Consider the following 144,179-nt stretch of genomic DNA (forward strand, 5'->3'; position numbering starts at 1 on the left):
TCTATTTCCAAGATTTTGGATCTGGGAAATAGAATCTTGCATCATCTTTACCATCATTATTCTGAATTCTTTTTCAGGTAGACTGCCTATTACCTCTTCATTTGTTAGGTCTGGTGGGTTTTTATCTTGCTCCTTCTCCTGCTGTGTGTTTTTCTGTCTTCTCATTTTGCTTATGTTACTGTGTTTGGGGTCTCCTTTTTGTAGGCTGCAGGTTCGTAGTTCCCGTTGTTTTTGGTGTCTGTCCCCAGTGGCTAAGTTTGGTTTAGTGGGTTGTGTAGGCTTCCTGGTGGTGGGGACTAGTGCCTGTGTTCTGGTGGATGAGGCTGGATATTGTCTTTCTGGTGGGCAGGTCCACGTCTGGTGGTGTGTTTTGGGGTGTCTGCGGACTTTTTATGATTTTAGGCCACCTCTCTGCTAATGGGTGGCGTTGTGTTCCTGTCTTGCTAGTTGTTTGGCATAGGGTGTCCAGCACTGTAGCTTGCTGGTCGTTGAGTGAAGCTGGGTGCTGGTGTTGAGATGGAGATCTCTGGAAGATTTTCGCCGTTCGATATTATGTGGAGCTGGGAGGTCTCTTGTGGACCAGTGTCCTGAAGTTGGCTCTCCCACCTCAGAGGCACAGCGCTGACTCCTGGCTCCTCAATTTGGGATGATTTGTTGTCTATTCATGTATTCCACAGATGCAGAGTACATCAAGTTGATTGTGGAGCTTTAATCCGCTGCTTCTGAGGCTGCTGGGTGAGGTTTCCCTTTCTCTTCTTTGTTCTCACAGCTCCTGGGTCTCAGCTTTGGATTTGGCCCCGCCTCTGCGTGTAGGTCGCCGGAGGGCGTCTGTTCTTCGCTCAGACAGGACAGGGTTAAAGGAGCAGCCTCTTCGGGGACTCTGTCTCACTCAGGCCGGGCGGGAGGGAGGGGCACGGAGTGCGGGGCGAGCCTGCAGTGGCAGATGTCGGCGTGACGTTGCACTAGCCCGAGGCGCGCCGTGCGTTCTCCCAGGGAAGCCGCCCCTGGATCCCGGAACCCCAGCAGTGGAGGGCTGAACAGGCTCCCGGAAGGGCGGTGTGGACAGTGACTTGCGCTCGCACACAGGCTTCTTGGCGGCGGCAGCAGCAGCCCCAGCGTCCCACGCCCGTCACTGGGCTCCGCGCTTTCAGCCGCGACTCGCGCCCGTCTGTGGAGCCCCTTTAAGCAGCGCTCTTAATCCCCTCTCCTCGCGCACCAGGAAACCAAGAGGGAAGAAAAAGTCTCTTGCCTCTTCGGCAGCTCCAGAGTTTTCCCGGACTCCCTCCCGGCTAGCTGTGGCGCATTAGCCCCCTTCAGCCTGAGTTCTCGCCGCCAGCCCCAGTCCTCTCCCTGCGCTCTGACCGAAGCCTGAGCCTCAGCTTCCAGTGCCGCCCGCCCCGGCGGGCGAGCAGACAAGCCTCTCGGGCTGGTGAGTGCCGCTCGGCACCGCTCCTCTGTGCGGGAATCTCTCCGCTTTGCCCTACCCAGGTACGTGGGGAGTTTCTTGCCTTTTGGGAGGTCTGGGGTCTTCTGCCAGCGTTCAGTATGTGTTCTGTAGGAGTTGTTCCACGTGTAGCTGTATTTCTCCTTATGATCTCATTTAACCTTAATTATCTCTTTGAAGGCCCTATATCCAAATACAGTCACTTTGGGTGACAGGGCTTCAACATATGAATTGGGGGGGGGGCACAGTTTAGTCCATAACACTGAACATGCAGTAGATATTCAATATATTTCAAATAGACTAATGTCTTCAAGAGTGAGGACTGTATCTCATAAGTTTGCATTACCACACAGTGACATGCACACAGTAGGTATTTAATAAATATTTGACAAATAAATGAATGGCACCCTGGGAAGGCTAGTGTCCCAGAAACAGAGATAACACTTTGTGAAGTTTGGGTGCTCAATGCCAGTACGTATAAAACCAAGGGCTACCTTCATGAAGCACAATGTGGAAAGGACTTCTGGTTGATCACACTTATACCTATTGGTGAACATCTTATCCACAAGGTCATCTTTGAATAAGAGGGGCAATAATTAATCATCTACTTCTAGAGAGTGGATTACCTATTTACTGTGTTCCTTTGGGTCGTTAGCAATCTGTTATCTTTGAAGATGTTTTCAATATGTGAAAATAAAAATATACATATTGGTTGGCTCTTTCTTGGTATACACTGAGCCAAAGTAAAGCATTTAATTTTCTTTTCATGCTCTCTGGCCCCAAATCATTCAAGATGCAATGACATACTATTTCATTTGCATGGAGAGAGTGCTCTTGAATACTACCTTCTGGTAAACATGCCTGGTATAGGTAAACAAAAAAATGGAGAAAGTGACCTGGTTTCCAACATTAGTGTTCTTGTAGGCCACAGGAGCAGCCAGGAATGAATTTTTGATACCTGCTGAGCCTGATCTCTGGAATAGCTCCAGGTATGCCATGACTTTCTTCCTTGTGGAAGACTGAACACAGTTTAGCAACTGCCCCTTTGCTGATTCAACGGGAAAGGCAACAGGCTCTGTCCCACCCACACATACTGCAGCTGATTCTAGGAATGTGAAGGGGGGGATGGGCTGTTGTGTCCAGACTTTCTCCAAAGTAGAAGACTCAAGGTTTAGGAAAGGATTCTGATTCTTTGTGGGAGAAAGGAACAGGAATGGAAGAAATTCCATACTTTTTCCCCTGCTAACTTTTAAAGGAGGGTTTTTCCCAAACCATCTCTCTAGATTTATTTACTAGCACAACAAACTTTTAGTTAGACAGGATAATTTAGGGAGCAAGCGAAGTAGGATTTTCAGATTTTATGTACTGTACCAGTACAATTTCAAAAAATTGGCGGGGGTGGGAGGTAGGGCAAACAGAGTATTGCCATAATTTTAGTTTTCTATGGCATGAAGACACACACACACATAGCTAACATCAGTGACAATTAGCACTTCATAAGAGAAAGAGCATTTTAATGTAATAAAATGGACAGTTCTTTTTAAGAAACAAAAGTTGGCAAACATACCACACAGGTACACACACATATATGGATGCACACATGAAAATCATCCTTATTTTTCTCATTTTGCCATGAACCTGTTAGGATTTAATCTTGGACATCTCTAGTCAGTGTGTGGTTGTTCTGAAACCCCAGAGCTTGGTTATTTCTAAGGCTGCTTGAGAAGTAAGATTCTACAGTTCAGTGAGTTATATCCTAACATCATATCACCCTCCTTCTAGTACCGATCATGAATACCTTGGGCAGGAGAGTTATAACATACACAACTAAATCATGCAGACATGACTAAATATGACACAAAGAAGTAAGAAATGGAAAAAATGTAAAGAAATTGCATTGCTCTTGGCCTCAGGGTTTTGTTGTGTTTTTTTTTTTTTTGCTTTTTTTTGTTTTTGTTTTTTGCCAGGACACAAATTGATTCATTCAACAAAGCATGTAATTGAACATTTTCAAGGTCCAGTGAATGTGCATTTTCATACAAATTGCTTCAAGTTAAAAAATTTGCTCATGCCTGTAATGTGGCCAAAACCAAAACAAATTTCATCTAAAGAAATTTCATAAGGAATTTGTAACACAGTGTGTTTGTCATAGAGGTAGAACTTTTCCCTAGATAAGATATTTAAAAACCCACTACATCTAGGGTTTCCCTGGTGGCGCAGTGGTTGAGAGTCCACCTGCCAATGCAGGGGACACGGGTTCGTGCCCTGGTCCGGGAAGATCCCTTATGCCACGGAGCGGCTTGGCCCGTGAGCCATGGCCGCTGAGCCTGCACATCCGGAGCCTGTGCTCCGCAGTGGGAGAGGCCACAACAGCGAGAGGCCCGCATACCACAAAAACAAACAAACAAAAAAACCCCACTACATCTAATCTTGCTCCCCTTCAAACTCTTTCTAGATGCTTTTTCTTTACCCTGTTCACACAAATACATTAGTACTCCTCCCAGTGGCCCCAATCCAACATTTACACTCTGTCTGCAAGAATTTCATTACTGTCACTCATTTCCTCAACTAGGTTGTGATGCTGACAAAATTTTGGTCCAGAATTCTGTTGTATTATCATCCACAGTTATTTTCCCAATTAGTCTTCACCATGAAATACCAGGAATCGTATTGTGGTTCTCCCTGGAAGAACTCTTGAAATCCTGCTGCTCTGTTTGTGTCCTTGACCATGACATTCTTGAGCTTATTGTCATAGTTATTTAGTGAGGTTTCTGGTAATGGACATTTCCTGTGTATGGAATGTGTATTAAATGACCAGCTGGCTCGGAAGTGCCTGAGCTCAAAGTTAAATCTGAATCAAGTGGTGAAATGATTACCCTTTTGAATGGGATGTTTCACTATGGAAGTTTTATAACTACTCAAAATCCATGTGGTCAGATTTTCCTGACCAGTCCAATCCCTTGGAGATCATAAACTGCATAGAAGATGCTCAATGAGAGGAAGGTAAAAGGAGATGACTGGTGACAATTTGTCCTGAACTTGGATGGATTGGCAGCTAATGTAGTGATAGGATGAAGGATGCAGAAAATCAAGGTCCAACAATGAATGATGCTGTGGTTTAGACTCATAGGAATATAATGAATTTGAACTAAATTGTTCTAGTCATTATGGTCATGAGCTCATTGACTTGAAAGAGATTCCCAAATATCCCTATAGAAGTATCTTCTCAGGACTTCTTAGAATGCACCAATACTTAAAGTACACCAATATTTTTGAGCAATTATGGAACAGAGTCAAGGAACTTTGTCAAAAAGAATCAGAGAATTTTGGTATCTCCTTCCAACAGCACACTCCTCCAAAAGCAATATGTGAAAAAGTAGAAATATGGGTTGGAAAGAGATTTTTAAAAAAGAATTTAGGGCTTCCCTGGTGGCACAGTGGTTGAGAATCCACCTGCCAATACAGGGGACACGGGTTTGATCCCTGGTCCGGTAAGATCCCACATGCCGTGGAGCAACTAAGCCCGTGTGCCACTACTGAGCCTGCACTCTAGAGCCGGCAAGCCACAACTACTGAGCCCACATGCTACAACTACTGAAGCCCACGCACCTGGAGCCCGTGCTCCACAACAAGAAAAGCCACTTCAGGGCTTCCCTGGTGGTGCAGTGGTTGAGAGTCTGCCTGCCGATGCAGGGGACACGGGTTCGTGCCCCGGTCTGGGAAGATCCCACATGTCGCAGAGCGGCTGGGCCCGTGAGCCATGGCCGCTGAGCCTGCGCGTCCGGAGCCTGTGCTCCGCAACGGGAGAGGCCACAACAGTGAGAGGCCCGTGTACCGCAAAAAAAAAAAAAAAAAAAAAAAAGCCACTCCAGTGAGAAGTCCACACACTGCAACAAAGAGTAACCCCTACTCGCGGCAACTAGAGAAAAGCCCGCGTGCGGCAACAAACACCCAACACAGCCAAAAATAAATTAATTAATTAAAAAAAATTCAAGGTAAAAGAGAGAAGAGTGAGGACTCTATTAGAAAGGAGTAAGTAACAGAAAGTAAGAGTAGTTGGAGAAGTCAGGATTTTTAAAGATTAGTTTCTAGTGTCTTAAAGCAAGAAAGGACCAAAGATCAGATAATGATAATTGTGATCAAGATAGGAAAAGATGTGCTCATTTGAAGTTATAAAAGAAAAAAAAAACAGTGCCCTGAGTGTAAAAATAAAGAGATGAAAGACCATTAGCAAAGCTTTATTTGAGAGGAAATATAGAGTAAGAGGGCAGTACATATGTTTAACATTTCTCAGGGTATGAAGCATTTGCTCCTACATCATCTTGCTTGATTCACAGCATCATCCTGGGCAGTAAAAGGACAACTAAGATTTTTCTTCAGGACAGGAAACTAAGATTTAGAGAAATGAAGTAAATTCCTCAAGGTCATGAGACTAGCAAGTGGTTGGCCAATAATTTCACTTTCCTGAATTAGAAACCCTTGTGCATTCTTCTCTGCCATTCTGGAAATCTAGGACTTTTCTTCTTGGCTTCAGTTCTCTCTCATCTGAGTGGATGCACAATATTCTACACCAGAGTTAGACACATTTTTTCTGTAAAGATCCAGATTGTAAATATTTTAGGATTTGTGGGCCATATGTTCTCTGTCCGTACTATTCAACTTTGCCTTTGTAGCATAACATAGACATAGACAATATGTAAATGAATGGGTACAGCTGTATTCCAATAAGACTTTATTTGCAAAAACAGGTGGTAGGCTGGATTTGGACAGTGAGCTGTAGTTTTCCGACCCCAGTTCTACGCTGTAAAATCACTTGAGTCTTGTTGTGGTCCTCGTATAAGAACTCCTAAATCCTCCCACTCTGTGTTTTATATATAACTTTCCCACCCAGCCAATTTTGGCTTCTTTATTTCAAGAATCACGTTTGGCTTCCCAAAGGATCACATTTGGCTCATCATAATTCTTAGTGGTGTTTAGCACATACAGGGTGTTGACGATTATTTGTTGAATGAAAGTTTTCTATATTAGTTGTAAAAGTTTTGCCCACTCTTCTGCATCTGTTCTTCTTTCCTCCCTGTCCAAACTCTTCTCCTCATCTGGCATATTTTATTTTGCAAAGATGACTGCAACAATATCTCTGGTCCTACATGCTCTTCTTAAAATGTAATGTTTATATTCTTCTCCTCTAGAATTGGGAGCCTGTGTTCCCTCCCCTTGAATATGGGTGGGCTTATGACTACAGCAGAAGTGATATATTGAGGCTAGGTCATAAAAGGCAGTATAGATTTCTGCTGGTTCTCCTGGAACCTTGAGCTACCAAAAAACAGTCTGACTTCCCTGAAGTGTCCATGCTATGAGGAAGGCCAGTCGAGCTCACATAGAATGATCATATGGAGAGGATCAGAGGCTACATGGAGAAATAGAATGCTTGGTCAGCCCCCAGCTACTTTAATTCCCTTACCCTGACCCCAGCTATTCCAGGTTCAGGAACTGTCTGACTGCAATGGCATGAGAGACCCTGAGCCAGGATCCCCGGCAAGCTTTTCCTGAATTCCTGACCCACAGAAACTGTGAGATATAATAAGACGATTGCTGTCTTAACCCACTGAGTTTTTTTTGTAGCAAAACAAAACTGGGGCGCCTCTCCCCTTACTTTCTGTCTTCCTGGAGAGGCAGTGTCCACAGCAGTTAAAGATGATGACTTCAAATTCGGTCTTCTTTATTTCAGTCTCAGCTTTTATGCTTTCTAACTATGGGGAATTGTGGAAGTTGCTTAACCTCTGAGAATATCCATTTCCATATCTGTCAAATAGAGGTAATAAAGACTATTTTTCATCTCAGAGGGGAGGTGTTATAAGTATCAAACAAGTTCATACATATACAGCATCTAGAATAGTGGTTGACAAACAGTAAGGGCTTAGGACTAGGCATTATTCTATTTCCTTCATCATTCCCAATTCTTTCAAGATAGGATGATGAGGGAAACATAGATAAGGTTGTTAATTGAGGTGCGAACCTGATGATTCCTGAGCAGAAATTTCCAGCATTGACCATGCCACTGCACTCCAGATGTACACATCCATTGACCTACTTTCCTTATGGAAATGTCTCACAGTGTTCCAACTTTAATGTTGAAGGAAGAATTATTAATTCCTCATCTCACTCCAAAGATATATACCTAACTTCTTATTTCAACCGTCTTGTTATAAAACTAGTTGAAGGAGTTATCCATGATCCTTCTAATTCCCACGCCCTCTGAATTGAATCTGTCAGGAGAGCTGATTGGCTCCATCACCAATATCTCTCTGATACGTTTATATGCTTACTTCTCTCCATTTTTTTACTCTTAATGTCTGAGTCCAAATAACCATAATTCTTCACCTGGACCACTGGAGTTGCTTTGTAACAGGTCATCTCATTTTTTCCCCATTCCCTCTACTACTCAGTCTCTTCATAGCAAAGTGAACTTTAAGAAAAAACTTAGAATATAATACAGTGCAGAAGTGAGTATATTATAAATGTACAGTTTGCTGGATGATAACAAAATGAACACAATCGTAATCAATACCTAAGTCAAGAGATAAAACATTACCAGAACTCCAGAAACCCTTCACCTTTAATACCTACCTATCATTATCCTTTTCTTCTTCCCCAAAGGAAAATATTATCCTGACTTCTAATGCCATAAATCAGTTTTTCCTTTCTCTGATATTTACATGAATGGAATAATTCATATATATATATGCCACTGTATCTGACTTCCTTTGTTTAACATTATGTTTATGAAATTCAACCATGTTGTTGTACATAGCAGAGCTTGACAAGTTCTGTTGTTCTATAGTATTCCAATGTATGAATATGCATCAATTCATTGATCTAATTCACTGATAATGGACCTTTGGTTTGTTTCCATTTTGGTATTATTATGAAAGATGATGCTATAAATATCCGTGTGTGTGTGGGGGGGTGCATACACATGCATCCATGCATACTTTCATAGGCTTATATGTATGCATTTTGGCTGGATATATGCCTAGAAGTGGAATTTCTGGGTCATAGGTCGTGTATAACACTTTATATTTCTACCAGCAGGGTATGAGTCCCATTTTCTCCATCTATTTGTCAATACTTTATATTGTCTGTCATTTTCATTTTATTCAAGCTGGCAGATGCGTATTGGTACTACAATGCAATTTTTATTTGCTTTACTTTTATAACTACTAAGTTTGATCACTTTTTCAAGTGTTTATTGGCTATTTGGATATCCTCTTTGGTGAAGTACTTGTTTGAGTCTCTTGTTCATTTTTCGGGGGGTTGTCTATCTTGCTGATTTGTAGGTATTCTTTCACATTCTAGATGTTTGGCCTTTGTCAATTACATCTGTTACAATTATGCTTTCCCATTCTGTGGCTCACCTCTTCACCTCTTTCAAGATGTGCCAAAGTTTCTATTTTAAGGTGGTCTGATTTAGGAATTTGTCTTTTTTTTTCAGTTATTGTCTTTAGGGTTAGAGCTTTTTGCATCCATTTAAAAAATATTTTCCTATATCAAATTTATGAAAATACTCTATTTATATTCTATATTCATTGTTTTATCTTTCAAAATGAGATATACCAATTCATATGGAAATTCATTTTCATGTATGTTGTGAGATAGAGGTCAGTTTCATGTTTTCTCCATGAATATTCAATTGAACCATCACCCTTACCAAGAGGACCATTCTTTCCTCACTACTCTGCAATGTCACTTTGGTCATAAATCAAGTATCTTGACATTCATGAGTGTGCTTTAATATCCGAGTCCAAATAACCATCATTCTTCACCTGGGCCACTGAAATTGCTTTGTAATAGGTTTTATCACTTTTTTTTCATTCTCTTTTATAATGGATTGTCTTCACAGCACGGTGACCTCTCTTTTTGTATTTTTAATCTTACTTATTCATTTATTTTGTATTCTATTCTGTTGTCTGTCTGTATTTGAGCCTGTACCACACTAATATTAATTACTATAACTATAGAGTAAATCTTGATTCAATAAATTAAGTCCTACTTTCTTTTTGCTGTTCCCCTCCTTTTCTTTTTCTCCTCTTTCTCCTCATTTTCCCCTTCCTCCTCTTCCTCTTTCTTTTTCAAGAATATCTGGCCTATTTTTGGCCTTGAACAATGCATGATCCTTAGAACAGTTTAACTCTATTACCTTTAGAATTTTTTGTTGCATATTTTAACAACTATATAGTTGTGTATACTAACAACTATAGTCATTGTGTATTTTAATTATACATGTACTATAAACCCCAGGAGACATTACTATCATTGTTTCACACTATAAATATTCATTTGAACTTTAATTGCTCTAGGTAAATTTTTGCATCTCTGAGCTTCCTTCTGCAACCATTTTTTTTTTTTTTTTGGCCTGAAGAATAGCTTTTAGCATTTTAAAAAATGATGTTCATTTGGTGACAAATTATCTATGTGTTTGCTTTTTTAAAATGTCTCTTTTTCCTTCACTGTTGGATTTTATGTGCAAGAAATACAACTATATTATTATGTATAGCAGGAGTTAATTCAGTTCCATTTTTCTATAGTGTTTCAATGTATGAGTATACCTTGATTTATTTATCTAATCCACTAATAATGGCTCTTTAGTTGTTTCCAGTTTGGGTTATTATGAATAGCACCGCTATGAACATCCGTGTGTGAGTGTGTGTGTGTGTCCATCCACAGACATATGTATGCATTTCTATTGATGTATACCTAGATGATACATAACTACATCTAAGATGGCAGTTATTTTTTATAGGTATTTTAAAGGTATCATTCAACTGTGTTCTAGATTTCATATGTCTGTTGAGAAGTCTGTTGTTAGTCCTATTGTTCTTTTTCTAGTTCTTAGTCGGAAGACTGATCCTAAACAACCTAGTTTGTCATGGCCAAAAGGGGGACCAAAGTGATCTTTTAAAAGTGTAAATCAGATTTTATTGCTCTATGTTTAAAATGTTCAGTGCCTTTTCCTCTTAGATATAATCCAAACCCCATATTCTGATTTAGCAGATCTTATCCCATCTGGCTGCTGCATAACTCCGAAACCTTTCTCATAACCTTCTCCTTCTTGTTTACCAGATTCTAGTCTTACTAACATTTCTATCCTTCAGAACAGTAAGCTCATTCTCCCACTGATGACTCCTTTTAAACATTCAAGTCTCAGCTCAGTGATATCTTGTCAAAGAGGCCTTCCCTGAACACCTAAGCTAAAGTAGTTCATTTCACTCATTCTTTCTTATATCACCCTGTTTGATGTTCTTACAACCCAAACACTCTTTTAATCCAACTTATTTATATTCATTTTCTTGTTTATTGCTCTATCCTCTTCCACACACCTAATGTAAGAACAGAAGCCTTGTCATTTATATCCAGGACTGAGAACAATAGCTTGAATATAGTCACTGTTGAGTAAGTATCACAGAAGTTTGGAACAAGCACTTCCAGACTTGTTTTATGAGGCTAATTACAAGAAATTAAATTTAGAATGGTCAACCTGACCAAAAATGACAAAAAAACAAAAACAAAAAAACTATTTCATATGAGTAGTTATTCAGACTTTACAAAGTACTTTGATATATATTAATAATTCTCATTTGTTTCTGACAAAAAAAATAGGGATAGGAGCCAGAATGTGGCAATGTAATTAATTTTTTTTTAAACTGAAGAGTTTTTTTCCCCTAAAGTTTGATTAATTTTTTAACTACAGGTTTTATCCCTAGTGGATTATCCCTAGTTTTATTTAGGTAAAGACTTCTAAAATTGTGCTCTGAATAACAATTTCAAATTACAATATTACTTCTGACCATTACATCAATCTAATTTGTAATAGTATTGTTTTCCTTTCATATTTTATCAGAGAATATTTTATGAAACACTTAAGAACTATGCAAGACCCAAGACTTTGGGTTTGCTCCACAGGACTACACTTTCAGTTTGTGTTTCACTCCTGGTCTTTCCTGCCATCTCTCTAGTGGTGGCACGAGAAGCAATGACCAGACTCAAGGGCAGGCAAGAAAGGAGGATGCCAGGTCAAGGGCCTGCATAATTAAAACCCACTAGATACTGACCACATCTAGCCTGTCAGTCTTTCATGAGATACTTATATTTGTCACCAAGGAGTTTCATTTCCCTCTTAAGTAGCTTAGCCCAGAAAGGAAGTGGGAAAGTGGGAATCATCATTTAAGAAAGGCAGCCAAACCACAACTACACCCTGTTCTATTGGAGTCTTGCCTGTCCTTTGTGAAGTTATGTAGGTTGTTCCTCCCCTTTTAGCGCTGTGCCTTGTAAAGTAGCAGAAGTCTGAAACCTTAATAAACATTTTCTTCTTTTGAAATTTTTTTTTATTTTTTAAATTTATTTTATTGATGTATAGTTGATTTACAATGTTGTGCTAATTTCTGCTGTATAACAAAGTGATTCAGTTATACATATATATACATTCTTTTTCTTCTTAAAATGAATATATTACTTGTGAGATCAACCTGTTTTTAAGGGAAACCTCTGCCAGTCACTCTTCTGAACCAATTTGGAGAAGCCACAGATGTTTCCTCAGTAGTGTAAAGAAGCCTTCCCCCACCCTCACTAGCACCACAGATTTGTTTTCCTGGATTTGGGACAGTATGTTTTATGGCCCAGTATGGTCTTTATTCACTTGAAAATAATACTTGCTAATAACACATGTGACAACAAATTGCCTTCTCTTATTCCATAGAAATCGGACTCAAGCTTTCAAATACCAGAACTCTAACTTTAGGGAGTGTTTTTTGCTTCTCCATTTTCTGAATACAGACTACACAATTGCAGTGGATGAAGAGAAGCCAAAAATTAAATGACCAGGTCTGGGCAAATTTCTCCTCCCATGGAATGTTTTTTCACAACCTTCCCACTTCCTTCTCCCTGCACAGGACTCTGTTCATGAAAACAATATGGGGGATGAGAGTTGGGGGAAAGGCAGGGAAAAGAAAACAGTTATTTTATCATTATTCTATTTGAGACCCAATACTCTCTTTAAAAGACAGAAAATGTTAATTTTACAGAAGGGAGCTTTAGATTTGAGCCCTTTAACATGCAAATGTTGGTCCTGATTAGATTTTAATAGTTTCACTGGATCATTCTTTCTGGCATAAAATGACTTCAGTTATCACTAGAGAATTCTGATTCCTCTGTTGCTTGTCTTTCTTAAGGTGGTTTTATCGGATTGCTTCATTGTGGAGTTCATTTAAACCCTTGAAATCCAATAACAGTTTATTTTAGATTAAAAAAAAATCTATAAACTTGGACTCTTTCAGTAGCCTCATAGCTGAGCCAGGTTTGCTGACCCTTCTACCTGGTTTCTGTTAAACAATTGAGTGAATTGTACAGTGCACATTAGAGTAAAATGTTAGACTTGAAATGCCATCAAGAAGATTCTGTTTCCCAAACGCCTTGGTGTAGTGAAACAGTCAGATCTGAAACTTTGGAGAGTGAAGTTCAGAAGAAACTGGAGACCAAGGTTTACTGCTAATTTGATATTTAGAAGCAACATTTCAGGCCCTGACCATGGTGCCAAAATGGAATTTATTTCCTATATCCCAATTGTTGGTTCAGTTTAACTTCAGGTATTGTTGCAAGCCAACAATATCCTTTTGAGTCTCCCCTTGCTTTTCTTACTTTCTTCATTCTTCTATTTTTGAACAGTTTTTATGAAAAGTTGCCTGATGATGACTTGATACATTTCTGGCTCACCACCATATCAACCTTGATTAAAATTCTAAAATCCTCATGGTCAACAGCTGATTGCAGATGACTTCCACTAATTCAGTGAGATCCATGTTGTATTTCTGCATGAGATGCTCTACCATAGTTGTACTTTGGTCATGGAATGTACAAGAGAATAGTATAAAATGCACTTAACTCACAGGGGTCCAACTTCTTTCTCAAGAGCAATGACTATGTAGTTGTTTCTTTGAATCTCCCAGCTCTATCATATAACACATAACTGGAAAAAGGATATGACATAGTAAATACCAATTAACTTGGTGTCATAGCACATATGTACTAATAAGCATTATTCTTTGGGAGTTCAATACTGTTTCTCTAACTTATGGGTGATTTGAGGGATTTTCAAACATAATTCTATCTATAGGCAATTTTTGCCTTAATGGCTGGAGCTGAAGAGTGACCATCACTTGTAGAACATCCATGATCACTTACCCATCTCTACCTGTTCCATTTATTTTATTTACATTGCTTTCCAGTACCCTCTAGGTTTCTGACCCTTATTCTAAAGGTCATCTATAGACATCTCATATTTTATCCACATGAAATTGGTATCTTCTTCATCAAAACACTACTCCTCCTCTGACATAAATGTCTATTATGGTGCTTAAAACTTTCTACCATTAAGAACATGTCTCAGCCCTCTTTATTCATAACTATTTTTTATGCTCATGGCTGCAGATGGACATTAGATTCAGGAAAATCATGGGTAGAATGGGGAATCAAGATCTGGGGGTGAGGTGGGAGAATTAAAAAGGAAATTTGTAGGCCACAGGATCTGATATATTTCTCACAGTTTAATTCAAATGTTCCTATAGTCAAAGAGAAATAAATAATTGCCTGATTCCCATAGATGCCCATAAAGAAAAAAAAAAAACGTATGAATTCCTTAGGGAAAGCAAACATTGTCTCTAACAGTTTTAAGCCTGTTGAGTGCTAGGAACAAGTCTTATTTTCTATTTTATTTTGCCCCACATCTGCCATCACAGTGCCTTTGTCTGGATAAGGATCCAATAAATATTTGTTGAATATCTTCCTCAGAGATTTCATTGACCTGGGGAATGTCTGGTTTGCTACCTGCTCTTTGTGAACTTACAAGGGCAGTTCATCCAAGATACCATCAACTGATCAACTTGGAAGTTCTGGACTAACAATAGCCTTGAATAGCAATAGCCAGTAACTGACATTTTGTGGCATTTTACCCCCAATACTCACTACTTCTCATAACTCCTTAATGATTGAAAGAGCTTTTTTTCTCATTGTACTTGAGATAATGTTATGTTGACTTGAACATAAATTCAAATTTTCCTCCCATCCTTTTACACTTTATTTTTCCTGGTCACAATGTCTACAAATGTTTCAAACAGTTTTGCCACAGATGTACACTTCAGTTAACAGAAGGTGGTTGTTGTGGGGTACCAAGCCTTTCAAACTTTTTGGCCCAGATTCTTGTTTTTTTGTGTTCATAAGCAAGTCCATTTAGTTAGAGGCATGAAGAGGCTATGAAGAACCAATTATAGTGAAGACAAAGGCAGAGGAATACAGGCAGCCACAAATCATCCTATTTGTCCAGGTTTTTATTTCCTTGGGCTGTTTTGGGGGTTGTTTCTGTGAAACAGAAGAAGAGTTTGGCTCAGGAGCTGCAGCTGGGAAAATGCCCGCCCTACTGTGTCGCCGTCTCCCTGTTGCTCCCTGGCAGGTAGGAGTCATAGACCTGGCTCCCTGCCTTGGCGTCTTTGTTCACAGCTCCCAGGAATCTACCTTTGTATCCCTTACTTTCCCTTCCTTTTCCACACTGCCTGTGGCCCATGGCCTCAACCTGAGAGCTTATCCTGGCTGCCAATATGTAGTGTCAATGCCAGCTCGCTCTTTCTCACCCAGTGGCTTGAGGCCAGTTTCAATATGAAACTTTTCCCAGAGACACAGATCACCTCAGCACCTGTCAAAGCTTTTGTAGTTTGAGTTGCTGGGATGGGGGAGAGCCTCCAGATATACAGAAGGTACTACAATGGAAAGCTTTCTTTGCTCCTAGTTATTAGCTCCAAGAATTCTGGTCTATCAAGAAGATATGAGTGGAATTCTATAACTTTCTTTCTTATCTCCCCACCTCTTGAATCTACCTCTTCATGTTTATACTCAACTGTTGAATAATTCTTTTCAGACAGTTTATCATAGCCCCATGTTCAAGAGTTGGCCCCCTACTGCCTAATCTGTGAAATGTAAACACATCAGCTGTCAGCTCAGTGTTTATACTCCTCAGCTTTTCTACATCAAAAACACAAAGGATATAACAACTTGAAAGAAATTTACAATCAGCAAGTCTCTTCCCCTGAAAAGATAACAGATTGAAACCCAAAGAGGTAAGGAGACTTGCTCAAGACCACACGGCTGTAAATGAAAAGCTTTTTTGGTAATGGAGGGAAGAGGTCAGACTTCCAGCCAAAGGTTCTTTCCCTTAAAGCACGTGTGTCTCCTTAATCATAACCTAGTGAACAGAATATGGAAAGATATACAATTATCACTGAGCTATGTGTGCATATGTGAGGAGCTGACGGTTGGAAGTTTGAGGCTTTGGAGTTTGTATCCACACTGACAGTATTACCAAATACTAAAATCTATGGACTTTGGGGTCAGAAAGGCTATGTTTAATCCCAGCTGTCATTCATTAGCTGTCTAAATTATTGGACAAGTCGCTTAATCTCTCTGGTCATCAAAGTGCTCATTAGCGAGGTGGAGTTACGGTTTTCTTAAAAAAGTGTAGTGATGATTTGCCCAAGGAATAAAGAATTGCTAAAAATAAAAATGATCATTAAAATTATTCTACAGTGCTTACACAGCACTCCTGTCATCCAGGATAATGTGTTACCATCCCTCACATAACCTTTCTTTCCCACCTTCTTGCTACTTTTCTCCTCTTTGCCTTTGAATATACCATTGTCTCGATATATCTGTCATTCCCCCAGTATGGCACCATTGTCTTGCTTACTTCATACATCATTCCATAAAACCCTGTTTAGCCAGAAGCTTTGAAAGCACAACACAGTAGGTCAGTGGGAGAATATACCTACTGGTAGGTAGTTTATTTGTTACCTGTAAATTATGTGATTTTAGCAGTGTATCAATTAAGATTCTTTCAGTTTATTGACAGCAAACTGGACTTCAATTGCTTAAATTCCTTCATTGTATTAGTTTACTATTTACGTTGTAACAAATTTACCACAACTTTTAGTGGCTTAAAACAGTGCAAATTTATTCTCCTATAGTTCTGGAGGTCAGAAGCCTGAAATGGGTATCACTGGGCTAAAATCAAGACGTCAGCAAGGGTGTGCTCCTTCTGGAGGTTCTAGGAGAGAATTTGATGTTCTTGCCTTTTCTGGCTTCTAAAGTCTGTCTCTATGTCTTGGCTCATGGCTGCCAATCTTCAAAGCCAGCAATAGCCAGTTGAGTCATCCTCATGTTACCATCTTCTGGTTTCCTCTCTTGTGTCTCCCTTTTCACTTATAAAGAACACCTGTGATCACGTTGGGCCCACCCAGGTAAGATTATTCTTTTCCTGTCTCAAGGTCAGCTTAAGTCCCCTTTGCCACATAACCTAACATATTCACAGGTTTTGGAGTTTTAGGACATGGACATCTTTGGGGGCCATTATTCTGCCCATCACATTTATATATAACTCTTGGTTTAACTTCCTAGGTGTTGGTTCTATTTTTAGGCCTGCTGTTACGGTGGCCAGATATCTTCCAGCAGGTCCAGGTGTGCATCTCTCCAGCTTTGTGTATAGAAGAACATAATGAACACCTTTGTCTTACCATTCTCAGCAAAAATATTGACATTTACTTTGATTAGGCCCACAAAGCCATGTGCTCAGCCATCACTGCTGTTAGTGAAAGATGTGCTGTTTGCTTAGGCTTGAACTGGATCTGAGAGCATGGGAAGAACAGATCAGTCATAACTGAACTGAGGAATTTGATAACAATTTTAAAACAAGGAGTGTTTACAAATGTGTATGCAAGTGTAGGAAAACCAAAAGGAAGAGCACAGTGTCTTATGGCCAGTAGAAGCAGGGGTTGTTAAGATCCCTGGGCCTGAAAGTGTGATGGAAGGGGAGATTTACCAATACTTGGAGACAAAGGGGCCACATGAAGAGGGCCACTTGACAGGAGCCAAGACCCTTTAGAGGAGAGAGACAGCCAGCCTGTGATAACCCTGCAGGGAGGAAGCTGAAGAAATGTAAATCCTGATGTCTTCTCCCTCCACTCTCCTATCTGCTGTGCTCTCAAAGTTAGGGAGAGCTTGTAATGGAGCTCCTATAGGTCAGTGTAGGAGTGCACAGCAGGGTGGGAAGGTAAGAGAGTGGATCTGGAGAAGCAATGGAGACCCAGCTTAACCATCATACAAAAGTCAGAGCTGCTGTTGGAAGAAGAGGAAATGGTTGTTAAGGAGGCAAATGACAATACTCATTACAGGTGGACAGAAGAATCCAAAAGCCTTTGAATTAATTAAAGGTGCAAGAGAATCATATAGCCACTTTCCATCACATTGATTCAACCTTGTTAATGGAGTTTACTGTATATATGTTCTTTGGCTAGGAGGAGTGACAATTCTTTTGGCCATCTTCACATGTTCACTGAGTTTCACATTTAACATGTAAAATGTATTCTTTATGGACTGAATGTATATTAAGAATTTTCTAGAACAGGTCTGAAAAGAATAAAGGAAGTGGTCGCCATTGCCATTTCCCATGAGAAAGTCTGGTCTGAAGTGCAGGGGATGAGGCCTCTGAACATGGTCCCCTATGAGCAAGTGGAACTAGACTGAGCACAGAGGAAAAGAAAAAAAGCCAAGTGGCTGACAGGGTCTGGGTGTCCGGCCGGGTGTCAGGCCTGTGCCTCTGAGATGGGAGAGCCAAGTTCAGGACATTGGTCCACCAGAGACCTCCCGGCTCCACATAATATCAAATGGGAAGAGCTCTCCCAGAGATCTCCATCTCCACGCTAAGACCCAGCTCCACTCAAAGACCAGCAAGCTAAGTGCTGGACACTGTATGCCAAGCAACTAGCAAGACAAGAACACAACACAACCCCACCCATTATCAGAGAGGCTGCCTAATATCATAAGGTCACAGACACCCCCAAACACACTACCAGATGTGGTCCTGCCCAGCAGAAAGAAAAGATACAGTCTCATCCACCAGAACACAGGCACCAGTCTCCTCCACCAGGAAGTGTGACAAAACCCACTCAACCAACTTTAGCCACTGGAGGCAGACACCAAAAACAATGGAAACTATGAACCTGCAGCCTACTAAAAAGAGACTCAAACACAGAAAGTTAAGCAAAATGAGAAGTCAGAGAAACACACAGCAGACGATTGAGCAAGGTAAAAACCCACCAGACCAAACAAATGAAGAGGAAATAGGCAGTCTACCTGAAAAAGAATTCAGAGTCATGATAGTAAGGATGATACAAAATCTTGGAAATAGAATGGAGAAAATACAAGAAACGTTTAACAAGGACTTAGAAGAACTAAAGAGTAAAGAAACAATGATGAATGACACAAAAAAGGAAATTAAAAATTCTCTAGAAGAAATCAATAGAAGAATAACTGAGGCAGAAGAATGAATAAGTGACCTGGAAGACAAAATAGTGGAAATAACTACAACACAGCAAAATAAAGGAAAAAGAATGAAATGAATTGAGGACAGTCTCAGAGACCTCTGGGACAACATTAAATGCACCAACATTCGAATTATAGGGGTAACAGAAGAGAAAAAAAAAGAGATTGAGAAAATATTTGAAGAGATTATAGCTGAAAACATCCCTAATATGGGAAAGGAAATAGTCAATCAAGTCCAGGAAGCACAGAGAGTCCCATACAGGATAAAAACAAGGAGATACTCACCAAGACACATATTAATCAAATTATCAAAAATTAAATACAAAGGAAAAACTTTAAAAGCAGCAAGGGAAAAGCAACAAATAACATACAATGGATTCCCCATGAGGTTACCAGCTGATCTTTCAGGAGAAACTCTGTAAGAAGAAGGGAGTGGCAGGATATATTTAAAGTGATGAAAGGGAAAAACCTACAAGCAAGATTACTCTACCCAGCAAGGATCTCATTCAGATTTGAGGGAGAAATTAAAACCTTTAGAGACAAGCAAAAGCTAAGAGAATTCAGCACCACCAAAGCAGCTTTACAACAAATGCTAAAGGAACTTCTCTAGGAAGACACAAGAGAAGGAAAAGACCTACAATAACAAACCCAAAACAATTAAGAAAATGGTAATAGGAACATTCATATCGATAATTACCTTAAATGTAAATGGATAAAATGCTCAAACCAAAAGACATAGACTTGCTAAATGGATACCAAAACAAGACCCGTATATATGCTGTGTACAAGAGACCCACTTCAGACCTAGGGACACATACAGACTGAAAGTGAGGGGATGGAAAAAGATATTCCATGCAAATGGAAATCAAAAGAAAGCTGGAGTACCAATTCTCATATAAGACAAAATAGACTTTAAAATAAAGATGATTACAAGAGACAAAGAAAGCCACTACATAATGATCAAGGGATCAATCCAAGAAAAAGATATAACAATTGTAAATATTTATGCACTCAACATAGGAGCACCTTAATACATAAGGCAAATGCTAGTAGCCATAAAAGGGGAAATCAACAGTAACAAAATCATAGTAGGGGACTTTAACACCCCACTTTCACCAATGGAGAGATCATCCAAAATGAAAATAAATAAGGAAACACAAGCTTTAAATGATACATTAAACAAGATGGGCTTAATTGATATTTATAGGACATTCCATCCAAAACAACAGAATATAAATTCTTCTCAAGTGCTTATGGAACTTTCTCCAGGATAGATCATATCTTGGGTCACAAATCAAGCCTTGGTAAATTTAAGAAAATTGAAATTGTATTAAGTATCTTTTCCAACCACAAGGCTATGAGACTAGATATCAATTACAGGAAAGAAATTGTAAAAAAATACAAACACATGGAGGCTAAACAATACACTATTAAATAACCAAGAGATCACTGAAGAAATCAAGGAGGAAATAAAAAAATACCTAGACAAAAATGACAATGAAAACACGATGACCCAAAACCTATGGGATGCAGCAAAAGCTGTTCTAAGAGGGAAGCTTATAGCAATAAAATCCTACCGCAAGAACCAAGAAACATCTCAAACAAAATAACTTTGCATCTAAAGTAATTACAGAAAGAACAAAAAAACCCCAAAGTTAGCAGAAGGAAAGAAATCATGACGATCAGATCAGATATAAATGAAAAAGAAATGAAAGAAATGATAACAAAGATCAATAAAACTAAAAGCTGGTTCTTTGAGAACATAAACAAAATTGATAAACCATTAGCCAGACTCATCAAGATAAAAGGGAGAAGACTCAAATCAATAGACTTAAAAATGAACAAGGAGAAGTAACAACTGACACTGCAGAAATACATGAGGTCATGAGAGATTACTACAAGCAACTATATGCCAATAAAATGGACAACCTGGAAGAAATGGACATTCTTAGAAAAGCACAACCTTCCGAGACTGAACCAGGAAGAAAGAGAAAATATAAACAGACCAATCACAAGCACTGAAATTGAGACTGTGATTAAAACTCTTCCAACAAACAAAAGCCCAGGACCAGATGGCTTCACGGGCAAATTCTATCAAACATTTAGAGAAGAGCTAACACCTATCCTTCTCAAACTTTCCCAAAATATGGCAGAGGGAGAAACACTCCCAAACTCATTCTACAAGGCCACCATCACCCTGATGCCAAAACCAGACAAAGATGTCAGAAAGAAAGAAAACTACAGGCCAATATCACTGATGAATATAGATGCAAAAATCCTCAACAAAATACTAGCAAACAGAATCCAACAGCATATTCAAAGCATCATACACTATGATCAAGTGGGATTTATCCTAGAAATGCAAGGATTCTTCAATATATGCAAATCAATCCATGTGATATAACATTTTAAAAAATTGAAGGAGAAAAACCATATGATCATCTCAATAGATGCAGAAAAAGCTTTTGACAAAATTCAACATGCATTTATGATAAAAACTCTCCAGAAAGTAGGCATACAGGGAACTTACCTCAACATAATAAAACCCATATATGACAAACATGCAGCCAACATCATTCTCAATGGTGAAAAACAGAAACCATTTCCTCTAAGATCAAGAACAAGACAAGGTGGTCCACTCCCACCACTATTATTCAACATAGTTGTCAAAGTCTTAGCCACAGCAATCAGAGAAGAAAAAGAAATAAAAGGAATTCAAATTGGAAAAGAAGATATAAAACTGTCACTGTTTGCAGATGACATGATACTATACGTAGTGAGTCCTAAAGACGCTACCAGAAAACTACTAGAGCTAATCAATGAATTTGGTAAGTAGCAGGATACAAAATTAATGCACAGAAATCTCTGGCATTCCTATACACCAAAGATGAAAAGTCTGAAAGAGATATTAAGGAAACACTCCCATTTACCAGTGCAACAAAAAGAATAAAATACCTAGGAATAAACCTACCTAAGGAGACAAAGACGTGTAGGCAGAAAACTGTAAGACATTCATGAAAGAAATTAAAGATGATACAAATGGAAAGATATACCATGTTCTTGGACTGGAAGAATCAACATTGTGAAAATGACTCTACTACCCAAAGCAATCTACAGATTCAGTGCAATCCCTATCAAACTACCAATGGCATTTTTCATAGAACTAGAACAAAAAATTTCACAATTTGTATGGAAACACAAAATACCATGAATAGCCAAAGCAATCTTGAGAAAGGAAAAGGGAGCTGGAGGAATCAGGCTCCCTAACTTCAGACTATACTACAAAGCTACACTAATCAAGACAGTATGGTATTGGCACCAAAACAGAAATATAGATCAATGAAACAGGATAGAAAGCCCAGAGATAAACCCATGCACATATGGTCACCTTATCTTTGTTAAAGGAAGCTAGAATATACAGTGGAGAAAAGATAGCCTCTTCAATAAGTGGTGCTGGGAAAACTGGACAGGTACATGTAAAAGTATGAAATTAGAACACTCCCTAACACCATAGACAAAAATAAACTCAAAATGGATTAAAGACCTAAATGTAAGGCCAGACACTATCAAACTCTTAGAGGAAAACATAGGCAGAACACTCTATGACATAAATCACAGCAATATCCTTTTTGACCCACATCCTAGAGAAATTAAAACAAAAGTAAACAAATGGGACCTAATGAAACTTAAAACCTTTGCACATCAAAGGAAACCATAAGGAAGATGAAAAGACAACCCTCAGAATGGGAGAAAATATTTGCAAATGAAGCAACTGACAAAGGATTAATCTCCAAAATTTACAAGCAGCACATGCAGCTCAATATCAAAAAAACAAACAACCCAATCCAAAAATGGGCAGAAGACCTAAATAGACATTTCTCCAAAGATTATATAGAGTTTGCCAACAAACACATGAAAGGATGCTCAACATCACTAATCATTAGTGAAATGGAAATCAGAACTACAATGCGGTATCACCTCACACCAGTCAGAATGGCCATCAGCAAAAAATCTACAAACAGGGCTTCCCTGGTGGCGCAGTGGTTCAGAGTCTGCCTGCCGATGCAGGGGACATGGGTTCGTGCCATTGTCCGGGAAGATCCCACATGCCGCGGAGCAGCTGGGCCCATGAGCCATGGCCACTGAGCCTGCGCGTACGGAGCCTGTGCTCCGCAACAGGAGAGGCCACAACGGTGAGAGGCCCGCATACCGCAAAAAAAAAAAAAAAAAAAGTGAGTCCACTAAATACTTGCTCTGTTCAAACCAACGTGGTAAGCATTGGTAGGGGGACTTGTGGAAGGTTAGGGTTAGGGACATCAAAGCTGTCCCACATCAAATCTGTGATAAGAGTACCGTGCAAATTCATTCAAACCTCCAAGGCCTTTCTTCACTCTTTTTACTTCTTTCCGGATTAACTTGACCTTTCTGCTCTTGATCCCTCCATGCCAACCTCAACTGTTCCCTGCTCAGTTAAGACTTTCATGAATTACCCACCACCCAGCATAGTTAAATAGCTCCTAAGCATGTGCTCCATAATATGATATAAATATGAAAATGATAAAACTTACTACATTATTGTAACCTTGCTTAGGTGTTTATCTTCTAGGTAGACTTACAGCTGTTTAGAGCCAGAGTCTTATTTTTCTCTCAGAGAAGTTTTGTGGTCCACAGGGACCCTGGAGGGCCTTCTGAGTGCCTTCCTGCTGGGGTGATAGGATAAAGTTTGTTAATAATAACAGAGAAATGTGGTGGAATAATTTTTAAAAATAGCAATCAACATTGCCCACACCCCATACACATTTCTTCTGTTTGTCCTTCCTTTCAGTTCAAGAAGCACTTGATGTTTCTGTGCTGATTCACTTAGCTATGGGGCCAGGGAGAATGTTACAGGCAAAATGTAAGAGCTGGGGAGAAGTGGAAGCCTATGGGTCAGATGCTGAAACCTTCAGTGAGGTGAAGTGTGATCAGAAGGTCAGTAGAGATCAGAAATAAGGTGAGCTTGAGAGTGGGATAGTGATTCCATTGGTCTCAGAGGCACAGTGATGTTACTAGAAAGTGGAGGAGAAACAGTTTGGAGGTAGCACTGGCAATGAAAAGAAAGCCAAGCTCCACATTTCAGGTCATGGGCTTCTTTTCTACACTGACATGTGAACGGTTTTCAACTTCTACTTGTGTTGCTACTCTCCTCCTCTGTTCTGAGAGGCACTGTAGGTGTCGAAGCAGATAGGGATATTTTCTCCCGTAAATTCTCCAGTGGGCACTTACCCATTGCCTGGTCCCTTCCTTCTCCTGTACTTTGCTCACCAGATGTGTATGCCAACGTGAGACAGTCAGTAGGCCTCTCACTCTTCTATTTTGCTATTTATTCCTGCAGGGAGGAGGAAAGTAGAGAGGAAAGCATCGTTATTCTTCCTGCTGGCAGTTCTCATCCAAGAGATAGTCAAGAAAGCTGGGCTATCCATGCCCAGTTTCTCCTTCCAAATTCGTCAGTCAGTTAAGTTCTCTCTTCCAAACCACACCAGTGAAGGGTAAGAGAAAAAAACATGAAGAGAGGTCTAGAGTGTCACCTTAGCTCAGCTCCTTCCATGTGAAAGAAGAGCTCCCGGGCTTCCCTGGTGGCACAGTGGTTAAGCATCTGCCTGCCAATGCAAGGGACATGTATTCAAGCCCTGGTCCGGGAAGATCCCACATTCTGCAGAGCAACTAAGCCTGTGCACTACAACTATGGAGCCTGTGCTCTAGAGCCCACAAGCCACAACTACTGAGCCCGTGTGCCACAACTACTGAAGCCCACACGCCTAGAGCTCATTCTCTGCAACAAGAGAAGCCACCGCAATGAGAAGCCCATGCACAGCAATGAGAAGTATCCCCTGCTTGCCACAACTAGAGAAAGCTGCACACAGCAACAAAGAACAAAAAGCAGCCAAAAGTAAATAAATAAATTTATTTAAAAAAAAATAAAGAAGAGCTCCCTCCTGTAGTGGATGCTCTGATGTGCCACCCAGATCTCCTGAAGGACAGAGGCACCATTCCCCCCAGCTTCCAACACTGTTGTCTGCTGAAGCACCGTGGCTGGACCCCTCCCCAGGGGTTGTCTTCCTGCCTAGGGAGTTGCCTTGTCTAAGGTTATGTTGTCTTTCCAGGGCCAGCTCTCATCCAGTGAATGTTTGATGTATAAGACAAAGGCCTCCGCAGCATCAGAGCTCCCTACAGGGCTGGTAGGTTGCTTTGTGGCAGCTCTCTAGCAGTTCAACTTCTGTCTTTCTATGCTGCCCTCACTCTGTCACGGTTGTTGCTGACAACACTCCCCAGATAGCTTTCTGCTTGCAAATCTCTGTCTCACAATCCATTTCTCAGGGAGCCCAACCTATGATATTTTCTACTTCAGTAGTTTTTATATCAGAAAATGTGATTATCCTCTCTGGCTCTCTATCTGTCTGTCGCTGTCTCTCTGTCTCTCAGGTCAGAGCTCATTCGATCCATTCTTGGATTTTCCACACTGAATGCAACTAAGATGCTTTCATAGAGGAAGGAAATGTTATGAGCTCTAGTTTCTCTTCCTCCTCCTCCAAGATCAGGAAACATCAAAATCAAGGCCCTAACATTTTAAAGGAGGAGGAGTATTCTATAATTACATCCTTGGGAAGAAGACAAGGAGTATTTGTAAACAGGCCTCTCTCCAGCTTCCATCTTTCTGTAGATACCGGGACACAGAGGTTGATTGATAAGCAAATCAGGAAATCTGGTGCCTCTAAGCTGCTGTGAGTCCTGAGTGACCATTTTTCATAGGTGGGATTTATTCAGTCAACATGGACACTCACAGCACACCCCAGCACAGGTGTATCTGCATCCCTGATTACCACATTACCCCACAGGAAATTCCATTTTAATATTGCATAATGAAAGTGTATGTTACACTTCAATACATAAGATGCATAAACCTAACATCCCTAAACCATCAATCGGAGGTGGCTAATATATTTGCTCTAAAATGATAAGGGTAGCTTGCAACACACTATGTAGCTATTAACTCTAAACTTCTTGCATTTTACCACCAACTCCTCTCAGGGTCCCATCAGTACAGAGAAATGAAAACAGTGGGGTGACCTGACATGGAGCTACCCTGGCGAGTCTTTGCTATTTCCAGATGTTTTAAAGTGTCCCCAGGACCCCAGCCTCATCTTAATTTTCTCACATCCCTGGGTCCTCACGATAGCTGATCGAGGTAGGGTTTATTCACCCAGACTAACAGCTCTTAAAGCTCTTCCAAAGGCCTGTGAAGCTGCTCTTGAACACTTAGCTGTCATGATAGCTCTTCATCAGCACTAACTGTGGGGACCTTGGCTGGAGCCACCCTCTTGTCCCTTTCAAAACATGTTTCCCTCATTATCAGGCATGAGACTTGCCCTTCCCTTCTTTCCCTTCCTTGATTGGCTCTGTAACAGAAAGGAGTAGGAACGGTGGCCAGATTCCACCTGATAAAGCTAAGAAAATGTTTCACTTACGGTAGCCCCAGTCTGCTCTATATCCATCCTACGTTGTCTTCAATTTCTTTCTCTAGCAGTGGGCTCTACATCTCTAAACACAAAACATTCCCTTGCCCTTTTGGGAAGTAATTAAGAAATTAGTCAATTCTACTTCTGCCTCTCCACATTCTGAAGCCTGTTCTAAAGCACAGGTGCAGCGTTATCATTGATGGAGGGTCTGTTTGAGCCCAAATATTGGGCTTTGGAGGTATCATATTGACCTCAAGAACTGCTGGGATTCAATCATCATTTTACCGGTATCTTTGTAGAGGTTAATATATGGCTGTATAGGTTGTTAAAATGTTGAATAATTTCCATTACAATTGGTAAGTGGTGATATGCTACATCCCTTCCCCAGGTTTGATCTTCTTTACCTGCCTAGCAGCCTAGCCAGGCTCTCCCTAGACTGCCCCCTCCCAACCTTCCTATAATACAACAACTAGAGCATTAATGCCTGGAGTAGCAGAGGGACGCTGAGAAGCTGTTCCAGTGCTGCTGCTGGTATCCACTTGTAGTGGGTTGAGTAGTGTTTCCCCTCAACATTCATGTCCACCTGTACCTCAGAATGTGAAGGGTTTTGTAGATGTAATTAATTATGTTAAGATGAAGTCATGCTGGAACAGAGTGGGCCCTAAATCCAAATATTGGTGTCCTTATAAGAAGAGAACAGAACACACAGAAACACATACAAAGAAGAAGGCCATGTGGAGACAGAGGCAGAGATTGGAGTGACGAAGCCACAAGCCAAGGAACGTCAAAAATTGTCAGGAGCCACCAGAAGCTAGGAAGAAGTAAGAAAGGATTCAGGAGAAGCATGGCCCTGCAAACACCTTGATTTTGGACTTCTACCCTACAGAGCTCCAACAGAATAAGTTTCTGTTTTGTTAAGCTACCAAGTTTGTGGTGATTTATTATAGCAGCTCTAGGAAAATAATACACCACTCTAACCGATTAATGCCTATGTCATATCAGTTATGAAATATTATGAACTTCCACCCCATGTTGTATGATCTAGTCAATATTTCAAGATGTCTATGTTTTTACTCATAGGCCAGTTTATCATTAGGGTCAGTAGACTGGCAGACTTCAACACAAATTTCCTTTGATTCACTATTTGGCTGGTACATCTAGCCAAGGATGTCACATTCTAGTTTGTTTTAATGGATTCTCCCATCTTCTTCCAGTTCTATCACATCCAGTAGGAATTCCCATTACCATTTTGTAGAAAGGATTTTTATCCTGTTGTATTGCTCTTCTAGTAATCTAATGCTCATCCTAAGTAATGCTAAAATGATGAGAGAGAAACACGTGGCTCTAGATTCTGGGTGCTACTAAGCACATGGTGTAATATACATGGCCCCAGATCACCCAGTTCCTGAGCCCCAACTGTGATGGAGCCGAGTTCTTCAATGTCCTGGCTCAGAGAGGATCTTGAAATGGCCCTGCTCAGCACCTCATTGGGTCATGAGGACTTTTTTCCCCCAACACCATTAAGTCAGTAGTTTTAAAAGACTCATAGGTGTCCTAGAAATTACAAGGGAAGTATAGCTTCGGGGGTGGATTGGCATCAATTCGTTTGATGATTACCAGGAAAGTTTTACATATAGTCAAAGTGCAGTCCCCTGCAAGCGCCTATGACCCTAGTTTAGCTGACCTAGACCCTAGAATTGAGAGAATGCTCATTGAAGTGAAGGCTGGGCTGGCCTGGAGGCTGACTCAACTCTCATCTCTCTCCTGGGAGTGCTGTAACAAGCCCTCTGCAACAGCCCTTTGCTAAAATAATTCTTGATCCTGTCAGATGACCCAGTCGCTTTTTGTTCTTCTTACCTCCTTGTCTGTTTAATACTCTACCTCTTTTAGTTGCAAAACCTTTTTCTGGTGAGTAGAAAGTGTCCTTCCCTCTTTCTTTCTCCTGATGTTTCTTGCAAACATTTTACCTAGTCCTAGAAATATTTCTCCAAAGTCTGAGGCTTTTGCAAAGAGTGCTAGGAAGAATCCATTTCCTTTCTTCCTTGTTGCATATTTCCCCTGACTCCTTGAGCCCAGAATGGCCTAGCAGCTTGTGCAGAGAGAAGATAAAGTGGGAAATTGCTGGGGAAAAATATGAATTAAATTTTCAAAAAATATTATTCTATCACATTGAAAGAATTCTAAAAACTCTTTTATAATTAGCACACAATCTGCAAATATTGTTTCCCAGACCTATGAGATACCTGCTAGACAGGTCTATGAGTGACCTATAGATTACATCTACTAAAATCCTATACTCTGTGATGAGGTTCTAGATGTGATCTCTTCAAGGCAGGAGGGAGTGACATCTGTGTCATTAACTTGGGACAACACCTAGCACATGTGGGTTCTTAAAAATACTTCCTGGTAATAAAGATGCAGACATAGAGAATAGACTTGAGGGGGAAGGGTAAGCTGGAATGAACTGAGAGAGTGGCATGGACATCTATACATTACCAAATGTGAAACGGATAGCTAGTGGGAAGCAGCCGCATAGCACAGGGAGATCAGCTCGGTGCTTTGTGACCACCTAGAGGGGTGGGATAGGGAGGGTGGGAGGGAGACGCAAGAGGGAGGGGATATGGGGATATATGTATATGTATAACTGATTCACTTTGTTATACAGCAGAAACTAACACACCATTGTAAAGCAATTATACTCCAGTAAAGATGTTAAAAACAAACAAACAGATAAAAAATGCTTCCTCGTGTCTCTGGATTACCTGCGCCTGGGTCCACAGTCCTTTGAACCTTGTCTGGGACAGGAATCTGTTTCCTCTTTTCATGAAAGAAAAATAAGAGTTTGGGGCCAGCCGCAGCATTCTGAGCAAACTGGGAACATCAGCAAGAAATAAAGATGAGGGATACCCAGTTCACAACTTGTAAGAGGGGAAAATCTCCTTTGCTGTGACAGTTTCATCTGCTTACCCCAACGTGATGTACAGTCAGCTTCTTATTCCCTGATTCCGACGTGAGACATCTATCTCTGAGCCTCCGGGGTGTTGCTCTCCTTCTCTCCTCCCAGGTGGGTGATGGGGTGTCTCTGGCACATGGATTATGGAGTCATTATAAATGGCTGCCTGGCCGTGCAGCTGTTTAAGGCTTTCAGCACTTTTCTCAACACAACGGAGCCTCCAGCTACCTTATCATTTGTCACTTCCTCCTCCCTTTACCTATTACCTTACTTTTCCTTTTAGATCAAATGGCAACAATCTTTCTTCTTGGCTTCCTGGATCTCTTCCTATTAACCCATGTCACCAGCTGAGGTCCATGTAGGCAAAAAGTCTGAGCAGAGATGGCCCCAGTTTGATTCAGGCCATATGTGGCTCATTTTCCTATATACATAAGACCTGTCCTAGACCACAGGGGAAACTGCTGAAACTCCACAGTTTGGTGCAGCTTGCAGGTTGGAAAAAGGATTAGAGAACCATCTTTCATAACCTCCTATGAACTTAGGTGGTATTTTGGAGCACATAGCTTTAGACTGACAGAACAAATGCATGAATGTGAAAGAATAGATCTCACTTTAGGTTCTCTGTTCCTGAGGTCATTGTCTCCCAGGCTTACATGGCAAGGATGTTAGATACAAATCAGATCCTAGACTCTTAACTATCAAAGAAAATTTATATTCAAAAAATCAGCAATCTCTCTTTATAAATTGTGTAGTCAGGCTTGGGCAGCCATTGTCTCAGTAATCCTTCTCAGAGTTCTTATTTCATCTTGAGGAGCACTGCTTCCAGTGCTAAATCTGAGAAAGTTCTTCTGTTTGATGTCTGACACATCACTGCTAACACAGATATAGGAAAAATTTAAGAGCTGATTTTGTGCCCACCTTTTGAGTTACTAAACCTCCAGCTACTCTCTTTTCTGTCTTAAGCACTAAATTTAGTTTTCAAATCTTAAAATTTTTCCTTTCCAGTTACTGTTATATATTTTTTCAGTGTTAAACCATTTTATTATTCACAAACCTTCTCCACTTAAAACAAAATTTCAACATTCTTATGAAGCAATCAGATAGTGTGTTTCCATTATGATGCAATACATCACCTTTGGTGTGTTCAAGCCAAAAATGTTTACCTTGAATCCTTTAAGCCTTTAGAAGCAGAAAAACAGTTCTATGAGTCAGTGTCATAAAACATAGTTGGAAGGGGCAATGTGCTAGACAAGAAGAGAAGTAATAGAACAACCAACTGCAACAAGTGGTCCTGGATTAGACCCAGTCTGAACCACTCATCTCTAAAGAACTTTTTGGCACAATTGGGCCAACTCAAAACTACATTAGGAATTAGATAAAGTAAGCATTTGCTGGTATGAAAAGGTAGAGATTGACAAATGAAAAAGTAGATTACAGGGGCTTCCCTGGTGGCACAGTGGTTGAGAGTCCGCCTGCCGATGCAGGGGACACGGGTTCGTGCCCCGGTCAGGGAGGATCCCACATGCCGCAGAGCGGCTAGGCCCGTGAGCCATGGCCGCTGAGCCTGTGCGTCCAGAGCCTGTGCTCCGCAACGGGAGAGGCCACAACAGTGGCCCGCGTACCGCAAAAAAAAAAAAAAAAAAAAAAAAAATGTAGATTACAACATGTGTGATATGCTCTGATTTTGAATTTAAAATACACATGTATTAAAAATAATATGTACATATATTATACATTTACATATAATATGCATAAAAAGATATTTAAGCATATACAATGCTTAGTGTTAGTAAATGTCTTGTATTTTTATTTTATTATTCTTATTGATCTATATTTTCTAACTACAAGATATTCTCTTGCAATAATTATTTTAATCAATTGATTAATTAATTAAGAAAGGAAGAAATCTCATTATTAATGATGTGATGATTACTTGCACTGCTTTTGGTGAGACACCAAAGGGTCGAGAGAATTTTAATAAATGTGATAATTCAATTATCTTAATTATTGTGATTCTTAAGCATCAGGGAAAGACAATTCTTCTGGGATCTGGGTCTTCATTTATTGCTACCATTGGGCCCCTTGATTAATTTTTTGAAATGTTCACCCCATTTATAAAAAGAGAGTGAAAACGATAATCACCAAAGAAAGAAACATAACCCTAATCCTGTTGCCTGAAACTTTATTGTCATTCACAACCTCTTCTTTTGTTAAAACAAATTATTTAGAGCAAAAGGCTCTAGGAAGGCTGTCTGGCTACCTGAGAAAAAGTTCAGAAAGTAGATGATGTCTAAATGACAGAAGGCTCAACTCTTGATTTTCAATTTGGGCTATACTTTCTTTAGGTTCCAAGGAACAAAGAAATGGGTAGGTATGGTAATCTCAGCATTAACTGCTGAGTTACAATCAACAGTGATCTCATCTCTCTCTTTCAGTGGACTTTTTTTGAATATACAATCATACCCATGTGCCTATTAAACTGTGCTTTGTCCTCTCATGCATCCAACCAACAGATATTGACACGCAACTTGTGTCAGCACTGTGTTAGGCACTCTAGTGACCCTTAAATTCATATCTGAATTTAGAGAAGTCCATTTTCATTATATCTTCACCCTTAAACATTTCATAGGGATTCAGTCCGTTCTTTTTTAAAGTTCTCATATAGCAAGTGTTTTTTAAAAATCTGCATTCCTTGGCCTGGAGCTAAGAGGACATTTTCTGCAGCTGTAGTAGAGCTACTGCTCATTTATTAATAGGCTGATGTTCAAGATATTTGCCAACTGCTTTGGTTCAGACACTGACCGATCAGCAGGGTCTCTGCCCAATCGGATTAGAAGCTGACTTTAAAAACCTGATACAGTCACACTGGTAATAGTAGGTGTAACAACTGAATACCTGCCTACTCATTTTTCCTTCTCCATTCAAGTAAATGAAAAAATGTTGAGCATAGACTACACTCAAGTGCCTTCGTTAGGCATTGAGGAAACAAAAATAAATAAGCAGATCCTGTATGTCTGCTCTTCATGGGATTTTAAAAGACTTTGCAATTAATGTGTCCTCTGCCTAGAATACTCTTTCCCAGATATCCACATGGCTCACTCCTAACTTCCTTCACTTCTCTGTTCATGTGTTACCATATCAGAGTTTTTCCTTGTTGACTCTAAAATAGCACCCTCCCATTATTTTCTGTCCCTAATATATTTTCTCATAGCACATATAACCACCCAGAATGTTGTTTATTTACTATTTGCTTCCTTCACAAGAAATAAAGTACATAAAATCATCTCCTTAGCATTAGGAGATACTTGGCACACAGTAGGTGCTCAGCAAATATGTGTTGAATTGAATTGAATACTTGTTGAGATGTGGAGATGGAGGGAGATGGCAGAGAAAGTAATTGAAATTCAAGCTAAGGTGTCAGGAGGAATGATAATGCCATGAATAGAAGTAGGGAGGATGTGGGTTGGAAGTGTTTTCTTTGTGATTACTGCTTTTGTGCCATACCGAAGATTTGTCTCTTTAGAGACACACATTTGATTGCATTCTGGAATATTCCACAGATATAAAAACAAGCAGTTAAATGTTCCAGAATATTTCCTGACAAGCACAGCACTTTGTTAGCCATTTGGCCTGCTGCCCCTTTACTGTCCAACATCTTCTGGGACATCTTTACTACAGGAAATATAACTCTCTGACTGTCCTAGGATGACCAATTTCCATGGTTAGTTATTAATCAAAGGAAAGTGATAATGACTCATGTTAGCCTTTTATCCTTGGCAAGGCTGTTTCTTAGAAGTAATATCCAAATATGATGAGGTATAGAATCTCAATTGCCTAGCCTATAGAAGGTCTCAGATCCCACACAGGTGCATGGGGTCGGGGGAGATCATGGAAAAGGGCTGGAAATCCCAGACACAAACAGGACCTCAGGGTCAAGGAAGGCTTCCCCAAAATGACAACTGTTCAAGAGCCAGAGCCTGTCTGTGTGCGAGCCAGTGGACGTCAATAGTACACACAACACTCAAGTGAAAGCAGAGGCGAATGATTTGGCAGTTGTTTCCTGACCATATAAAACTATGAAAAAATATTCTATTAACATAAAGGTAATAGAGAGATTTTTGCAGCTGTAATGTGACTACATTTCACATATTAATTCTTGGAGCCTAGAAAGAGTGGATTCTAGGGGGCTTTATTATGCAAGAAGCCCTAGAAAGAAACTATAACCAGGGTTCCAATGATTTTCCAACTTTGGTGATCCTGAAGAAATGGGAGGTATCCAGGAGTGTCTGCTGGGGAAGGATGAAGGGGGAAGACAATGAACTGTAATGAGTTTTGTCTACCAACACCAACCTAGATGTCCTGAACAGTGGCACCTGGAAAAGCTTGAAAAATACTGATTCTTAGGCTGTTTCTGAGACAAATTAAATCAGAATGTCTGGGACTGGTGCCTGACATATGTATGTTTAAAATCTTGCTAGATATCAGTTTCTTATGGCTGTTGTAAGAAAAGTACCATAGACTGGATGGCTTAGACACATAAATTTATTGGCTCTGTCCTGGAGGCTAGAAGTCCAAGATCAAGATGTCAGTATGGTTGGTTCCTCCTGAGGGGTGTTAAGGAGAATCTTTCACATGTCTCTCTCCTGGCCTCTGGTAGCCTCAGGAGTTCCTTTGCTTGTAGATGGCTTTCTTCTGGTGTCTTTACATAATCTTTTCTCCATGCATGTCTGGCTCTGTATCCAAATTTCCTCTTTTTATAAGAATACCAGCCATATTGGACTAAGGCTCACCCTAATGACCTCATCTTAACGTGATCATCTGCAAAGACCCTATTTCCAAATAAAGCCACATTCACAGGTACTGGAGTTTAAGACTTTAACATCTTTTTTGGAGATACAATTTGACTCATTCACAGGCTTTCCATTGTACAATCAATGAGTGTCTCTAATCCAAATCTGACTTGGGCCTCCCTCCACCCAGCCACTCTGAGAAGAAGAGAGAAGGGGAGGGGGAAATAAAGAAGGAAAACTGAAGGAGATGTCTAGAACAGCTCATGTATGATTGTACTTGAAAATGTAGAAGGCCAGCTTTTCCTCATACCTCTCCCAACTCCTCATCCCCAAGAGATGACCTGCTCCTGAAGATAAGCACTCTCTGGTTTCATCCTCTTCCATTTATTCTGACCACATGAACCTGATCTTTCCTACATGACTGATGCAGGAACTTCCTATGGCTCTTGGTCCAGAATAAACATGAGGATAACCTGGGGGGACTTTTATCCCCTGGGGGGACATCAAAGCTCAGGCCCCATCTCTAGCAAGTAAGTTAGAATCTCTGTGGGTGTAGCCTGGTCATAGAGATATTTTAAAAGTACCCCAAGTTTCTATCCATAATGTAGTAACTGGAACTGGACTTTTCCTTCTGTTGTTAAAAATTAGAAAACCTGACAAAATATATAAAGTAATAGTTTTCAGACATTGGATAACATGAAGCACAGAGCTGTGATTCCAGAGAAAAGAAAAACTGAAGAGATGAGCCCTATGATCTCCCAGTTTTCTTCCTGAAGACAGCTTTGACTCAGGGAGGAAGGTGGAATCTGAAGCATAGAGCACCTAGTTAAGGAAATAAAAATCCAAGTTCAAGAAAATTGAAGCAGCCAGAGTTTGTAGGGCAAAGTATCAGAGAGGAGGGAGCTATACAGAGAAATGTGCATAAGGTTTCTCTTGAGTGTTGCTGGATATGAAACCATGCACATGTAGGGAGAAACTCTGTAAGTCCAAGCACAACCTGTCAAATAGCAGTAAGCTGGACAATTCCTAGAGCTCCCGCAGGGTTGGGAGACATCCAGTTCTGACAAGCCAGAATGTAGATTCCTTATTAAATACCCAGGACATTCAGCAGAGACTCCAGATGGAGCATGCTTTAGAAATAGTGCTAAACTAGCCCCAGAGTAAATGATAGTCTGCATCTGCCTCAACAAATTTTTTAAAAAACCTCAAAAGGATCAAACTGATCCACAAATAAAACTGTCTCTCAGAACAAAGCTCAATACTTAAAGGAAAGCAACTGAATTAAGTACTCAACAATTTGAAATATACAGTGACTACATCCAATCAAAAATTTCTACACATGTGAAGTAGCATGAACATGTGACCCAAAACAAGGAGAGAAATCAGTCAATATAAACATCCTCAGAAATGATAGGTAAGAACTTTAAGATAGCTGTTATAAATATGCTCAAGGAGTTAAAGAAAAATAAGAATATAATGAAGAGGGGACTTAAAAATTACCCCAGGTAATTGCAATACACAGCTAAGGTTGGAGATGTTAGATGTTCTGTCCTAAGGCAAAGTAGGTGGAAACAAATTTTATTTTTGTTGTGGGGAGAAATTTAAGGGGATAGATAATAGAAACTGCCATTGTTTATATTACGAATCCATTTCCTAGAAAGCAATTTATCTCTCCCAGCTCAAACATAGTGCACTTTGCATATACAGGTGCTTGATAAAGGATATTGACCTGTGAGTTGGTAACTATCATGCATGAATGTTTTCAGATTGCTCTGCGTGTATGTGTTCTCAGTTAACAATGTGTTGTATCTAGCATGAAAGGAAGACTTAATGGATTTAAATTATTTAAATAATTATACATTTTTTACATTTGTCAGAGTATTATAACCATGTGTTAAATCCAGTTACAAAAAATGAAATGTGAGCATCTGAAGACCCCATTCATGGGTGTTCTCTAGTATCTTTAAAGACACATAAAACTTGGATCTCTGATAAGAACATTACAATAAATATCACGTGCTCTCAAGAGAAAAAAATTAATGGTATCCTAAAGAGATACTCTAGGGAAGGAGATGTACTAAGTAGCTTCTTAAAGCCTTATCTGCGTTCAGAGATGGATAAGTTGGCTGTTTGAGAATATATTTCTCACAGAATATTGGGGTCAAGTCACTAGCTTTAGAAATCAGAACACTGTTCAATTGCTTTTTAAAATGCAGTAGCTGTGCAGACAAGTGACTAAAAGTGTTATTTCAGAATCAATCAAATCATGATGTGTGATTAAGTTACTTTAGATTTGCTCTTGAGATTCCCAAACTTAACACTGAAGCAGTATGTGGCAAAGAACTTATAATTTAACTCAAAAACTCCCCAAGTACGTGAGCAACTTGTTCTTCTGCAGGCTGTGGGTTTTATATGGATCAAGAATTCTCTCTGCATAGTTGATCATAATTATAATCTTGTATCACTAGATAAGCAACAAGAGTGAGGATAGTATTAATTCAAGTAAAACCAACATTAACTACATTGACAATTTGAAGTTAAAAATCCAGTGACTCATGTAAAGAAGTGTTAATCACCACAGAGTGATTTTTATGCTTTTAAATGGTTGCATACGACATAAGACTCAAGTTTATGCAGCTCCCTGCCTGGAATGTTGCAAAAGATCTCGTGATATTTCACAGACTCCAAGAGAAAAATGCTTTATTGGAAAACATTCAGTGAATGACACCGAGGTTAATCCCAAAAGGAAAAATCATGCTGTAGAACATATTTCTATCTGAATAATGAGGAGCAATTCCTGCCTTAAAAATAATATCATGCAAGATCCACTGAAGTCCACTGGATTCCAAACTCTATCTGAAATACCCTAAGACCACAGGGTTTTTTTTTTTTTTTTTTTTTTTTTTTTTTGGTGAATAACATTTTATTTTGAATTGGACAGGTGGTGAGGGGAAATAATAAGAAAACTGAACCTCAGATGATGAATTCTTTTCATGGGAAAAAATGAACCCCAGTAATAGTCTTATCTGATATACATAATAAGACAAATAGGTATTCAGAAACAAACTAGAAAATTCAAAACAAGTATCAGGAAGTAGTATTAAACTGAGAAATCATGAGTATGTGAGAAAGATTATTATGGAAGAGGGCTAAGAGTAGAGTGAGGAGAGAGGGAGGGAGATGCGGTCGTGTAGGCATCATGGAAGCAATCCAGAGATACCATAAGGGGAAAAATATAGAATATGTAAGACATGCACAACTTTTTGTAGTGTCCATTCTGATGGCTAAATCTTTCATGTCTCAAGCTCTTACTTCAACAGGACTTTGATGAATGTAGTTATGTCCCACTTTGTTTATCTCTCTCCTCATCACTGCATCAAAGTGTCAATTCTAGGCCTGCTAGGTTTGCTGATAGAAAAGTTATCTGTGACTGAGCAAAGATAGTATGCATCCCCTACTTGTAAAGGCACAAAAGAAGGGTCTTACTGAGACTTTATTACTAGGCAGATACCATATTTTCTCCCTTGAGAGAGAGAGAGCCTAGTCTCTGGTGCGCTGAAATCAATCCCTGAACACAGTAGAGAAGCTTCAGTATCACAGGTCTAATTTTTATTAGGCCCGTCCATTAATAAAAACTCACAAGAGTGATTGCCTTATCCCTAATGATGTATGAAAATTCTGTCCCCAGACACATATCATGGGAATGCTGAATGAGAATGTTCATACCTCTGGCTCTTTGGTTTGCTCTCCAACTTTGCTGTCTGACTGTGGATCTATGTGAGCTGGCTAAGTTCATGGCTCTTCATGTGAGTTACTCGCCACAGCACATGCATTAGCGGCTCCATTGCACTGGGTGTGATTCAGGCCTTGGGAAAGGGAGTACGCTCTGGACTCACAAGGGCTGTAGTGAGGGGATAGCTGAGCAGGTCTTCCATGACAAGTCCCTCTGACGTTCCAATCTGTCAAAGTCCTTGGATACTTCCTCTACAATACACCAAGGAAGTTTGGACATTTTAAATTCCCAGCCCTTGATGAATTCTCATATTTGAGCCAGTTTGTTGTCTGTGTCCCCTTGAGAAGGACCCTGCTATGCTGCCAAAAATGTATCCCATTAATCGTTCTCCTAACTTTCCCCAAAGGGACCTCTGTTTCTCGAGTTACCAAGGGGACTGTACATTGAGGAAGGGGAAATAATCAGATTTTGGAGGGATGATTGGATACTTGCTTTAAACTGGCACTAATTTCTGGAGACCCAAAATGCTACTGTGGTCCATTAATATCTACCAGTCAGAGTAGGGGCTTATGGAAAGCAGGCGATCAATGGAATTTTGGTAAAGTACCTCACACAGTGGGACCATTGGATCCCTGCATCCACCCTATGATTATTTCCTTAGCTTTTGATGCATAATTGGAATGGACACACTCACCAATTGACATATCCCCACATCTGACCTGTAGAGTGAGAGCTATTATGATAGGAAATGCCATCTGGAATCTACTAGAACTGCTTCTACCTGCAAAAATAGTAAACCAAAATTAGTACTGCATTCCTTGAACATTTTCAGAAATTAGTGCCACTATCCAGGGCTTGAAAGATGTACAGCTGGTTATATCCACCACATGCAATTCACATATTTGGCCTGTTCAGAAGACAGATGGATATTGGAGAATTACATTGGACTGCTATAAACATAATCAGATAGTGACTTCAATTGCAGCTGGTGTTCCAGATGTGATTTTATTTCCGGAGCAAATTAACACATCCCCTGGTAATTCTTATGCGGCTATTAAATCTGTTTAATGCTTTTTTCTCTATACCTGTTAGTAAAGACCACTGGAAGCAGTTTGTTTTCATCTAGCAGGGCCTTTACTGTCTTATCTCAGGGCTATATCAGCTCTCCAGCTCTGTCATGATTACAGTCCACAGGGACCGTGATTGCCTTTCTATTCCATGGGACACGGTGCTGGTCCATTACACTTATGATACTGAGTTTCTTGAACCTGGTGAGCAGAAAGTAAAAAGTACTCTAGACATATTGTTAAGATACTGTGTGCCACAGAGTAGAAAATAAATACCACAGAAATTCAAGGGTCTGCCATGTTGGTGAAATTTCTAGGACATCAGTAGCCTGGAGCATGTGGAGTCATTCCTTCCATGGTGAAAGACAAGTTGCTGCATCTGGCCCCTCCTACCACTAAGAAAGAGGCACAATGCTTGGTGATTTTTTCTCTCTTTCCTTTTTGATTTTGGAGGCAACATATAACATATTTAGGTATACTGCTCCAACTCATTTACCACATGACCTGAAAAGCTGCCTGCTTTGAGTAGGGCTCAGAATAAGAGAAGGCTTTGGAAAAAAGTCCAAGCTGTTAATTCAAGCTGCTCTGCCATCCGAACTGTATGACCCAACAAATATGATGGTGCTTGAGGTGCCAGTGGCAGATAGGGATGCTGTATAGGGCCTCTGGTGGGCCTCTGTAATTGAATCATAGTTCATACTCTCTGGATTTTGGAGCAAAGCCAGGCCATCCTCTGCAGATAACCACTCTCTTTTTGAGAAATGCTTTTGGCTTATTTCTAGGCATCAGTAAAAACTGAAATTGACCAAAGGCCACTACATTACCATGTGACCCAAGATGCCCATCGTGAACATCATGAACTGGTACCCATCATTGCTCCAGCATTAGATGTGTAGAAAACTGCTCCCACAATTGTGTTTGGTCGAATACTATAAAAATATGTTCATGAATATAAGAAAAAAATTTATAAATATGAATTTGTTACAAGTATTTGACCCAAAGAAGCAGAACAACTTGAAAAAAAAAAATATATATATATATATATATATATATATATATATATATATATATATATATATATATTCTGCTTCTTTGATTGAACCTTGATTAATAGATAACCATACCCCCGACCCTTAGGAGCAAGCCACAGGAACTTGGGGAGTGGGTAGCTCAGCTGGGTCAAAGATAGAGCCAATGCCAAGTTCAGATTCCACAATAAACTGACAGGGAAATCACTTATGTGTCATGGCTTATGATATTTGACAGTTCTACTTCTTCCCTAATTCCTGTCCTATTGAACTTATAAGGATTTTCTTAATGAACAGTGTGTATTCTTATTGACTTGAATGCTTAAGTACATGGAAGGGGTTACCCAGTTTATAAGATAACTATACGTGTAGATTAATTTTCTACTCTAATAGGCAGGGTGACAGCTGCTGCTGTAACATATCTTATAATGCTAAATGGCTCAAACTCCCATATGTGTATATGAGTGTGTGTGCATATAATATCTAGGATATGGAACTATACTTTTTCCTCCTTTGACTATTTTATGAAGAAATATTATTTTGTAATCAGAAGTCTTAAAAAGAAAAATTGTTATATCCTCTGATCTAAATAGAAAGTAGTCCCCTATATCATGGTCAACATAGACCATTTGGTTTGGCAGGGTAAGGGTTATTAGATAGAATAGGGAGACTTTTCTGTACTTGGTCAGGATACCAAGTAGGAAGGTAGGAAGCTGAGGGAAGTTACTTCATTGGGAAGGTAACAGTTTAGAGGGAAGTGAGATAGGCAGTGCTGTCTGGTGGTTAATCACACAGTCTCTGGTGCCAGCTTACTTCTTATCCCAACTCCACCCCTTATTTGTTTTGTTCTCTGCCTCAACTTCCTTATCTGTGCAATGGGGATAATAATAGTAGTTATCTCCTAGGGTTGTTTTAAGGATTAAATAAGTTAATATATGTACTTGCTCAATAATGAGAGCTATTATCATTATCAAGGCCCAAGTCTGGCCTTGAACTTGTTCTGAGCTAGCAGTAGCAGGCTTGTGCACTAGAAAGAGAAGGTGCCAAGGCACATCCCTTCCTTAGTCTTCTTTTAACCTGTCCTGGCTGCCACATGTGCAGTTCAGCCAGGCAACCTGAGCTAAACTCTGTGGGTAAGTTATATTTTTTCTCTTGAAGTCAGCATAAATCCTTCTATTGCTCTCATGGAATAAAATGGTCTCTGATCATTGCTAGTTGTTATCACTGTTGTTACTGTTAATAATTTTTATTAAGCAGAGAGTTGTAGATAATGTTGTAAAAAAACCAAAGAAATCACCAACCAAGGGTACTAACCCTCTACACCCAAAACTGACTCACCTAAAAAAGGTCACAGTGTGGTTTTCCTTTTTGTTCCTTCCTTTAACATGCTTTAAAATGTTAATTAAATATGTCATTTTTAATTAAATTTTTATTTTGTGGAATGTTAAACAAGACTAGTCCTTGCTGTTTTTATCATTGACACTTCCTCTGGTTCAATATGAGATTAAGAATGTAAATTCTATGAGGACAATGACCTTATCTGTCTTCTACATTGCTATGTCCCTAGTTCTTCAAGGACAGTACATGCTCTGTAGGTGATTTGTTAATAAATTTTAAAATGAAAGCATATAGTTAGTTCTACTTTTTATTTATGCAACTCTAAATGAAATTGTGAAAACAATCCCATTTACAATTGCATCAAAATAATAAAATACCTAGGAGTAAATTTAACCAGGGAGATGAAAAACTTGTACACTGAAAACCACAAGACACTGATGAAAGAAATTGAAGAAAACACAAATAAATAGAAAAGATACTTTGTACTCATGAGATGGAAAAATTAATATTGTTAAACTGTCCATACTACCCAAAACAATCTAAAGATTCGACACAATCCATATCAAAATCTAAATGGCATTTTTCACAGAAATAGAACAAACAATTTTAAAATTTGTATGGAACAACAGAAGATCCCAAATAGCCAAAACAATACTGAGGAAGAGGAACAAAGCTGCAGGCATTACACTTCCTGATTTCAAAGTGTATTACAAAGCTCTAGTAATCAAAATAGTACAATAGGCATAAAAACAAATGCATAGATTAATAGAACAGAATGCAGAGCCCAGAAATAAACCCATATGTATATGATTAATTAATTTATGACAAACAAGCCAAGAATATACAATGGGGAAAGGAAAGTCTCTTCAATAAATCATGTTGGAAAAACTGAATAACCACATGCAAAAGAGTGAAACTGGACTCCTATCTTACACCATATACAAAAACCAACTCAAAATGGATTAAAGACATAATTTTAAGACCCAACACCATAAAACTTCTAGAAGAAAACATAGGTGATAAGCTCATTGACATAGATTTGGCAACAATTTTTTGGATTTGACAACAAAAGCAAAGACAACAAAAGCAAAAATAAACAAGTGGGACTACATCAAACTAAAAAGCTTCTGCAAAGCAAAGGAAACCATTAACAAAATGAGAAGGCAACCTACTAAATGGGAGAAAATATTAGCAAATTATGTATCTGATAAGAGGTTAGTATCCAAAACATACATAAGAACTCATACAACTCAATAGCAAAAAAACAAAAACAAACAAAACCCCTCAAACAATCTGATTAAAAATAGACAGAGGAACTGAATAGACAATTTCCAAAGAAGACATACAAATGACCAACAGGTATATGAAAACGTGCTCAACATCACTAATCATAGGGAAATGCAAATGAAAACCACAATGAGATATCACCTCACACATGTGAGAATGGCTATCATCAAAAGGATAAGAGATAACTGTTGATGAGGATGTGGAGAAAAGGGTAAACTTGTGCACCTCTGGTGGGAACGTAAATTGTGCAGTGGCTATGGAAACAGTATGGCAGTTCTTCAAAGAATTAAAAGTAGAACTATCATATGATCCAGCAATTCCACTTCTGGTTTACTCATCTGAAGGAAACAAAAACACTAACTCAAAAAGGTATCTGCACCCTCATCTTCATTACAGAACGATTTACAAGAGCCAAGAAATGGAAACAACCTAAGTGTCCATTGATGGATGACTGGATAAAAAAGATGTTTTATATATACACAGTGAAATGTTATTCAGCTCTAAAAAGAAGGAAATCCTGCCATTTGCAACAATATGGATGGAACTTGAGGGCATTATGCTGAGTGAAGTAAGTTAGAGAAAGGTAAATACTGTATGATCTCACCTATACATGGAATCTAAAAAAAAATGAACTCATAGATACAGATAACAGATTTGTGGTTGCCAGAGGTGAGGGGTGGAGGTGAGCTAAAAGGATGAAGGTGTCAAAATGTATAAACTTCCAGTAATAAGATAAATAAATCCTGGAGATTAATGTACAGCATGGTGATAAAATAAATACATAAAATTAATTGCAAAAGGGGATGATTATTTTGATTATAGTAATTATGATTGCATATGGTAAAATTTAAAGTGAGAATTTTTGTTATTAGGAGAACTCAGTGTGCATACATACACACACGTATGTTTATCTCTGCATATACACACACACACACACACACACACATATATATATATGTCTGAGCAGGACACTATGGGGCTCCTGGGCAAGATTTTCTATGTCCCCCATTTCTTGTTTGTAGGGAATAAGCTTCAGCCTCCATGACCTTCTCTTAGTTACAAAGGGCAGATTCAAACAGGGAAGGGAGGGGATGAAGAGTCAAGGGAGGAGCAGTCAGGAAACAATAGTGCAGGCTTGGAGCAGGGTCCTGGTTCTGGCTCAAGGGATACACATAACAATATCTTTGAGCTCTTCTACAGAACTAAAACCCCCAACAAATGGAAGATGTTAACATTCTTCATTCCAGAGAAGGTCACAGTTTGATAACCTCAAGAAGCTCAATAGGAGACCACCTGAGGCCAGATTAAAGGAGTACAGGCCTTTCACACACCCTGATTCTTATCATCAACCCCACCCTTGAACCATTGCTATAAAAATCCTCACCAAATCTTCCCGGGTTGGGACACAGTTTTTGAGGCATAAGCCCATTATATCCCCCTTTGCCTGGCAAAGCAATAAAGCTATTCTTTTCTACTTCAACCAAAACTCTGTCTCTGAGATTTGATTCGGCACTGAGATTTGATTCAGCACCAGTGCACAGAGGCCAAGTTTTCAGCATCACACATACACACATATGTATGTATATCTATACATACACACACACACATAAATGTGTGTGTATATTATATATATATATATATATATATATATATATATATATATATATATGCTTGCAGTTAATATTTATTGTACATTTACTAATTTCTAGAAATTGGGCTACATACTTTTTTTGAGGCTTATTATTGGAGCCCACTAAAACATCCTGAGAGTAGATACTAGAATTGTCTTCATTGAACAGTCTAGGAAATAGGTATCAAGACTTGGAAAAGCTTGTCTGAGATCACAGAGTGAGTCAGGACATAGGTTAGATCTGAGCCCAGACATGCTGGCTCCAGATCATGGTATGCCTCTTTTCCATCAATGTTCTGCTTGCTTGTGTGACAACAGTAAGTAGTGTGAATATGTCTACTGTATTCCAGACCTTGTGCACAGAGCACCTTGAGGATATTAAGGCAAATAACTTCTTTGAATCTCTAGTCTTTAAGGCATCACACTATCTTTTAAAGCCCTATTAAGAGTGTGATTTTTCATGTTTGATGACAGGAAGCCCAGATTTTTTCTAGAGTCTTCTTCCCACCCATCACCCATCTTGGTTGTCCTTTATCCCCTCAGGCCTGGCTCCTGACCACTGCTCCACTTCACTGGATATCCTCCTTCTCACCCAGAAATCAGCTTTCCTTATGCTGCTGTTCCCTTCTACCTCTTCATTCCAAGTGTGCACACAGACCCAACCCTACATTCCCCAGAGCAAAACAACTCTGACCAAGCTCTATTGTTTAAGAAAAATTTATTGAAAGCTTGTAGATAACAGATGAAGTTATAATGCAGGAAACAATGTTAATAACAGCAGCAAAGTATAATATGGATACCAGGTACCAAATGCTATTTCTCCCCAAATACATAGGTCAAGTTCTTCCCTAGAAGTTTCCCTTTTGGTTTATTAGCCTTAGCCAATTGCCAGGTTTCAGGGGACAAGCTACCTTCCTTTTCTGTGGGAGGGCCCTTCCCCCAAGCTGATTTCCCCTATCTGGAACCTAAATGGTCACAACTCAGAGATTCCTAGAGAGAACAAAACCTCAAGCTTTCTATAAATAGACAGTAAGCTTCAGAGATGCAATTCTGCTCATAATGATGACAATATATAAACCTGATATGCAAATATCTTTGCTACTTACTGTCTCCAATCTTTTCACCTCAGAGTAAGAATCTTACCTTATCTTTGTATAAAAATAACAGCCTCAAAGGGGCCATTCTGATAATCAAAAGAAAGGCAGCCTTAGGGGCAAATTTCAGTCTCCTGTCTCTAAAGAAAAGAAAATGACTCATAATTTCAAAAAGTATAGCCTCTTATAAATGGACTATTCCAACTATCTTTCTTAAACATTTATCAGGCCACTAAGAATTAATGTAACTGTAGAATGTTGCTGTTGAGTATTGGTTTAGAGTCAGGTTGTATCCACAATATACACTGCTACAGCCATGCCATTTTTTCAATGGCTGCCATTTTTTCAATCCATTCTGACTGGTAAATAGTTTGTTCCAACTGGCCAGTCCCGTGACATACCAGTTGTTACAAACTTTGAATAACATCTGGCCTTAGTGAGCATCTGATTCAGGGTCTAGAAATATATGTCATGTGTACTGTTACACCTGGGCCCATGAATGACATCACTCATCTACTTAGTTATCTTCTCTAGGTGCTATGGACTGAATTTTTGTGTCTTCCCCATCCCTCCCCTAAATTCATATGTTAAATCCTAACCCCCAAGATGATAGTATTAGGAGGTAGGGCATTTCGGTGGTGATTGGGTCATGAGGGTGGAGTTCTCATGATTGGGATTAGTGACCTTATAAAAGAGGCCCAAGAGAGCCTTTTGCCCCTTCCATCGTGTGAGCTTACAGTGAGAAGATGGCTGTCAGTGAGGAAACAGGAACCCTCACAGAACACCAAATCTACTGGTGCTGTGATCTTGGAATTCCCAGCTTCCAGAACTGTGAGAAATACATTTTTGTTGTTCATAAGCCACCCAGTTTATAGTACTTTTGTTATAACATCTTGAATGGACCAAGACACTGGATCTGGACACAGTCCTTCTCATCAAAGCTTTCCAGGCAACACCTATAATATGACTACCCTTAGTATGCAGGAGAGTATCTATTACCATCCCAGATCTAGTTGAAACCCCACATCTTTCAGATGAGGCTTTGCTCAATAGAGGGGAAAAAAGGCTGTTCTGATATGCAGCTGGTGACAGAGTTGGAAGAGTAAGCGAATATAAACACACTGTCTGCCACATGGTAGATACATTAAATGAAGGCATCCTTTCTTCGGTAAAACCACATCTTTATCATCTTTCAGTTATGTAAACCTGCATTTTGTAAGATCAAGTTCATGAACTACTTCTCCTTCTGAATTCTTTGAAAAAGAATATATATATATGTATATATATATGTATATATATACATATATATGTATATATATATGTAAAATCTGTGTTACGTATTCAAGCATTTTTTGCTTTCTATGCCATTCCATTGAGATTTCTGTCTTTATTCTGCCTCAGATCTCTCTGGAGCCTGTCAAGTGAACTAACGTGTATATATTAGGTTGGTGAATGTTCTCTGAATAAATTCAGTCTGGAACAAAGTACGGTGTTCACCTCTAGGATGAAAATCAATCTGCCAGAGGAATTTCTTTACTGCTTAATATGTCTTATATGTCCAAATATGTGAATACCAGTGCATATATCATTGTTAAGAAATTGCTTTTTCCATTATCTATTCCAAGAAGTTGTTTTCCAACTCTTAAAATTAATGAAAAAGACTTTTCAGAGAGAGGGGGAAGATGGCGGAAGAGTAAGAGGTGGACATCACCTTCCTCCCCACAAATACATCAGAAATACATCTACACGTGGAACAACTCCTACAGAACACCTACTGAACGCTGGCAGAAGACCTCAGACCTCCCAAAAGGCAAGAAATTCCCCACGTAACTGGGTAGGGCAAAAGAAAAAAGAATAAACAGAGACAAAAGAATAAGGACGGGACCTGCACCAGTGGGAGAGAGCTGTGAAGGAGGAAAGGTTTCCACACACTAGAAGCCCCTTCACGGGCAGAGACTGCGGGTGGCGGAGGGGGGGAGCTTCGGAGTAGCGGAGAAGAGCACAGCAACAGGGGTGCAGAGGGCAAAGTGAAGAGATTCCCACACAGAGAATCGGTGATGACCGGCAATCACCAGCCCGAGAGGCTTGTCTGCTCACCAACTGGGGCGGGCAGGGGCTGGGAGCTGAGGCTCTGCTTCGGTCGGAGCACAGGGAGAGGACTGGGGTTAGTGGCATGAACACAGCCTGCAGGGGGTTAGTGCGCCACGGCTGGCTGGGAGGGAGTCCAGGGAAAAGTCTGGAGCTGCCGAAGAGACAAGAGACGTTTTCTTCCCTCTTTGTTTCCTGGTGCGCGAGGAAAGGGGATTAAGGGCGCCGCTTAAAGGAGCTCCAGAGACGGGCACGAGCCGCGGCTATCAGCGTGGACACAGAGACGGGTGTGAGACGCTAAGGCTGCTGCTGCTGCCACCAAGAAGCCTGTGTGCAAGCACAGGGCATTATCCACACGTCCCTTCTGGGGAGCCTGTGCAGCCTGCCACTGCCAGGGTCCCAGGATCCAGGGACAACTTCCCTGGGAGAATGCACGGCGCACCTCAGGCTGGTACATCACCCCGGCTTCTGCCGCTGCAGGCTCGACCCACATCTGCACCCCTCCCTCCCCCCTGGCCTGAGTGAGCCAGAGCCCCCGAATCAGCTGCTCCTTTAACACCGTCCTGTCTGAGCAAAGAACAGACACTCAGGCGACCTACACGCACAGGCGGGGCCAAATCCAAAGTTGAGCCCCGGGAGCTGTGCAAACAAAGAAGAGAAAGGGAAATCTCTCCCAGCAGCCTCAGAAGCAGCGAATTAAATCTCCACAATCAACTTGAATGTACCCTGCATCTGTGGAACACCAGAATAGACAACGAATCATACCAAATTGAGGAGGTGGACTTTGAGAGCAAGATTTATTTTTTTTCCCCTTTTCCTCTTTTTGTGTGTGTATGTGTATGCTTCTGTATGAGATTTTGTCTGTAGGGCTTTGCTTTCACCCTTTGTCCTAGGTTTTTGTCCGTCCGTTTTTCTTTTTTTTTACATTTGAAAAAATTTTTTTCTTAATAATTATTTTGTATTTTAATAACTTTATTTTATTTTATCCTCTTTCTTTCTTTCTACTTTTTCTCCCTTTTATTCTGAGCCGTGTGGATGAAACGCTCTTGGTGCTACAGCGAGGAGTCAGGGCTGTGCCACTGAGGTGGGAGAGCCAAATTCAGGCCACTGGTCTACAAGATACCTCCCAGCTGCACGTAATATCAAACGGCGAAAATCTCCCAGAGATCTCCATCTCAACTATAACACCCAGTTTCACTCAACAACCAGCAAGCTACAGTGCTGCAAACCCTATGCCAAACAAGTAGCAAGACAGGAACACAAACCCGCCATTAAGAGACAGGCTGCCTAAAATCATAATAAGGCCACAGACACCCCAAAACACACCACCAGACATGGACCTGCCCACCAGAAAGACAAGATCGAGCCTCATCCACCAGAACACAGGCACTAGTCCCCTCCACCCACTGAACCAACGTTAGACACTGCAGACAGACATCAAAAACAATGGGAACTACGAGCCAGCAGCCTGAAAAAAGGAGACCCCAAACACAGGAAGATAAACAAAATGAGAAGACAGAAAAGCAGACAGCAGATGTAGGAGCAAGATAAAAACCCACCAGACCTAACAAATGAAGAGGAAATAGGCAGTCTACCTGAAAAAGAATTCAGAATAATGATAGTAAAGATGATCCACAATCTTGGAAATAAAATAGAGAAAATGCAAGAAACATTTAACAAGGACCTAGAAGAACTAAAGAGGAAACTAGCAATGATGAACAGCACAATAAATGAAATTAAAAATACTTTAGAAGGGATCAATAGCAAAAATAACTGAGGCAGAAGAACGGATAAGTGACCTGGAAGATAAAAGTGTGGAAATAACTACTTTAGAGCAGAATAAAGAAAAAAGAATAAAAAGAACTGAGGACAGTCTCAGAGACCACTGGGACAACATTAAACACACCAACATTCACACTATAGGGGTCCCAGAAGAAGAAAAAAAGAAAGGGACTGAGAAAATTGTTGAAGAGATTATAGTGGAAAACTTCCCTAATATGGGAAAGGAAAAAGTTAACCAAGTCCAGGAAGCACAGAGAGTCCCATACAGCATAAATCCAAGGAGAAACACGCCAAGACACATATTAATCAAACTGTCAAAAATTAAATACAAAGAAAACATATTAAAAGCAGCAAGGGAAAAACAACAAATAACACACAAGGGAATCCCCATAAGGTTAAGAGCTGATCGTTCAGCAGAAACTCTGCAAGCCAGAGGGGACAGGCAGGACATATTTAAAGTGATGAAAGAGAAAAACCTACAACCAAGATTACTCTACCCAGCAAGGATCTCATTCAGATTTGATGGAGAAATTAAAACATTTACAGAAAAGCAAAAGTTGAGAGAGTTCAGCACCAACAAACCAGCTTTACAACAAATGCTAAAGGAACTTCTCTACACAAGAAACACAAGAGAAGGAAAAGTGCTACAATAATAAACCCAAAACAATTAAGAAAATGGGCATAGGAACATACATATCGATAATTACCTTAAATGTAAATGGATTAAATGCTCCCACCAAAAGACATAGACTGGCTGAATAGATACAAAAACAAGACCCATATATATGCTGTCTACAAGAGACCCACTTCAGACCTAGGGACACATAAAGACTGAAAATGAGGGGATGGAAAAGATATTCCATGCAAATGGAAACCAAAAGAAAGCTGGAGTAACAATTCTCATATCAGACAAAATAGACTTTAAAATAAAGACTATTACAAGAGACAAAGGAGGACACAATATAATGATCAAGGGATCAATCCAAGAAGAAGATATAACAATTGTAAATATTTATGCACCCAACACAGGAGCACCTCAATACATAAGGGAAATACTAGCAGCCATAAAAGGGGAAACTGACAGTAACACATTCATAGTAGGGGACTTGAAGACCCCACTTTCACGAATGGACAGATCATCCAAAATGAAAATAAATAAGGAAACACAAGCTTTAAATGGTACATTAAACAAGACGGACTTAATTGATATATATAGGACATTCCATGCAAAAACAACAGAATACACATTTTTCTCAAGTGCTCATGGAATATTCTCCAGGATAGATCATATCTTGCATCACAAATCAAGCCTTGGTAAATTTAAGAAAATTGAAATCATATCAAGTATCTTTTTCAAACAAGACACTATGAGACTAGATATAAATTACAGGGAAAGATCTGTAAAAAATACAAACACATGGAGGCTAAACAATACACTACTTAATAACGAAGTGATCACTGAAGAAATCAAAGAGAAAATGAAAAAATACCTAGAAACTAATGACAATGGGGACATGATGACCCAAAACCTATGGAATGCAGCAAAAGCAGTTCTAAGAGGGAAGAATATAGCAATACAATCCTACCTTAAGAAACAGGAAACAACTCAAATAAACAACCTTACCTTGCACCTAAAGCAAGAAGAGAAAGAAGAACAAAAATAACCCCAAAGTTAACAGAAGGAAAGGAATCCTAAAGATCAGATCAGAAATAAATGAAAAAGAAATGAAGGAAATGATAGCAAAGATCAATAAAACTAAAAGCTGGTTCTTTGAGAAGATAAACAAAATTGAGAAACCATTAGCCAGACTCATCAAGAAAAAAAAGGAGAAGACTCAAATCAATAGAATTGGAAATGAAAAAGAAGTAACAACTGACACTGCAGAAATACAAAAGATCATGAGAGATTACTACAAGCAACTCTATGCCAATAAAATGGACAACCTGGAAGAAATGGACAAATTCATAGAAATGCACAAACTGCCAAGACAGAATCAGGAAGAAATAGAAAATATGAACAAACCAATCACAAGCACCGAAATTGAAACTGTGAATAAAAATCTTCCAACAAACAAAAGCCCAGGACCAGTTGGCTTCACAGGAGAATTCTATCAAACATTTAGAGAAGAGCTAACATCTATACTTCTCAAACTCTTCCAAAATATAGCACAGGGTGGAGCACTCCCAAACTCATTCTACGAGGCCACCATCACCCTGATACTAAAACCAGAAAAAGATATCACAAATAAAGAAAACTACAGGCCAATATCACTGATGAGCATAGATGCAAAAATCCTCAACAAAATACTAGCAAACAGAATCCAACAGCACATTAAAAGGACCATACACCATGAGCAAGTGGGGTTTATTCCAAGAATGCAAGGATTCTTCAATATACACCAATCAATCAACATGATACACCATTTTAACAAATTGAAGGAGAAAATCTATATGATCATCTCAATAGATGCAGGGAAAGCTATCGACAAAATTCAACACCCATTTATGAAAAGAACCCTGCAGAAAGTAGGCATAGAGGGAACTTTCCTCAACATAATAAAGGTCATATATGACAAACTCATAGCCAACATCATCCTCAATGGTGAAAAACTGAAACCATTTTCACTAATTTTAGGAACAAGACAAGGTTACCCACTCTCACCACTCTTATTCAAAATAGTTTTGGAAGTTTTAGCGACAGCAATCAGAGAAGAAAAGGAAATACAAGGAATCCAAATTGGAAAAGAAGAAGTAAAGCTGTCACTGTTTGCATATGACATGATACTATACATAGAGAATCCTAAAGATGCTAACAGAAAGCTACTAGATCTAATCAATGAATTTGGTAAAGTAGCAGGATACAAAATTAATGCACAGAAATCTCTTGCATTCCTATATACTAATGATGAAAAATCTGAAAGTGAAATTAAGAAAACACTCCCATGTACCACTGCAATAAAAAGAATAAAATATCTAGGAATAAACCTACCTAAGGACAAAAAAGACCTGTATGCAGAAAATTATAAGACACTGATGAAAGAAATTAAAGATGATACAAATAGATGGAGAGATATACCATGTTCTTGGATTGGAAGAATCAACATTGTGAAAATGACTCTACTACCCAAAGCAATCTGCAGACTCAATGCAATCCCTATCAAACTACCACTGGCATTTTTCACAGAACTAGAACAAAAATTTTCACAATTAGTATGGAAACACAAAAGACCCCGAATAGCCAAAACAATCTAGAGAACGAAAAACAGAGCCAGAGGAATCAGGCTCCCTGACTTCAGACTATACTACAAAGCTACAATAATCAAGACAGTATGGTACTGGCACAAAAACAGAAATATAGATCAGTGGAACAGGATAGAAAGCCCAGCGATAACCCACAAATATATGGTCACCTTATCTTTGATAAAGGAGGCAGGAATGTACAGTGGAGAAAGGACGGCCTCTTCAATAAGTGCTACTGGGAAAACTGGACAGGTACATGTAAAAGTATGAAATTAGAACACTCCCTAACACCATACACAAAGAAAAACTCAAAATGGATTAAAGACCTAAATGTAAGGCCAGACACTATCAAACTCTTAGAGGAAAACATAGGCAGAACACTCTATGGCATAAATCACAGCAAGATCCTTATTTGACCCACCTCCTAGAGAAATGGAAATAAAAAGAAAAATAAACAAATGGGACCTAATGAAACTTAAAAGCTGTTGCACAGCAAAGGAAACCATAAACAAGACCAAAAGACAACCCTCAGAATGGGAGAAAATATTTGCTAATGAAGCAACTGACAAAGGATTAATCTCCAAAATTTACAAGCAGCTCATGCAGCTCAATAACAAAAAAACAAACAACCCAATCCAAAAATGGGCAGAAGGCGTAAATAGACATTTCTCCAAAGAAGATATACAGATTGCCAACAAACACATGAAAAGATGCTCAACATCTTTACTCATTAGAGAAATGCAAATCAAAACTACAGTGAAGGGCTTCCCTGGTGGCGCAGTGGTTGAGAGTCCGCCTGCTGATGCAGTGGACACGGGTTCGTTCCCCAGTCCAGGATGATCCCACATGCTGTGGAGTGGCTGAGCCCATGACCCATGGTCGCTGCGCCTGTGCGTCTGGAGCCTGTGCTCCGCAACGGGAGAGGCCACAGCAGTGAGAGGCCCACGTACCGCAAAAAAAAAAAAAAAAAAAAAAAAAATACAAGAAACAAACTACAATGAGATATCATGTCACACCAGTCAGAATTGCCATCATCAAAGAATCTAGAAACAGTAAATGCTGGAGAGGGTGTCTAGAAAAGGGAACACTCCTGCACTGCTAGTGGATATGTGAATTGGTGCAGCCACTATGGAGAACAGTATGGAGGTTCCTTAAAAAACTACAAATAGAACTACCATATGACCCAGAAATCCCACTACTGGGCATATACCCTGAGAAAACCATAATTCAAAAAGAGTCATGTACCACAATGTTCATTGCAGCTCTATTTACAATAGCTAGGAGATGGAAGCAACCTAAATGTCCATCTTTGGATGAATGGATGAAGAAGATGTGGCACATATATACAATGGAATATTACTCAGCCATAAAAAGAAACGAAATTGAGTTATTTGTAGTGAGGTGGATGGACCTAGAGTCTGTCATACAAAGTTAAGTAAGTCAGAACGATAAAGACAAATACCGTATGCTAACACATGTATATGGAATCGAAGAAAAAAAAATGTCATGAAGAACCTAGGGGTAAGATGGGAATAAAGACACAGACCTACTAGAGAATGGACTTGAGGATATGGGGAGGGGGAAGAGTAAGCTGTGACAAAGTGACAGAATGGCATGGACATATATACACTACCAAACGTAGGATAGATAGCTAGTGGGAAGCAGCCGCATAGCACAGGGAGATCAGCAGGGTGCTTTGTGTCCACCTACAGGGGTGGAATAGGGAGAGTGGGAGGGAGGGAGATGCAAGAGGGAAGAGATATGGAACATATGTATATGTATAATTGATTCACTTTGTTATAAAGCAGAAACTAACACACCATTGTAAAGCAATTATACTCCAATAAAGATGTAAAAAAAAAAAAAAGACTTTTCAAGGATAAGACCCAAAACTTAACTTTCATTTTGCTCATTTGTAACTTAAATGACAGATGAAGAGTTTGTGGATGTCACCTTTTTCATGGGACAGATGTTGCTCAGGTATAAACGTCATTGCTCCCACTCATCCTGTAGAAAACTTACAGAAACACTCTCAAAAAGGGAAGATGTTTAGATCACAAAGTAGAGATGCAATGAGCTGTAAGCAAATTTCAACATCAAGAAAACCTGTAAGTATAATTGCATAAACAGGTCCTAAGCTACTGCCATATTCCAAGCTAGCTTATTTAACTGGAATGGTGCAGATAGTTACAAAGCAATAGAATCTGTGTTCTCTCCTGTTTTCTGACAAACACAGCCAGTCCCAGCTCTATCCTATATTGAATATCAGAAGGAGTATGCATTCTATTGTTACTGAATTTCTGAAGACCTCCTAAAGTTTCATAATAGTCATAAAAAGAACTCTCTATTCCTCAATGAGTTTCCTCTAGACCTTCACTAAAGGTGAATCACTTCGTTATTAAGTAGTGTATTGTTTAGCCTCCATGTGTTTGTATTTTTTACAGATCTTTCCCTGTAATTGATATCTAGTCTCATAGTGTCTTGTTTGAAAAAGATACTTGATATGATTTCAATTTTCTTAAATTTACCAAGGCTTGATTTGTGATGCAAGATATGATCTATCCTGGAGAATATTCCATGAGCACTTGAGGTTTCCCTTTTCCAAACACCCGCTCCAGCATTTATTGTTTGTAGATTTTTTGATGATGGCCATTCTGACTGATGTGAGATGACATCTCATTGTAGTTTTGATTTGTATTTCTCTAATGATTAATGATGTTGAGCATTCTTTTATGTGCTTGTTGGGAATCTATGTTTCTTCTTTGGAGAAATGTCTATTTAGGTCTTCTGACCATTTTTGGATTGGGTTGTTTGTTTTTTTGATATTGAGCTGCTTGTAAATTTTGGAGATTAATCCTTTGTCAGTTGCTTCATTTGCAATTATTTTCTCCATTCGGAGGGCTGTCTTTTCATCTTGTTTATGGTTTCCTTTGCTGTGCAAAAGCTTTTAAGTTTCATTAGGTCCCATTTGTTTATTTTTGTTTTTATTTCCATTTCTCTAGGAGGGGGTTCAAAAAGGATCTTGCTGTGATTTATGTCATATAGTGTTCTGCCTATGTTTTCCTCTAAGAGTTTGATAGTGTCTGATCTTACATTTTGTTATTTAATCCACTTGGAGCTTATTTTTGTGTATGGTGTTAGAGAGTGTTCTAATTTCATTCTTTTACATGTACCTGTCCAGTTTTCCCAGAACCACCTATTGAACAGGCTGTCTTTTCTCCATTGTATATTCTTGCCTCCTTTATCAAAGTTAAGGTGACCATATGTGCGTGGGTCATCTCTGGGCTTTCTATCCTATTCCATTGATCTATATTACTGCTTTTGCATCAGTACCATACTGTCTTGATTACTATAGCATTGTAGTACAGTCTGAAGTCCAGGAGTCTGATTCCTCCAGCTCCGTTTTCCTTTCTCAAGATTGCTGTCACTATTCAGGGTCTCTTGTGTTTCCATACAAATTGTGAAATTTTTTGTTCTAGTTCTGTGAAAAATGCCAGTAATAGTTTGATACGGATTGCATTCAATCTTTTGATTGCTTTGGGTGGTAGAGTCATTTTCACAATGTTGACTCTACCAATCCAAGAATATTGTATATCTCTCCATCTGTTTTTATCATCTTTAATTTCTTTCATCAGTGTCTTATAATTTTCTGCATACAGGTTTTTTGTCTCCTTAGGTAGGTTTATTCCTAGGTATTTTATGCTTATTGTTTCAGTGGTAAATAGGAGTGTTTACTTAATTTCACTTTCAGATTTTTCATCATTAGTGTATAAGAACACAAGAGATTTCTGTGCATAAAGTTTGTATCCTGCTACTTTACCAAATTCATTGTTTAGCTCAAGTAGTTTTCTGGTAGCATCTTTAGGATTCTCTATGTATAGTATCATGTCATCTGCAAACAGTGACATCTTTACTTCTTTTCCGATTTGGATTCCTTTTATTTCTTTTTCTTCCCTGATTGCTGTGGCTATAACTTCCAAAACTGTGTTAAATAAGAGTGGTGAGAGTGGGCAACCTTGTCTTGTTCCTGATCTTAGTGGAAATGGTTTCAGTTTTTCACCACTGAGGACGATGATGGCTGTGGGTTTGTCATATATGGCCTTTATTATGTTTAGGAAACTTCCCTCTATGCCTACTCTCTGAAGAGTTTTTATCATAAATGGGTGTTGAATTTTGTCAAAAGCTTTTTCTGCAACTATTGAGATGATCATATGGTTTTTATCCTCCAATTTGTTTATATGGTGTATCATATTGATTGATTTGGGTATACTGAAGAATCCTTGCATTCCTGGGATAAACTCCACTTGACCACGGTGCATGATTCTTTTAATGTGCTGTTGGATTCTGTTTGCTAGTATTTTGTTGAGGATTTTTGCATCTTTGTTCATCAGTGATATTGGCCTTTAGTTTTCTTTCTTTGTGACATCTTTGTCTGGTTTTGGTATCAAGGTGATGGTGGCCTTGTAAAATGAGTTTGGGAGTGTTCCTCCTTCTGCTGTATTTTGGAAGAATTTGAGAAGGATAGGTGTTAGCTCTTCTCTAAATGTTTGATAGAATTCGCCTGTGAAGCCAACTGGTCCTGGGCTTTTGTTTATTGGAAGAATTTTAATCACAGTTTCAAATCTGGTGCTTGTGTTTGGCCTGTTTATGTTTTCTATTTCTTCCTAGTTCAGTCTCAGAAAGTTGTGCTTTTCTAAGAATTTGTCCATTTCTTCCAGGTTGTCCATTTTATTGGCATAGAGTTGCTTGTAGTAATATCTCATGATCCTTTGTATTTCTGCAATGTCAGTTGTTACTTATCCTTTTTCATTTCTAATTCTATTGACTTGAGTCTTCTCCCTTTTTTTCTTGATAAATCTAGCTAATGGTTTATCAATTTTGTTTATCTTCTCAAAGAAACAGCTTTTAGTTTTATTGACCTTTGTTATCATTTCCTTCATTTCTTTTTCATTTATTTCTGATCTAATCTTTATGATTTTTTTCCTTTGGCTAACCTTGGGTTTTTTTTTTCTTTCTCTAATTGCTTTAGGTGTAAGAGATGGTTGTTTATTTGAGTTGTTTTTTGTTTCTTAATGTAGGATTGTATTGATATATTCTTCCCTCTTAGAACTGCTTTTGCTGCATCCTATAGGTTTTGGGTCATCGTGTTTTCATTTTCATTTGTTTCTAGGTATTTTTTTATTTCCTGTTTGATTTCTTCTGTGATCTCTTAGTTATTAAGTAGTGTACTATTTATCCTACATGTGTTTGTATTTTTAATAGACTTTTTCATTTAATTGATATCTAATCTCATAACGTTGTGGTCGAAAAAGATACTTGATACGTTTTCAATTTTCTTAAATTTATGAAGGCTTTATTTGTGACCCAAGGTATGATCTGTCCTGGAGAATGTTCCATGAGCACTTGAGAAGAAAGTATATTCTGTTGTTTTTGGATGGAATGTCCTATAAATATCATTTTAGTCCATCTTGTTTAATGTATCATTTAAAGCTTGTGTTTCCTTATTTATTTTCATTTTGGATTATCTGTCTGTTGGTGAAATTGGGGTGTTAAAATCCCCTACTCTGATTGTGGTACTGTTGATTTCCCCTTTCATGGCTGTTAGTATTTGCCTTATGTATTGAGGTGCTCCTATGTTGGGTGCATAAATATTTACAATTGTGATATCTTCTTCTTGGATTGATCCCTTGATCATTATGCAGTGTCTTTCTTTGTCTCTTGTAATCGTCTTTATTTTAAAGTCTGTTTTGTCTGATATGAGAATTGCTACTGCAGCTTACTTTTGATTTCCATTTGCATGATTTATCTTTTTCCATCCCCTCACTTTCAGTCTGTCTGTTTCCCTAGGTCTGAAGTGGGTCTCTTGTAGACAGCATATATACGGGTCTTGTTCTGGTATCCATTCAGCCAGTCTATGTCTTTTGGTTGGAGTATTTAATCCATTTACATTTAAGTTAATTATCAATATGTATGTTCCTATTCCCATTTTCTTAATTGTTTTGGGTTTGTTGTTGTAGGTCCTTTCCTTCTCTTGTGTTTCCTTCCTAGAAAAGTTCCTTTAGCATTTGTTGTAAAGCTGGTTTGCTGGTGCTGAAATCTCTTAGCTTTTGTTTGTCTGTAAATGTTTTAATTTCTCCACCAAGTCTGAATGAGATCCTTGCTCATTAGAGTAGTGTGTTTTGTAGGTTTTTCGCTTTTATCACTTTAAACATGTCCTGCCACTCCCTTCTCAGTGGTAGAGTTTTTGCTGAAAGATCAGCTGTTAACCTCATGGAGATTTCCTTGAATGTTATTATTTTTCCCTTGCTACTTTTAATATTTTTTCTTTCTATTTAAATTTTGATAGTTTGATTAATGTTTGTCTTGGCACGTTTCTCCTTATTTTTATCCTGTATGGGACTCTCTGTGCTTCCTCGACTTGATTGACTATTTCATTTCCCATATTAGGGAAGTTTTCAATTATAATCTCTTCAAATATTTTCTCAGTCCCTTTCTTTTTCTCTTCTTCTTCTGAGACTCCTATAATTCTAATGTTGGTGCATTTAATGTTGTCCCAGAGGTCTCTGAGACCGTCCTCAATTGTTTTCATACATTTTTCTGTATTCTGCTCTGCAGTAGCTATTTCCACTATTTTATCTTCCATGTCACTTATCTGTTCTTCTGCCTCTGTTATTCTGCTGTTGATTCATTCTAGAGAAGTTTTAATTTCATTTATTGTGCTGTTCATCATTGTTTGTCTGCTCTTTAGTTCTTCTAAGTCCTTGTTAAACGTTTCTTTTATTTTCTCCATTCTATTTCCAAGATATTGGATCATCTTTACTATCATTATTCTGAATTCTTTTCCAGGTAGGCTGCCTATTTCGTCTTCCTTTGTTTGGTATGGTGGGTTTTTGTCTTGCTCCTTCATCTACTGTGGGTTTCTCTGTCATCTCCTTTTGCTTAATTTACTGTGTTTGTGGTCTCCTTTCCTCAGGCTGCAGGTTCACAGTTCCCGTTGTTTTTGGTGTCTGCCTCCAGAGGCTAAGATTGGTTCAGTGGGTGTGTAGGCTTCCTTGTTGGGGGGACTAGTGCCCGTGTTCTGGTGGATGAGGCTGGATCTTTTCCATCTGTTGGGCAGGACTGCCTCCGGTGTTGTGTTTTGGTGTGTCTGTGACCTTATTATGATTTTAGGCAGCCTTTCTCTTAATGGGTGGGATTGTGTTCCTGTCTTGCTAGACTTTTGGCATAGGGTGTCCAGCACTGTAACTAGCTGGTCGTTGAGTGGAGCTGGGTCTTGGCTTTTAGATGGAGATCTCTGGGAGATTTTCACTGTTTGATATTACGTGGAGCTGGCAGCTCTCTGAGGACCAACATCCTGAACTCGTCTCTCCCATCTCAGAGGCACAGGCCTGATGCCAAGCTGGAGCACCAAGACCCTGTCATCCACACGGCTCAGAATAAAAGGTAGAATAAATAAATACATACATACATACATACATACATACATAAATAAAGTAAAAATAAAATTATTATATTAAAAATAAAAAAATCATTGTTAAAAATACAAAATTTTAAAGAAATAAAAAAAAAGAAAGGAAGAAAGAGAGAAAGAAGAGAGCAACCAAGAAACAAATCTGCCAATGATAACAAGCACTAAAAACTATACTAAGAAAAAAAAACGGGGGGACTTCCATCGTGGTGCAGTGGTTAAGAATCTGCCTGCCAATGAAGCTGACACGGGTTCAAGCCCTCAGCTGGGAAGATCCCACATGCTGAGGAGCAACTAAGCCCGTGCGCCACAACTATTGAGCCTGTGCTCTAGAGCCCGTGAGCCACAATTACTGAAGCCCGCATGCCTAGAGCCTGTGCTCCACAATAAGAGAAGCCACTGCAATGAGAAGCCCATGCAGCACAACGAAGAGTAGCCCCTGCTCTCTGCAACTAGAGAAAGCCCGCACACAACAATGAAGACCCAAGGCAGTCAAAAATTAAAAAAAAAGAGAAAAAATGGACAGACAAAACCCTAGGACAAATGGTAAAACCAAAGCTATACAGACAAAATCACACACAGAAGCATACACATACACACTCACAAAAAGAGAAAAAGGGAAAAAAATATATATATCGTTGCTCCCAAAGTCCAGTGCCTCAATTTGGGATGATCCATTGTCTATTCAGGTATTCCACAGATGCAGGGTACATTCAAGTTGATTGTGGAGATTTAATATGCTGCTCCTGAGGCTGCTGGGAGAGATTTCCCTTTTTCTTCTTTGTTCGCACAGCTCCCGGGGTTCAGCTTTGGATTTGGACCCGCCTGTGCATGTAGGTCGCCCGAGGGCGTCTGTTCTTTGCTCAGACAGGACGGTGTTAAAGGAGCAGCTGATTCGGGGGCTCTGACTCACTCAGGCCAGGGGGGAGGGAGGGGTGCAGATGCGGGTCGAGCCTGCGGCGGCAGAGGCCGGCGTGACGTTGCACCAGCGTGAGGCGCGCCGTGCGTTCTCCCGGGGAAGTTGTCCCTGGATCCCTGGACCCTGGCAGTGGTGGGCTGCACAGGCTCCCGGGAGGGGCGGTGTGGAGAGTGACCTGTGCTTGCACACAGGCTTTTTGGTGGTGGCAGCAGCAGCCTTAGCGTCTCATGCCCGTCTCTGCGGTCTGCGCTGATAGCCGCGGCTCGCGCCTGTCTCTGGAGCTCCTTTAAGCAGTGCCCTGAATGCCCTCTCCTCGCGCACCAGGAAACAAAGAGGCAAGAAAAAGTCTCTTGTCTCTTCGGCAGCTACAGTCCTTTTCCTGGACTCCCTCCCGACTAGCCATGGTGCACTAACCCCTTCAGGCTGTGTTCACGCCGCCAACCCCAGTCCTCTCCCTGGGATCCGACCTCCGAAGCCCGAGCCTCAGGTCCCAGCCCCGCCCGCCCCAGCAGCCGAGCAGACAAGCCTCTCGGGCTGGTGAGTGCTGGTCGGCACCGATCCTCTGTGCGGGAATCTCTCCGCTTTGCCCTCCGCACCCCTGCTGCTGTGCTCTCCTCTGTGGCTCTGAAGCTCCCTCCCTCCGCCCCCCACAGTCTCCGCCCGTGAAGGGGCTCCCTAGTGTGTGGAAACCTTTCCTCCTTCACGGCTCCCTCCCAGAGGGGCAGGTCCTGTCCTTATTCTTTTGTCTCTGTTTTTTCTTTTTTCTTTTGCCCTACCCAGGTATGTGGGGAGTTTCTTGCCTTTTGGAAGGTCTGAGGTCTTCTGCCAGCGTTCAGTAGGTGTTCTGTAGGAGTTGTTCCACGTGTAGATGTATTTCTGATGTATTTGTGTGGAGGAAGGTGATCTCCACGTCTTACTCTTCTGCCATCCTGAAGCTCCTCTGGGACCTGTGAATTAGGGGCGTGGTCTTTGCAAGTGTTTCTGTTCCTCCTCTAGGGATAGAGATTTCTTCCTTTTGCCCCTAATCCCTTCTCTGACTGCAGTGGTATCTCAGCCTTCCCAGTCTATGACCTTGAAGCCTTCTTCCCTGTGAATTATGGATTTTTTTCCTTCAGTGAACTAGAGTGGAATAGAGTTTCCAATCTCCACTGAGATCAGATTTCACTGTTACTCTATGGAAATGTCTTCCTTGGAGACTGAACTTAAGGAAGAAGAGTCTTAGTGTATTTCACCATGACTGCTCTTTCACTCCTCATGCTATGACCCCAAGAGGAAATTTCTCTGGATTCTCCCTTATCCACTCTATAAGAGCCCGGCGGTGTTCTTGGAAGAAAAGTCTGCTTATGTATGGAGATTCCTGGGAGCTTCTTACTCTGATGCTACCCCACACTTGGCCTCCAGCAATTCATCAAATTTCTAGTTTAATGTTCCAGAGGCATTGCTTCAGGTAAGCAAATGCTTAGGTCCTCTGTCTCCCTGGAGGTACCTCTCCAGGTTTTGGGAGGTAGTTTGCTCTGTGACCTCAGTTCTCTGATGGGTCTAAGAAAAGTGATTTGTTTTCATTTTCCCATGCTTTTCATGTTATAAGGATAAGAATGATAACTTATAAAGCCTTTTCTAAATCTGAACTTAAACTGGAAATCTCCACATACTTTTGTTTCTAGTTCCATTTTTCATCTAATTTTAGTGATTCCATTGAGTTTAGGTCCAGCTGCAGGTGACACAAAACCCAAAATAACAGTGGCTGGACAGATAAAAGTTTATTTCTATTTCAAGGAAAGGTCATGCATAGAAGGCCTGGTGTCAATGGGTCAGGGATCCAGACTCCTCCCACTTTTTGCTCCACTAACCTTTGCAAGTGGAATCCACATAATGGTCCAAAAGAGTGCTAACCTCCAGCCATTATACCTGCATTCAAATCAGCAGAGAGCAAGAACAGGTAAAAAAAAAAAAAAAGGTGCACCCTTTAAGAGTGCGTCCTGGAAGCGTGTGACATTATTACTTACATCCCAATATGGCTATTCACATGGCCATATCTAGCTGCAAAGAAAACTTGGATACGTGGTCGTTATTCTCAGTGACTTCTATGCCCAGCTAACAACTAGGAGTTTTCTTACTAAGGGAGAAGGAGAGAATGGATATTGAGAGACAGTTAGCAGCCTGAATGAATGTTTGTGTATATCTGTGTATGTATGTGTGTGTGTGCATTATTACTATGTTAACTTTGGAACAAACTCCATCTTGGGCATATTTCCAATAACTGAATTCCCAATTTGCTTTTTTTACCCCAGCATTTGACCAAGTCTGTCTATATATTTCTGCCTTTTTGGAATGCAGAGGCTGGGTTTTCTTATCTGAGACACAGAGTCTCTGATAAACGGTGTGCAGCAGTTTATCAGTTAAACCCAAAGTAAGAGTTCTGATACCAAATGCAGGTAAGCAATGGGGCAAAGCATGCGGCTTATGGATTAGGAAGGATATTGCTATGGACCAGGTTATTATTTCACGGAGAACTCAGCCTGTTGGTTGCTTCTACATCAACTTTTCTTGGACTCAGTTGAATCAAATGACCAATGCGAAGTTAACTGAGGGTTTACTATGCTTTCAGTTAAGAGCTGGATGTAAATAAGAAATAAAATACATGGTCCTTTTCCTCAAGGAACAAACACTAACAGATAAAACAAGTTAATGCAGTAAATTGCATTTATCTGTGTGTACAGATGATAACTCTTAGAGCAGTTGTGAAAATGGGGCAATCAGTGCAGGCAGGATAGTTGGGAATGTGTGGCTTGTGCCACTCCTGTGATGTTGGAATAAAGACACTCTCACCCTCTACCCAATAGGAAAAAGTTAAAAATTATACAAGGCTTAGAATAGTTTTATAAAATGTAAAATAAAACATAAATATGAAGGAATTATCATTATTATCTAAAAGCCACAAAGGCCATTGCTTGCTTCACATTTGTTCTAAATTCCAGGACCTGCAAAGAGTTAACAAGCACTCTCTGGCCACATGGCAATTAATGTATGTCTAAAAATAGTTACTAATTATAACAGGCTTTTATTCAGAAAAGAATAATATGAAGACAATCACTTACAGAAGGAAAATTATTATCTTAGTTTCCATTAAGCAATTTTTCCCCTAAAATACTTACAGGTGGGTTATGGGCTTCCTGCCTTGGTAGGCTCCACTTCTTTGAGTCACTTCACTGTTTCTAACATCTCTTACTAATCATAGTCACCGAAGTGACAGGTCCAAACTGGACAGCTGTTTCTTGAAAATAAAATGTCTAACGGCAAAAACTATTGCCCTTGCCAATGAAAAAGCAAAGGCATCTGTACTTCTCAACTAAAAGGGGCTGTTTCTTGGTTTTTCAGTTCTTTTGTAGTTTCAGGCCACATTGACATGAATCTATTTTGCTAAAATACTGAATTTTCCAGTGAAGTCGGTTAGGTATTAGCTTTTTGTCAGGCATAACAGAATCACGACCTGTGTAAAACTCAAGATGCTTAGTGTAACAGTGATGTGGTTTTATTAATTTTCCTTAAATTCTGAGAGAAACAAGATACCATTCCTGATTGTTTGGAGCACTTTTGGAGCTAAAAAGGGACCTCCATTACTGCCCATGTGTTTCCATAGTGAAATTTGATGTGTTTCAGGAGATGCAATAGTGCAAAGGAACTTAGCTGGAGAGGCCAAGTACCAGAGTAGAGAACACACCCACGGACAGTCAAGGGCCACATGTGCAAAGAGAAATACAGTTTCAGTTTTTAAAAAGAGGACATTTAGACTATTCTATTTTTTAATTAAGATGAGGAAACATGCAAATCTAAAAGTACTATAATAATAATAATAATAATTAATAATAATAATAAATAGCCTAGTTCTTCATTTGAGGGGGAAAAGGGGTGATAGGAAGAGAGAGATAAAGAGAATACAAGGAAGAAAAGTTGAAGATTTTTAAAAACAATCACCAAAAAAGACTCATTAATGCAGGTCTAAAGAGACACTCTCATGAAGTAATTGCCCCAAGATTTGGCTTTTTAGAATGTATGTTGCTAAAGACTTTTCTAACTACACATGGATTTTGCTGCTATTGTTTTAATGACAGCAGTAACTATTATCTTTTTATATTTGTCTCTTCTCAAAGACATGCTTTGAGGGCCTGATTTGAGCCATCACAAATTCCTCATCCTGGCCTGCAGTTTTTAGTTCATTCTGTCTCAGAGAACGCTTCAAACTATGTGAAATCATACATGGGAGTCAGTGTAAAGGTGTTCAGGCTGTTATAGAAATGTCTTTTCATCCTTAAAGTCTCCCAAACCCATCAAGGAGACTGAAAAACAAGCGAACAATAGTAGCGTTTTAGAGATGATGGTCCTTAATGTTGTTATGGCACAATACACTTACTTTATGGGTGAAAATATCAGATCCCAAACACTGAAATGACTTATTCAAGGGTCATAAAAGTAAACGATGCTGCAGAACTCCTATTCCTGTTTTTTTGCCTCTACAAATAAAATAAAACTATGGCATGCTGTTACCTCCACAGAGTTTTCCACTGCATTCCACATTCTATTCGGAAAAGATCCCCTGAATAACTGAGCCAGGTGCCTAGGGGATGACAGAATTATACTTGCTTTTCCTGAAACCTCTGCATTAAAGGTATTAATAACATTTGGATACAGGCTCCCTTTAAATGGCTAGTAATAACTATTGGGTTGGCCAAAAATTTCGTTCGGGTTTTTCTGTAAGAGGTTATGGAAAAACCTGAGTGAACTTTTTGGCCAAACCAATAGAATTTCTCCTAATTCCTTCCTATGCCAGAATAAAAAAGTAGGATTTTAATTTTTGCTAAGACCTTTCAAATTCTAAAGAATTGGATGAGGACAATGAATGTGTCATTATAATAAAACGACTGATTTTTCCTTCCCCTCTTCCCTGGGACTGGTAACGATAACTTACATCTAGGCCACCACCAAGAAAAATGAGGAGTGACTGTCAAATAGCTGAGACTCACAGGTCAACCTGGTCTCAAACATATTCTGCAGCCAAATACTTTTTTTTTTTTCTGCAGTATGCGGGCCTCTCACTGTTGTGGCCTCTCCCGTTGCGGAGCACAGGCTCCGGACGTGCAGGCTCAGCAGCCATGGCTCACGGGCCCAGCCACTCCGCGGCATGTGGGATCCTCCCGGACCGGGGCACGAACCCATGTCCCCTGCATCGGCAGGCGGACTCTCAACCACTGCACTACCAGGGAAGCCCCCCAAATACTTCTTGATCATACTGCAAACATTCTCTCATTGTAACACTCAGAACTCCTAATCAAAAATGGCACTTTTCAATGAGACCACTTCCAGTTAGCTGAGAAATATATTTTAAAATTCGATACTGAACAGTTATAGGACTCATAGCAAAACATTTCAGCACTATATGACTCAGTTTCCTCATCAATAAGATGGATATGACCTTACTTTACCTCACTTGGATGTTGGAGCAATGAATGGCAAATTCACTGCTCTGAACATCTCTGTCCACATTAAAGTAACATGCTAACTATTATGATAAATTGAGGTGTGAACCACTTTTTAGGTTATTAAATTCTAATTCCATTAGCACGTGTAAATGGAATGCTGAAGCTTCCCCTGAAATAGATCACATGTTGTCACTTTGGTACAACTGACACAATATTAGAGGGTAAAGTTGTAAAGATCCTTGTACACAGTCCCTTGTTCTCAGAGTCCCAAAGAGTTAAGAGATGAAATGTTGTAAATGGTATTATTGGTCTACAGGAATTTATAAAAAACAGTTCCCCCTTTAAATTTAAGTTGTTCAATAAGAATATATTAGATTATCCATACATCTTGGAAAATCATAGGATCAAGTAAAACACCATATGAAATCACTTTAAGTTTGTGTTAATCATTGTGAAATGCATTTTGAAAAATAATGTGCAATTGAATTGGCAGGACATTGAACGCCACAGTCAGAATGCCCTTGTTCTCCATTTTCAATTGCATTTTTCTTTTCAAAAACAGAATTTATCCATGGAAAGAGAAATTACAAAGTATTTTCAATTTGCAAAACTATCAGGACATGGAAGATGAAAGCCCTAGGTTCCTAATTGTGAGCAACCACAAAATGTTTGACAGGAACTGTTTCTGTCTAGCTCTCATCTAAAGGTATCTAAGAACCACAAATGAAGTGACATTTCTACCACACATTTTGGACCTTTGGACCTTTGCATTGTTTATTTAAATTTTCATCAGCAGTTATTCTAACGTGCAAAAAGAAATTCAGAGTTAGCAATTACAGGGGTTAGTTCAATCAATTTAGGCCAAGTGGATAATTCATTCAGTTGTCAAACTAATTATCTGGTTTTATTGACACATATGAACTAAAACCACACTTCCATTTTTGCTTTAGAGACACGATGTGGATAAATTTATCTAGGTGTGAATGTGGAACTCATTAAAATATGATTAAGTTAACTTAAATGTTTTTTTCTTTTTGGCATTCTTTATGGTATAAGACATAGATACCATGTGAAAATTTTGTCTCTACTTGCTCGCAGTATGAGTATTTGCATTTGGTATTCATATCTAGTATATAAAGTCAGGTTTGATTGAACCCACTTGATATTGTATCAAGTCATATATTCCACCAAAACACATTGGGATAATAAAAGCCAAAGATAAGATTGGTCTAGAGAGGAAAAACGGAAACTTCATTAATGTTTACTAATATAAAAAATACAAAGATAATCCTTCACATTTATATTCTGCATTAATCTGGGATGAATAAAAACCCAGCAACTCTAATATTGTACAGTGTTCTCAGTAGAAATTCAATTAATTTATGCTCTGCCTTATTTTTTCCTCCATTCAGCCATCTTTCCATCTATTCCACATAGTATCTGAAAGATCTATACTTGCAATGTTACAAACTTGCTCAAGTTCACCTCTGATGGACAGATTTTAATTCTTAGAGACAATAGACACTAAACAAATAGGAAGAGAAATAGTTTCCTTACTGCCTTACAATTTACAGGTCTGTCTGCAATGGAAATAATGCTTCACGTTATGCACAGCGATGCTATTTCACCTCCTTCATTCCCACCCCCGAGTTTTAAATTTCATTCCTAGTCACTCTTACTTCTCAGCTATACTCCTTTGGGTATGACAGTTATAAAAATAGACCCCTTGTGAGTCAGTTACCTGTTAATAGATAATCCCTAGTTACCCGAAGATCAGAAAAGCTTTGAAATGACCAATTCTAGGGATTCTATAAAGTTTTACCCAAGACCCAGCACCACTTAGTTGGGCACTGGATGAGGTTAGGGTCGTTAAAAATGGCAATACAAAAAATAGTTTTATTCTTCCACTCTCCACTAGTTCATTCAATAAATATTTGACTGTCTAGTATGTGCCTAGGATCCAGAGGGTCATCTCCACCAGCTCTTCCTCCTCAATCCAGCCCTTAAAAAAATGGATGATTTCCTCTAGAGTTCTGCTTTGGTTCCTCTTTTTCTCATTACATGTGGACTCTCTAAGCTTCTGTACTGAATCTAATGACACTGTCCTCTCTCACTATGTATAATCTGTTAGTCTGGAGTTGAAAAAGGTCAGATAAATAATTAATATAAAGAGGTAACTAATTGGAATAATTTTATGTATTTCTCTCTTGGAAGCATTAGAAGTTTTAATGATAGATAAATATATGTAATGAGTATGTGTGTATATATATATATACACACACACACATATATTATGACTATGTGGCTGAAGGAAGAGGATTTTCTGCAGCAGGGGGATTTCCCTGCCCCTGCAGTGCACACCACTTAGGCCATAATCTCTAGAATCTTAACCCTCTTGCCTCATCTTGCAGGGGAGAGTGGGACTATTTCCCCAAACCAAGGTTGTAACAGGATTCACTTCACTTCTGGAGAAAGAGTGTTTTGGAAAGAGACTGACTCTTTTTAACTGGAAAACAGTCTCCCCAGCCTCTGAACAGTAGCTCCGCCACTGCCTGGAAACCTTAGCGACCTGTTTATTTAAGAAAGTCACAGCAAGGGCTCCTATTTATAACAATACCCTCGTATTGCATAAGCCTTTCTCCCTACCATTTTCTGAGGTAAATTTGTTATTGGATTCCAGAAAAAAGAATAACTTGAGAGAAACTAAGATTACTAGATAAGATTGGAAAAACTCAGACTCACTCTCTGAGAAGGAAATGCCTCTTTAGAGCAGAGAGGAGGAAACTGGATCAATTTGTAAAGGCTCCTGGCCTGCAGGGAAGAACACACTCCCCTGCTGGGCTGGGTCAGCACAGTTGTCTGCTCAGGCACCTTGCAGCCAGGGCCTCCCAAGGCTGCAGGTGGAAGCCTGTGGCTGACGACGTGACTCAGAAGTGGCGGCCAAAATTCCATGAAGCTGTTCTCTCTGGCAGGTGGTTGAGGTATTGAAAGGGCTGGACCTTGACAGCAGGGGAACCTGGGCCAAAACCCGAGGGAGTCTTAGCATGGAAAAGCTGACACTTGGCCTGGAAATCAAATTCCAGGCACATGTGGCAATGTGGTTGCTTTTTTACAAGAATGCTCAGGAAAAATCTCAGAAGCTGCCAGGCCCGGGTCATCTGCTTCCTGCCCTGACTCGGCTGAGGGTCACAGGCAGGAGAGCGCTGGGCTTCTTGCCCCAAAATGCTTAGTGCACTTGATAGGATTCACGCTGCAGCCCATCCCACCACTGCCTGAGTCCCTTTGGTGCAGGAGTTCATTTTGTGCCATTACCCCTTGCTGCTGGTGAAAGAGTCCAGGGACTTCTCAAAATAATGTTCTTAGACACAGCAAATAAAATACATAGGATTACAAAAGAAACCAATTTTTTTGAAATTGAGTTATCAAAATTTTTTTACATTTATGAGAAAGGAAAACATACAGAAAACTTAAGAGATTAGAAATATATGTGCACACTTTTCTATCAGTTCATTAAAGAACAAGATTTTGTGATGGTATCTAATAATGAATGTCATTTCAAAGTAGTGATGAAGGTAAAAAACATTTCAAGATATCGGTAATAACTGAGATATGATAATACAAATATGATAATATTTGATTTCTACAGGTGGCCAGAGGCACAGGTACTCTTACTGTCATGCAGGTTTGCTGCCTATGTTTGAAACAAAAGCACCTGCTAAATTTCAGTTAGAGGGTAGCAAAGACCAAGATGTGATTTTTTTTTTCTCTCAAGCTCATAGAACCTCCTCTTTGGAACCCCCGCGTTAGAGCTGGTTCTCTATGTTGCTTAGCAGAAAGGGACAGCTCACTTCCTGACTTCTTTAGTCTCACAGTCTGGAATGTCTGCTTCACCAAGGCATTGCTATTTGACAAAAGACAGGAAAGAGGTCAAACAATTTTAAAGGTCTTTTGTGTGCCACAAGCTTTACAAACATTCTCTCATTGTATTCAATCTTCACAACTTTTCTGAGTAGAGGTGGCCTCCCTTGTTATATAGATGAGGAAACAACCTTAGAGGGCTGGGGTAGCTTAGCCAAGTATGCAGCTGGTGAGCCTCAGAATCAGGATTTGAACCCAGAGCTCAACCAAGTCATGACTCCGCCACATTTATCTCCTTGAGCAAATTATTTGCACCTAAGGTCAGGTACTATGCAGGACTTAGTAGAGACTTACTTCTAGGCTAACATAATAAGCGTTACAGTATAGTGGTTAAGCATACAGTCTCTGGCGATAGACTACCTGAGCTCAAATCCCAGCCGTGACACTAACTGTATAACTCTGGGCAGGTTACTTAACCTTTGTAAGTCTCAATTCCCTCAAGCGTTAAATATCTTATCAGGCTGTTGTGAAGATCTCATGAGTTAATTTAGGTAAATGTTAGCTCGTATCATTTTAAAAGTCACCTGAAAAACATCTCATTACTTTATAGCCATGCCTTGTGCTTCTTTATACTCTACTGTTATCAATCTTGTCCCATCTGTCTATTCTTCATAATAAAGCCAGATTGTTATTTCCAAACTAAAAATCTGATTGTGTCTTTTCCCTGCTTAAAACGGTTCCATGGTTCAACAGCTCCCCATTGGCTTCAGGAGGAAATCTAAATTCAGAATGTGACTTAAAAAGTCTATCATGATCTGGCCTGTCCCTGTTTTTTCACTCAACTCACTCCTGACCTTGTCCTTTGTATTCCAAACATGCAATTATTTGAATTTCCTTAGCATCTCATGCTCCCAGTAGCAAACACTGCAGAGTATAGTAGCCATTCTCCCATTCTTCCTCACTGAAAAACCAAAACGAAACAAAACAAAACCCGTAATGTATTTACTAGTCCTACAGAGGAGATATATTTTGAGAAGCCTGGGCTTTCCTGAGATCTTAGGGATAAATCTTAATTGTTCTAAGAAATAGCGGAATTAACATATAAATACTACTATATATAAAATAGATAACCAACAAGGACCTACTGTATAGCACAGGGAGCTATACTTAATATTTTGTAATAACCTATAAGGGAAAAGAATCTGAAAAAAATAGATATATATGTATGTATAACTGAATCACTTTGCTATACACCTGAAACTAACCCAACATTGTAAATCAACTATACTTCAATTTTAAAAAAGGAAAAATAGAAAACTATCAGTGACTCCTTGAGACTCTCACAGCCAAAGGCTGTTGAACCAACCTTGACAGATGATTTTTTTTACACTCTGTACTGTATATTCTTCAAGCAAGGCCTAAAATGTTAGGAAATAGTAATTGACAAATATGTCTTCAATTAATAAAGTATAAAACAATTTAAAAAAAGAAATAGTGGTCAGCTCATTACCTTTTCAAAATGGTTGGTTTAGGCCATTCATTGACACTACTGATGTGACACTATTCTGAGAGAGTCTGTTGGGGGCTCGCAGGATCCAATACAGGAATAATTCCTATTCTTACCTCTGGAATTTGATATGTAACGATATGGTGCCTGGAGCTGCTATAGCCAATATGTGATCATGAGTGGAGCTGCTAGCTGTTGAGAATGGCAGAACAGAAAGATAAAATAATATGGATCCTAATTGATTTTGTGGAACCTTTAAATTAACCTACTCCATGCTTCCTCCAGACATCTTATTATGTGAGATAATAAAGTGACCTGATTGCTCAAAGTATACTTGATTTTCTGTTTCTTGCTCCTGAAAGTCTGCTATGATATTCTCTCACCTATTGATTGTCCTTGGCACTGAATTTTTCTTTGCCTAGATCATCTGTGATATGTCACATTTACCCTTTACCTGTTCAACTCCTAATTAGGTAAGTACTGAATTCCTCACCCTCCCTTATTGTTGGTGGTGGCTATATGACACAGCCTGGTCACTCAAATAAATCTAGAATTAGCTGAGAGATTTTGGACAGCAATGATTTTCCCAGTAGAAAACATAGTTGACTGTCATGGCCCTTCCTTCTGTGTTCTTTTTGCATTGAATGTGGAAATACTATTTGAAGCTGTAGCCATCTGGTGACTCTGAGATGAGATGCACTTGGGAAATGCCAAGAGAATTTCAGAGACATCATCAGCGCTGACATCACTGAGCTGCTGAAACAATATTAGTTACTGCCTAAGTCTTGACTTCTTATTAAGCGAGCAGGAGAAACACTTGTTTCTTTAAGCTACTATAGTCAGATTTTCTATTCCTCACAGTCAAATGTATTCCTTATTGACATGAAGGTATTCAGTAAATATTTATTGAGCACTGGATTAACCACAATACATCAATTTTGCTCACTAATAAAGAATAGTCTATCAAGAAACTTCCACTTTCAAGTAAGATAAAGTAGGTTGTGAAAGGTCCATTGTAACAACTGAAAAAAAGTCAGATAAATTACAAGCATTATATTTTAAAGGCATCACAGAGCTGTGAAAACTATGAAGAATAGATGAGCTAAAATTCCAGGGAGTGGAGAAACTGTTCAGAAATGAGATGACAATCACAAGCTATTTTTTCCCCCCAGAGGGCATTTGTGGATATTGGGTGAAGACTGAGGATCAGAACCTCTTCTTGGAGAAAAGCTCACAAAGTTTTTTTGTTCAGTCAGTAACAGGTTGGAATCTGGAGGTTTTTCCCATGGGCCATTCTTGAGCTCCAGGGCTGAGGAAAAAGCTATAAACTAGGCCCAAAGCTTCTAAAACACAGAATAAAATCTCTTGCAGTCTTTCAGACTAGTAAATAAAGATTCTCCATCAGATGGGACCTCATTTAAGTACACTACTGGTCTTCCCTTTAAGATGCTTACAAGATTTTGAGTCTGTTTAGTGTAAGAGGTTGGAGAGGTAGGACAGAAGCCTCTGAAAGCAAGAGTTGAATCTCCTGTAATCATTTAGCTTTGAAGAAATGGAAATCTGCTAGGCTCTCAATCAAAAACCTGGAAGGCCACTCCATAAAAACAGGGACAAGTCAAAGGAAGATAGAATCTTACCAAAATAGAATCTCAGCCACATTTAGCTCACTGCTTTACCCTATCTGCCTAGTAGAGGGAAGGGCCACTCATCTCTGGTGACATATAAAATTATCTGTATCCTTCAGAATTTTACAATGTCTAGAATGAAATAAAAATTACAAGTCAGGGGAAGAGGCAAGAAGGTATGATTAATAATTAAATAATAAAAGGAACAATACAAGCAGATTTATAGTTAACATGCAATGACTTTAAAATAATTATGATAAATGGTTAATAAAAAATTTAAAAATGATGAAATAGATGAAAGAATTAAAATGTAATCAAGAATTGAATTTATACTATAAAAAATTAAATGAACACTATAAAATTGAAAAAAACTACAGTATCTGATATTAAAAACTGATGGGTGGGGTTTAGCAATAGATTGGTCACAGTAGACAAAAAGTGTAAATGGACTAGAATATAAAATATACAAAAAAATATACCCAATAAAATATACCTAAACTAAAACAAAAGGAGAAAAAAGAATGGAAAACATATTGCATAAGAAACATGTGGCAAATGCTCAAATGGTCTGTATAAATGGTATTCCAGAGAAGAGAAGACCGAATGTTAAGCATTTTCTAAAAGACATCAATCTACAGACTCAAGAAGCTCATCAAACCTCAGGCAGTGTAAACATATAGACAACCATATTTAGCCACATGAGTGTCAAACTTTTAAAATTAAACACATAAAGAAAATTTTAGAAGCATTAAAAAAAATAAAGAAAAACAAATTAAATTCAAAGAAACAGAAATGACTTAATATCTGATTTCTCAGAGGAAATCATGGAAACCAGAACATGGAATAATTTATTTAAAGGACCACATGGGGGAAAAAAAGTGAAAATATTCTTTAAAGATGAAGGTAAAATAAAAATATTTTCATAAAAATAACTACAAAAGAAGTTACTCACCAGTGAGGCCTTCCTTATAAGAAATACTCAAGTGACCTATTCAGGCAAAATGAAATGACTCTAGGTAGATAAATAGAAGAGCAGAAGTTAAAAAAAAAAATACCTGAAAGGTTGTGTGTGTATATATATATAAAAGTAGACAGTATATGTAAATATGTATGTGGTTATATGAGTAAATATTGTCTGTAAGAAATGGTTATTATGATGTCCTTTGAAGTTTCAAATATGTATACAATTAAAATAAATGACAAAAATAACAGAAAAGGAGGGAAAGGGACAATGAAGTTTAAAAGGTCTAAGTATATCCAGGAAAGGGTAAACATATAAATTTGCATTAGAACCTAATGTCATGCTATAACCTCTATGATAACCACCCAAAGAAAGCAAAAAAAACTGTATAACTAACAAATTATAAAAGGTAAACTGGAATAATAATAACATATTTGATTAACCAACAAGGAGACAAGAAAAAAAGTGAAGTAATATAAAACAGATGGCTTAAATAGAAAAAAAGTAAATAAATAAAACCTTAGTAAGATGGTAGATAACAAGCCCTACTATATCTGTAATTACATGAAATATAAATAGATGAAATACTCTAAGTAAAATAATAAGATTGTCAGACTTCATAAAAAACAAAATTTCAAAATATGCTGTGTTAACATGAGATGAATTTTGAACATGAATAGCAGAAAATTTAAGAGTAAAAAAAGTAAGAACTAACCAAATGAAATTGTGAGTAGCTACACATATCAGAAAACATAAACTTTAAGGAAAGAAGCATTATTGAAGATAAACAGAGACATTTCCTAATGATAAAGAAATCAATATAAAAGGAAATAATAACAATTTAAAATCTGTGTGTACCTAGTTACACAGATTCAACATACATAGAGCAATACATGATGGAAATAAAAGGATCCAGAGACAAATCCACAGTCATAGTGGAATTATGGTGAATGCAGGTATATACTGTCAGCCCTAGAGCAGCGTTTGGCAACATTTTTTCTGTCAAGGGATGGTTTCTGTCACAATTACTCAATTCTGCTGTTGTAGTGTAAAAGCAGTCATTGACATAAATGAATGAGTATTACTGTATTCCACTAAGACTTTATTTATAAAAACAGACAGTGGGATAGATTTGGGCTACAGGCTGTAGCTTGCTGTTTTTTCTTTCTCCAAAGGCAACAACTTAACCCAAATAAAAAAAGAAAAAACACACAAAAATTAATAAGCCAATAGTAGAGATATAAAGAATCCTCAATTCATCTAAAAGAAGGGAGAAAAAGAAAAAACACATGACCCAAAACAAAACAAAATATTACAAAACACAACCAGCTTATCACTAACGAAAGTGAGCTTCATTTTCATGTCTCTTATCTCTATCTCTCAAAAATTTCTGACACTTGATAGGGAAAGAAGAAGTATTGTTAACTGAATTCCTAAATCATCAGTTTATCAACCTCCAAATTGAACTGTATCCCTTTATTTTCACACTCACACACATGCACACAAAAACATGCACACAAATCCTACTCACAGATGCCTCTGTACAGTAAGAATTTGCTGAAAGTTTGGAAAAATTAGGAGAAGGTTTTACATCTTAGCCACCCAAGAACTTCAAATTACAAATCAGCCATGCTTGTTCTTAAAAGCTCTCTGGTAGGGTTCTGCTTCAAGCTAGGATGGGCTAGGTTGTGTGGGCCACTTATCTCATTGAAGAACTGGGAATATTAAGTAAATTGCAATAATTATATATATGAGGTGTTGGCAAACTATAGACCACAGGCCAAATTAGCTATGCCTCTTTTTTTTGGTATTGTTTTATGCTATAACAACATAATTAAGTAGTTGTGACAAAGACCATATGGTCTGCAAAGCCAAAAATATTTACTATCTGGTCTTAACAGGAAAGTTTGCTGACTCCTGGTATACTTAAAAGCACCAGAGGGCAGTAAAAATTCAGACAGAGGAGAAATGTTCAGAGAAAATTTAAGGAAGCTCAGCTGTCACTGGGGGCATGTGCTGATTTTTGATGAAGGTTAAAGGCTGAGAATCAAGGTTTGGCCTGAGCAGAGGGCCATGATGGGGGACAGAGAAAGCAGCAGAGATTTCTGTGGCCACTTGACACAGAAGGAACACAACTGGAGACTTGAGGGGGCTCTTTCCTGAGTTCCAAATCTGTGTGGGGCAGAAGGCTAAAGACTAAGCCCAAACCTCGATCAAACAGTTTTCCACTGCATGGGAGGCAATATGCCACTGATGGAGGGAACCTGCAAACAACGGGTGAGATTCTGAAGACCTAGATTTCTGGTCCATTGACATTGATGATCCACAACCCTTTTACCCCAGGCCAGGGAAACTTGCTCATCAGGGACATCAGGAGTGAAGAATCCAGGCTTGGATAGGCCTTTGCTCGGGGACAGAGAAACAAGACCTTCCACAGTCAGTACCTCCTTTGATAGGTGTGAATGACCAGAAGGGACTAAACAGGGGGTAGTTATTGATAATGTTTCTATTTCATGGTCTGGGGATGTTCATTTTCTAAAAATTAATTGAATTATATACTTTGGATTCATTACTTTAGTGTTATGTATGTTTTATTTCAGTTAAATTTTCCAAAAAATTAAATTCTTAGGCTAAGCATCTTCAACTCTTCCCCAATCTACAATTTCTATTAGTTTCCAAGATAGAATAGTTTAGTCTGTGGCTTACTTGACTGCCACTAACTTATGGCTTCATGGTCTCACCATCTACCTCAAGCTGCTTACTGATTTAATTTCCTAAATACAATTTCTTCCTTAAAAGTAATTCTGACATTAACTATGAAATGGTTTGACTTCACCCCTCTTCAGAAGTAATGGCCACATTGCATCCTGTATGGGTCAGATTAGCAGAGTGTCACATTTAAAGAAGAACACAGAGAGACTGAAACATGTGCAGAGGAGGACAAGAAGGATGGTGAAGTGTATGGAAATTATGTTGTGTGTGAAACATTTGAAGAGTTTGCGGGTTTTCAAGATGAAAAATAACAGACTTGATTCAGAGGGGTAGTGCGATCCCTGCTTTCAAACCCATAACCTATTTTGAGGAAGAAGGATCCATTTTATTCTAAGTATTTTGAAGGCAGAACAGGACAAAGTGTAGATGCTTATGCGGAGCAAATTTCTTTTGAATGTTCAATTATCCATTCATATAAAAATTGGTTCTGTTTTTCATGAACTCAGTTAACAAACATTTATTGAATGATAAATATATTACAGGCTCTGCTGCCAAGAGCTCACAGTCTAGTGCTGAAGACAGGTATATACAACTATGAAACAAACTGAAGCTCCAAATCATGATATCTCAAGGTGATATTGGTGCTCAGAGAAGAGAGGGGTGGGTGAGGAGAGGGAAGTAAGGAGGTGAGTTGCAAAGCAGAACTCAGTCCTCTTATCCCCTGTTCTCCATCCCTACCCTTCAGGGAAATGAACAGCACCACCATCCACTCAGTTACTCAAGTTGGGGGCCCAAGAGCCCACCGCGACCTCACCTTCTCCCTCACCCACACACCCAAACCCAGTCAGCCTCTCAATCTTATCAATCCTAGAACTAAACATTTTTCAAAAAGATCTCTTCATTCTTGTCAACAGTAGACTTTAGGCTCCCATATCCCCTGCCTGAATAGTTTTATATCATCCTAACTGTTTTCCTGTATCCAGCCCTGGCCCCTTCAAATCCGACATCACACAGACCTTAAGGTCCTTTTTTCTGAAATAAAAATTGAGTCATGCAAATGTCCTGTGCAAAGTCCATCATAAGCTCTTGGCATGTAGAAAAGCCATCACTCTGGCGTAGGATGAGAGGCCCTTTCTTCTGGGGCTACTGCCCACCCAACCAGTTCGTCTCAGAGCAATTTCCCATTTCTATGTGCCCTACATTCCAGTAGTCCCTGACTCACTGTAGTGACCCTGTCACCCCACACTGTTGCACATATCCACATCTGTGTTGACCATGTTCCTTTTATCTGAAACACCTTTCCTCAGCTCATCCATCTGCAAATGCTACTCACCCTCCATGCGTCACCTTTAACATCAATTCTATGAAGTCCTTCCAGAGCCCCACACTTGAGACGAATATCTTCCTCCTTTGTGCATCTACTTTCTTTCTACAGATCTATAAGATGATATGGATTTGTCTCTCTTCTTGTCAAGCTATGAGTCCTGAGGAGCATCAACAATGTTGTATAACATGGTAGACTCGGGAGTCAGCCTGCTTTGGCTTAAATTCCAGCTCCATTTCTTATTAGCTGCATATTTTTGGTTTCTTCACCTTTGAGCTTCAGTTTCTTCATCTGCACAATGGAGATAATGGTACCTACCTCATAGGGTTGTTGCAAAAATCAAATGAGGTATTACCAGTAAAGTGCTTGGAACAGAGCCTGGCGTGTTGTAATTCCTTAGTAAATGTGATCTGTTATTATTATTACTACTATCTCTGCATGGGAGGTCTATAACTCAGAAGATGGTTTATAATAGATCCTTAATAAATATTTAATGTATTTTCCCAACTCTACACATTGCAAGAAAACTTAACTTAGGAACACACATACACACACACACTGCCCTGAGAACTAGAGTCTGAGAAACTTACACATCACAGGTATTACTTTTATTATGGTGGTCCATTTCTGGCCCTCCAAAAGGAAATTTTTCCTCACAGTCTAATGTCTTAGTCCTACAATCTTCTTCTTGCCCTGCACAGAGCATTTCTGGAGAAATTCAGTGCTTTAAGCTAAAGAGGTGGCTACAAAGCTCCCTCTGTGACATTTATTCATAAAATAATAGCAAGTAGGAGGAAAGTTCAAGATGAAAATATTAACTCATGGGCGGTCATTTGAATGCTCGCCTTAGCAGTAAGTTTTCATGCAACATACACTAAATTATTTCTATGCTCCAACCTGAAGTATAAATACTGTCTTTCAAACAAAACCTAGTAACTATGAGCTTTCATAACACTAGAATTTGATAGAAAAGTCATATAGTGCAGTCTTTGTAATGGCACTATTCTTTGCTGGCCCTTGTTACCTCACCACACCAAGACCTTCTAAGACTAACTGGTAAGTTTTTTTTTTTCTCTTTCAACTCTGGATTCTGAAAATTTTTGTCTGAGGTGCAGAGTGCTTCTTTCTTTATATTTCTAAGGAAGCTTTCATAACATGATGGCCAAGTTATTTGAAAAATGTTTCCCTGTGGTGATGTCATTTTGAAGAGAAAACATACTTGGGATATGAAGTATTCCCATCAGAAATCTTCGAGATCTTACATCTGTACTCTTAACCCCAAGAGGTTATCAAATGATAGTAGATTATTGTAAAAGGGATAACTCCTAATGGGGTGTTGGCAGGCAGACTGGCCAACAGTCATAGGTCAGCGCACAAATATTTATAGAGGAAGTGAAAACTTCATTTTTGCTTTCACTATCAGACAGCTTTCACAAATGTACAAAGAAAGACTAATACTCAGGATTAAGATACCCTTGTACATGAGAAAAATCCAGAAACCAATAGCCCTGTTGGCAGATTCTTACATGATGTCAAATGCCAACCTATAATGATAAAGCATGGCTGCCTAAAGGATTTCCACAATGAAAGGGAAAATATCCCAGATGAATAAGCAAAGCCAGGCCAAGAAATCTGAAGAAAAATGCATCATCTACTCAAATAGAACACGAAGAAGCCTTTTAGAATGTATAAACATTAATTATAAGCTGTGTGAAAACATTTATTCATTGATGATTTCAAGATGGTTTCCAGTATTAGACGCAGTAGAGAAACATTTTTATTCCCTCCAGGCCAAAGTATATTATGGCAAGTCTTCTGATCAGCTATTCATTCACAGAGCAAGATCTACATGATCGTAAACACGGGTAGCTGACAAAAATGGAAGGAAAAAAACAGATAATTGGTTTCCAGTGGTCCTTTAATTGGGTCATTGTGGAGGCAGCGTGGAATTGTAGCTAAGGCATAGACTAAAGCAGAAAAGACTCAAGCCTTTTGTGCTCCTTATTGACTCTGCCTTGCTTAACTTACCTTCTCTCGGTTCCATTTTCCTCTTCTGTAAAATGGGGACAATCCACAGGGTCATTGTGAGGATTAAATGAGATCATAACAGTTAAATCTTTGGCATGTTTCCTGGCATTCAAACATTATTCCAAAGTATTTAATTATTGTACTGTGGAATCAGTGACCAGAGGAAAAGGTCACTTTCTATTTCATTAAGTTCATTGAGTGAAACCTGATTTTTCTAATCATGTTGACAAGTCTTATCAGGGCCTGGTGTCAATGTTTTCAAGCCTAATAGGAGAGCCAGAAGAACCCAGACACCAGACTTCCCAGCTATAAAGTAGGAGAAAAGGCTAATAAGGTCAAGACCTGCCAACAGGGAAGGCTGTGAGTCTGAATTACCAAATAGTTTATGCTGATTCTTTGATTCATTGCTATGGGTGATGACTCCTGTATGAAGGTCAGGACCATGGTGATGGCAGCACAAATGAGAGCTCTGGGGTGAGTCACAGAATAATCACAACAGACCACATAGGATTCCATATCCTTGCCAGACAGCTGGCTTCTTTCATTGTACAGACTGAAAGACTATACATGAGGATTTATTAATCTACTTCCATGTAGCCAAGAAAACATAGTCCACGAGTGACAAGGTTTATAGCTGACTGGCAGCTCATGAAGCTCTGGGTTTGGTAGTGCTAGAAGAATCACAAAATACAAATTTCATGCAGCAAACTTGTTTACCCTCATCCATGAGGAAAATTTATGGCAAATACTTCCTTTATGTATACCACAATTAGCTGACAACAACAGAAGTAAGATGTTAACTGGGTACTCTCGAAGTTGAGAAAATCTCAAATCTTTTATATAATCAGTTATTCCTAATTATCAATTCTGCCTCCTACTTTTATTTTGAATTGGTAATTTAAAAAAACATGATAACTTGGAGATGTGCTGTTTATGAATAAGTGTATTCTATGCCTCAACCATCCCATAAATATGTACTGCACCAATACAGCATTGAATATCTGAAGTTTTAGAAAGACTGGACCAAAACCATGTTCTGTTCTTTATACTAAATATGTAAGATTAGTTATCTTCACCTAATCATAACCCAAAAGATACAATAAGTATGCAGCAAACCCAGATAAACCTTTTTCTCAGAGTATTCTTTAAGAGCAATCCATCATGATATGATTGTAGCTATGAGTACATATATGCATCATATATGCATGTGCACATGTTTGTGTATAACTAGAAGGAAATATGCAAAGTAGACTAGTTACGATTAGTAGTGACATTATAGCAGATTCAATTGCCCATATCCCTACTTTACTACAATTTTACTACATTGTTTTACAGTTGAAATAATATAAAATCTTAAAATGCATTGGCCTAATTTTCTGCCTCAGTAAACAGAATACAGTGACATCTCTTTGAGATGACTTTAAGATAATTTAAGATCATGTTGGGATACACAGTTAACGTCCTGTACATCTGCATTAATATGGAAAGTGGAAAAATAAAGGGAATAAAGTATGGTGATCTGAGAGTATGATGTCCCCATATATTAGTTTTTGTGGCTACTGTAATAAATTACCATACACAGCAAGGCTTAAAACCACAGAAATGTTTTTTCTCGTATGTCTGGAGGCCAGAAGCTCAAAATCAAGGTGTCAGCATAGTTAATTGCTTCTGGAGTCTTTGAGAGAGAATCTGTCCCTTTCTTCTCCCCTAGCTTCTAGTGAGTGCTGGCAAGTCTTTGTGCTCCTTGTCTTGTAAATGCATCACTGTAATCTCTGCCGCTATCTTCACATAAATTTCTCCTATGTGTATCCTTCCTTTCTCTTCTGTTGTATGGGCAATGTCATTGGACTTAAGTTTTATTCTAATCCACATTGATCTCATCCCAAGATCTTTAACTTAATCACATCTGCAAAGACATTTTAATCCAAATATCACCACATTCTGAGGTTCTGAGTGAACATAACTTTTGATAGTTCACAGTTCAACCCACTATACTGAGTGATTCTGGAATAAACCCATTATGTCACTCTCTCAGCATTATATTCTAGATGAGTGTCACAAATAAAACAAAGCTGTATTATTGGCCTGATTTCCCTTTCTATGTTGACTATCTGGGAGTTTTTAGATAATTCAGAGGGCCATCTGATGTTACTAAAGAAGGTCTGATAGAATGCTTTTATTGACCTCACTCTTGTTTTCATTTTGTGACCCTGGTTTTGTTTATCTTCTTCTCTTTCCCATGTTTTAAATTTATGCAAACTTTGCTGGATTCTTGGGAGTCATCTTCATACCTTTCTAGAAAAAGGAAGAGTATGAAGATCATATATGCCTATTATGGGCTGAAGTGTGTCCCCCCCCAAAATTTATATTTTGCAGTCCTAATCCCCAGTACCTCAAAAGGTAAACATATTTGGAGATAAGGCCTTTAAAGAGACAATTAAATTAAAATGGGGTTGTTAGGGTGGGCGCTAATCCAGCATGACTGGTGTCCTTGTAAGAAGTAGGGATCAGGACACAGACAACCCTGTGAGGATACAGTGAGAAGGTGGTCATCAGCAAGCAGAGGAGAAAGGCCTCAGAAGAAACCAAACCTACTGACACTTTGAGCTTGGACTTCCATCCTCCAAAAGGGTGAGAACATAAATTTCTGTTGTTTGAGTCACCCAGTCTGAAGTCTTTGCTATGGCAGCCCGAGTAATTGAATACAATGCCTAAATAAGTTTTCTTCTAAAATTAGTACTCAGAAAGGGAGAACTGACCGTAAAGTCAAGAGAGTATTACAGGGCATTCTGTCAAGTATTTTATATTAGATAATGAGCTGTAGTTTGGGGAAAAAACATTAGCTTGAAATAGCTATAATTAGGACTAGTTTGGAATGTTTTATGAAAGTCACCTAACAAAATTGGTAAAAAGAATCATAATAACAAAAGGAAATGAATTATTTCACCATTACATCTTAGTGTATGATCTCACAATTGCAAATGTTAAATGTTATTTTAAACAAGATTTTTGAAGAATACTTAAAAAACCAGTACATTAAGTGGTTATGTTCTAGAGAGAGGAATAAATCAGGTGTATATCTATTATAGTATTACGTGAACGAGTTGAGAGTCTTGTGGTTTGGGATAAAATTTCCAGTGACTATATTATAGAAAATCTAAATAATGCTAGTGCTCTATCTCAAATGACCTATATGGAAGTGAAGAAGAAAATTCTGCTTTATAAAACTGTTAGATGATCTCCAAAGTGGCTGTGTTGATTACTGTATTGTACTTTATGGTGTAATCTCAAGTGCTATAATATACTGTAGTGACCAGCTTCTAAGATGGCCCCCAGTGATTCATGCCTTCTGACATTTTGGTGCAGTTTTCTTTTACATTGAATAGAACTGACTTGGGTAACTGATAAAATATTGTGGGAATGAGAGAGTGACTCCTAAGGCTAGGGCATGAAGAAATTACAGCTTTCACTCTGCTCTCTCTTATATCACTCCTTCTGGATAAAGCCATCTTCTATGTCATGAGAACACTCAATTAGCCCAATAGAGAGGTCCATGTGATAAAGAGATGAAGTCTCTTGACAAGATTCCACAACCACATGCCAGGCATGTGAATGAATCAACTTGGAAGTAGATCCTGCAGGCTCAGACAAGGCTTCAGATGACTGCAATCCCAGCTGACATCTTGCCTGCAATTTCATGAGAAAATAGAAGCTAGAACTCATTAGCTAAGCAGGTTCTAGATCCCTGGCCCACAGAAACTGTGTGAAAAATATTTTATTGTTTTAAGCTACTAAGTTTGTAGTAAATGGTTATGTAACAATAGAACATGTCTTAGAAATTTATTCATTACAATTCTGGTGAGCACTGTTGGGTTCTGGTGAGAACTAAACTATCTGATTTACCATTTTCTTGTTGTTTCCTCACATGGTGGAGAGAGGATAAAAGAGTTCTCTCCTGTTTCTTCTTTTTTTGCTGTACGCAGGCCCCTGACTGCTGTGGACCCTCCCACCGCGGAGCACAGGCTCCGGACGCGCAGGCCCAGCGGCCATGGCTCACGGGCCCAGCCGCTCCGTGGCATGTGGGATCCTCCTGGACCGGGCCACGAACCCGTGTCTCCTGAACTGGCAGGCAGACTCCCAACCACTGCACCACCAGGGAAGCTCTCTCCTGTCTCTTCTTATAAGGGCCCTAATCTCATCATGAGAGTGCAACCTTTATGATGTAATTACCTCCAAAAGTTTACCTCTTAATACCATCACATTGGGAATTAGAGTTTTAATATATGATTTGTGTTGGAGCAGGGGGACGCAAACATTCAGCTCATAGCAGATAGCTAATACAGGTTTTGATACCTGGAAGTGGGATGCTACCATAAACAAGCAAACAAAAAGAAAAACAGAAACTAGGAATAAAAGAGAGTAGCTTTGGAACCAGGCAGTAGGTGTAAACTTTTCAAGGACTTTAAGAATACTGTTAATGAAAACCTAAAGTTTCTTGAAAACACTTTTATTAGAAGCTTCATGACCTTTGAGGAGGCTGCTGGTTAAAGTTTAAAGGAATGTGAGGTAAATGTTATTGGAAACATTTAAAAACTATTTAAAAAAATGGGCATTTTTGTGTGCTGGCAGAAAGAGTTTAGTCACACTGTCACCAGTTGTAATATGAAAGAAGAGAATGTAACTGAAGAACTAGATGATCTGGATAAGGAGACTTCAACATAGAATGATAAAGCTGCTACCTAGTTTCTCCTGTTGATAAAAGCAAAATGCAAGAGAAGAGTGGTAAGATAAAGGAAAGACTGTTAAACAAAAAGAAGCCATGACTTGCTGGTTATGAAATTTTCCAGTCTTTCAGATTAACAACAATGTTATTAAGAAGTAGCTTCTAGGAAAAGGTAAAATCCAGGACACTTCTAGGAAAACATGTTTTTTTTAATTAAAGTATAGTTGATTTACAGTGTTTTGTTAATTTCTGCTGAACAGCAGAGTGACTCAGTTATACATAAATATATTCTTTCTCATATTCTTTCCCATTATGGTTTATCACAGGATATTGAATATAGTTCCTATGCTATACAGTAAGACCTTATAGTTTATCCATCCTATATGTAGGCATTTGCATCTACTAGTCCCAAATTCACAATCCTTCCCTCCTCCACACTCCCTCCCCCTTGGCAACCACAAGTCTGTTCTCTATGTCTGTGAGTCTGTTTCTGTTTCGTAGATATGTTCATTTGTGTCATATTTTAGATTTCACATATAAGTGATATCATATGAAAACATGTTTTAATAATAAAGCTTGGGATATAACTGTAAGAACTGTTAAGGCTTCAGAAGGATTTAAGATGGTACTTTACAGAACTGTTCAGTCAAACGATGTGTTCTAAGAATATCAGCAAGGATATTTTGTACCAATGTTCATGAGAAATATCAGTCTGTGGTTTTCCTTCTTAGCAATGATTTTATATGGTTTTGGTATTAGGGTAATGCTGGCCTCATAAAATAAATTAGAAGGTGGTCCTTCTGCTTCTATTTTCTGGAAGAGATGGTAGAGAATTGATAAAATTTCTTCATTTTCCTATGTAAAAATCCTTTTCAAACTCAACCAATAAAAATGTTTTGCCTTTAATTAATTACCTGGTTATTATATTTCATATATTTGTTTTCTCCCTTATGGATATTTTTGTTTTTGCTTACATACAATAAAATGCACAGATTGTAAGTACACAATTTGATGAGTTCTGACAATTATATACACCCATGTAATCACTCCAGTAAAGGTATAGAACATTCCAGTTACTCCAGAAAGCTCCCTTGTGCATCTTTCCAGTCAATTCTCCCTGCCCACCCCTACCCCCTCACCGGCCTAAGCCACCATTTTTCTAATTTCTATTACCATAGCTCAGCTATGCCTCTTCTTGCTCTTTATATAACTGGAGGTAGATATAATATTCTTTTTTATCTCACTTGTTTTACTCAATATGATGTTTTTTGAGATTCATCCATATTGTTTAGTGTGTCAGTTGTTTATCCCTTTGTACTTATTTATTTTTATTTAGTAAATTTTAGACATAACATTGTGTAAGTTTAAGGTGTATAGTATGTTACTTTGATACATTTATATATTGTAATACGATCACCAATGTAGCGATAATTATCATATTACATAACTATGGTATAATATTATTATCAATATTTAATATACTCTGAATTAGATCTCTGTGAGTTATTTTCTGCTTATTACAAGTTTATACCCTTAAACATTCTCACTCTATTCCCAACCCCCACGATCCTATGAAAATCATCATTTTACTCTGTATTTAATCTGTTTAAATTTTTAAAAATTATTTATTTATTTATTTATTTTAACATCTTTTTTTTAAAACATCTTTATTGGAGTATAATTGCATTACAATGGTGTGTTAGTTTCTGCTTTATAACAAAGTGAATCAGTTATACATATACATATGTTCCCATATCTCTTCCCTCTTGTGTCTCCCTCCCTCCAACCTTACCTATCCCACCCATCTAGGTGGTCACAAACCACCCAGCTGATCTCCCTGAGCTATGCAGCTGCTTTCCACTAGCTATCTATTTTACGTTTGGTAGTGTACATATATCCATGCCACACGCTCACATTATCACAGGTTACCCTTCCCCCTCCCCATATCCTGAAGTCCATTCTCTAGTAGGTCTGTGTCCTTATTCCCGTCTTACCCCTAGGTTCTTCATGACCCTTTTTTTAAAATTAGATTCCATATATATGTGTTACCATATGGTATTTGTTTTTCTCTTTCTGACTTACTTCACTCTGTATGACAGACTCTAGGTCCATCCACTCACTACAAATAACTCAATTTCACTTCTTTTTAAGGTTGAGTAATATTCCATTGAATATATGTGCCACATCTTTTTATCCATTCATCTGTTGATGGACACTTAGGTTGCTTCCATGTCCTGGCTATTGTAAATAGAGCTGTGATGAACATTTTGGTACATGACTCTTTTTGACTTATGGTTTTCTCAGGGTATATGCCCAGTAGTGGGATTGCTGGGTCGTATGGTAGTTCTATCTGTAGTTTTTTAAGGAACCTCCATACTGTTCTCCAAGTGGCTGTGTCAATTTACATTCCCACCAACAGTGCAAGAGAGTTCCCATTTCTACACACCTTCTCCAGCATTTATTGTTTCTAGATTTTTTGGTGATGGCCATTCTAACCTGTGTGAGATGATATCTCATTGTAGTTTTGATTTGCATTTCTCTAATGATTAATGATGTTAAGCATTCTTTCATATGTTTGTTGGCAATCTGTATATCTTCTTTGGAGAAATGTCTATTTAGGTCTTCTGCCCATTTTTGGATTGGGCTGTTTGCTTTTTTGATATTGAGCTGTAGGAGCTGCTTGTAAATTTTGGAGATTAATCATTTGTCAGTTGCTTCATTTGCAAATATTTTCTCCCATTCTGAGGGTTGTCTTTTCATCTTCCTTATGGTTTCCTATGCTGTGAAAAAGCTTTTAAGTTTCATTAGGTCCCATTTGTTGGTTTTTATTTCCATTTCTCTAGGAGGTGGGTAAAAAGGATCTCGCTGTAATTTATGTCATGGAGTGTTCTGCCTATGTTTTCCTCTAAGAGTTTGATACTGTCTGACCTTACATTTAGGTCTTTAATCCATTTTGAGTTTATTTTCGTAAATGGTGTTAGGGAGTGTTCCAATTTCATTCTTTTACATGTACCTGTCCAGTTTTCCCAGCACCACTTATTGAAGAGACTGTCTTTTCTCCACTCTATATTCTTGCCTCCTTTATCAAAGTTAAGGTGACCATATGTGCATGGGTTTATCTCTGGGTTTTCTATCCTGTTCTATTGATCTATATTTCTGTTTTCATGCCAATACCATACTGTCTTGATTAGTGTAGCTTTGTAGTATAGTCTGATGTCAGGAATCCTGACACCTCCAGCTCCATTTTTCGTTCTCAAGATTGCTTTGGCTATTCAGGGTCTTTTGTGTTTCCATACAAATTGTGAAATTTTTTGTTCTAGTTCTGTGAAAAATGCCAGTGGTAGTTTGATAGGGATTGCATTGAATCTGTAGATTGCTTTGGGTAGTAGAATCTTTTTCACAATGTTGATTCTTCCAATACAAGAACATGGTATAACTCTCTATCTATTTGTATAATCTTTAATTTCTTTAATCAGTGTCTTATAATTTTCTGCATACATGTCTTTTGTCTTCTTAGGTAGGTTTATTCCTAAGTATTTTATTCTTTGTGTTGCAATGGTAAATGGGAGTGTTTTCTTAATTTCACTTTCAGATTTTTCATCATTAGTGTGTAGGAATGCCAGAGATTTCTGTGCATTAATTTTGTATCTTGCTACTTTACCAAATTCATTGATTAGCTCTAGTAGTTTCCTGGTAGCATCTTTAGGATACTCTATGTATAGTATCATGTTATCTGCAAACAGTGACAGCTTTACTTCTTCTTTTCCGATTGGATTCCTTTTATTTCTTTTTCTTCTCTGATTTCTGTGGCTAAAACTTACAAAACTATGTTGAATAAGAGTGGTGAGAGTGGGCAACCTTGTCTTGTTCCTAATCTTAGTGGAAATGCTTTCAGTTTTTCTCCATTGAGGAAAATGTTGGCTGTGGGTTTGTCATATATGGCCTTTATTATGTTGAGGAAAGTTCCCTCTATGCCTAGTCTCTGCAGGGTTTTTGTCATAAATGGGTGTTGAATTTTGTCGAAAGCTTCCTCTGCATCTATTGAGATGATCATATGGTTTTTCTCCTTCAATTTGTTAATATGGTGTATCACGTTGATTGATTTTTGTATATTGAAGAATCCTTGCATTCCTGGAATAAACTCCACTTGATCATGGTGTATGATCCTTTTAATGTGCTGCTGGATTCTGTTTGCTAGTATTTTGTTAAGGATTTTTGCATCTATGTTCATCAGTGTTATTGGCCTTTAGTTTTCTTTCTTTGTGACATCTTTGTCTGGTTTTGGTATCAGGGTGATGGTAGCCTCATAGAATGAGTTTGGGAGTGTTCCTCCCTCTTCTATATTTTGGAACAGTTTGAGAAGGATAGCTGTTAGTTCTTCTCTAAATGTTTGATAGAATTTGCCTGTGAAGCCATCTGGTCCTGGGCTTTTGTTTTTTGGAAGATTTTTAATCACAGGTTCAATTTCAGTGCTTGTGATTGGTCTGTTCATATTTTCTATTTCTTCCTGGTTCAGTCTTGGCAGGTTGTGCATTTCTAAGAATTTGTCCATTTCTTCCAGGTTGTCCATTTTATTGGCATAGAGTTGCTTGTAGTAATCTCTCACGATCCTTTGTATTTATGCAGTGTCAGTTGTCACTTCTCCTTTTACATTTCTAATTCTATTGATTTGAGTCTTCTCCCTTTTTTTCTTGATGAGTCTGGCTAATGGTTTCTCAATTTTGTTTATCTTCTCAAAGAACCAGCTTTTAGTTTTGTTGATCTTTGCTATCATTTCCTTCATTTCTTATTCATTTATTTCTGATCTGATCTTTAGGATTTCTTTCCTTCTGCTAACTTTGGGGATTTTTTGTTCTTCTTTCTCTACTTGCTTTAGGCGGAAGGTTAGGTTGTTTATTTGAGATGTTTCCTATTTCTTAAGGTAGGATTGTACTGCTATAAACTTCCCTCTTAGAACTGCTTTTGCTGCATCCCATAGGTTTTGGGTCATCATGTCTCCATTGTCATTTGTTTCTAGGTATTTTTTCATTTCATCTTTGATTTCTTCAGTGATCTCTTGGTTATTCAGTAACGTATTGTTTAGCCTCCATATGTTTGTATTCTTTACAGATTTTTTCCTGTAATTGATATCTGGTCTCATAGCATTGTGGTCGGAAAAGATACTTGATATGATTTCAATTTTCTTAAATTTACCAAGGTTTGATTTGTGACCCAAGATATGATCTATCCTGGAGAATGTTCTATGAGCACTTGAGAAGAAAGTTTATTCTGTTGTTTTTGGATGTAATGCCCTGGAAATATCAATTAAATGCATCGTGTTTAATGTACCATTTAAAGCTTGTGTTTCATTATTTATTTTCATTTGGATTATCTCTCCATTGGTGAAAGTGGGGTGTTAAAGTCCCCTACTATGATTGTGTTACTGTCAATTTCCCCTTTAATGGCTGTTAGCATTCGCCTTATTTATTGAGGTGCTCCTATGTTAGGTGCATAAATATTTAGAATTGTTATATCTTCTTCTTTGATTGATCCCTTGATCATTATGTAGTGTCCTTCTTTGTCTCTTCTAATCGTCTTTATTTCAAAGCCTGTTTTGTCTGATATGAGAATTGCTACTCCAGCTTTCTTTTGATTTCCATTTGCATGGAATATCTTTTTCCATCCCCTTACTTTCAATCTGTATGTGTCTCTAGGTCTGAAGTGGGTCTCTTGTAGACAGCGTATGTACGGGCCTTGTTTTGGTATCCATTCAGCCAGTCTATCTTTTTGTTTGAACATTTTATCCATTTACATTTAGAGTAATTATCGATATCTATGTTCCTATTACCATTTTCTTAATTGTTTTGGGTTTATTATTGTAGATCTTTTCCTTCTTTTGTGTTTCCTTCCTAGAGAAGTTCCTTTAGCATTTGTTGTAAAGCTGGTTTGGTGGTGCTGAATTCTCTTAGCTTTTGCTTGTCTGTAAGTCTTTTAATTTCTCTGTCGAATCTGAATGTGATCCTTGCTGGGTAGTGTAATCTTGACTGTTGGTTTTTCTCTTTCATCACTTTAAATGTATTTCACCACTCCCTTCTGCCTTGCAGAGTTTCTGCTGAAAGATCAGCTGTTAACCTTATGGGGATCCCCTTGTATGTTATTTATTGTTTTTCCTTTTCTGCTTTTAATGTTTTTTCTTTGTATTTAGTTTTTGATAGTTTGATTAATATGTGTCTTGGTGTGTTTCTCCTTGGATTTATCCTCTATGGGACTCTCTGCTCTTCCTGGACTTGGTTGACTATTTCCTTTCCCACGTTAGGGAATTTTTCCACTATAATCTCTTCAAATATTTTCTCAGTCCCTTTTTTTTCCTCTTCTTCTTCTGGGACCCCTATAATTCAAATGTTGGTGCATTTAAAGTTGTCCCAGAAGTCTCTGAGACTGTCCTCAATTCTTTTCATTCTTTTTTCTTTATTCTGCTGTGTTGTAGTTATTTCCACTATTTTGTGTTCCAGGTCACTTATTCGTTCTTCTGCCTCAGTTATTCTGGTATTGATTCCTTCTAGAGAAGTTTTAATTTCATTGTGTTTTTCATCACTGTTTGTTTGCTCTTCAGTTCTCCTACGTCCTTGTTAAATGTTTCTTGTATTTTCTCCATTCTATTTCCAGGATTTTGGATCATCTTTAGTATCATTACTCTGAATTCTTTTTCAGGTAGACTGCCTACTTCCTCTTCATTTGTTTGGTATGGTGGGCTTTTACCTTGCTCCCTCATCTGCTGTGTGTTTCTCTGTCTTCTCATTTTGCTTAACTTACAGTGTTTGGGGTCTCCTTTTCACAGGCTGAAGTTCCTGTTGTTTTTGGTGTCTGTCCCCAGTGGGTAAGGTTGGTTGAGTATGTTGTGAAGGGTTCTTGGTCGAGGGGACTGGTGCCTATGTTCTGGTGGATGAGGCTGGATCTTGTTTTTCTGGTGGGCAGGACCATGTCTGGTGGTGTGTTTTGAGGTGTCTGTGAACTTATTATGATGTTGGGCAGCCTCTCTGCTAATAGGTATGTTTGTGTTCCTTACTTGCTAGTTTTTGGCATAGGGTTTGCAGCACTGTAGCTTGCTGGTTGTTGAGAGGAGCTGGGTCTTTACGTTGAGATGGAGATCTCAGGGAGCGCTTTCACCACTTGATATTATGTGGGGCCAGGAGGTCTCTGGTGGACCAATGTCCTTAACTCGGTCTCCTTCCTCAGAGGCCCAGGCCTGACACTGGGCCATAACACCAAGTCCCTGTCAGCCACATGGCTCAGAAGAAAATGGAGAAAAAGAAAGAAAGAAAGAAAGAAAGAAAGAAAGAAAGAAAGAAAGAAAGAAAGAAAAAATAAAGTTTTAAAAATAAAAAAAAATATTTTAAAACATTTTTAAAATGTAATAAAGAAAAAAATGAAAGAAGAGAGCAACCAAGCCAAAAAACAAATTCACCAGTGCTAAAAACTATAGCAGAAAAACCAAAACAAAAGCAAAGAAAAACCCCAGACAGACCCCTAGGACAAATGGTAAAAGCAAAGCTATACAGACAAAATCACATGAAGAAGCATATAAATACACACTCTGAAAAAGAGAAAAAGGAAAAAAATATACATATTAAAAAAAGAAAGGAAGAGAGCAACAAAATCAATAAAGGAATCTACCAATGATGATAAGCTCTAAATACTAATCTAAAATAAACATAAAACCAGAAATAAATTGGATACAGAAAGCAAATCCCAATCTACAATTTCTCCTAAAGTCCACCACCTCAATTTTGGGATCATTCATTGTCTATTCATGTATTCCACAGATGCAGGATACATCAAATTCATTGTGGAGATTTAATCCCCTGCTCCCGAGTTTGCTGGAAGAAATTTCCCTTTCTCTTCTTTGTTCGCACAGCTACTGAGGTTCAGCTTTGGATTTGGCCCTGCCTCTGCATGTAGGTTGCCTGAGGGCATCTGTTCCCCACCCTGACAGGATGGGGTTAAAGGAGAAGCTGATTATGTGCCTCTGGTTCACTGAGGCCGTGGGGAGGGAGGGGTACAGAATGCGGGATCAGCCTGTGGCAGCAGAGGTCAGCATGATGTTGCACTAGCCTGAGGTGTGGTGCATGTTATCCTGGGGAAGTTGTCCCTGGATCACGGGACCCTGGCAGTGGCAGGCTGCACAGTCTCCTGGGAGGACAGATGTGGATAGTGACCTGTGCTTGCACACAGGCTTCTTGGTGGCTGAAGCAGCAGCCTTAGTGTTTCATTCTCGTCTCTGGTGTCCATGATGATAGCTGTGGCTCGTGCCCATCTCTCGACGTCGTTTATGCGGTGCTCTGTATCCCCTGTTCTCACACAGCCTGAAACAATAGTCCTTTGCCTCTTAGGCAGGTGTACTCCCTCCCAGCTAGCTGTGGTGCACTAGCCCTCTTCAGTCTGTGTTCATGCAGCCAACCCCAGTCTTCTCCCTGGGGTCTGACCTCTGAAGCCAGAGCCTCAGCTCCCCACCCTCACCCACCCCGATGTGTGAGCAGAGAAGCCTCTCGGGCTGGTGAGTGCTGGTTGGCACCAATCCTCTGTGTGGGAATCTCTCCACTTTGCCCTCTGCACCCCTGTTGCTGTGCTCTCCTCTGTGGCTCTGAAGCTTCCCCCCACCACCCCCTGTCTCCACCAGTGAAGGGGCTTCCTAGTGTGTGGAAACATTTCCTCCTTCACAGGTCCCTCCCACTGGTTCAGGTCCCATCCCTATTCTCTTGTCTCTTTTCTTTTGCCCTACCCAGGTACATGGGGAGTTTCTTGATCTTTGGGAAGTCTGGGGTATTCTGCCAGCTTCCAGTAGGTGTTCTGTAGGAGTTGTTCCACATGTAGATGTATTTTTGATGTATTTGTGGGGAGCAGATTGATCTCCACGTCTTACTCCTCCACCATCTTGAAGGTCCCTCTCGGTTTAACTTTTTTAGATTCCACATATAAGTGATATCAGACAGTGCTTGTCTTTCTCTGTCATATTGCTGAGAATACTGTGTTCAAAAAAAAAAAAAAGAATAATGTGCTCAAAAAAAAGAGAAAAGAATAATGTGCTCATGGTCCATCCATGTTCTTGCAAATTGAAGGATATACTCCTTTCTTGTCTCTGAGTCATATTCTATTGTGTATATGTACCACCTCATTTTTATCCATTTATTTATTGATGGGAGTTTGCATTGTTTCCATGTCTTGGCTACTGTGAATATTGTTGCAATAAACATGGTAGTGCATATGTCTCATCAAAATCCTATTTTCATTTAATTTTGGTATATAGCCAGAGTGCAATTGTTGGAAGGTATGGCAGATCTATTTTTAATTTTTTGTGGAATCTCCATATTGTTTTTCATAGTGGTTGGACCAATTTACATTCCTACCAACAATGTATAAGTGTTCCATTTTTCACTACATCTTTGCCAACACCTGTTGTCTCTTGTCTTCTTGGTGATAGCCACTCTAACAGATGTAAAGTGACATCTCATTATGGTTTAGATTTGCATTTCCTTGATGATTAGTGATGTTGAGCATCTTTTCACATATTTATTGGCCATTTCAATATCCTCTTTGGAAAAATGTCTTTTTAGTTATTCTGCCCATTTAAAAATTAGATTGTTTGTTTTATTTTTATTAAGTTGATGGAGTTCTTTATATATCAATGCCTTATTCAGTATATGGTTTGCAAAAACTTTCTCCCATACTGTTGGTTGTCTTTTCATTTTGTTAATTGTTTCTTTTGCTGTGCAGAATCTTTTGAACTTGATTTAGTCCCATTAGTTGATTTTTGCTTTTGTTGTTTGTGTTTTTAGTATCATGTTCAAAAAGTCATTGCCAAGACCAATACCAATGAACTTCTTCCTACATCTTCTTCTAGGAGTTTTATGATATTATGTCTTATGTTTAAGTCTTTGATACATTTTGAGTTAATTTTTGTGAGTAGTGTGAGGTAGGGGTCCAATTTCATTGTTTTGCATTTGTTTCTGCAGTTTTCCCAGCACCATTTTTTGAAGATACTATCCTTTCCCCACTGAGTATTCTTGGCTCCCTTGTCAAATATTAGTTGACTGCATTTAATTTTAGGGTCTCTATTCTGTTCCTTTTGTTGATGTGTCTATTAATGTGCCAGTACCATACTGGCTTTTTTATTATGGCTTTGTATCATAGTTTGAAATCAGGAAGTATTATATCTCCAGCTCTGTTCTTTTATCTTAGGATTGTTTTAGCTATCCTTTATCCTTTAGCTATGCTTTAGCTTTTGTGGTTCCACACAAATTTTAGGATTGTTTCTTCTATTTCTGTGAAAAATGCCTTTGATATTTTGATGGGGATTGTGTTAAATCTATAAATAGCTTTGGATAGTATGACCATTTTAACAATATTTATTCTTCTAATCCATGAACAGAGGATGTCTTTTTATTTGAGTCTTCCTCAATTTCTTTCATTAAAGTCTTGTAGTTTTCATTGTAGAAATCTTTCATTTCCTTGGTTAAATTTATTCTTAAGTACTTTATTGTCTTTGATGCTATTGTTAATGGGATAGCTTTGGGGGGTTTGATAATTTTATTTGTTTGTTTTTGTTTTTGTGGTATGCGGGCCTCTCACTGTTGTGGCCTCTCCCCTTGTGGAGCACAGGCTCCGGATGCGCAGGCTCAGCGGCCATGGCTCACGGGCCCAGCCTCTCCACGGCATGTGGGATCTTCCCGGACCGGGGCACGAACCCGCGTCCCCTGCATCAGCAGGCGGACTCTCAACCACTGCGCCACCAGGGAAGCCCGGGTTTGATAATTTAAAAAAAATTCAGATGCTTTATCATTAGTGCAAAGGAATACAATTAATTTCCTGATGTTGATTTTGTATCCTGCCACATTACTAAAATTGTTGATTAATTCCAACAGTTTTTTGACTGACTCTTTTGTATTTTCTATATATAAGATCATATCATCAGCAAATAGTGAAAATTCCACTTCTTCCTTTTCAATTTAGATGACTGTTTTTTTCTTGTCTTGCCTAATTGCTCTTGCTAGGACTCCCAGTACTACACTGAATAAGAGTGGTGAGAGTGGGCATCCTTGTCTTGTTCTTGTTCTTAGAGGAAACACTTTCAGTTTTTCACCACTGAGTATAATATTATCTGTGGGTTTGTTGCATATGGCCTTTATTATGTCAAGGTATGTTTCTTCTATACCTAATTTGTTAAGGGTTTTTATCATGAAAGGATGTTGTATTTTTCCAAATGCTTTTTCTGCATCAAATTAATCATATAATTTTTAATCTTTCATTTTATTGATGTGATATATTACATTTATTGATTTGCATTTGTTGAGACACACTTGCATCCCAGGGATAAATCCCACTTGGTCATGGTATAGAATTCTTTTAGTGTGTTCTTGAATTTGGTTTGCTAATATTTTGTTGAGAATATTTGCATCTATATTCATCAGGGATATTAGTTTATAATTTTCTTTTCTTGTGGCATCCTTATCTGGTTTTGGTATCAAAGTAATACTCGCTATGTAGAATGAGTTCAAAAGTGTTCTTATTCCTCAGTATTTTGGAAGAGTTTGTGAATGATTGATGTTAATTATTTTCAAATGTTTGGTAGAATTCTCCAGTAAAGCTATCTGGTTCTGGAATTTTCTGTGTTGGAAGTGTTTTGATTACTGATTCGATCTCTTTATGTGGCATTTGTCTGTTCAGATTTTCTATTTCTCCTTGGGTCAATCTTGGTAGGTTGTATGTTTCTAGAAATTTATCTAGTTCTCCTAGGATATGTAATTTTCTGGCATATAATTTTCATAGTAGTCTCTTATGATACTATGCATTTCTGTAGTATCAGTTGTAATGTCTCTTCTTTCATTTCTAATTTCATTTGAGTCTTCTCTCTTTTTTTCTTAGTTAGTCTAGCTATAAGTTTGTCAATTTTGTTTATCTTTTATAAGAACCAGCTCTTAGTTTTGTTGATTCTTTCTATTTTTTCCTGGTCTCTTATTTATTTCTGTTCTGACCTTTATTATTTCCTTACTTCTGCTAACATTGAGCTTAATTTGTTCTTTTCCTAGTTCTTTGACATGTAAAGTCAGGTTGTTTATTTGAGATCTTTCTGATTTCTTAATATATGCCTTTATTGCTATAAACTTTCCTCTCAGAACTGCTTTTGTTGCATCCCATGATATTTGATACGTTGTATTTTTGTTTTCATTCGTTTTTAGATAATTTTTATTTTTCATTTGATTTTCTCTTTAAATCCAATAGATGTTTAGAAGTGTGCTGTTCAGTTTCCACATATTTGTAAATCTTCTCATTTTCCGCTTGTTGATTTCTAGATTCGTAACATTGTGGTAAGAGAAGATAGTTGGTATGATTTCATTCTTCTTAAATTTGTTTTTTTTTTTGCCCTATCATATGATGTATCTTGGAGGATGTTCCATATGCACAAGAAAAGAATGTGTAATTGGCTGCTGTTGGGTGGAATGTTCTGTATATGTCTACTAAGTTAATTTGTTCTAAAGTGTGGTGCAACTACTGGTGCAATCCAGTTGGATGATCCAACTATTGCTGATAGTGGGGTATTAAAGTACCCTACAATTATCATATTGTTGTCTATTTCTCTCTTAAGGTCTTTTATTATGTACTTAATATGATTTGTGCTTGGGTGTTCGTTATGTATATATATATAATATATATGTTACAGTCATTTACAATCATTACATCTTCTTGATGTACTAATCCCTTTATCATTATAATGACCTTCTTTGTCTCTTGTTATTATTTTTGTCTTGAAGTCTATTTTGTCTGATATAAATATGGCTACATCCATCTTCTTTTCGTTTCCATTTGCTTGCAATATCATCCTCCATCCTTTCACTTCGAGCTTATGTGCATTTTTTGAGCTGAGATGAGTCTCCTGTAGGCAGCATATAGTTGGGTCCTTTTTTTCTCTCTTTCTTTCTTTTTTTTTTTTTAATCCATCTATCCACTCTGTGCTTTTTGATTGGTGAGTTCAATCCAGTTACATTTAGGGTGATTATTGATATTTAAGGATTTACTACTGCCATTTTATCTTTGCCTTCTCGTTATTTTGTTTCTCTATTGTTTCTTTTTCCTTCTGTTTCTGTCTATCTTTGTAAGTTGGTGGTTTTCCATGGTGATTTTTTCCCAGTCTCTCCCCTTTTTTTTACATTTCATGTAAAATCTCTAGATTTTTGCTTTGTGGTTACCATGAGGTTTACATTAAAAATTCCATAGTTAAAATAATCCTTTCCTGCTGATAGCAATTTATCTTCATTTGCCTATAACTTCCATTTTTTTACTCTTCTCCTTTTATATTTTTGATATCACAAGTTATCTCTCTTTTTTTTTTTTGCGGTACACGGGCCTCTCACTGTTGTGGCCTCTCCCCTTTGCGGAGCACAGGCTCCAGACGCGCAGGCTCAACGGCCATGGCTCACAGGCCCAGCCGCTCCACGGCATGTGGGATCTTCCCAGACCGGGGCACGAACCCGTGTCCCCTACATCGGCAGGCGGACTCTCAACCACTGCGCCACCAGGGAAGCCCACAAGTTATCTCTTTTTGTGCCATGTTTTTGTTACCATGTTGTTGAGCTACAGTTATTTTTAATACTCTTTTCCTGTAACATTTATTTTATAATTAAGAGTTTAATATAATACACTATTCTAAAAAAGTACAGTTTTCAAATTCTGACTATTTATTGCCTTAATCAGAGATTTTTGTACTTTTGTCTTTTTATTTCAGCTTGAAGAGCTCCTTTTAAATTTCTTGTAAGGCAGTTCTAGTAGTGGAGATATCCCTCAGCTTTTGTTTGTCTGAGAAAGCCTTTATTTCTACTTCATATTAGATGGATAACCTTGCAACATAGAGTATTCTTGGCTCACACTATTTATCTTTCAGTATTCTGAAATTGTTGTTACACTCTCTCCTGGTCTATAGAGTTTCTACTGAGAAATAATCTAATAAGTGTTCCTTTGTAGGTTACTGTCTTTTTTCCCTGACTGCTTTTAAAATTCTTTATCATTGACTTTTGACAATTTTAATATAATGTATCTTGGAGAAGGTCTTTTTGCACTGACATAATAAGGTGTTCTATTAGCCTTGTAGATTTGTACATCCAGTTCCTCTCCTAGGTTTGGGAAGTTCTCAGCTAATATTTCTTTACATAAATTCTCTGCTTCCTTCTCCCACTCTTCTCCTCCTGGAATACCCATTGTTCTTATGTTGGCTTTTCTAATGAAGTCTGATAACTCTCATAGGGTTTCTTCATTTTTTAAAAATCTTAGTTCTCTCTCCTCATCCACCTAAATCATTTCTAGATTCCTATCTTCCAGCTCACTAATTCTCTCTTCCATTTTATCTGTTCTATTTCCAATGCATTCTAATGCAGTCTTCATCTCATTTATTGAGTTCTTCATCTCCAGAATTCCTGTTTGGCTCTCTCTTTTTTTTTTTTTTTTTTTTTTAGCATTTCAATCTCTTTGGTAAAGCACTCCTTCCATTTATCAATTTTATTCCTGAGATCATTGTATTGCCTTTTTTTTTCTTGCAGTTCTTGAATTTCTTCATAATCTCTATTTTGAATTCTTTCTCAGATGACAATATTCCTTGTTCTTGGATTCAGATGCTGGAAAATTGTCATTTTCTTTCTGTGATGCCATATTACTATGATTTTTTATGGTGTTTGATGAAAAGTGCATTCAAAGTAGTGAACATATTTCTCATTTAGGCATGGCTTTGTTTACTTTGATTCTAACAATTCAATAGGCTGGTAATTACGAACCCTTCTTTTATTTTCCAGAAGATGGAGCTATAGCACTAGTTTCTGGGTTTTCTTACCAGAGCTGACTTACCAGATAAGGTTGGGAGCATGTGTACTTAAAAAAAAAAAAAAAAAGCTGACAAAGGGGGGAAAAATGGGTTGTGGCAGGGTGGAGGGAGGTGTGTACTTAACACTTGTGGTTTTGGTTGTGCCCATAGCCCAGGAGGGAATCCCCGAGTGGGGGTGGTCCCAGAGGTCAGTGGGTAATCCTTTTTCCAGAACCCAGGGCAGACAGCAGGAGACATTTTCCTTTAGTCCTCTTTGTCCACCTATTTCCCTTTTCTTTCCTTGCCTTGTCATTGTGGTCTCTTCTCAGAGAGAGCAATGGATCCCTCCAATTGTAGAATGGATGGCTGAACAGACCCCCACTCACCACCTTCACCCTCATTTCCTCTGCCAGAAAGGTCATGCTGACCAACTGTTGGACCTGCCTCTGCCAGCTCCACCACCACTCCTCTTCAGCCTCCTCTTCAATCCAATCCACCCCCTTTCAGGTGCACAGATGAAGGAATCTTTGGGGCATCCTGGTATGCTGTGCAGAGGTGCTTTTTTTTTTCTTTGTTATGAATGTCTGATTAGTTATAAATCAAAGGGGAGAGAAAAACAGAACAACTAATTGTCCTTACCATGATGCTGACCTTATTCCCAGTTCATCCCTTTTTATTACTGAGTAGTATTCTACCCCAATTTGTTTATCCATTTTTCTGTTTATGAACATTTGGGTTATTTCCAGTTTGGAGCATTCTTGATGAAAGCTAAAAGGAACACTCTTCTAGAAATATTTTTGTAGACATATGTTTTCATTTTGGATTATGAGGGGGGGAGGAATTACCTAAGAGTGCAATTTCTGGGTAATAGGTAGATGTATGTTGAAGTTTATAAAACAGTTTTCCAAGATGGTTGTACCACTTTACATTTCCATCAGCAGTGTATGAGCATCCCAGGTGTTCCACAACCTCACCAACCTTTGGCATTATTCATCTTTTAAAATTTTTATCAATTCTAGTGAAGTAAAATCTTATTGTGGTTTAATTTGAGTTTTCCTAATAACTGATGATTACTCATATATTGTCTTTTGTCTTCTGGCCTCTGTGACTTCTGATGAGAATTTGGCTATTACTCTTACAATTGTTCCTTTACATTATCATTTTTTTTTTCCTTTGGCAGCTTTTAAGATTTTTCTTTATATCTTGGATTTTTAGCCATTTTATCATGATATGCCTAATTTTGTTTTTTCTCTGTGTTTACCCTGCTTGGCATTCACTCAACTTCCTGGCTCAGTGGATTTTTGTTTTTCATCAAATTTGAGGAAGTTCAAATATGTCTTTGCCCCATTTTCTCTCTGCCCTCTTTCTGAGATTCTAATTACACAAAGGTTTGTTTGATTTTGTCTCACAAGTGACTGAGGCTTTTCTCCTCTATTTTTCAATCACTCTTACTCTCTGTGCTTTGGTTTAAATAACTATTTACCTGACTTCAAGTTCACTTCTCTTTTCTAGTGCAGTTTCTGATCTGCTACTAAGCCCATTAACAGAGTTTGGTTTTCTGATATTCTATTTGTCAGTTCTAGAATTTCTAATTATTTTTTCAGAAGTTTCATATCTCTCCTAAAATACCCTATCTTTTAATCCATTATAACCATCTTTTCCTATAAATCCCTTAACATACTTATCATAAATATTATAAAGTTTTTATCTGTTAATTTCAGCATCTGTCTCATCTATAGGTCTCCTTCTGTAGAAAATATTTTCTCTTGAATTGTAGGTCATTTTTCCCATCTTCTTTGCCTGTCTAATAATTTCTGGTATTTTCCTTTGTTTTATTGATATATAATTGATTCACAGCATTTTATAAGTTTAAGGTGTACAGCATAATGATTTGATTTACATACATCATGAAATGATTATCACAAGTTTAGTGAACATCCATCATGTCATATCGATACAAAATTAAAGAAATAGAGAGAAAATGTTTCCTTGTGATGAAAACTTTTAGGATTTACTCTTTTAACAATTTTTGTATATAAAATACAGCAGTGTTAATTATATTTATCATGTTGTACGTTACATCACTAGTACTTATTTATCTTAAAACTGGAAGCAATAATTTCACATTTTAAATTTGACAATATATTTTATTGATGAAGATGCACCATAGAGATTCTGTATTTTGTCATTTTTGTTTAAAGAGTATTGAATTTAATTTTAGCAAATACTTTACTACTGACAGATTATCTTGTGTCTATAGAGGCTTGGCTTTAGTGTTTTATTAAGGAAGTGCTTGCTTTGATTCTGCCTTTAGCTGCAAAGATACATCCCTTAGTCTTGAGGTATGGTCCTTACTTCTAAAACATGATCCTTCTGGAGTTTTAATGGGAAGCCTGAAGTGTTTACTAATTCCTTCTAACTTGGTAGGACTTGAACTCCAAACTCTGTCTTCTCAACACTTTGCCTACTGACATCTCTGCTCAGCTCTTTTGCTTCCAGCTGTGCATTCTACTGACTTCTGCTTGGAGTCACACCCAGCACATTCATAGTTTTAGTGTCAGTCAAGAATTTGAGTGGAATTTTTATGCAGATATGTGCTCCTTTCTCCCTAACTGCCTCCTTTCCAGGATATATCCCCGCTTAATTTTCATCTGTGCTAGCAACCAAAATCTGATCCACTAAGGTCAATTCTTTCTGTCCCTTATTCTCATGCAAACTAGGGAGTGCCCTTAGGGGAAAAGTTGGATAAATGTGAATCTCACCTGATTTGCATCCCATCTTTCAAAGATCATATCCCCTTCAGTGTCCACTTGCTTTTGTTCTATCTCCAGTGCTTTCCAAGTGACTTTTTTTTGTCTAGAATTTATAGTTGTCATTGGTGTGAAGGTCAGTTCAATACAAACTACTCTGCCATTACCAGAACTGGAACTCCTCTAATTACCTGGTTGTTATTTCAGACACACTTTGTAAATAAATGAATGAGAAGGCTTATTCAGGAGCTACCTCTAACACTACAATTGTGGTTCCTGGTTTATTTTCTAGCACATGTCTTCATAAACATTACATAACTTCCTCTGAGTCATTTTAAACCATTGAAAAAATCTCACAATGAAGTGTAAACATAAACCCGTTTTGAAGTAATGCAGAACCTCATTCAATGTGTCAGCCTTGGCTGCCCTGAGTTCAGTTTATGTTTCAGGGGAAACAAGAGCAATTCTTCCATTGACTGGGAAGTCTCCAACCACCATATTCCTCAGCTATATCATGTAGCTCATGGAAACCTCTTAGGCGCATACACATGCCCACAGTTTATTATGTACTTACAGCACTCATTAAAATTTCCACAAAGCACCAGTAGGTTAACTGTTCTTTTCCAGAAAATTCCATTTTCTGCATAGCTTTTTTTGAAAGCCAAAAAAAACCCTCACATTTTGAAGTTTAGTTGTCCCACAGCTTAAGTTCATGTCATCTAAAGAGAACAAGCAGAAAACATCCAGCTTGTTGAACTTCGTGCCTCAGCTGAATTCTGCCTCCCACCCTGGTCACTTTGGATTTTAGAATTTCACTGGTGCTGTAAGTTATGAATTTGTTTATCTCCAAGCTAGGAACTATTTTAAGTATTTATACCTGTTAATGTATTTCGTCCTCACAACAGACACATTTTACAGTTGAGAAAGTGGGCCCAGAGATTTATTTATTTCTGCAAGATTACACCCAAGTGTGATCATACCCAAGTGTGTTATTTCATTCAAGATCAAGGAGCCAAGCTGTGACTTGAACCCATGGTCTGTTTTCCTTCTTATTGACTGGATTCTGCTACTACTCAGATCCTGTTAATGCCCTTATCCCATTTGTAATCTGTAGAGGACACAAATGGCTAGTGCCAAGACCTACCACCTCTTTGATTTTATACTTTCTTCCTCAGTGTTTGTGTGGTCATTCTGCCAAACTTCAGTTGTGCCTAAGTGTTTCTTTCAGGATCATTCCCTTCATCTTAAGAGCTGAGGTGGCATGAATCCATCTTCCTTGGAATGGCCAGAATCTGAATGCTTCTTAATATAGTGTATCTAACATATCTCTATTGTCTTCTCCATTTCAGGCATTTCCTAGGTATTGAGGATACAATAAGATTGCTGCTGCCCTTGAGAATCTCAGGATCTAGAGGGAAAGAAATATATGTAAATATACATGAACAGATGATAAAATTCTGTGGTAGACACATGAGCAAAGAGTTGTGCAGTCACAGAAGAGGAAGCAATTAAATCTGCAACTCATTCTGTTTGGGGAGTTTGGGGAAGGTTCTACATAAGGGTTTCATAAACCAAGTCTTGGAGCATGCATAGAAATAGGTTAGGTAGATAAGGTTTGGAAGAGCTTTTGACACAGAAGGAACAGCATTTTCAAAGGTATAAGGCAGAAATGAGCATGTCTTCCTGAGAGAGCAGTGAGAAAGACACCATAAATGCATGAGAAGGAAAGTAGAGGATGAGGCTTGCTTGTGTTAGCAAGCAGGAGACAGACTGTGAAGGAGTCTGAGTTTTATCATAAAGAAAACGGTGCTAAAATTATCTGTAATCTACAGCTTTATTTCATCCCAATCCCTTGACCAAACGCCACCTACTCTTCACATCTCACACCCACCCACCCACCCACACACACACACACACAAACACGGACACCACGGTTCTTTCAGTCCTCTCCTTCCCTCTAGGATGAGTGTACAACTTGACAGGTGAGTATGTATTTGTTTAGCCCTGCTGGATTTAATCATGAAGTTTACTTCAAAAATACTTCATAATTTTACTATTGCCCATCCAAAATGGATTTGCCAAGGATCTCAGGGAGATTTCAAAGTGGACAAAAAACTAAAAGTCTTAGGGAAATATTGTTCATTATTTTCCTTTTCCCTTCTCTTTTACCTTCCTGCTCCCATCTTCCTAACAGAAAAAAGGGAAGAATCTTTTTAGAACTCATGATTGGGTTTATGCCAAATAATCTGTGGCTCATGCTTATTCAATCTAGGCATAATTTATCTCTGTGTTTTATTTAATGTTTATTTCTGTTAAGAAATAGGGTGTCAGTTTCAACTAGCTATTGTCTTTTTTCTTCGTGCTATTTGTAAAGCCATCTGCCCTTTGCCACAACTGAAAGGCTGAACTGGGCCTTTTGACTTCTCTGCCTTCCCAGATGTGTAGCTTCAGATTAAACTGAAGTCCAGAATAAATGTTGGTATAGGCTCCCTCTTCAAGTCTCATCATTTTTTTCCAGAAGCTAATAAATTCTGAAAGTGTTGCCATAGACGCTACTGAAGTCAGTCTCTGAAAAAGGATTTGGTGTGCCTGAATTCTCGTTTGACTACTGTAATCATAGAGAAGAGAAATCAAATGAGGACAGAAAGGGCAATTTCTGACTCATTCCATCTCTTTTTCTCTCTAACTAATGTATGTTTCCTACCTTCCTTCCTTCCTTCCCCCCATTTCCCCCATTTTCTCGTTCTCTTTCTCTCTCTTTCCATATCTTTTGCTCCAATCTCTTCTATTCCCCCTTAAATTTTTTTTATCACATTTCAAAGGAGAATTTATTCATTTAAAAATAAGTTGAATGTTCACAATGCACCAAGCTCTGTAATTAGTACTGGGTTCAAAACACAACGACATAAAAAAAGCATAAACACAGAGCAAAAGAAGCAAAATAAACAGAATTCCTGCCTTCAGGAAGCTTTCAATTTAGCCTAGGGTAGTAACAAGCCAATTAATAACAATGTCAATTTGAAAGGAATTTGTTGCTCTATATTTCCCTGTGGTACATTTGACATGATTTTAGTTAACTCTATGAAATTTCTACAGTTTCTGAACTGTAGAAATCTCATCCTCTCTGCATTTCAATTTGAACTTTGTCTAAAGAACACTAAATTAGAATCGTGACTCAGAGGTAGATTGTCTTTAAATACTAAGGTTTTTTCTAAATTTAACATATTTTCTACTTTTTATCTTTTCATTAATTTTCTGTGTTTTCCAAAATGTTTATGAGAAAATTCTATAACTTTAATAATAAAGTTATTTTCTCATTATAATGCCAGTAGTGAATATTCTTACAGTAAAATGTAAACACTTAATGTTTTGCTTTTTCTTAAGTTCATTTCTTCATTTAATAAAGTACTATGGATTGGCTACTAGGTGCTGGGCATTTTCCTAGGTCCCAAAGATTCTGCGGAAAACAAGGCATGCATGGTCCATATCCTTATGGTTTTGTGATCTAGTGGGTTTGTAGGTGATGGAGAGCATTGAATGAGAAGGTTAACATTAGTCTGTGATGTGTTTTATGGAGATGGGCATATTTCTATGCCAACATAAGTTGAGTTAGTTCATCATTTTTCATAGCTGCATCGTTGTCCATAAGATGGTTATAATAATTATAATAAAATGAATAATAACACTTATTGAGTGCTCACTGCATCCCTGACACTGTGCTGAATGATTTATGTGGTTTATCTTACTAAAGTTACACTCATAGACACCAATATGTAGGTTATATTATTTTCCCTATTTTACGGGTGAAAAAACAGTTTTATTCAAGTGAAGGATCTTGATCAAGTTCTCACAGCTAGATAGAACTAAAATCTAAACTGGGTCTTCTGATTTCAGAGCCTTTGAACTTCTGTGCTGTGAATGCTTCATAATTTAGTTATAAAAATACTTTTTAATAAATAGGCTGTTTCCTGACTTCCCATTTGTAAATAATTCAGCAATGAATATCTATGTACAAATTATCATGTAAACTTGTATTGGAATTTTTGAATTGAATTGGAATTAAAATTTTTGAGTTGAATTTGTATTTTTGGTTAAAAAGAATATATGCAATTTTTATACAATTGTCAAATCAGCCTTCTCAAAGTAACAGCCCTGAGAGTTCAAATAGCCAACTTACTCTGTAAAGCAACCATTTTTGAGAATTTCTAATTCAATTTTAATCAATATAGTTTTATTTAGAATGTAACAGTTAGGATTAATTAGACAATAAATGTAAAATGCACGAAAGCACTTAATAAATGTTACCTATCATCATCATCATAAAGAATCAAAAGCTCTTGTTCTCATTATATTCATTATACTCCAGGGACTGGACATGTTGCAGCCAAAGCTCAATAAGTTTGGGTGATAACAGTTAGGGTCAGTTCTATTGTCCATTGTCAATCTTCATATTTGAAATATTTCAAAAGTTCAGATTTTTAACAGGAGGATTCGTGAACCACATTCCTAAGGAGGGTTGCTTGCTCCAATACATTCAGCAGAATGATTGGGCCACATGCAGATTAACTGGGAGTGGCTTATCTTGCTCTTCTCAAAGCTGTGATGCTTTCTGCTCTCTTTGTATTTTCTCTGACTACAACCTCTGGGTTTGGTCCTTTCCTTATTGCAACCTGAAGGGGAGCAATGAGTCATCGGATGACAATAGTGAAACTTACCATGTAAAGCTAATAAACATCTCTTAAAGCAAAGCTAAGGAGCCACCACCTGTTTACTCATTCCATAATCGCTATTGTATAAACCACATAAACTACGAGAAACAGAGATAGGGTCTGGAAGTTCTTTTACCACATGTATAACACCTCATTTATTATTAGAACCTGTAAGGCATCTTAATCAGTATTCATTCTTTTGAAACTCTTAAGTTGAGAAAGGTAAGTTAAGTTCCCTGCTTGGTCTTGAATTTTTTAAATGAATCTTTAAAATTTTTTCAAAATATGTAATTTATTTAAATTTTAAAAATTAATATTTTATTGAAGTTGTGGACTTGGTATTAACCTTTTGAGCTTCATATTTCTCTTTCATGAAAGAGAACATTTTATGAGAGATCAACAGTTCCCCTGCTAACATGCATAACACAGAGATAATAAAATGTAGGAAGCATACAGGCATCAAGGTAAAGAGAATGGCCTTAGAGGAAGGTAGATCTACCTTAGTGAGAAAATGCTTGTCCCTTACGATTAAAGGGAAAGGCAGGAAGTTTACAGCCAAAAGGGGAGAGTGTCATGAAAAGGAGACTGTCTACTCATTTACAGTAGCCGAGACATGGAAGCAACCTAAGTGACCATCAACAGATGAATGGATAAAAAATATGTGATATAGATATACAATGGAATATTGCTTAGCCATAAAAAAAAATGAAATAATGTCATTTTCAGCAACATGGCTGGACCTAGAGATTATCATACTAAGTGAAGTAAGTCAGACAGAGAAAGACAAATACTATATGATATCACTTATATGTGAAATTTAAAAAATAGTAAAAATGGACATATTTATAAAACAGAAACAGACTCACAGGCATAGAAAACAAACTTATGGTTACCAAAGGGGGAAGGGCAGGAGGGATACATTGGGAGTATGGGATTAACAGATGCACACCATCATATATAAAATAGATAAACGACAAGGATTTACTGCATAGCACAGGGAGCTATATTCAATATCTTGTTATAAACTAAAATGGAAAGGAATTTTAAAAAATAATATAGATATATGCATATATAAATGTATAACTTTGCTGTATACTTGAAACTAACACAATATTGAGAATCAACTATATTTCAATTTAAAAAAAAAAAAGAGCCTGTCTAAACGCTTGGGGTATTTTTTGCTGTCATTCATGACCCTCTATGACCTTCCCCCTCCCTCCTCTTATGTCCCCAAACTTGGTGGTTTGACTGTTTCACTTCTCAACAAGTTATGTTGGTATTATGTAGAGACAGCCTTAATTAAAGTTTGCATGTGGTGAGTGAGAAAGAGAAGGGCATTTAAACTCACTGAGTCAGGCCCTGTTAGGAAAAAAAAAAAAAAAGAAAGAAAAAAAGTGTCATAATGACACAAGGAAAAGAAGGGAGGTGCAAAAAACCATTTAGTTTGAGCTCCATTAACTCAGGCCAGGGAAGCAGTAATGCTGAGGCCCAAGGGGGTGAGCTAAGGACAGGCTTTCTGCCTTCTCTCTCAATGTGCTCAGTTTTATTAGTTTAGGCCAGGCGGCTGCTAACATTATTTTAGTATCTATTTTGTGAGTGATTATGTTGTATGTATGGGCAGGGGGTCAGGCGGGTCAAGTCTTTCTGCTCCAGACCATCTCTGCATGAGCCTTTTGCCTTTAGATCTTGGTGAAACTTGCCACCTGTAAAAGCAGACAACCTAATGGGAAAAAGAGCAGCACTTAAAATGCTGTTTTTTCTCCACCACGCTCAAGTGTAAAGAACGTTGTAAAAATATTTCAAACTGGATTTTTTATTTTGGTTGTGTTAACTCTTTGTTTGACCATCGTCACCATTTTCCCACAAAATTTACTTTCGGTAACCAGAGATGTTTTGGAGAAACTGAATATTATGTCTGCAAACAGAGGGAAGCAGTCAGAGAAACCCTCAGGGAGGCTTGCTAATGCTCTGATCGCTTAAACTCATCTGTCATATCACACAATGACCACAACTTTGGAAAATTAACAAACCTGTCTATTTTTTAGGGTCTCTCTTTCATTTCTGTTTGAACGAAACATTCATGAAATTTGGACCATCTCCAAGCACAACGTTTATGATAGCCAACGCCCAAAATAAGAAGGGAAGTAGTCTAGATTTTAATCCTAATTTCTTGTCCAACTGCCTGTGTGACCTTGGGCTCATCATTATGCCTCAGTGACTCAGTTTAACTTTTCAAAGAGCCTACTTGCCTCACTCTTTGGAAGACTGAACTCATTTGTTCACTGTTATTGAGAGCTGTTAGATTTTTAGGCAGGAATCACAGGCCCACGATGAGGTGAGGGGGAGGCGGTATAAATGGCCCACATGCTTCTACTCTCCGAACCTCGGTGTTGCCTAGCAAAGTCTTCACTCTAACCAGCAGGGACTCAGGGCTGGTGCAGAACCGCAGTCTGGGGATGCACATTTAGTAAGAAGAGCCACTGGCTTCACTTCTTTTTAGGTTGGATGTGGGCCTTGATGCCCTAAAACCACTTCAACCTTCCATCTAACCTCTCTGCAAAGCTCTCTGGATGTTTATTCCTTTACTCACTCAACAATCCCTTGTCAGACCAGAATTCTTCTTCAGGCATTGCACGGAGGTGCTCTAATGCCCCCCACCAAATCCCTCCTCTCATGAACTTTCTACCCAGTGAAGATAATGCGTGTGCAATAGATGAATATATACAACGTGAAAGAAAGCTTAGCAAGATAAGAAAATGGGAAAGTATGTCACCTCTGATGACAATAAGTAGAGACTTGTATTAAGTGAAAGACTGAGCCATGCAGAGTACTGGGTAGGAACATTTCACGAGAGGGAAGAACAGGCACAAAGACCCTGAGGTGGGAAGTGTTTGGAATGGCCACAGACAGCAAGGGGTCTGTCCTCACTCTCAACGTGCAATGTGTGGAATGTCATAGTCTGTGGAAGAGCAGAGTGAGTGAGGAGGACAGTGGAAGTGGATGACGTTAGGGAGGTAAACAGGGGCCAGCTGGTAGGGGGTCTGTGGGAAAAGTGAAGCACTTTGGATTGGAGTTTGAGTGAGACGGGGGAAACCAATTGATTGTTGTGATCACAGCAGTGTTATGATTGATCTGACTTTGTCTTAAAAAAGACTACCTTCTGCTCTGTAGAGAATGGACTGAAGGGGTCAAGAGGGGAAGCTGTGGACTAATTAGGAGTATAATTTAGTGGAACAGGTGAATGATAACAGTGATGTGGATTAGGATATTAATACCAAAAGTGGTGAAAAGTGGTCTGATTTGGCAAGCATTTCTAATGTTGAAGTAAAAGGATTGATGATGGTTTGGGTGTGGGATACAAGGGAGAGAAGTCGAGAGTGATAGCTGAGTGGTAGGTGGGTGGTGGTGCTGTTACAGAGAAAGAGCATCATGGGGGAAAAAACAGTGAGCTCGGGGGCTTCAGAGGCTAATGAGAAAACCCAAAACTGTATTTCAGGTATGACTTACAGGAATCAGTCTGAAAAGTAGGGTGCCTGCTTTTTAAGGTGAAGATAATTCATAGTGGATAAAGGGTTAAGGATGGTCTCATGTGGACCAGAGATGAAATGGCCTGTTTTATAGGGAGGAAGTCACATCTAGGCAGTGACTCTTGGATAGTCACTCTTGGATGAGGCTGATCACTGCCTTTGGCCAGTGTAGCCAATAGTGACCACTGGACCCCAAAGACCCCAAAGACTAGAGGTTGACCTCTGGTTAGGGTCTTCAGTATCTGGGGTTCCAAATGCTGTTCTAATAGCAGCTGGATCAGAGGTGAGACAGGCCAACTGATCCCCCAAATCAGGAGGTCCTGCCTCCTACCATCTGCCTTATCCCCGGCCCCCAGTGCGCCTGATTGCTCTCTCCCCAGAAAAGCAGCAATGAACACTAGGTCTTCCTGCCAAGTAGGTGGGATGAAAGGGGCAGAAAAGCCCAGAGTAGGCAACACTGAGGACTTTGGTGGTTCATAACAGGTAGAGGCCCACGCAGGTAATTTGCAAGTAACTTCCACCATGACATGGAATTAGGACAGGAGGTTAAAGGACATTAATTTGTGTGTTTATTCCTCCTTCATTCTTCTCCTTCCATTTCTTGCTTTTCTTTCCCCACTCTTCTGTTCCTTCTCTCCCTTTTCCCCTCCCCTCTTCCATTCCTTGCATTAAGCACTTCTACTTTCAGCAAACATTTGTTCAATGCCTGCTGGGTACCAGTCACTGTGCTAGGTCTTGAGGACACCTAGAAAAAGCATAGGCTTGACCTTCCTGCAGCTAACAATTTAGTGGAGGGAATTCTCCAAATTCTCTCCTGGGTCAGTGGAACAGGCAAAAGAGTTGAGAGCGGGCGCCACACAGGTTACTTGACCACCCACATGTTTGGAGTCTGTTTCAGTGTAAAATATGAAACCACCCTGCTCTAGGCTTTCTTTGTTCTCTTTTATGTTTCTGTTCAGTGAATGATAGGGCTTCCTTCTCTGCAGGTTTATTCAAAGTCTTCTCAGGCACACCATTCTGAGGCTCCATTTTCACAGTGGAAGAAATTGACCTATGATATGAAAGGACATTATCCTTGGCTTGTTGCCTTATAAGAAAATCTTCAGCTTGTTTTTATTGAAGGAAGTATTTTTATTGATGTCCTAGGCAGGAAAGTATAGTGGCTAAGAGAATGGATTCCAGAACCAGACAGATCCAGTTTGAATCTAGGGTCTGGAATTTAACAGCTGTGTGATCTTGGACAATTAACTTAGACTTTCTTATCTTCAATATCCTCATCTGTAAAATGGAAATAATAATTACACCTGACTCATGGTGTTGTCAGAGATATCAAATAAGATGGTGTAGATTAAGTATTTGGTACATAATTAACATTCAATAAATGGCTCCTCTGATTTATTAAATACCAAATCCACAATGCAGGGTTTTCCTGTGTCTCTGTGTCTCTTATCTCTCCACATGTTTATTTAATATCAGTTGCTCAATAAACTCATTACATGTGCCCAAATTATCTTGTAACTCGTCTCACAGAATAATCACTAAAGGAAAAAAATGCAAGATGAAACTAGGGGAACCACTATAAGTGTGGGATTACCAGCCAAGTACAAATTGATCTCAGATACAGGGGTCCAATCAGGAACAGCAATTTGGGGAACACTGTGATCATTGCCTGCCCACTGGAGGAAAACTGCTCCAACACACATTAAATGTAAGACTTAGGTTTTGGCAAATAGAGTTACTTAAGAACAAAGGTCCTCAAAATTTTCACTGGAAGTTTAAAAAAATGCTTTGTATCACACATTTTGGTACTGTTGAACTAAAATGCTTTAATAGATTTGCAATGGCAAATGGATTTCTTAATGTGCCAATTCCATTGATGAGCAGTAGCTTGTGGGAGAGCTGTGATGAAGGCCTCTGAGGTTTCACGCTGGATCCATGATAAAGAGAGCTGGGACCCATTAGCAACATCTTGCATGGGCATAGTCACGGGGAATGTTGGTATGAGTGTTCTGGGTTGTCATTCCTAGTGTACACTCTGCTAACCTGGGGACATTTTCAGTCTTAGTGATACTTAAGATGAAACAAAGGCATCTATTTATCCTAAACTCTTGTTAGGTTTTATTGTCTTGGGTTTCTTTGGGGGGCGTGGAGGTCGTTTTATTTTTGCATAGATTTATCCCTTTAATAGAAAATACTTTTGAATCTGTGTTCCAATGTAATCTAGAATTAATTAAATTCAGGAAGAAATATAAGTATATTTATAAGTACATTTGAGACATGTACAGAAGGGGTAAAGCAGGAATAAAAGACAGCTACTCTAAAGGAGAAGGTGAACTGCTAATCCAATGGAGAGAAACCTGAAGTGGAAAAGAATAAAGATTGAAATAATTCAAAAGAACATGCTCAGTATAGGGAACAGAAAACAGAGCTCAGCTCAGAGTTACAGGTATTTTCAGAGAAGAAACTGGAACAATTGGAAGTCAGAGTAAAACATTTCACAACAGAGAAATTTCTTAAGTTGAAAAAAGAAAAGAAAAAATTTGAATCTCAAGGTCAAAGTATATTGCCTTGGGAAAAAATGCTAATTTTAATGTTGGTTAAGTACAAAATCATGATCTCCTTTATATTTTTATATGGGTGAGCCAGTGAACTGGTAGCAAATATCTCATTAAATAAATCAGTCAAGGCAGAATTATTAAAGCACTCGAGCAATCAAGTCAATCTTACAAAAAGAAAGAATTCATTGCAAATGTCAAATAAAAGCAAAAAGTAATTAGAAAACATATTTTTTCTAAAATGTTTTATTTTTGTTTTACTATTAACTTTCTTATGACAATTTACCATAAGCTAGATACCCACTTGATTGGGGTATTATCAAATGAACTATTTTTTTTTTTTTTTTACCAGACACATGTGTATATTGATATTCTGTAAATCCAAATGGCTGAACTTTCCTAGCTCTTTTTTTTATTACACTTTTTTTTTGCTTTATAACAAATTTAATCAGTTATACATATACATATGTTCCCATATCCCCTCCCTTTTGCGTCTCCCTCCCACCCTCCCTATCCCACCCCTCCACGCGGTTACAAAGCACGAGCTGATCTCCCTGTGCTATGCAGCTGCTTCCCACTAGCTATCTACCTTACGTTTGGTAGTGTATATATGTCCATGCTGCTCTTTCACTTTGTCACAGCTTACCCTTCCCCCTCCCCATATCCTCAAGTCCATTCTCTAGTAGGTCTGTGTCTTTATTCCTGTCTTACCCCTAGGTTCTTCATGACATTTTTTTTCTTAAATTCCATATATATGTGTCAGCATACAGTATTTGTCTTTCTCTTTCTGACTTACTTCACTCTGTATGACAGACTCTAGGTCCATCCACCTCATTACAAATAGCTCAATTTCATTTCTTTTTATGGCTGAGTAATATTCCATTGTATATATGTGCCACATCTTCTTTACCCATTCATCCAATGATGGACACTTAGGTTGTTTCCATCTCCGGGCTATTGTAAATAGGGCTGCTATGAAAATTTTGGTACATGTCTCTTTTTGAATTATGGTTTTCTCAGGGTATATGCCCAGTAGTGGGATTGCTGGGTCATATGGTCATATGGTACATTAAGGTTGAAATATCTACTGTTCCTGAAATTTTATATAAATATAAATAATGATAAAAAATAAAAATAAAATAAAATGATGATACTGGGCTGCCATGCATTGAGTACTTACTTATACCAACTTCTATACTAACAACTCCCCACGTTTATCTCATTTGTGCTTTATAGCTAGCCAGTAAGATTAGTATTATAATCTATTTTATAGATAGATTTTTTTTAGATTTTATAGAATATATAGATATAATCTATTTTAAGATAAAGCATGCGGGCTTTGAGAAACTAAGAGTAAGAGACAGGATTCAAACTTCAGTTTGATTCTGAAGCGTGTGCATTATTAACCTCAATAACATTATGCTATCTCTCCAACTGGAGTCCCTGAAGCTAAGAAAGATGACCCCTGGTGGCATGAACCACAGGAAAACTGGGGTGATTATCCTTTAGGAACTTATTATATCTTGAGGGCTCTCCTCATTGAAACCAACCACTTTTGCCCCAATGAACTAACAAATCAGCATGGCCAATCTGGGTAGGAGGTACATATTACCTTATTGTGTAGCTCTTGGAAAAATAAACACTCTTTACCTGCAACTTTGTTGAAGGTATTGCTGTACGAGGCAGCCCTGCTACTTTATTTTCCCTGTCTCTGGGTTCATTGATTGGGAGTACGAGAGAACATCTTCAAAACTCCCAGGGGCACAGAACTCTCCAGGCTATGGAAGAATGCTCATGCTGAAGCCATCCATTTAGCCACTCATTTAGGAATTTATTTCCTGCTAAATCCACCTTTTCTGTGCCATGGAAGAATTGAGCCAATTCTCAGTCTCTTTGGTATTTTATCTTCTCAAATTGTACTGGATCTGAAGATTTACAAAATTGCAGTATGATATCTCTGTTTAACCCTGTTACTTATGCATTTATATATTTTTATCATCAGTACTGGACACAACAATCCTTTAATTTGTTAGAAAATGTAGCACAATATAATACATGTAGCATCTTATATGGAGTTTTTTTAATTTAAACTGTGTTGACTGGGGGAGGAAAAGGGGCTGGTAAATACTTTTATATATAGTTTTAATAACATTCAACTATCTGTAAGTCACCCCTCCCCCACCTTGATTTCACAGTGGCTTTGGAAAGAATTTAAATCTGATACCAAATCACGGTATTAAATTTCCAAAGTCCCCAAATTCACCTTTAAATTCCTTTCATCCTTCTCCGCTGGATTATGACTTTCATCCAAGAGTTCCCCCACTGCTCTGTGGTCCCCAAATCAAGAAAACTCCTCTTTATGTTGAACTGATCTTTTGGCCAGTAAAATAGAATTTGCCTGGCTATTCTTCTCCAATCATGCTGTTATGATTAGTTTGAAATGGAAAGGACCACCCTTTACTTGGACTACAAGAGAAACATTCTCTTTAAATAATAATAATAATAATGAAAACAAACAAAATGTAAGGAAATAATGGGGACTCTTGCCCCAGACTTGTGTTTATAGGCCCTGAAAATTGGGGCTGAGGGTTGGTTGGGGAACAAATAGTTTATCAGTTTTGCTTAAGATATTGCCAAAGCATTGATTTGAATAATTCTTTAATGTGGTTTTGGCTTTTTATAGGCACAGTTCTGGTGATATTTTTCTGAGTATTTGAAACATTTACTCAGAGCCAGTTGAGTGTACTGTCAGCAAGCTACACAAATGGTTCCTTCAACAAATATTTACTGAACTCTCACTATGCATCAGAAGGATATTATGCTAGGCCCTGGGGAATATCTTGATGAAGAGAGACCCACTCTATACGATGATGGACACTTCTACGGTGCTTTTAAATAACTTACTGTGTTATGCTTTATAGAGAAAGAAAAAAAACTAGATTTTTTTCATAAATGTCCATAGTAGTTTAATACATCTGATTTATAGCAAAGAGTAGCTAGTATCTTGGTGGGCTCTGATGCTAAAATACCAAACTGCTGAATAAAAATGAGTTTTCAAGGCACAGCTCATCTCCAACCTGCTCTTCAAAATATAGAGAACTCCCAGATTTGCACAAGAGGTGAAAAATTCAGATGTGACCAATACTATGTCAAATAACAACAACAAATCCCATATTTTCTGCCTTTGTGTGTGCATTTATATATGGGCATATTTTAGTGTTGGGGAACTCATTTCAAATGGAATCCTGTAGTCACGCCGTGAAGATGATCAAGAAAGGCTGGCAGTTTTCCAGTTTCCTGCTCCCGCCTCTGCTCGGCAGCACCTCTGACCACATCCACCCCAGACAAGTCCATCCCCTCTCTGATTAAGACCAAGTGCCCATGTACAAATTTTTCCTGGAGTAGGAAGTCACTTAAAACTCTCGTTTTTCAAAGGCTTGCTAAGCAAGCAAAGTAAACAGGGAAGTTGATTGGATTAGTAAGGTTGAAATTAAGCAAATTAGTTCCCAGCTCTTCATAGTAGCTACCCAAGATGTCAACAAAGCAGGGATCAGTGTCAATAATATTAAAGCAAGGCTAGCAGTGCTCGCTACAACACGAATAATCCAGTGGCACAGAGAAACTTGCTTCTAAGCTCCTGGATTCTAAAGATCTCCAAGAAGGGAAATAACCTTTGATCTTTCTCTCTCTGAGTATTCCAGATTGGGAACTGGGAAAAGTATTGCTATTAAATAATATTAATAAAACATAGATGATAATGATTTCTCTGTCTAGCCCAGTGTCAAGTGGAGAAACACACTCTTAAGCGTTTTCTTTGCTTACTTCACCAGTCCCATGTATTTCCTTCCACCCACATTTTTTGCTGTAAGCTAACAGGTATTCTATAGAAGAAATAATTCTTACTCACAAAGTGTGTAATTCCATCCATAAAGAAGTCCAGCTCCCTGCAGAAGCCTGGGTTTCCCGATGGTTGAGATGTACTGATGACGCCTCAGATTGTACCCTCTCTCTTGATTGAAAGCAGAAGGACCTCCCCTCCTGCCTGGCCTCCTCACTTATGAACAGTGTCGATCCATTTCCTGTTCCCCTCTGTTAATTCATACCAGGACAGACACAAGATCAGAATGAGGGACCCTGCATTTCGGCACCTCCTTGGAGCAGTGTTGATGGGAATAAGTGTTTGCAGACTGCAGGCTCCTGTTCAGGCTATCAGAGGATGACTTTTCAATTCTTAGTTAACAAGTTCCATCCCAGAAAATAGCCACTGTACACCAGCACTCTTCAATATCGGTGTTGTTTTATTTCCCCGCTTGAGGTAATGACCACCCAACCATTATCACTCCCAATTTAGAATGAAATAAAGAGCACCTAATCTGGGTTTCAAATGAGATGCAATTGTCCCTTTGTTCTGCTGAAATCAATCAGAATTTTGCCCAAAAGGGGGGTTTCAGGTTACTACAAGGAATGTGTTTCCAGGGGTGTTTGCTCTGAAATAAAAAATGTGATAATCATTACATGGAGAGCCAATGATTATACGCATTTCCTTTTAGAATCACAGAGAAAAAAATACAAAGAACATATCAACCTCAGGAAAAAAAATGTACCACTGAATTTCTGTCTGGTATTTTAAGGCACCTGGTTGGGGCCTATAGCCACACTTCCTTTGAATGCTGCTGTATTTTAACATCATTGTAACCCTGATTGAATCTGCCACACTGTTTTGCTAAAAGTAACGTTGAATTTGTCAAGACTTTTTTTTTTCTTAAAGTGAAACACTCTTTAGCAGAAACAGCTGAAATTATTTGTCAAAAATGCAATATTACATTTTGTTTGTCAAGTATATTCTAACTTGTAAGAGACCATTGATTTGTGTTCTAGGGAAAAATCAAGATTCAATAGAAAACAGAATCTCTGAAGGCAATTACAGGCACCATTATGTATATGGTCGTATATATTATATAATCTGTACTTAGAAGGGGCATGCCTGGTGCTTCAGAGACAAATATTTCAAAACTTAGTAGGTTATTTTCCACTATACATTTTTAACTTCTTCGCTAGATCAAAGCAAATGGCCCCAAAGGTCAGGCACTTTCACCTGCTCGACTCAAAAAAGGTTTCCTTCTGCTTATTTATGCCCACAATATTATTTTAAAGACCAAGTGAATTGATCTTTAAGGCTATTTGCCTATCAAGTTGGGATGCTCTAAAACTCTGGTAGAATCTACCCTCAGATTTTACTCCCCGAATCTCTGTTCCCCTTCAAGTCCAAAGGGATTAATCAAGCTGGTAGCTCTGAGTTGCCATGGCTAAGATGGTAGCAGGACGCCAAAAGCTGCTTGTAGAGCAATTAACTTCCACATCTGTCTCCGAGCTGCTTCCCCATACATTCAAAATTCTGAACTAAACCTTTAAAACTTCACGTGATTCTGCTCTCAAGAAACCCAAGACATTGTTTTGGACACTCAGATTAAAATTCATACTTACTTTTGTCTATATACTTTTATTCTCATCCTTGACTAAACACAGGTGAAGGCTGCATAAGCCCTCCTAGAACATCCAAGCCTAGATGGGGAAGGGAAGCGAACTAATGTTTACCAAATATTTTCTATGTGTGCTTGGCCCTTTGTGGGCTATCTCATTATGTTATCAGGAAAAACTCAAAAGATAGGGGTTTTTATTCCCCATTTTGAAGATGCAAAAGCCAAGCTTAGAGAAAGCAAGCACATTTTTTCAGGCCATTTGTTAGTGGCAAAGCAGGGATTCACATTCAGCTCTGTCCAACTTCAAAGACACACCCTTCTCCTAAACCTAGCAGCCTCCCAATTCATGACATCCACAGACGGCCACAAAGGAAGAGGCTTAGATAACATCTGGTAGAGCCCACAGTGTTTGGCCTGAGGAGTCTGAGGCTTCAGTGACTCATCTAAGGCTAGCAGACTTAAGATTAGATGTAGTTGACCTTGCCACAGTAACTAAGCAGATAGTACCATTTAAGGACAAAGCTGGTTTTAAGAAGTATGTCCTGCTAACCTCAAATGTGGTCACTGACTGTACTTTTCTGAATATTGTTGCTGTCAAAATTTCTAAACTGTCTTATATATAAATCTATAAAGACAGATTTATTTTTCCTTGATGAATGTAGTTGATAGCTAACAGTCAATGAGAATTTCCACAACACTCCATAGTTAAGAACTGAAGTTTTTTTTTTTTAACATCTTTATTGGAGTGTAATTGCTTTACAATGGCGTGTTAGTTTCTGCTTTATAACAAAGTGAATCAGTTATACATATACATATGTTCCCATATCTCTTCCCTCTTGTGTCTCCCTCCCTCCCACCCTCCCTATCCCACCTCTCTAGGTGGTCACAAAGCACGGAGCTGATCTCCCTGTGCTATGCAGCTGCTTCCCACTAGCTATCTATTTTACATTTGGTAGTGTATATATGTCCATGCCACTCTGTCACTTTGTCACAGCTTACCCTTCTCCCTCCCCATATCCTCAAGTCCATTCTCTAGTAGGTCTGTGTCTTTATTCCCATCTTACCCCTAGGTTCTTCATGACATTTTTTTCCCCTTAGATTCCATATATATGTGTTAGCATATGGTATTTGTCTTTCTCTTTCTGACTTACTTCACTTTGTATGACAGACTCTAGGTCCATCCACCTCACTACAAAGAACTCAATTTCGTTTCTTTTTATGGCTGAGTAATATTCCATTGTATATATGTGCCACATCTTCTTTATCCATTCATCCGATGATGGACACTTAGGTTGCTTCCATGTCCTGGCTATTGTAAATAGAGCTGCAATGAACATTTTGGTACATGACTCTTTTTGATTTATGGTTTTCTCAGGGTATATGCCCAGTAGTGGGATTTCTGGGTCATATGGTAGTTCTATTTGAAGTTTTTTAAGGAACCTCCATACTGTTCTCCATAGTAGCCGTACCAATTCACATTCCCACCAGCAGTGCAGGAGTGTTCCCTTTTCTCCACACCCTCTCCAGCATTTATTGTTTCTAGATTTTTTGATGATGGCCATTCTGACCGTTGTGAGATGATATCTCATTGTAGCTTTGATTTGCATTTCTCTAATGATTAATGATGTTGAGCATTCTTTCATAAGAACTGAACTTTTGAAAAGGAAGAATGTGCCTGTAGTAATATTCTCCTTTAAAATATAGTCATGATGATTATGATTTATTTGGCATTTATGTAGCAATCCACTTGACTTTATGAAGAGTCTATAAAGCTTTACTTGTCTCTTCCTGAAACTCTTTTACACATTGTCTGATTTTATTCCCCAAAAAAACACATTGGGAAAAACTGTGACAACACAAACTTTGGAATTTCATACCATTTTTGTGGATTTAAAATTTCTCTTTTTAATTTGATAAAATAATGTGGAACCTGGTAAAAGTATGAGAGTGAGTGAAAATATGCTTAGGGCAGAGGGAGGAGAAGAGAGATCGGATCTATGTAGTATTTGCATAAGAATTTACATACAGAAGAACTAGACCCCAGATTAATTCCTGATAAATATCAGAATTTAGTAAACTTATGTAAGGAGAACCCAGGGCCAAATGTAGATTAAATATGGTTCAGTAAGCAAGAGGCAGGCCGGTGGGACAGATAGAACCTCTATAGTAACATACCATAAAAACTTTAGCTTCAGAAAAATAATATGCCATGGTAGCTCACACCAGGGTCTCTGGGGGCCCTTTAGATGCACACATGCCAAGAGTGCCCTCTGTTGTCTACCAGGAATATAGGGAGCTTCAGGAAACTTATGCCTGTTAGAGTTTTTAGTTCTATGCCCACAAAAGTTTTCCACATCTGGCACAGGGTGTGAAACATGAGTTATGCCCTAGAATTTATTGGTTTATTAAGTCCACTGTGGAGTGTTAGCATTTGAAGAATCCTTAACAATTCTAGTAACAATTCTCCTTTTATAGATGGAGAGAGAGGCTCAAAAGGGGAAGTATCTCACTTAAGAGCATGTCAAGTTAGTGACAGACCTTGGTCTTGAACCCAGGACTCCAAGTCTAGTGCCACCTCTTAACCTTAACCGCCCAACCTCCTAACCTTTAAATTTGCCTCCCTCATCTTCTTAAAGGATGGATGATAAAGCTGAATGGAATGCTTGAATAGAAGGAACCTCAGAGATAGTATCTGATATGTCCATATTTTACTAATAGGAAACAGAAATCTGTGTGACTTCCCAAGGGCACATAAGGAAGCTGATAGACCAGAACTCCAAGTTCAATCACTTTCCATCAAAACTATTAAGGGAAAATAAAGAAAATAGGTAAAATGCACTCATTTCTCATTCAAATATGAGGTTTTCTCCTTCACTTTCATGTGTACACACCCCACCCTGCCCCTTCATTCTTTATTCTTAGGCTCATGAGCTCAGGCCATGCCACTGAAAAGCCAAATGGGAATTCAGGCTATAACCAAGGGATGACGGCTTGGAACACTACGATGAGGACTGGTGGGGCACAGTGTGGGGACAGTGGCTGTCATTCAGGATAGGATGACAAGAGTTGATGGGGTGTGGATGCTGTGTTTAAAGTTGGGGCCCAGACAGGTACCATGTCAGACGCCTGCCCAAGATGAATCTCAGAGCACTTCTCTCTGCTGTTGCACAAAGTGTGGTAGGGAAGCAAAATGATCAGTCTTTGTTGCCCCAAATATACCCCCAAGAAATGATGCTTCCATTGTGGGCTGCAGCACATCTTGGGTCTGAATTCATCAGCCCAATCACTCGTTACTTAGTTTCTCATACTAGGTCATAGGGCCAATGTCACCGTGGAATTGGCTCTTCCTAAAGAGGTTAGAAAAAGAAATGGAGAAGCCTAAGATTTCTGAGGGCTTACTGTATTCCAGGCACTGGGCTAGGTGTTTCCTGTGCATTATTCCTTTTAATCTTAACTTTTCTTCCATCAGGTGGTGCCATTAGCCTGAATATACAGATGAGGAAACTGGTACTCAGTGGGGCAAATTACCTTGTCCCAAGTCCCACAGTTACATTTGATGCAAAGCTCTTATTTGTATCCAGTCCTTCTAACATCTAAGTCATCTCTTTTCCTTACAATAAAGATAAGTAGAGATTGGGTAAGCAAACTGGCATGGTCTACTTGACCCTAGCACAGAATCTCTGTCTTCTACCCTTCTCATCCCTGGCTTCTGATCATCCATCCAAATTATAGACCCTGTGAATACCCAGACAAAGGAATTTCTGCTCATCTGTTTCTGAACTGTGTATCTGGGCTTTGGTCTATGGTTTTTCCAACTGTGTAGATCAGATTGTCCTCCACTTCATCCAGTCCTTCCTTACATGGCTGACCTTGAGCTAGTCTCTTTACTAAGTGGAAAAAAACCCAAAGTGTCCTCTGCTGACCCGGAGTCGGCCCAACCACTGAGAAGGGGGCAGTGGAGATGGTGGGTGGGTGGCCCTGGACCAATTTGAGGGGGAAGCCAGAGGTGGACAGTCACTCTGGTAGACAGGCCTGATACACAGGACACAGTGGGTCCAAATTCCACTGTTGACATTAGTTAAATGCCTTGGGTGAAACACTGGCCACCTATGCCTCCTATGAGCTCTGTAACATGGGCATAATGGTATCTGCCTTTCAGTGCCGTCCTGGGATTCAAAGAGATAATGGTAGCAAACTGCAAAGCATGCACAGTAGCGACTCAGTAGGTGTTAACTCCATCCCTTTGTGCTCCTGGGAGGCAGAGCTCAATTAACCAACAAAGGTAGTTGTTTTTCTTAGGTCATAAAGATGATCCATATCTATTTTCTTCATGTTTTGTTTTCCTCATGGGTCTCCCTGGAGATGTCTGCAACGGACAGAGATTAGATGCACAAGCCCTTTTTGTTCCAGAGGGTCTGTGCTAACCTTTTACTGTTGAAGTGGATCCCAGACCCTGGGTTTCTCATGTGAGCCTCAGAATACCCATATTACAATAGAAAAGCCACTTGAGAAATTGGAGCTGCTGGAGTCTCGAGCAGGTTCCCCCACTAATTTCCACCCCTGTGCCATTTACTAAAAGTGATATAGGTGGGTGGAAATCGGGCAAGGGCTGACTCAGAAGTAACCAAAGATGCCTGCACACCTCTGTGGATCACTCGGCCTATTCTTCCCGGGGATGCCAAATGCAGTCAGGTGTGAGGCCTGGGCTTGTAGGGATACCCAAATATTTTCTTGGAAAGTAATCTCAGTTTATTAGTGTTCCTTGTCTCAATTCAGAGTATAGATTTTTGAATGCGTTTGCTGACAGACTGACCCGGACTATGTTTTCCCCTTATTCAGGGAGCGATCGATCTTTATCAAAAGGATTTGTTGACTGACAGGCTTTCACGGTTCTAATGTGCTGTTTGATACTTTTAAGAGACATATGCCCCTTTGTATAATGAAATTATCTGATAAAAGAGGGAATGAAGCTCAGGTTTTCAGAAGCATCTCAGCTCTTGGCTGCCTTGGTGACTGCCAGGGAATTTTGTTTTTATTTGCCTGTGATGGAAACCTTACAACCCTTGATGAAATTGTTTTCGAATATTCAAGTTTCTAGACCATATACTGTGTTTCTAGGCCTAAGGGCCTGAACTAAACCAAGATTGTGTTTCCCTCAGGTAAGTACTTCCAGACACTCTATCCTCTGTCTTTACAACCCTCTTCTCCTCGTTACTGTACTATGTAACACTAGACACGCATTATATTCCACATAAAAAGCCATTTCTGTAGCATCTTGTCATCGTTTCATCGACACCGCTTTGAAGCCGTGTTGAGTTCTGAACTCAGAGCCTAACAGCAATGGCTCAAGTGCCCCACGCCGTATTATTTACCCAGATGGGGTTAATTGTTGAATAAAAGAATGGTCCCTTTCAGTTTACCTTTTTGCAATCTCTCTCCTACTGGTTATGGAAGACAGGGAAGTCTATGATAAATATCAAACTTTCTAATCAGAAACGAGTCCAGTTGTATTTGAAATCTTGAACTTAATCCAGAATCAGGAAATGTAGCCACTTGTGTTACTGTTGCTGAAAGAAGAAAATGACCTTTTTATTGTAGCTTACATTCACTATTGTACTTGGGAGCTATGGGGAACGGAGCAAGTAAATGTAAAGGCTTAAGGAGGTTTTTCCTTTTAACAGGAAGGGTACAGCTTGATGTGCTGGAACCATCATCTCCTTATATGTTCACGGGATTTTTTTCCTAAAGTTAAGACTGCATTGAATCCTAAAAAAAAAAAATCTTACCTAAAACTTTCAACCAAATTCCTTCAGGCTCTGAGTTCCTTGTGACTAAATGGCTACTACTACTGGTCTTAATTGATTGCTTGAGGGATAATATGCAATGAGAAAATGTCAAGGGCTTCCCTGGTGGCGCAGTGGTTGAGGATCCGCCTGCCAATGCAGGGTTCACGGGTTCGAGCCCTGGTCCAGGAAGATCCCACATGCCGCAGAACAACTGAGCCCGTGAGCCACAACTACTGAGCCTGTGCGTCTGGAGCCTGTGCTCCGCAACAAGAGAGGTCGCAATAGTGAGAGGCCTGCGCACCGTGATGAAGAGTGGCCCCTTCTTGCTGCAACTAGAGAAAGCCCTTGCACAGAAACGAAGACCCAAGACAGCCAAAAATAAATATAAAATAAATAAATAAAATGCTGCCTTTGCAGCAGTGTTATAGAAAAAAAAGGTAAAAAATCTTAAGTGTATAGGTTGACAAAATTTTTATACATGTATATACCCATATAACTACTGTCTAGATAAGAACATTTCCACTATCTTAAAGGATTTCTCAGTTCTCTCCCGGTCAATGCACTCAAAGGTAACCACTATTCTAATTTCTATCGCCATGGGTCAATTTTGTCCATTTTTAAATTTCATGTCAACGAAATCATATAATACATACTTTTTTCTGACTGACTTCTTTTTTTTTTTTTTTTACTTAGAATGTTTTATTTTATCCAGTTTTTTGCATGTATCATAATACTAGCTTTTCAGACCTCATTATTTTGGAGAATAATAGTTGAAATGCAATAGATTTTCTGAAGAGGTTTTTTAAAAATTTATTTTATTTATTTATTTTATTACTATTATTATTATTTTTTGCGGTACGTGGGCGTCTCACTGTTGTGGCCTCTCCCGTTGTGGAGCACAGGCTCCGGATGTGTAGGCTCAGCGGCCATGGCTCACGGGCCCAGCCGCTCCGTGGCATGTGGGATCTTCCCAGACCGGGGCATGAACCGGTGTCCCCTGAATTGGCAGATGGACTCTCAACCACTGCGCTGCCAGGGAAGCCTTAAAAATTTATTTTATTGAAGTATAGTTGATTTACAATGTTTTGTTAGTTTCTGATGCACAGCAAAGTGATTCAGATATCTATAGATATAGATATAGATATTTCTTTTTCATATTCTTTTCCATTATGGTTTATTACAGGATGTTGACTATAGTTCACTGTACTATACAGCAGGAAGTTGTTGTTTATCCATTCTATATATAATAGTTTGTGAAGAGGTGTTTATAAGGCAAGTAAAGAATGAAGAAGACTTTACTTCTTGTACTCCAGTCTATGGGAGTTGCTGGTCTAATATCATAAAGAGGTTCAGGGAGACTTTACATGCATGCATGTACATATCTAAAATTTAAATCTAAATCTCTTTACAGATATAAATAATATATAGATAGAGAGAGAGAGAGAAGGAAAGAGAGGGAGAGAGTTCCTTTTCTCATGGAACTTTCGTTCTAGTTGGGGGAAGAGAGAAAAAAATGTAAAAGTAAATAAGTAAGTAAATTAGTGAATAGAATTCATATCATATAGTGCTCAGTGCTAAGCAGCATATGAAGAAAGGTAATGAGGAAAAGAGTAGTGGTGGAGTTGGGACTATTTTAGGTGGGTGCTCAGAGGAGACCACTCCAAGGAGGGGATATCTAAGCAGAGAATAGGGAGGAAGAGCAGGTTATGCAAAGATCTGGAGACAAGTGTAATCTAGGCCAAGACATAGCAAGTGCACTTGGCCAAGGCAGAAACAGGCTCATCTGGTTCAAGGGACAGAAAGAAAGTCAGTGTGGCCAGATCCTGATGGAAGGAGACAATGGAGGAGATCAGGTCAGGGAAGTAGGCAGCAGGATCCCGTAGATCTCAGCAGGGGACATAGCACATTTTAGTTTCAAATGTGATAGGATGCCTTTTGGGGATTTTAAACAAGGGTAATGACATGATATAATTCTGTTACAAAAGTTCACTCTGGCTGCTGTGTGGAGAATAAATGGTAGAAGGACAAGAATGGAAACAGGGAGACCAGTTGGGACCCTGTTAATGAAAGATGACTTTGACTTACACCTGAATAGTAGCAGTGATCAAGGAGAGAAATGGTAGGATGGTTTATTATTATTTTGGGAGACACTAAAGCCAAGAGGATTAGCTAATGAATTGGATGTAGGGCATGAGAGACATAGTGGTTATCATTTCAGTTGTTGGCTAAAGCAAGTGAGTCAAAGATGGGACTATTAAATGCGATGGAAAGGACTGGAAGAGTAACAGTTTGGGAAGAAAATACTCCAGAGTTCTCTTCTGGCTATGTTAAGGCCCAGATGCCTATTAGACTTACACTTGAAGGCATTAAGGAAACAGTTGGATATTCATCTGGAGCTCAAGGGAGAAGTTAAGCTTAGAGACAAAAATTTTGGAGTCATCAATATAAAAGTAAGTATGAAAATCCATGGGCTTGGATAGGATGATTTAAGAAGAGCTTAAAGAAAGACCAGATTGAGTCCTGGGGAAAACTCCTCCCTTTTGGATATATTACTGTCAGCTTTTCTTCACCACCATCATCATGATCTCCATCATCAATTATTGAGCACAAATTGTTCTCAGTACATTTGTGCTAGGCGCAAGAGAAATAGAGGAAAAAGAAAAAGGAATATCTGCCTTAAGAAGGAAAGGGGATACAGTGAAAAGTTAGAATAATAAAGGCTATGATCATGGCTAGCTCAGGGGGAAGTGGAAGTAGCAGACTTAGAAGGACAGACAGGCTTTGAAGGAGAGGTGACATTTGAATAGAATATTTGGATCCAAAGTAGTGTGATCCATGGAGGAAGACCTTCGCAGATAAAGAACAGCATTTATAAAAACAAGAGACACAAAAGGGCAAGAAATTATCTTGAAGTTGAAAGCAGTTCTTAATGAATGGACATGGCAGAAGATGAAGCTGGGAAGTAGTAGTTAGCTGGATCATCACAGCCTATGTACACCAGGCTGAGAATATTGAAATTCCGTCTTGAAGGCAATAGGAGAGGGACAAGTGGTAGGACAAGAAGGATTTTAAACCAGAACAGAATCAGAAGCTGAAGAGAATGGAATTCAAATCCTTCCTCCACTACTTACTAGCATGGTGACATTGGAGCTGTTGATTAGCCTTAGTTTTCACATCTGTTAAATGGGTAAAACAATAAGTGTTGTTATGAGAATTGAAGATAATAAGTATAAAGCCCTTGCACCCAATGGAAAAAAATAAGTGGTTGTGATTATTTTTGCTATTGCTGTCACTATTATTAATAGGCCTATAATTTAAAAGATGTTTCTTTTATAGCAAAGGGATTAGAGAATACCAGAAATTATGATATTGATGTGGATAAAAGCGACGAGCCCTTGGTAGTGAGAAGACGGTGACAGAAGTGAGAGGCTTTGTTAATTGGCAGCCAAGGGAGGAGGGGTGGGGAGGAAAGGGTAGACTCTAAATGACTCTCCAGTTCTGAACCAAGCAGTTAGCTAGGGCAGTGGTGTAGCTATTTGAAACTGGGGATATTGAAGAATGAGCATATTTTGTGGGGAAGAGGGTGCATTTGTTTGTAGAAATATTCTTTGAAGAGGCTTATGAAGTCTTCTTTGTGGGTCTGGAGCTCAACAGAAAGAGATACTGATTTGTATGGATAAGATGGATAAGATGGGAGAGTATATTGAGAGAGATTTTAGAACCCTGGGGAACACTGACATATAGGGAATGGAACAAGAAGTGTCAGGATGGAGATTCAGAGGAAGCAGGCAGAGAGGTAGAGGGAGAACCCAGAAGGCAGCTCTGATGTGCGTTCCTCATCCCATTCATCCAATGAGATAGATGCTCATGCACACTGTCCCTCCAAGCACTTGCCACTTCTCAGAGGAAGAGCTATCTGCTCCCTCTTCCTCCCCTTAAGTGTGATCGATTCAAGTTTAGATTGGGAAAAGTTAAACACTGACAAAAATTATAAAGAGATCTGACATCTTCCAACCTCTCTTTCAGTCCTACTCTATTTCTGGCCTCTGCATCCTAATTGCTGGCTCCCCCAAGTCCCATCCATTCAAGGCCAAGGGATTGTAGATCTCAGAACTGACAGTGACTTGATAGATTATTTAAGTGAACTCCCAACTCCCTTATATGAAAGGTAAGGAAAGGCAAGATGCTCCATCAATTGATATTTTAACTGAACATAATTAAGGCACTTTCTCAAGGATCTCTACTCAGCAGTGCTGCTGCTCCAACTTATTCGGTGATAATGGCTTAAGACAAAGGTACTGGTGTGTTAACATCTAACTCAGACTAAAATGTTGCCAAGCTCAAGTCTAATGGTGGTCGTCTAGACACAAGAAGCAAAAAATGGGAAAGAAATGGGAGAGATGAGACCCGCCTCCAAACAAATGCGCTGTTAAACTAAAAATTGGGGATACCTTATAGAATAGGAAGTGCAAGGAGGAGAATTGTGATTTCCTTCCCAAGATCATTCTTAGAGGAAGATGGTCCTGCAATGGCCCTGGATGAGCTGTTGAACAAGGAAAAGGGAAAATAATGGTTTATGTTGCTTCTGAGATCCACAGATTTAGAGCTAGGAAGGCCATTGAAGGGCTTCCTAGTGGGAGGTGAGCCAGAAAAGGGGTGATGGCCTAAACTACCTTGTATATTAGAAGATTTGTAGACTGCTATTCCTCCTTAGAAACAGAATATTGGCTTTTAGCTCGACAAATTCTTGCATAACCTAAATAATCCATTTTCTAGGCTCCTAATAGTATAATGGATATAAATACAAATAAAGTCTTCTTAATGGGAAAGATATCCATGCTTTTCTTCTGCTTTCTCCATCCAGCTGTCTTCATTGTGGACATCATAGCCCTAATCCTAGCCGCCATCTTGGCCCATGAAAATGAGAGCCACAGAGAAGGTCCCTATCTCAGCCCTGGGTTTCTCTCTTCTAAGCTTCTCTTACACAAGAGGGAAATAAACTTCTGCTGAGGTTAAGTCATATTGTTTGTGCTATTAATGCAGCCTAAGTGAATCCTTACTGTTGTACTTCTTTTCTTTTATTGGGTTTTGAACAGTTATGAGAGTAAAAGACATTGGTGGGTCTAACTTAAAGAACATGACCAAGAAATAATATTTAACACAATTAATGATGAGGTTGTGACAAAAAAAGAGTACCTTAAATTTGTAGAGTGATTTACATTTCACAAAGCACTCTTCTTACTGTATTCTTAGCTCTTTACATTCAAGCTGAATTGTTTAAAATTTGACTTTTAGGGCTTCCCTGGTGGCACAGTGGTTGAGAGTTCATCTGCTGATGCAGGGGACGTGGGTTCGTGCCCTGGTCCAGGAAGATCCCACATGCTGTGGAGCGGCTGGGCCCATGAGCCATGGCCGCTGAGCCTGCGCATTCGGAGCCTGTGCTCCCCAACGGGAGAGGCCACAACAGTGAGAGGTCCGTGTACCAAAAAAAAAAAAAAGTTGACTTTTAAAAATAGCTGAAGTGGGACTTCCCTGGTGGTACAGTGGTTAAGAGTCCACCTGCCAGTGCAGGGCACACGAGTTTGATCCCTGGTCCAGGAAGATCTGATCCCACATGCTGTGGAGCAACTAAACCCGTGCGCCACAACTACTGAGCCTGCACACCTGGAGCCTGTGCTCTACAACAAGAGAAGCCACCGCAATGAGAAACCTGTGCACCTCAAGAAAGAGTAGCCCCCACTCCCTGCAACTAGAGAAAGCCCGTGCACAGCAATGAAGACCCAATGCAGCCATAAATAAATAATTTTTTAAAATATATTTTAAAAATAAATAAATAAATAAATAAAAATAGCTAAAATATATACTAATGTTGTTGCTGTCATCTCCAGCTTGGTCACTTATTACCTATATCCTAGACAAAGATCTTTATTCTCTAAGGCTTGTTCATCTCATTGGTCAATCATGGACAATAATTTCTTATTAACAGAATTAGAGTAAATGAAGAGGAAAAACAGCATAGGGATTCAAAGTATTAATCCCAATTAACTCCCAAATAGCTGTGTGACCTCGAGCAAATTACTTCTCTGTGTCTTGATTTTCTAGTCTGTAAACTGGGAGTAATAAAGAAGTTGCTTAAGGATTTGATGAAGAGTAAATGAAATCATGCATATGAATCAGAGTCCTGGACACATAGTAAGGGCTCAAGAAGTGTTATTTTTCCCAAGCTGCCTAGGACAGTCCCTTGATATGTCAGGTCACTCAACAAACTGTATGGCTCTGCAATGGTAAGAGATCTCAGAGAAAGTCTTGTATCATGGTGAGCACTGAGCTCTTGGAGGAAGCAGAGGTTCTGGCTCAGTGCAACGGTTCCTGAGAAAAAGAGCAGAAGCCTAAGACTGGAGTGAACAGAGGTAACCTGGCCACTTGCCACACCCCTCTTCTGGCCCCAGAGGAAGTCTTGCATCTTGAGCCAGCAAAAGAGCTTGCACGACAGCAGATGGAACCCGTTCTGCTCTGTATTCTTCGTGCTCCCCAGGGCAAGCCAGAGTCACAGACTCAGACTACTATTTGGGATTGAGTCAGCCTCCAGGGTCATTCAGGGAATGATAAAGACTTTGTGGGAGTCTCTAGCCAGGATGAGGGATGGTGGCAGATGGGGAAGACAAGCACAACCCAATGAGGACAGAAATGACACTGTGAGATCGGGAGATGGGCTCCTGCAGAAGCAAGAGACCTTTAAAGAGGCACGTACACATAACTGGTGGAGGCGAACATCCCAGGGCATCTGATAACCTCAGGAGTGAAACCAGATCAAGGAAATGCCAGAGGTGAGGATTGCATGCCTAGCACCAGAGATAAGGCTTATCGGAAAGGGTCTGCTGTGAGGCTACAATGGCTATCCCTGAATTCTCAAGGCACCCTCTGCCCAGGAGTCCCCACCATCATGTATCAGTGGTGTGTCCTTAGGTATGCCACTGAGTATACAGCTCAGAGCTGTGGTTAAGAGCAAGGCTCCTGGAACTGGATTCAGGCCTGGACCTAATGCACAAGCTCTGTTTACTTTTATTCAGCAAGTCACAAAATCAATCGAAACCTCCATTTTCCCATCTGTAGTATGTGTATCATAGTACCTGGCCCCACCTATAGCACTGCTGTAGGGCAGCACTGGTCAAGAGAACTTTGGGCAATGATGGTAATGTCCTACACCTGCAGAGTCAAGGCAGTAGCCCTTGGCCACATGTAGCAATTGAGCACTTGAAATGTGGCTAGTATGACTGAGGAATTGAACTTGAAATTTTATTTTATTTGAATTCGTTTGAATTTCAATAGCCTCATGTGACTAGTTGTTACCTTCTTGGATGAGGCAGCTAGTCTAGGGACTAAATGAGATAATGTCGTATATAACTGGCATCAGAGCATGATAACTACTAACTGGTATTGGTATTAAACTTCTTATAGCCTCACTTTCCTCATTGTATGAGATTAAAAATAGTACCCACCTCATGAGTTTGCTGGGAGGATTCAATAAAATATCACGGGTGAGGTAACGAGCACAGCGCTTGGCACAGTGTGGGCACTTAGCAAATGTGCGTTCCTTTCCACTTCTATTTCAAATTCTAATTTGGCATTACCAAAATAACTGTCCAGTGATGTACAAGAACACTGAGAGCCCATAGTGAGATTCTCAGCAAGAAATTGGACTGTTCAGTAGTCACTTGCACATCTCTAATGCTGGCTTCGGCTGGGAAAAAATTCTGCTTGAGCAAGCAAGAAAAAAAATATTGGCAATGATACGTGCACCACGAGAGTTCCACAAACATGCATTGGGCAGAAGCCTGACTGTCCAGACAGATCACAAACCACTAGGCAACACACCTGCTAGGTTACAGGGAATGTTATTGCTGTTATAAGGATATGATTTATGAGTAATCTATACACCAGGCAAAGACTCGCTTATAGCAGACCTATTGTCCAGACTAGTCATTGACCCTCCAGCTGGGGAAATGACAGCACTGATTGAAGAGGCAGCAGAGAAGGCCGTGGAATTAAGCAAAACACTTGACCCTGTGGTCAGTGGGAGACGGAGACCTGAGACAGGAAAAGATGCTGTGTTGTAGCTACTTATCCAGATGTTGCAAAATTGCTGGTGTGACAGAAGAAAACAGAACAATTGCAGGTGTGTTAGTCTCAAAAGGAGTGGTTTCTTTGGCTTTCTAACAGCAAGGGGGATTTTAAGCAATGTCTTGTTGGTAAGAGGTCAGAAAAAGAGAAAGGGTACAATCAGAGGTAGTCTTGGGGGGTGCAACTCTGTTATTTTCCCAAAATTATTGCCAGTATCTGCTCACTGGTTCTTGAAACTGCAGCTAGAGACTGGTTTCACTGAAGGCTGCCCTCTCAAGAGTAAGCTGATCTTAGATTTGATTGCAATTATAATTTTTAACTTTTGGGCTGTGGTACATTCAAATCTGACAAGTTTTTTAAGAGTAAGTGGGGCAATAGGCTAAGTGCATGGAGTCGTTGAAGAGATCTGTGTCCTGGCGGGATGCTCTGTGTTATGGAGATGGTGGAAATGTGCTAAAAGGGGAGGTTTCCTACCATGGCCTTACACAGTTATGTCACGGGAGTGACCAAGATACTTTATAGTCACACCAGAAGCATTTTGAAGATGAATTTGAATCCCCTCATTCTTCTCCTCTCCCATCATCATCATCATCACCACCCCCATCAGCCTCTGCTATGCAGCAGACAGTCTGCTGTGTAAACTATGAACTTGTAATTTATGATCCTCATAGCAATTGTACTACATAGTTAGTCCCACTTCACAGATGAGGAAACTGAGGCTCAGAGGGTAAAACTTGAGTAAGTCAAGGTCACATAGCTAATAAGTGACAGAGCTGGATTAAAATCCTGATATCTCCCACATGTGCTATGATCTATATATAGCACCCAGTACGCTCTTGGAGTAGGTCCCTAATATGGCTAACATGAGTGAGGAACCGAAATTTAAATGTTATTTAATGTTAATTAATTAAAATTTAAATTTAAATAGTCACATATGGACAGTGACTACCTTATCCAGCACCACTCTAGGGAACCAAACAAGATAACATCCTTTATCACCATACCTGGCACCTGGTCAGTGCTTGACAAGACTGAAGCTGCTGGACCTTCATTATGTTCTGATTTCTAGAATTTGTTGAATACAGTTGTGGACAATTTCACTCCAGCCAACCTGTTATTTCAATAACTCAGTCACAACCAGATCATTAATAATAAGGTACTCCTGCTCTGTGGTTTTTCTTTTCCTTATCCTGTCTTATCTGGTCCTCTTCCTTATTTGAATTCATAACCTGGAACAGCTAACTGCTTGAAGCAGCTGTAAACTCTGAGGTGTTAAAGCCAAAAATATTCTCTAAAATAAAAAATGGTATTAGGTAAGGTATGAAAAAAGATATGATGACACAGTAACCAAAATGGATAACTGTAGGCATTTATAAATAGTAGTATTGGCATGATGTCTTATGACCTTGTTACTTGCAGATACTTTAAATTATTTAGTACCATTCATTGCATATCTCCATGTCCACCAGTACTTTTTTGCCTTTATTTCAATGGTCTCTTCCTGCTATAGACTGAATCTTTGTGTTCCCCGCCCCCCACAAATTCATATGTATTCATGTGTTAAGTTCTAACACCCAACGTGATGGTATTTGGAGGTGAGGCCTTTGGGAGATGATTAGGTCATGAGGGTGAAGTCCCCCTGAATAGCATTAGTGCCCTTACAAAAGAGATCTCAGAGAGCTCCCTTGCCCCTTCCCCCATGTAAGGACAAAGTGAAAAGATGACCATTTATGAACCAGAAAGTGTGCTCTCACCAGACACTGAAACTGACCCTGCCTTCGTCTTGGACTTTCCAGACTCCAAAACTGTGAGAAATGAATTTTTGTTGTTTATAAGCCACCCAGTCGATGGTATTTTGTCATAGTAGCCCAAGCTGAGACACTTCTTTTATGCATCTTTTATTATAGATCATTTCATATACTTAAGAAAAAGTCAAACTCTAACCATACCACACCAACCAAAATAAGTAAATGAACACAAATAAAATAATTAACCAATTCATTAAGGAAAGGGAGAAACATTAAGATGAGACATTGGACTCTTGGCCTTGCTTTGATAGGCAGCACTAAAATAATTTATGGTAATTAAATAATTTATGGTAGAGAACAAATTATACAGACTAAGTCTTTGCTGTCCCAATAGACAAACCGACACAGACAGGGAGACAATTCTGAGTCAGCTGAATGCTGGAGGATTGTTTCTACTGATTCAGCTGCCCCAGCACCTGGATGGATCCACACCAGAGCTCCGGTTTCCCCTGAAGCTTGTCTGCCAGGAGGATGAAACTGTGACCCCAAACCCACAGATCACCTGGCTCTTTGCTATAACTGCCAGGGTCCCCTAGGCAATGACTGTGCCATAAATTTGTCTTTGCTGTTGTTTCTTAATCTACAAAGAGGTAGAACATGCTCCTCTTAACTACTCAGATTTTGGTTTTGCCCCTTTTCTCACTCTTTAGGTTGTTCATTCCAAGCCATTCATTCTATTTAATATTATCAATATTATGAGAATTTAGGGCTCATGCATCTGTTATCTCTTTTGGGCTCTCAAAAACCTATCAAACACATGCAGTTATTATGCATTATTCAGATGAGAAAACTGAGATGAGAGGTGAAATAACATGCATTCATTTATTTAATTGAAGATAAGTCCGTGCCTACTGTATGCCAGGCACTGGCGTCAGTGCTTACTCCACAATAGCTCCTTTGATCTTCAGAACCATCCTAGAAGGTGGGTTTTATACCCTTTATTTTAGAAATTGACACTGAGGGAAATTTATTTAGCACTTCCAACTATCAACCATAGTAAACTAGAATTCTAGAATTCATGGAATTCATGTCTGTCTAACTCCAACCATGGTCTACATATGTTGCCAGGTATGAGGTGGAAGAAATATAGTTGAATTATTTTACCCATTCATAAAGACCCCTAAAAATGGGTTTTTATGCCTAAAGACTTCTTCAATAGAAGAAGGGGGCTTCCATCATCAAAAACTCTATAAACAATAAATGCTGGAGATGGTGTGGAGAAAAGGGAACCCTCTTGAATTGTTGGTGGGAATGTAAATTGATACAACCACTATGGAGAACAGTATGGAGCTTCCTTAAAAAACTAAAAATATAACTACCATATGACCCAGCAATCCCACTACTGGGCATGTACCCTGAGAAAACCATAATTCAAAAAGAGTCATGTACCACAATGTTCATTGCAGCTCTATTTACAATAGCCAGGACATGGAAGCAACCTAAGTGTCCATCATCGGATGAATGGATAAAGAAGATGTGGCACATATATACAATGGAATATTACTCAGCCATAAAAAGAAGCAAAATTGAGTTATTTGTAGTGAGGTGGATGGAGCTAGAGTCTGTCATACAGAGTGAAATAAGTCAGAAAGAGAAAAACAAATACCGTATGCTAACACATATATATGGAATCTAAAAAAACAAAACAAAAAACACAAAAAACTGCAGACTCTCACAGGGTACAATGAATGGGAAAGGAATCTTCGTATGTTTTGCATGTATAAATTGGGGATTACCTCTACAAAGTAAAAATTTTAAAATGAAAAAAAAAAAGAAGACTGGAGCTTCTATGCCACTCTCTAGTAATGCTCTGATCTTATTCTATGATAATTCTGATGTAACCAATTATTCTTTTTAATTACTTTCATTCAGTTCAATATTTCAATAAGCATTAGACATCTCTTTCCAGCGTGGAAACTCCGTGAATCAAACTGAGGTTAAAAATGGCCATAGACTCCATTATTTCAGACTGCATGACTCAAATCATGCTAAATAAAGATTAAAGTCAAACTACACCATCCAGATGCTAAGAAGGCCATCCAACTGAGTGATAAAGACCAGAAGTTCCTACAAACCTCTGAGAGCAACTGGATGCAGATAACACATTTGGCTGCCAGCCTGTCTTTCAAAGTAACCGGCAGCTCTGTCCTTTCCCTGCCCTTTCCTCTGCCAGATCGAGCCCTCATCCCCTCACCTCCCAGCCACTGAAGCACTGGAAGTTACTCTGCCCCCAGTCTGGGCCCCCAGGAGCTCTGACCTTGCCAGTCTCTGGTGAAAGCCTTCCTCTTAACCTGTGCTCTTCAGATCGTGAACTCCCAAAGCAAAAGCTCTACGTAACACAACTCCAGGGGCACCACTACCTTGTAGGGAAGGGGAAGGAGGGTTCCATGGCCTTGATCCTAGCTTATACCAGAACAATGATCATTTTACCTGCTTCGTGGATTGGGGTTCCCTGTGACCTGTAGTTTGCAGAAAGAAATGTTTGAAAGCCACCCGCCTCCTGCGTGACGTGCAGACATCTGCATTTGGCCCCCAAAGTCCTCCCTTCTCAGCACCTTTTCCCAGAGTCATCAGTTAGACATGGTAATAAGAATAATGTTCCTTTGTGGCTCATGGGAATTAGTGGTTATATTTTGGGCTATATCTAACCACCTATCTCTCATTATCTTAGCCCAGAGGCCATATCCCTGGCAGCCAAGCAGGTCCTTCATGGTCCATAAACTATCATGGTCAGTCCCGTGTCAAAGCCTTTGCTTATGCAATTCCCCAACTTGTGTGTTTGCCAAAGTGCCAACTTCAGCCTTTCTCTTAGGGACCTACCTCTACAGTGTCCTTTAGTTCAAATTCCCTTTAAGAGCTAATTGGTGGTTTATATCCATTGCATTGGTAGATCGTATGTCTTGTATCCACTCTAGTTCAGTCATCTGTGGCTAGAAGGTAGTCTTGTGCTATAGATAGGGCACGTAGGCCTGTCCTTTTACAGGCACAATGGGAAAGGGTAGTTCCTGGGATATGACGTTATTGACAAGGTAGACATCCAAGACATGTCTACTATGAAACCGTATAAAGCCTATTGTCTTTACACTTGTTTTTCCAACCCACTCGTCTAAAACTGTTTCTATTTTAGAGTTTGTATCTTGCTCGTGGTTGCATCCCCAGGACCTAGCATGAGCCTGGTGTATAGGTATTAATAAACGTGTGTAGAACAGGTGATTGAATAGAGTGATGGATAGAGAGGTGGACAGTACTGATTAGTGGATAGATGGAGACAATATACCATAGAGGTTACGAGTGTGAGCTCTGTAGCCAGACTGCTCAGGCTCAAATCATGGCTCCACTGCTCGCTAGCTGTGTGCTGTTGGCAAATTACTTCACTTTTCTTGGCTCAGTTTGCACATCTTAAAACAGGAATAGGGGCTTCCCTGGTGGCGCAGTGGTTGAGAATCTGCCTGCTAATGCAGGGGACACGGGTTCGAGCCCTGGTCTGGGAAGATCCCACATGCCACGGAGCAACTAGGCCCGTGAGCCACAACTACTGAGCCTGCGTGTCTGGAGCCTGTGCTCTGCAACAAGAGAGGCCGCGATAGTGAGAGGCCCGTGCACCGCAATGAGGAGTGGCCCCCACTTGCCACAACTAGAGAAAGCCCTTGCACAGAAACCAAGACCCAACACAGCCCAAAATAAATAAATAAATAACTTAATTTTTTTAAAAAACAGAAATAATCATAATACCAACCTCATTTGGCTTCTGTGATAATTAAAATGAGTTCATCCATAGAGAGCACAGAGCACAGCACCTGCACCTGGCATATGGTAACTGCTCAATCATTTTCTGTTATCATTCCTATTATTACTATTATTATTGATGGATGAGGTCTTAAGACAGCAGGCATATTTAAAGGCCAAGAAGAAAAGATTCGATGAAATGGCTTCTGAAAATCAAAAACGATCTCAAACTCATGGTGAAGGAAAACAAGACAGAAAATTGTTCCCAATATCACAGTCACTACCTCGCAAAACAGGACGGTGCCACTAAAATGAGCACTATTATGTTCATTCATTGGTTCCATTTTGATCTTTATCAATATCTCTGATTTTGAGTGTTCAGTGTTGGTTAAGTGCAGAGGATTAAGAATGCAGATATCAGCAAGGAGACGGGGTTAGAAGTGTGTTCCAGTTAGGGAGACTAGTTAGTGCCAATTTTGTGAGCCACAGGCCAGTGGGCATCGTGGGGTCCAACTGGGGAAGCTCGAGGGGGCCTGAAATCCAGCCTGTGCTCCAATGGCCAGCACAGGCCCGGATCAGCCTAGAAGAAGGCATCCTGCACTAATTGGCCTGCCTGGAGGGGGCGTCTTTCTGAAATTCTCCCGCCCAGGAGGGACGTCTTTTTCTAATTAGCACAGAGGCCATTCAGAACTAGCAGCAGTCCTATTTGCAGCTCTGGGAGGTTTTTAAACCAGTTGCAAGATAAGTCGGTTTTCAGGAATAGGAGAGATTAATGGAGCCATGGAAAGACGGATGTGAGCTTGGCGCTGCCTCTGCTTCGCTTCACACACCGTGGCTAGCAGTGAGACCGACAGGAATCACAGAGGAGAGTTGCAGATTTTTCACACCTCCTACTAAAACTCAGCAAATGCTTGACTTGCTGTTCCCGGCACAATTTTTCTTCCTGCAAAACGTGTTGGGATTATCACGTGTAGCCACATATGGGCTGGAAGCAGTTTTAGGAGCCCCACAGGCCACAACAATTCAAATCCCACCCCTAGGAGGGAGCTTGGGGAAGCAGGGACCCAAAGTGCCTGTCCGAGAGCTCCCACGGAGAGGGCTGGTTCCTTGCTAATTAAGTCCAGTTTCCAAGACGGCATCAAAGCTGCCATCCAAATGATTTTGAAAGTCAAGAGGTAAAATACAAGTTTCAACCCTGACACCTACCCCTTATCCATCTTCTTGAGCCATTTCAGGACATTGGGTAACATATGACTTTTCTGTCAGTCAATCCTAGATATTATCTGCTGAAATAGTTCTACTGGTATGGGAGGGCGTTTCAAAATATGGAACAGATGCACAGCTGCCACCTGAGATGATGCATTAGGAATTCAGAACTGTCATCACCTCCCCCACCACTCCTACCCTCACCCCTAAGCACATATTTGTTCATGTGGTTTACACCTGTGGGATTGTGGGATGCAAGACAGGCATCTGATTACTGTTTGGGAGACAACCCAGTCTCTAAAACGGATTCATGTATCTTTGTTTCCCTGGAGAAGCTTGAAATCTCTTGCCAACTCTTCATGTGGTCCAGCTGGGTTAAAGCTCCAGTCCAACTTTTCTGGAATTTGGTACCAGTGACTAACTCTGAAGCTTTCATACAGTAAGTCTTATAATGTCAGTCTCAGCCTCCCATTCATCCCTGCCATGAAAGCAGAGTAATTTTTCAGTGCCTTTGTACATAGGTGCTGTTGTGCACTCTGGTTAAAAAGGGAAATGGAAAGCCCCTGGCCCATGATCCTCTGAGGAAAAAGGCTTTGTTTCACTGTAACTGGGGGGAGAGAGGGTCCCTGCCATTATCTGAGAAGAAACCTCCTCTAAGTAAACGCCAGTAGGGAAAAAGTAACTCAAGGGGAGAGAAAGAAAAGCAGAAAGCTGTTCCAAGAGGTTGTTGTGGGCAGAAAAGAGAGAAGTGTTAGAGGTCTGTTTGGAGAAGTCCCTCTGCAAGAATACAAATGAGAGGACTTCTGCTCATGGAGAACCTCACACAGTTTTAAAGTTTATGTTGATGTATTAACTTGATGAATGTTGGGTTATTCCACTAGATTATATATCCCATGAGATCAAAGAATCTCTTTTGTTCATCAATGCATTGGTCATGGCTAGAATAATACCCAGCCCATAATAGGTGCTAAATGCATTTTTGAGTGACACAATTCACTCCCTGAACACACACTGAAACACATGGTCTCTAGGATAAACCTCTCTCTGGCTATAGGTGTGAATGTGGTGCAAACTTGGCAATGTTCATTCAAGTGTCTGTCACTTCATACACAAGCAGTGAGAGGTACACACCACCAAGGAGTCCCCTCTCCAGTCTGGACCCCACAGCTGTCACCTCCACCTCCTCCTGGAGGAGGGTCTGATTCTGACCCACACTGAAGCTGAAACTCCTCTCAAGCCATTCTTAATCTTCACTCCTAGAGGAGCGGCAGGAACTCTCCTCTCCCTTGCCCTTAGCTATACAAGCTGCTATTTCCATCATGCATAGTTTTGGTGTGCTGGCCCGGCTGGGTCAGCTGGGGTTCAAGGTTCACCAGCTGAGCTCACAGAGAATCCCAAAGCATAAAGTCACATTCTTGGCTTCTATGAAGCCTCATAATTATGAATGTCATCCTGGCCCTTGTCAACAGCTCATATCCTTAATCAATTCATAAACCTAGAATGTAGTCCATATCTGTTTGATCCTGGTCTCAATCCCGCATCTCCTTTCTTGTTTCTATACATCAGGAAAAGAGAGGTTGGTGGCAGGGTCATCTCTGAGGGTCATCTCAGAAGATAATCATTGTGGGTTAGACCTTCCTCTTTCTCACACAGGGGAAATCAAACTAGGGGCTTGGATTGGAATGTCAATAAACAAAGCGGTCAGAAGAAAGACAAGGGGTTTGGCCTGGATGCTCAGTTATTCAAGCAATGAAAATTAATGTCTCATCATCACAGGTGCATTGAACACTCATACCTCTACCAGAGGAGGTTCCAACCAGCCGTAAGCTATTTTAAGGACATGGATTCCAAAGAAGAGAGTGTGAGGGTGTCACAAGCCCTGGACAGAGAGATGAACTTTTACTTGACCCTCTGCCCTTCAGTTTGCGTTAACCTTTGTTCTCTGTTCTGACTTCCTGGTGATGAAGGATCCTTTGTTTGGTCTGTTGAGGACAGTATATCCCTCTGGGAGTAATTATCAGGACCCCAGGCAAGTGGAGCGCTCAGAGCAGCACCTTGGAACACATTCCTCAGAGCTGGGGGCTTTTAATTGACCAGTGCTCTCCTTCTTGGCTTCCAACTTTGCAAAACAGCTGGTAGCCAAAGCAAACCATCCCTTGCTTAGCGAGCACATTGGGACAGGTGAACACTTGTTGCTAATATCCCAACACACACCACACATTCCTCATCCCAGGAACACACCTCAACACACTGCAGGTGACTTAAACTCTCAACCAGTACTTATCCAAATAAGACAGGACCTTGAGAAGGATCAGAATTCTCAAGTTCTTCTCTCATAGAATAGAGGGAATATGGGGTTAGGTTCACCTGGGAGAACTAGACCCGGACCACTGTCAAGTTTGCAACAAGCAACTTATTCCTTTCTAGGCCCAAGAGCTGATATTAGTATACATGCCACAGAGTGCTCTTCTGTTGCCTATATACTCTGAAAAGGCATGTTCTCTGCAGATTTAATAAGACAAGAAAAAATAATAGCAAATCTTTTTGCTTCTGGTATCTCAGGACACCAAGAAATTTTTTTTAAATTTAAAACACAACTATTTACTAAAAGAATAAATGTAATTACTAATTTTTGTTTTGTTTCTTAGCTAAAGATGAAGCACAATTTTGGACCAGAACTAGAGAAATTCAAACTCCAAGGAATAAGCAAATTCCTTCCCCATTGATCCTTATCTGGCATTAATAGCCCTGATTTTTCCTAAACTTGAGTATAATGTTGTTCATCTCAATGAGACCCTCTAAATTTAGCGTAAATGGTCCCTGGGCCACAGAGATAGATAGGGGAGATGAGAGAGCAATTTGATATTAAAAGCCTTTGCTGGAAGTTGCTCTCAAACTGCCATGGCTTTCCTTCCCTCACTGGCCTGTGAATAAGTCACCACATGACTGACGGAGACAATGACAAACTTCACGATTCTCCCTGGATCCTCTTCTCCTAGCTTTTTCTCGTTTCTCCTTTTATGCCAGGCTCTCAGTGCCTTCTTCCAGCAGCAGAAGCATCAACAGCCTGGTTATCTTCTTACCCTTCTCACTTGCTGTGGAAACTTCCCTATTGCTCAGAACATCTGGTGTAAGCAAGTGGTCTCCATAGCAGCAAATTCTAGTGCACACTTGAGATGCAAAACTGTTCTCTCCTTGTGAAAGGATCAAATCCCCTCCCTTAGTACAATTTCAAATTTATCAGCACATAATTTTAACTCATCAAATATGAACATGACAGGGTTACTGTTTTACCAATTCAAGGGTCTGGCAAAACTGACCTAATACATGTTATTTAGTCTTAAACACATATTCTATATACCAATGTGTATATATGCTGTGTTAAGAAGTGAATAGTGTGTTTCCTAAAAAAACTAAAATTTTAAGAAAAATAATTCATCTCCAGTCATACTTCATGACAGATATCACTGTTAATGTATGATGCCAGCTAGGCAATTACTGGACCTCTGTTCCCTCATTCATAAAATAAGGGGTTTGGGCTACATCAGTGGTTTTCAAACAATGTTCCTAGAGTTACAGGATATCAGAAGTGTACCCTCTGTGGCCATGGAGTGGGGTAGGCAGCTTTGAGGAGCTGAGTGGGGAGGAATCACAGCTCCACACACCTCCATCCAGAGGAAATCTACTTTTCATCTGTTTTATATGTGGAGCTTCTTGGTAAGATTGAATAAAGCTTAACCATTTCTTTGAGAACCACTGACCTACATTATCTCTAAATTTTGCCCTCTTTCTCTAAATTTTCAAGAGATTGATTAAGGTTCTAGTCCTCCTTCTACCTTTTTGGTGTCGGCACCGTGAGGTCCGGATGAATTGCAGTGTTGGAGTGAAGACTCAAGCAACATTGAAGAACTGGGCTTTAACATCCTAAAATAAATTTAGGCCATAAAATAGTGATGCTTACCTACTAAGTATTTTTAGTTGTCAGAAAAAAAAATCTTGCAGTTGCTCAAGTCATTTTTATTGTTATTGTTGTTAAATCTGGAAACCAAGCATTTCAGGAACTTCCACGGGGAATGCTTAAATTTGTTCTGGAGCTTGAAGCATTCTTCTGACAGAAAGAAATAAAGTGAAATGTTGGTCATGTGTTAGACAAAATGCCCCTGCCCATTAAAAATAAATAAATAAGGAAATAAATAAAAATGAATTTGTTGTGTTCGAGGTCAGTTTTCCACGTGGAAATGCCACAACCTGTTTGCCTGTGTAGCTCAGTGTTTTCATGCCTAGTCTCAAACTAAGCAGGTAACACACTGCATCCGAGACAGCCCCCAGGGTCCTATTGAGGGCTAATTGGTCTTTCACACTTGTTCAACCCTCTGTAGTACTAACTGAACCCTGACCTCTAGCGGCAGGAAAGAATTAGCAAGAAGAACAATGGGGTGTTGTCAGTGAAATCCTAACAAAGGGAGGTTCCTGTTGTCCATAAGTCCTGTGTGGTTGAGTTGCAAAGACAAGTTAATTTGGGAAACTAGTGACACACAAGTGGATAACCTGTGAAAACCTCAATTTAAAAGGGATCTCAGATGTTACAATCCCTAGGTCTACTGAGAAGGTGAAGGTATAACCCAAGCACAGGAAACTTTTTTTCCTTATCGTGTAGCAATAATCGCATTGGACTAGGGGATGGGAGTTGGGGTTGAATGGAG

Source organism: Hyperoodon ampullatus, assembly GCF_949752795.1.
Source record: "Hyperoodon ampullatus genome assembly, chromosome: 17".
Taxonomy (NCBI): domain Eukaryota; kingdom Metazoa; phylum Chordata; class Mammalia; order Artiodactyla; family Ziphiidae; genus Hyperoodon; species Hyperoodon ampullatus.